General features: G+C 42.0%; 1 protein-coding gene across 4 annotated transcripts; it reads left to right on the top strand.

The window, feature by feature from the left end:
- Positions 1-32,808: 32,808 nt before the first annotated feature.
- Positions 32,809-100,796, top strand: LOC116988581 (protein tyrosine phosphatase type IVA 2). 4 transcript variants are annotated; one of them, XM_033045427.1, is made up of 7 exons: positions 32,819-32,988; positions 51,170-51,230; positions 82,754-83,334; positions 84,410-84,502; positions 90,619-90,749; positions 93,642-93,716; positions 96,234-100,796. In XM_033045427.1, the coding sequence occupies exons 3-7, from the start codon at positions 83,239-83,241 to the stop codon at positions 96,343-96,345; spliced, it is 507 nt and encodes a 168-aa protein (XP_032901318.1). In that variant the 5' UTR covers positions 32,819-32,988; positions 51,170-51,230; positions 82,754-83,238; the 3' UTR covers positions 96,346-100,796. The 4 variants fall into 4 exon arrangements, with proteins under 4 accessions (XP_032901319.1, XP_032901318.1, XP_032901315.1 ...); XM_033045424.1 differs by lacking the exon at positions 51,170-51,230; XM_033045426.1 differs by lacking the exons at positions 32,819-32,988; positions 51,170-51,230 and adding an exon at positions 77,665-77,774.
- Positions 100,797-131,728: the final 30,932 nt, after the last annotated feature.

Here is a 131,728-nt window from a genome sequence, read left to right as displayed (position 1 = left end):
AAAACTTAAATAACTGTCCATATACTGCTGACAGACTTACGCTTGGAAATCATTCACACACGTGATGGGCTGAAGGGCCTGTTTGTGTGCTGTCCTGTTCAATGTATTGTAATTCAAGAGTCAGTATGATCATTGTGTTCAGAAAGAAGGGAAAACGATTGAGGTACATTAGGCTGAAGCTGCCAGTGCGTACAATGACTGGAATTTTCAGGACTGGTCAGCACTGGCAAAGCATAATGGTAGTTGATCAAAACTCATACTTGTGCTGATAAATGACAATTAAACTGAATGATCAAAACTGTTCTTTGTCAGATTTTGCCTGGAGTGATTTTCCAGCTTTTCCAATTTTTTTGGTTTTTCTGATTTGATTTTGTAATTCACATTTTCTTTACTAGTGAAATTCAAAGCAAATGATGTTTTTTTACACAGTGTTAATGTCATAAGCTAGTTATGAACAGCATGGAGTACTCACTGATGTCGCTGGAAGTTTAGAAGGGAAATAAGCAAATGAAGTCAGATGTTTCACTGGTGATGGAATGGCAGGTTTTTTTTGCAAATATCTTCATACATAGTTAACTCTCACTCTTAAAATCATCCATTTATTATGAAAGATCTCATCACTTATACACTTTGTCATATAAACAAAACATTCATATATCCTCTTGTCGGTTCAGTTGTAAATAAATCCCCTGATATGTCAGGGTCTGTGTATAGTCAGTGGCAAACCTAACCTTATGGGATTATTCTGGAGAATGTTTAAATTAATTATGAGCCTTCTGGTAATCGAACAAAAAATCTGCAGTTGCTGAAAATCTGAAATAAAAACAAAAAATGCTAGAAAATCCGCTGTTAAGGCAGCATCTGTAGAGAGAGAAAGAGAGCTAATTGCAAAGGAATTACCACCAGATCCACAAATTTCCCTCTTCTTTTCAGCATTTCAAAGGGTTCACTTTCTATATGCCTCTCTGGCCCACTCTCCGGCTCCACCAAACACACCCTGTTTTTGCCACTTTTTCGCACACCCATTGAACCAAAGCTTCTGTCTTTTCATCCCATCCCACCAGGGACCTAAACCTGGGTGAAGCAGCCCTCTGAGAGAATAAGTTAGAGGGAAATCAGGAGCGGGACTGATCTGTTGGGAATTAGCACAGACATAATGGGCTGAATGGTCCTCTCTGTGTCACAGTGCCTGAGCGTCTAGCCTCTCCTGACATGGTCATCATTTTTATCCAAAAAAACAAGTGCACTCTTCTAAATCCAATCTATTGCATTCAGTGTTAACACGTGGCCTCTGCACTGGACACACCAAATGCATAGTAGGTAATCTCTGTGTGTGACCCAGAGCTTCTGTTGCCTGCCACATGAATTCCTCCTTCCACTAGCTTTCTGCCTGCAAACTCCTGCACAATTACAGTGAAAGCTTGAGTAACCGCACCTCATCTTCCATCTGCCACATTAACTCATTAGCCTCACCCTGTGAGGTTTAGTCCAGCCCTCCCTCCCCCATTTTCTTTGCGAGTGAAAATGAATATGCCTTCCCTCTTTCCCACTCATGTTGAGACCTGAAACTTCAACTCTTTCTCTTTCCGTAGATGCTGCCTGACCCGCTGAGAATTTCCAGCATTTTTTACCTTTATTAACTTTCTGGAACCTGGTGAGAAAAATAACATGCGCATTAAAACTGTTATTTTAATTTCCTTTTAATATTTTATCTAAATATTGGCTGTTGGAATAAAGTTGACTGACATTTGCAAATTGCCCACTTTCTAATTCGAGAGGTAAGGCATGAGGATGGTCATGGATGCTGCAAACAACATCAACAGTGTAGAAACACTGCAGATGGGAATAGAGGTCACAACTGACCAAATCTAAATGTTTGTGGGTTAATCGTCCTCTGTAAATAGCCCATAACGTGTAGGGTGTGGATGGAAAAATGAGATAACCTAGAACTAGTGTGAACAGGTGATTGATGGTCATGTAGATCCAGTGGGCCTGTTTCATTGTTGCATCTTTTAATATGGGCAGTGGGCAGGTGCTATGGACCTGCACGGGAAGGTAGATGCTCCCACCCCCATGAGTCTCGGGCAGATGGGGCTCGTCAGCCTGGGAAGGCAGTCCAGCTAGGAGAGGGAAAATCTGATTTAAAACCTTCACTGCCTTATGGCCATACCCAGTCATGGAAAAGGCTCCTGGAGTAAACCTCAAGAAAATCCGGAGCCCCTAAGGCAGTTCGTCGTTGTCTACACAATCTCGCTCTGGCAGCTCCTGCGACGGCGCTGGTGCCAAACTTAACGGCCCTGCTGTTCCTTTGGATCGGTCAGCGACGTGGAGAGGGGGGACGTGCTGCATGGGCAACAGCCTGTCCTCCATATGACATCGCCCAGGCTTGCATCCGACCACACATCACCTGCAAACTAGGATGCATCACCCATGGTCAGTCATGACCGAGGGGGGCCTACTATCTTTCAACCTATTTAATCTGCTCTGATGTGACTGCCTTACATACTGGTGCTTCCAATATCCCCTCCATTTTCCTGAACTATGGATTTCCCTTTGCTGTGATCAACAGGGCCCATAATTGTGTTCATCGCCTTCCCCGAAGTCTAGCACTCCCTGTGTCTTCACATTCCATCCATTCTATTCAGTATCAATCTCTTGCCAAATCTGCCTCTTCAGAATAATCCCACCAATCCATCTTCCAAAGGCATCTCTCAGCAGCTTCCTGGTGCACTCATAGAGTGATACAGCGTGGAAACAGGCCCTTCGGCCCAACTTGTCCACACCGGTCAACATGTCGCAGCTACACTAGTCCCACCTGCCAGCATTTGATCCATATCTCTCAAAAATTGCCCTATCCATGTACCTGTCTAACTGCTTCTTAAATGTTGGGATAGTACCTGCCTCCACTACCTCCTTTGGCAGCTTGTTCCATATGTCCACCATCCTTTGTGTGAAAAAGTTACCCCTCAGTTTCCTATTAAATCTTTTCCCCTTCACCTTGAACCTATGTCCTCTGGTCCTTGATTCACCTACTCTGGACTAGCACACTGTGCATCTAATCAATCTATTCCTCTCGTGATCTTATACACCTCTATAAGATCACCCCTCATCCTCCTGCACTCCAAGGAATAGACTCCCAGCCTACTTAACCTCTGCGTATAACTCAGACCCTCTAGACCTGGCAACATCCTCATAATTCTTCTCTGTACCCTTTCTATCTTGACAACATCTTTCCTATAACGTGGCGCCCAGAACTGAATACTCTAAATGTGTCCCCACGAACGTCTAATACAACTGCAACATGACCTCCCAACTTCTATACTGTATTTAAAACTGGCTGATAAAGGCCAATGTGCAAAAATCACTCTTCAATCATTCACAATCGTCCTCGTTGAGAGCTTTCCATGCAAGCACAAGAGATATAACACCTGCCCTTTTACTCCCAACTGACTAAACTGGATTGTTAATACTTTCAATTTCAAATAATATATTTGCTGGTCATGTAAATCAGGAAGTCCAAATTAAATTTCTAAGTACCTGATCCTTTTAATTCTCCATCCCACCCTCACAAAAAGCTTTATGTCCTCAGCCTTCTACACTGGGTCCATGCTTATAATAACTCAAGGAATAACTTTTCACATTCCTATTAGAAATTGCACAATATTATACATTCAAAGTTTAAGTTAAACCTCGTTTTCCAGACTGGTATTGATTCTGTAATTCACACTTGTATGTACTTGACGTCACTTTTCCTTGCCTGTTTCTTGCAACATCATTCATTATCTCCTTTAATCTCTCTGCCTTTTAACATGTCACACATTTTCCCGTTTTACCAACCTCCCCCATATCGTCTCTGTGCTTGCATTACTAATCCCATACAATTCTGATGAAATGTCCTCTGCCCCCAGCATTAACTCGGCTTCATCCACCACAAGTGTTGTCTAACCTGATTTGTATCTCCAGTATTTCCTATTTATTTAACAGATTTCCAGCTTCGACAATGCATGGCTTTATTAGAACACTCCTCGCCTGATCACCATTGCAGGAGTGCTGCCGCCAATCTTAGTGTTCCACATCTGGCCATCAGCTGGTCCTTACTGGTGTTCACTGCTTGCTGCTGTTGAACAAACTTACCTTAAAAAGGAAGTAAGTTGAACTATTTAAGAAGGAACTGCAGATGCTGGAAAATCGAAGATAGACAAAAGTGCTGGAAAAACTCAGCGGGTGCAGCAGCATCCATGGAGCGAAGGAAATAGGCAACGTTTCGGGCCGAAACCCTTCTTCAGTAAGTTGAACTTGTCTATTATTTGCACCCCCACCCATTGACCGACCCATGATGTGACAGGCAGCTTTATGAGTGAGTTTGACAGAAAATGAACCTCAGCAAATCTCACTGTCTTTGAGGGAAAAATGAATAGGAAACAGAAATCCATCTGACCCTCTTCATTAATCTGGTGCGTTCCAGGTCACTCCACAACTGGATACGATGCTGTCATTCTCTCTGTTACAATTAATAACACCTCATATTTCAAGATGTTCCAACCAAAAACACAATTTAACAAGTCATTTTCAAGTTATGGATGTCAAGTCTGATAATGGATAATGATAATAATGATGATAATGGATCTTCCAATTATCAACAGTACAAATGTCTAACCGAAGTATGTGAAAGCTGGAGGTGGTGAGCATATCAATCATTACATTGAAATATAGGTAACGTGCTTTCTCTTTGATCACCAAATAAATTACTTTTATGTCAGAGATATCGCATGCGACAAATGGATTCTTGGAATTTCTTCTCGAAACTGCTCCATCATGTCTAAAATGATTTTTTTAATCTGCCACTTTTGCCACGGCCAGCTTTAATACATCTTTATAAGATGCAGCATCAAATATTATTTGATATTGTTCTTGTAGAATTCCTTGGATGTGTTCTTGTACCTTGAAATGCTGCATAAATGCAAGCTGTAACAGAATTAAACATGACTCCTGTCATCAGATAGTTTTCAGGGATTATTAGAAATGCAGGAATTGAATAGTCTTGATCCGATATGTCACCCATTCCTTCTCTCCAGAGATGCTGCCAGTCCTGCTGAGTTACTCCAGCATGTTGTGTCTATCTTCAATGTGGATTTGCTGTCAGAGATCCTCTTCCCAAAATTCAATGCAGTCATCAAAATTATTGCCAACATTTTCCATTTTATTGATAACTTTTGGCAGGGCATTTATGGGTTCTGGTGAGAATTATATTTGTCTCAGGCCTGATTCCATCAAGTAACAGGATGTAATAAGGATTTTGCCCGAACAGTCTGTAACCCATAGCGCTGTGGGCGGTCGTGCTATGTTTAGAATTTATAGCGCTGCGGCCGCCAGCGCTTTGTTTAAAGCCCCACACGCTAAGCCCACAGTAAGTCTATTTAAACCTTTGCACGCCAAGTCTGTAGCGCTGTGTGTATTGCTTTACGTGCCAGTCTGCAGCCTGTAGCGCTTAGTTTCCAAAGGGGGGAGAAGGCCTTGCTCAGATGCAGTCCCCTGCTATTGGGTGCAGTTTGAATTTGGGAGCAGCGCTATTAGCCAGGACTTCCCGATGGTTATTTCAACGGCTGATTTGTGCCTGTATAAAGGCAGGCGTTGGTAAGCCTTAAGGTAGTTCTTGATGAGAGGGGTTCACCGACAGGCTGGGTTGTGATCAACGCCGCGGACGGAGGCAGAGAGGGAGAGAGGGGTGGTGCTGTAAGGCGTGCCCCGCACATACTGAGATAGGTTTGGTTTTTGTTCTCCCTCTTGCCAATAAATCTGATTAACTTAACGGTTGAGTGTGCCATTTTTCTGTTCTACTAGTCAGATTCTTGAACCTGTTCCCTTGTAACACAGGAGCATTGGGATGAACACCACAAAACGATGTAGGACACATCTGGATTCCCAACAAAATGGCAATACATTATTAACTTAAAGCCAATCCACTGGCCTGTAGCATGTTTCCTATGCCCTGCTTCTAACAAAATATTCCAATATATGGTAGGTAGGTTTTCCTCAAGTAGTGCCATCTAATCCATTGATTCCACTTGTAATGGGACACAGGAGTAAGCCATGCACATATATCGCCAGAGATCTGCGCACAAGTTTCTCTTGTTATCTTAACTGACAAAAGTGGCCACCTTTGACCATAGATAAAGTACGGACCCTGGCATTTTAAGGTCTTGTTAACCACAATGCCCCTTTAAATGGCTTGTCGACATGGAACAACACAGCACAGGAATTGGACCTCAAGCCCACAAAGTCCATACCAAACATGAGGCCAAGTTAAACTAATCTCATCTGCCTACCCATGATCCACATTCCTCAATTCCCTGCATATTCATGTGCCTATCTAAAAGTCTCTATTGCCACTATCGTATCTGTTTCCACCACCACTACTGGCACAGTGTTCCAGGCACCCACTTCTCTGTCTAAAAGAAAACCTGCACCACACATCTCCTTTAAACTGTACCCATCTAACCTAAACCCTACGCCCTCCAACCTTTGCCATTTCCTCCATGTGGAAAAGTTTCTGACTGTCTACCTTATCTATGCCTCTCAAAATATTATATACTTTATAGGTCTCCCCTAAACCTCCAGTGTTCTAGAGAAAAGGGTCATGTAATCAGTCAAAATGAAACCAGAAGTTACACAAAAATGCTGGAGAAACTCAGCGGGTGCAGCAGCATCTATGGAGCGAAGGAAATAGGCGACGTTTCGGGCCGAAACCCTTCTTCAGACTGATGCGGGGTGGGGGGGAGAAGGAAGGAAAAAGAGAGGAGGAGGAGCCCGAGGGCCGGGGGATGGGAGGAGACAGCTCGAGGGTTAAGGAAGGGGAGGACACAGCAAGGGCTAGCAAAACTGGGAGAATTCAACGTTCATGCCATCCGGACGCAAGCAACCCAGGCGGAATATGAGGTGCTGTTCCTCCAATTTCCGGTGTTGCTCACTCTGGCAATGGAGGAAACCCAGGACAGAAAGGTCGGATTGGGAATGGGAGGGGGAGTTGAACTGCTGAGCCACCGGGAGTTCAGGTAGGTTATTGCGGACTGAGCGGAGGTGTTCGGCGAAACGATCGCCCAACCTCCGCTTAGTCTCCCCGATGTAAATCAGCTGACATCTAGAGCAGCGGATGCAGTAGATGAGGTTGGAGGAGATACAGGTGAACCTTTGTCGCACCTGGAACGACTGCTTGGGTCCTTGAATGGAGTCGAGGGGGGAGGTGAAGGGACAGGTGTTGCATTTCTTGCGGTTGCAACGGAAAGTGCCCGGTGAGGGGGTGGTATGGGAGGGAAGGGAAGAATTGACAAGGGAGTTGCGGAGGGAGCGGTCTTTGCGGAAGGCAGACATGGGGGGGAGATGGGAAGATGTGGTGAGTGGTGGGGTCACGTTGGAGGTGGCGGAAATGGCGGAGGATTATTTGTTGTATTTGTCGGCTGGTGGGGTGAAAGGTGAGGACTAGGGGGACTCTGCCCTTGTTGTGAGTGCGGGGATGGGGAGAGAGAGCAGTGTTGCGGGGTATGGATGAGACCCTGGTGTGAGCCTCATCAATGGTGGCGGAGGGGAATCCCCGTTCCCTGAAGAACGAGGACATTTCCGATGCCCTGGTGTGGAACGTCTCATCCTGGGAGCAGATGCGGCGTAGGCGGAGGAATTGGGAGTAGGGGATGGAGTCTTTACAGGGGGCAGGGTGGGAAGACGTGTAGTCCAGATAGCCATGTGAGTCAGTTGGTTTGTAGTGTATGTCGGTCAGAAGTCTGTCCCCTGCGATGGAGATGGTGAGGTCAAGGAATGGTAGGGAAGTGTCGGAAATGGTCCAGGTGTATTGGAGTGCCGGATGGAAGTTGGTGGTGAAGTGGATGAAGTCAGTCAGTTGTGTGTGGGTGCAGGAGGTGGCCCCAAAGCAGTCGTCAATGTAACGGAGGTAGAGGTCGGGGATGGGGCCCTGGTACGTATTGAACAAGGATTGTTCAACGTACCCGACAAAGAGGCAGGCGTAGCTGGGGCCCATGCGTGTGCCCATAGCTACGCCTTGTGTTTGGAGGAAATGGGAGGAGTCAAACGTAAAGTTGTTGAGGGTGAGGACCAACTCCGCTAGGCGGAGGAGGGTGTCAGTGGCTGGGTATAGGTTGCTCCTCTGGTCGAGGAAGAACCGGAGGGCTTTGAGGCCATCTTGGTGGGGGATGGAGGTGTAGAGTGACTGGACATCCATGGTGAAGATGAGGGGGTGAGGGCCTAGAGAGTGGAATGCGCGGAGGCGGCGGAGAGTGTCTGAGGTGTCTAGAACAAAGGTGGGAAGGGAAATGAAACCAGATGCTAGCAGGCAAATATTCAATTTTTCTTATTTTTTGGCAGAATGTCTCCCTGCTTTTAATGTTGCAGATAATTCCTGAAGGACAGCCATAGTTTCAAATTTTCCAATAAAATTGATAAATTTTCACATCTTTGGACTTCCTCGGTCAGACCAAACTTCTGGCATAATGTTTGTCGTAATCCTATAAAATCAGCACATTGCTTTCACTATTCCTGCGTGAAGGAGTACATCATCCACAAAACTACTCACGGTGGCGCAGCGGTAGAGTTGCTGCCTTACAGCGAATGTAGTGCTGGAGACCCGGGTTCAATCCTGACCATGGGTGCTGTCTGTACAGAGTTTGTTTCTCCGAGATCTTCAGTTTCCTCCCATACTCCAAAGACAAACAGGTTTGTTGGTTAATTGGCTTGGTAAATGTAAAAATTGTCCCTCGGGTGTGTAGGATTGTGTTAATGTGCGGGGATCGCTGGTCGGCGTGGGCCGAAGGGCCTGTTTCCGCGCCGTATCTCTAAACAAAAAAAAAACTAAACATGAACTCCAGCCTCTGCATGGAAGAGTCCAACATTGGCTTTATCATTCACATCAGAACCAGTGTGAATGATAAAGCCAATGTTGGACTCTTCCAGGACGGGAGGGGCTGCCTAAGATGGTGGAGGATCTTGAACTGACCTGTGCAAAGCTAATTATTTAAGAATTATTATAATTATTATAAGAATTATTTAAGAATACTCTCCTCCGCCTAGCGGAGCTGGTCCTTACCCTCAATAACTTCGCTCCATAGATGCTGCTGCACCCGCTGAGTTTCTCCAGCATTTTTGTGTACCCTGTACAAAGCTAATCCTACCTCAGCAACAGAACACAATGGAGAGAATGAATGGGTGACATTTCGGGTCGAGACACTAAATTCGACTTGAGAAGTGAATCTCACCACCTCTGTGTACTTGTGCATTTAACCACAAGGTGGCAGACAAAGTAATAAACGTTGAAAATGACATGAACAACATAACACACACCAAGTTCAAGTTCAAGTTCAAGTTCGTTTATTGTCATGTGTCCCTGTATAGGACAATGAAATTCTTGCTTTGCTTAAGCACACAGAAAATAGTAGGCATTTACTACAAAACAGATAAATGTGTCCATATACCATGATATAAATATATACACACATGAATAAATAAACTGATAGTGCAAATAACAGAAAGTGGTTGGTAATAATCAGAGTTTTGTCCGAGCCAGGTTTAATAGAACACCAGAACCAGAACAGGGAAGTGCAATGGGAATTGAAATTCATGTGTAGTTAGCATTAAAGTGATGGAAATATAATCATATTTCAAATGATCTGAGATTAGTCTGAAGAAAGGGTCTCGACCCGAAACATCACCTATTCCTTCGCTCCATGGATGCTGCCTCACCCGCTGAGTTTCTCCAGCATTTTTGTCTACCTCAAGAGTCAAGAGAGTTTATTGTCATATGTCCCAGATAGGACAATGAAATTCTTGCTTTGCATCTGCACAACGGAATATAGTAGGCATAAATACAGAACAAATCATATCAGTGTGTTCATACACCATTATATAAATATATACACACATCAATAAATCAGCAGATAAAGTGCAAATAAACAGATTTGTTAATTGTTCAGAGTTTTGTTTGAGTTTAATAGCCTAATGGCTGTGGGGAAGTAGCTATTCCTGAACCTGGTCGTTGCAGTCTTCAGGCTCCTGTACCTTCTACCTGAAGGTAGCGGGGAGATGAGTGTGTGGCCAGGATGGTGTGGGTCCTTGATGATGCTGCCAGCCTTTTTGAGGCAGCGACTGCGATAGATCCCCTCGATGGTAGGGAGGCCAGAGCCGATGATGGACTGGGCAGTGTTTACTACTTTTTGTGCGCTCAAGTTGCCGAACCAAACCACGATGCAACCGGTCAGCATGCTCTCTACTGTGCACCTGTAGAAGTTAGAGAGAGTCATCCTTGACATACCGACTCTCTGTAATCTTCTCAGGAAGTAGAGTCGCTGATGTGCTTTCTTAATAATTGCATCAGTGTTCTCGGACCAGGAGAGATCTTCAGAAATATGCACGCCCAGGAATTTGAAGCTCCTGACTCTCTCCACTATCGACCCGTTGATATAAATGGGACTGTGGGTCCCCATCCTACCCCTTCCAAAGTCCACAATCAGTTCCTTAGTTTTGCTGGTGTTGAGGGCCAGGTTATTGAGCTGGCACCATTTGGTCAGTCGGTCGATTTCACTTCTATATTCTGACTCGTCCCTATCAGTGATACGTCCCACAACAGTGGTGTCATCAGCAAACTTGATGACGGAGTTCTGAGATTATCAGCTGTAGCCAAGTGTAGACTTGAATCAGAACGTTGTGCATTTAAGTCTCAGGACTAAGACTTGGACACAACATTGAGGTTGCAAGCTTGAGGGAGCACTGCACTGCTGTCTATTGCATGAGATGCACCCTCTTAGATGGTTGTAAAAGATCTCATTGCCATTGTTGAAAAAAACTCAAGAGTACGTAAAAACATTTAGCCAACTAATGAAGTAGAATTTGAAAACGTGTCACTCCTGTAAACGTGTCACTCATTCCTCAACACACTAGTAGTTTATTGGGCAGAATCACCCTCAAATCAATACCTCCCTGCCCGTGCTTTCTTCCCATGCCCCCTACCCGTACTCACTACCTGTGCCCCCTACCTGCACTCACTGCCCATGCCCTCTACCCATTCCCACTACATGCACTCACTACCCATTCCCACTACCCATGCCCTCTACCCATGCCCACTACCCACTACTCACAGCTGCACTCCCTACCCATGCTCTGCCCTTGCTCACTACCAGTGTTCACTACCTGCACTCAATGTCTGTGCTCACTCCTTGCACTCACTACCTGTGCTCCCTACCCGTGCACACTGCCCCTGATCACTACCCTCAGCCACTGCCCACGCTCACTACTTCTGCTCCTGACCTTACTGGTTGTTTCCACCAGCTAGGTTTCCTTAATTCTCAGAAGCCCAAAGGTTACAAGAAAATAAAGTGATTGTTAAAACAAGGAAGAAAGTTTCATCATAATATCTAAACTAGCAAACCATGTTCTGCATGCAGATTAGTCACCTGCATCGTGTCCAGCCGGGTTACAATGAGAATTGACAGGCTCAATGTTATTTAGGTTTCGATTCCAGGCTTCTTGGATTTTGGCCTCTGACACAATCCCATCCTTTCTGTTTTTTGGCATTAAGGACTTTACAATAGGGTTTAAACTATAACTGTGTGCCTCACGACCAGAGTTGGGCCCAGTCGCACATTTCAGGCTAATGTATTTATAGATAAGAATTCTTCTTATATAATATTGTGGGGAAAATAGTGATATAGCTTGATTGATATTTCTTCCTTGACACACTTTGTATTATTGCAGAAGCAATATATCTTCAGGCTGTCTGTGTAATTATAAAGTTCTCTGGCAGTGAATAGTGCGTTCTATCTCTGACTGCATCTTACAGCTTGATACTATTGTGGTGAACTGCAAAGCAACATTATTAAACAACATAAAGAGGTATTAAGAACGGTGACCGAAAACTTGGTCAAAGTGGTAGTAGGTTTTAAAGATCAAGTTAAAGAGAGAGAGACAGGAAGGTTAAGGAGTGAATTCTGGAGCTTAGTAGTTGGGCAGCTAAAGGCAGCTGAAGTCACCAAGAGTAGAATAGCAGAAACTGAAGAAGGGTCCCGATCCGAAACGTCCATTCTCCATTTCTTTCCACAGATGCTGCCTGACCCGTTGAGTTACTCCAGCACTTTGTGTCGTATACAAGTAAACAGAGTGATGGCTTCTGAGAGTTAATACATTATCAAAACAGTGTTGGATGTGTTCAGGATAAGAAGCAGTGGCAAATTCGACACCCACCAGGAGATGACTGGGTACACTTTGGCTGTGTGGCTGAGATGGGCAGATATGGTCCTCAGCACTCACAGGCTAGGAGTACATATAGGCAGTGCTTCTCCTGCTACCTCTCAAGTTGTTCTCTACATTGAAACCAGCACCTCAGTGTTGCAAGCCTAGCCTAGTCATTACCGAGCCGAAAGTTCAGAGTTAACAATATTTCTACTGCATCTAATATTCCTAACAAGCTTCTAAGCTTATTTCTTGCTTTCAAAGCTTAATTCTGCAACACCCTCTCTCGCTGCTCCCCCTCTGTGATCCCTCCTGCTCTCCAGCTCTACGACTCCGACTAGTTTCACTGTCCTCTTGATTACATTTTACTGATTGTATGCCTCGTCGTCCCCTTCCCCTCAGCTAACAATGAACCATTCTACATCTTCCTTGAGCATTGTCCCCTTTGAGGTGTTGTTTTCATACCTTACCCTACCATATCTCTATGTCTCCCCCTCCCCTGACTCTCAGACTATAGAAGGGTCTCGATCCGAAACATCACCCATTCCTTCTTCCCAGAGATGCTGCCTGTCCCTCTGAGTGATTGTTAACACAAGGAAGAAAGTCTGTATCTATAAGATCTATAAGATCTGTTCCGTTCAGACCAGGTGCACACTAACTCAAACAGCTGAGATCACAGTGTCGTTTGGACCACACCAGGTTATTGACTCGTTCAAATACATGCACAGACTAAACCTTCAGACAGGGTAATAATGTGGAATTTGATGTAATTACTTGATCTAGGTACCAGCACATTACCGACAATAACATGGTATGGAGACAGTGATGAAAGCAAATGCTCTCAATATTAATTAGAAACTTTATAATTTTTACTGGTTGCTATATAATTTGAATAAAAACTTCTCTGGGTAACAATATATCATTGGGTAACCTTTCTAACAATATTAATACCTGATCCAACTTGAAAAAGTTGCCATTCTCATAATTATTTAGGGCTGAGAGTTATTATAACATGCAAGTAGGTGAAACTCTGGTGCCTTGTTCCACAGCCAACGTGCAACGCCCTAACATTGACAGTAAACGTAACCTTGATAACATTAGTTCAAATCCAATAGTTCATATACCGTTCATGGTCACTGGAATTGTTGATGCTGGAATCTTGAGCAACACACAAAGTGGTGGAAGAGCTCAATGGGTCAGGCAGCCTCTGTGGAGGCAATGGATAGGCGATCCACTGAGATACATCACCACTTTGTGTTTTGCTCATCGTCACTGTCTCTGGGGCTTACCAATGCGGCCAGTTGCTTGAGCAGGATTGCTCACACAAGTATTCTGTGCATAAATAATTTTAAGTGTGAAAAGGTAACATTGCTAAAGTTGCAGGGAATCTGAAATGAAAACAGGAAACGTTGAAATTATTCAGCAGGTCAAGCGGCTTCTGGGGAGAAAGACACATAGTTAATAATTCATCAGAATGGAAGAGTTAGAATTTAAACAAATTTTAACCTCAGGATTGGAAAGAACAAAAGAAATGTAAGTTGGACAGGACAGTACAGGACAGTAACCAGGTGTGTTTGAATCTACAGAGGTAGAGTTGATCCATTTCAAACAGCAGTTATTATGAATGTGTTTTGTGTTCATTTTATTTTTATTTCCCTCGTTACCATGAGCAAGGACTGAGACATTTTCTTAAAGCATCATCATCATCATCATCATCTTCGTTGAAAACATCAATGGGCACGGTGCCTTACAATACTATGTACGACAGCGATCGCAACTTCTACTGAAGTGTGGATGGCCATTGGCTCGCTGGGAGCTCATCCGCCCTTTGACAGGTCTTGTTTTTGGTCCTGCTGGGGGGCCACAGCCCCTTCTTCACCTGGGGGAGACGGTTTAGTCGGCGACTATCCGAACCTAGAGCAGGTAGTTGCTGACCCGATGCTTTAAGCACTGTGATTCATTTTACAGAAAAATTGAGGATTAATTGTGTTGGGTGTATGTTCACGTTGATTATTGTCATGTGCACCAAGGTACAGTGAAAATTCTGTTTTGCATGCTACCCAATCAGATCAGAAAATACTATACATTAATACAATTAAGTCAAACTCAAGTACAATAGAGCAAAGGAGAAGATGGAGAGTGCAAAATATAGATCTGGTATTGGACTGGAGTTACATGTAGACTGGGGAGGTTTACTTTACTGAAGGGGAGAAGTGAATTAGTTTAAGAAACTGACAATTTTATAGAAAGTTTCACTAGATATTTGTCTGCAGAAACGCTCAAGCTGTTGAAGGAGGGTGGTGAATGTATGTTAAAAGCACAATGAACAAATGAAATGGGAAAGATTAGAAGAGGAAATAATGTTATCCATAAATTTCAAGTGACTTTTTGAGATTTTTATTTCAAAATTTTCATATTATTCCGTTTTTTGAGAAATAATGTTTCATATTATACCACGATGACACTAAAGTACAATGTTTGTACTAAGAATCAAAAAAAACTCCTGTATTCGTTTTTTTTAATTTTATTTCTTATTGGGAAGGGAGCAATTATGAAAATCCAAACTCCAATCTTCCATTCTCTAATTAAAAGAAGCACAAAGTGCCTAACACTGATCTATACACTACTGAGCCTTGTAATTACTTTCAAAAATATTAATTTCAGTTCAGCTGCAGAAAACAATTGGCTCCGAGTACAAATTTTTCTCCATTTCACCAGGCAGAGGGTATACAATGGCATCTATGCTACAGTCTGTAAAATACTCCATCACCTGTGTCAAGAAAAGTTCCAAGCATACACTCAGCGATTTTTTTGCCAACACCTTCACTCAGTCTGCCTGGGCCTATGCGATCTCCCGGTTGCGCAACACTTTAACTCCCCCTCCTATTCCCAAACTGACATTTCTGTCCTGGACCTCCTCTACTGTCAGAGTGAGGCCAAACACAAATTGGATGAACAGCATCTCATATTTGCCAACAATTAACCATTCTACATTTCATTGATCATTGTATGCTTTGACCTGTCATTTTCACACCTTTCCCTTTCATATCTCTAGCTTCCCTCTTAACTGACTCTCAGTCCAAAGAAGGGTCTCGACCTAAAATGTCATCCATTCCTTTTCTCTAGACCCACTGATTGTGTCGACAATTGACTACATACTTGTTTTCTGTATATCAATCACGTCTGCAGTCAAATAATCATACATTACAATTATGATGGCATTTCAACACATTGAACATTATAGAAGAAAATGTTCTTTTCAAAGGTGACTGTGGACAAGATAGATTTCTTTATCGAAACTGACATTGATTAGAGCCAAAAAGAACTACTACAATCTTGAGCAAAGTACAAAGTGCGGGAGTAACTCAACGGGTCAGGCGGCATATGTGGAAGGAATGGATAGGTGACGTTTCAGTATGAAGAAGCGTACTGACCTGAAACATACCCGAGATGATCTTACAGAGGTGTACAAAATCATGAGGGGAACAAATATAGTGAATGCACAGTCTTTTACCCAGAGTAGGGGGAATCAAACACCAGAGGATATAGGGTTAAGGTGAGATGGGGAAAGATTTAATAGGAACCCAAGGGGCAGCTTTTACACACTAATGGATGTGGGTATATGAAATGAACTGCCAGAGGAGGTAGTTGAGGCAGATTCTATAACCACATTTATAAGACACTGGGACAGGTACATGGATAGGAAAGTTTTAGAGGGATATGGACTAAACACGAACAAATGGGACTAGCTTAGATGGGGCATCTTGGTCGGCATGGATGAGTTGGGTTGAAGAGCCTGTTCCGTGCTGCAGGACTCTATGATCTAAACACTATTCGGCTTTGTGTGTGTGGTTTTGGTCTCCTTATCTGAGGAAGCGTGTTCTTGCCATGCAGTGAGCATGAAGAAGGTTTACTGGACTGATTCCCGGAACAGCAATACAGACATCAGTCTAAAGAACGGTCTCGACCCAAAACGTCGCCCATTCCTTCTCTCCAGAGATGCTGTCTGTCCCGCTGAGTTACTCCAGCTTTTTGTGTCTGGGTTTATTGGGCCTGAATTTATTGGAGTTAGTTGGAAAGTGAGGGGATCCCATAGTTCCCACTGGAGTAGATAAACCAGATCCATCAGGATGTTCCTGACGGCTAGAGAGTCATTCCCAGAAGCCAGGGTCACAGGGTATTGGGATACCATGAAGGAGATGAGGTTACATTTCTTCACCCACTAGGTGATGAACCTGTGGAATTTTCCACCACAGTGAAGGTCGGCCGTAAATATATTCAAGAAGCAGGTAGACATATTTCTTAATGCTAAAGGGGGTCAAAAGATACAGAGAGAATGGAAGGCGGGTACAGATGGTCGTCCAAGATCACATTGAATGGTAAGTAGATTCAAAGGGCTGAAAGTCACACTTTTCCATGTTTCTACAAAATAATGCTGGAATTGTGCATTACAAGAAGATGCTGAGAACTTGAAATAGAAGAGATTGCTGGAAACACACCAGGTTAAATAGTCTCTGTAAGAGAGAAAAACAAAATGAGTGTATTAGCTGGGTAATCGTACGTTCAGGCCCAACGCAAACTCAAGGAGCAGCACAATATCTCCCATCTGGGCAGGTCTCAGCCTTCAGGTGAAAGAGCTAATAGTCAAATCTAATAGTCAAATCTAAAATGGAGTCATTCTTCTACAAAAGCATGGTCTAGTAGAACAAAAGAATGGCTCGGTGCCAAGTCTGAATGACATTGTAAATTATATGGAACACAATATGGAGGACAGGTTGTCTTTTCAATAAAGACATTAAGATGGCAGCCTGTAGTAATAACATGTGCTTCTTCAAGGCCCTAAAGAAGCCAAGATTGAAAAAAGTAGCTGACGCTCCAGAGATAAGTAATAACTTGTCATTGGAGGAGCTCGATTTGGACCCAGCTTTCCTATATTGTGAAAGGTAACAGAATCTTTCAGTCATGCCATATTCAGACTTGGTAGGAGTGTTTTACTGATAAGAAAAAGTATAATTGTGCTAACTCGCCTTTGTTCTGTGAGTGGGAGCACGAGAAGCACTGAGCAATGTTTGTGCTGAATGTAGATTGCCACTCCCATCTGACGAATCAATTAAAGATTGCCATTGTCTACCTTCAACGTTTGTTGCTATCTGCTTTTTAAGAAACGAACTTTTACACAGGACTTATTGTAATATTGAAAACTGCAGCGAACTCAATTTCTGTTTGTAACAACCATCATTCAGTGATACTGGCTCCACTTCTTTATTGCTTTTCTCCCTTTTTTTGTTCTTTATTTCCCTGCTGGGAGTGGAGAATGTTTGCAGCCTCACCTGGCAGGCATGTTTTCCTGATCACAACTCCTAGTATATTGTGCTCACTTACTGACAAGACCATTTTGTTTACAGCTTGCCTCCATGGTCACCTCAGTCTTACCCTATAGGGGACACCCCCCTCCCTCACTCTCCCTACAGTTTCATGAGCTTCTTTTAGTTTAGAGACACAGCGCAGAAACAGACCCTTCGGCCCACCGAGTAGCGATCCCCGCACATTAACACTATCCTACACACACTAGGGACAATTTACATTTATACCAAGCCAATTAATCTACAAACCTGTACATCTTTGGAGTGGGAGGAAACAGAAGATCTCCTAGAAAACCCACAGGGTCACAGGGAGAATGTACAAACTCCGTACAGACAAGCACCCATAGTCGGGATCGAACCCGGGTCTCTTGCGCTGTAAGGCAGCAACACTACCGCTGCGCCACTGTGCTACCATTTTGTCTCCTTACCTGTCTTGATGAAGGATCATTCACCTGAGTTGACAAGGAAAAAGTCAACTCTTATTTCTTTTTCCACAGATGCTGCCTGAACGGCTGAATGTTTCCGCCATGTGATTTCCAGCATCGGCAATTATTTTAGATTTTGCCCTTGTATCAGGACTGGCCAGATCAGGCGCAAATAGGAAAATCCAGTTCTCTGAAATTATTGTATTCAATGTTTTCCCGAGGCTTGGGCATGTGCCTGGACAGAATATGAGGTACTGGCCTCAGGTTTATGTTTAGCTTTGTTTGGAATAGTGTTGGAGCCCACAGGGAATGCGTTGAAGAATTAAAGTTCCAAACTTCACAATGATTCTCTTACGCTGCATGCAAGTGTTGCAGACTGGTCACCCAATCCGTATTTGATTTCATTCTCAAAGATACTTCAGCCATTCCTCAACATGAAGCTGTGTTAAGAAAAATAGGTCCTTGATAACGACAGGGAAATCTCCCCAAAGCCTCCTAATCCAAAGAAAAATCCCAGCCTGACATCCGTCTTCACTGGATACACAGGGAAATGAGACAGGCCAAGTAGAGTGGAAACAGCAAGGTCAGTCTTTGCACTCACATCGTGGCCAGTCATATATCAGAAGTCACACAGGAGCTTCCCCATTGCAACACAGGTAGTGAATGCCATAGCTTCATTCTCTAGCAAAGATATGTGAGAGGCACAAACTAGTTTGCTTTGCTATCATGAAACATTATGCCTCTGGGCAGCTCCCTGATAATGTAAAAGGAAGCCCTAAATCAGCTTTGTTCCCAAGTCAGCATGTCAATAAGTGACATGGCAAAATGGTAGTACACCACCAGACCTGAGACATGTGGCCCAGGCAAGAGGTAGACTGGGTAGATTTCCAGTAGGAAATAGTAGATTTCTCCTCTGCTTGAGGATGACCCCTGCATGATGCCAGATCAGCCCTGGGTCTACTTGAAAACATTAAATGCATTTGCCCTTGGAGTGAGATATAATTTTTCTGGATGGAAATGGATGAAGATTCTGTACAACAAGGGATGAAGTGTTCAATGTCAAATATGCACCCAGGCCTGCATTATGGGCACCATGGACTCACTTTTAGAGGCAATATGCACACATTATGAAGATCCAGCAGACAAAGTTACAGGCTCAGAGTACAGGCAAAGTTACAGATGTTGGATTATACTGAAGATAGACACAAAGCAGAAAGAAGAGTTCTTAAGAAGGGTTCCAACCCAAAACATCACCCATCCCTTTTCTCCAGAGATGCTGCCTGTCATAAGCAATGATAACACCTTCCTCCATTCCAATTGCAAACCCAGCCCCATAACCCTCTATGGCACATCATTTGTTAACTCCAACCTGACCTTCAAGCTATCAACCTTTCTTTAAGATGGTGCCATACTCCTTTCCTCACCACTACCACCACCCCCTCACAGTAACAATGATCAATGACCTGTCCATTCCCTCTACAGATGCTGGCACAAAGTGATGGAGTAACTCATCGGATTAGGCCACATCTCTGGAGAACATGGATAGGTGATGTTTTGGTCAGGACCCTTCTTCCGACTGATTTGGGGGGGGGGGGGGGGGGGGGGGGGGGAAAAAACTGGAAGAGGGGAGGAACAGGACAAATTCTGGCAAGTAATTGGTTCTGCAGAAATGCTGTCTGACCCGCTGAATTACTCCAGCACTTTGTATCATTTTTTGTAAATCAGCATCTGCAGTTCCCCTATCCACCCTCTACAGATGCTGCCTGACCCATTGGGTTACTCCAGCACATTGTGCTTTGAGCATTCCAGTAAACCTTTTCTGAACTGCTTCCAACACATTTATACTCTCCTGTGTGAAAGTTTGTTTCTTAAAATGTTCCAATACTCTACACGGTACTCCAGATGCTGTCTGCCATTTGCCTATATAATTAAAATCTCCCTTCCCTGTTAAAGGAGTCAGGGAAGAGGTGAGAGAGAGCAAGAAAGAGAGGGGGAGAGAGTAAAGGATCTGGAAAGGGATAGACAACAGAGAGGATGTGAAACAATGTGCAAGAGAGAAAGCAAGCAACAAGAGGAGGGGGGACAGTAAGGATGCAAGTCAAAGTGAAAGAGGGAAAGAGAGAGACTAACAAAGAGAGGAAGAGAGACAGAGAGAGGAGATATCAGAGAGACATGGAGAGAGGTTGAGGGCAAGAGAGAGAAGGAGGGGGAAAGAGAGAGAATTGTCTTCCTCTTGTCTATCTCTGGAACAGTACAGATATCACCAACAGAATTTAAAATGAAAAGAAAGCATGAGGAAGAGCAGGATGACTGTTTACTTTTTTGGGCAATCAGGGCCTCGCTGAATTAAGTGGATGGACCCCTTGGTGAGCAGTTTTGCAGTGAGAGCCATCCATACAAATACCAACTTTCCAGTAAATAGTTGGCTGATTTTGAAAATGTTTTGCAATGCACTGCAAGTGCAGCGACATTAATTTTACTTCGGAGTCACGTGAGTGACTACGTGAAGAACCCGCTCAGCGCGCATGCGCGGCATTAACGCCAGCAGTGCAACAGCGGCTGCAGCGGGAGTTAGGCGCTCCCGCTACAGAATGAAACGGACCGTCAGGTGAGTACCCTGAGGTCGGGTTTCTATTACAGGGGAGCCATTTTCTGCTTGTGTTTTACAGGCAGAGAAAAAGGCTCTGGAACAAAACTGTCCCCCGTTCGAGGAGGAACGTTTTCCGTCGGGGAGGGGGGCAGCAACAGGCGGTAGGAGCGTTTACCCGGTGTTCCGCAATTCCCCGACACCGTGCCGAGCCCAGCCCGCTAGTACCTGAGCAGCGGGCTGGATGCATAGCCACCCAAAGAGGCTTCTCTCCCCCCGCACGGGGGGAGAGAGAGCCGCCTGAGCCACTGGAGCGGCTCTCGGAGCAGGTGCCTGCGAGACGCGCTGCTTGAGGGGCGCTCTCGCTACTACAAGGCACAAAAGCTCTTAAAGAAGGCGGTAGGAACAATTACCGGGCGCTCCGCTATCCCCATCACTGCGCCGAGCCCAGTCCCGCTAGTGCCTGAGCTGCGGGCTGGATGTTTAGCCATCCGAAGAGGCATCCGGCCGGTGGCTTCCGACTTGTCGGAGGGGACGTCTCTCCACCCGTATGGGAGAGAGACAGCCGCCTGAGCCGCTGGAGCGGCTCCTGGAGCAGGAGCTCCTGCGAGACACGCTACGTGAGGGGCAGGCTCGCTGGAGGGTTCAGGCATACCCTCCACAGTGCCTAGGCACTGCCCATCGCTTCCTCCTTAGTGTGGTTAGCTTTGGGGTGACCAGGGCTGGGCTGGTCATGAAGAGGGGGTCGCTGGCTGAAGAATTCGGGAGTATGCCAGGGGTGCAGGAACAGGAAGAGCTGATGGGTGTGTGTGGACCGCTACATGGCTACCCCACGTGCAGGAAGGCCATTAGAGCCTAAAAACTAACGGCCAGCGTTGACCACCTCTCCGACAGGCACCTACAGGAGCAGGTGATTAATAAGGCTTAAAATGTACAGCTCCAATGAATTATAGTCCTTCAAAGTGCCGGCACTCAACAGCCAAATCTGGGGGCACGTTGGGACAAATAAAAAAAGAGATAAATTACCTCTGTATATAAATCATAAGACCTGCCCTAAATCCCGAATTTGGGTTGTGCTAAATCCCAGCCACTGAGTCAGCCTCACTGCTCTTTGGCAAAAAAAACAAAAAAACAAAAAAAAACCTCATGGGAATAAACTTTCGGCCTCATGAGGGCAGGCCCCAGGACGAGCAAACCCCAAAAATACAATACCCAAGCGGCAGCAACCCATCGCGTCCACCAATCGACGTCTACCATATGGGACTGGTGAAAGCTCGGGGACCGCATTTTTTTATGCCCGGGAGTCTTTTAGACCACGGCCCAGAGCAGGACCCCATGGAAAATGCGCCACCCCCCAACATCACCGCCACGTCAGACAACGCGCCAGACTCGCTGGTCTGGGAAGAGACAGAAGAAATGCCCATATCCATGGAGGTAGGTGGGTCTGGTGCCTACAAGAATATGTAAAATAAGGAATCTAATTTCTAAGGATACTTTATGGCAAGCATTGGCCTCAAATATGCTTACTATTCAGTACCCATTCAAAAGGATCTACGCAGATACCTAAAATTTACCTGGATGGGGCAACTATGACAGTTAAAGCATTACCCCATGGGGTAACGTCAGCTCAAGGTTATTCATCAAGATACCAAAACCAGCCCTGGCAAAACTAATAAGAAGACCATGGAATTGGCTATGTCAGCTGTTTTTCAGCTACAAAACAGTTTTCGAAACCCTGGGGTTTGTTTTACATCCAGATAAATCAAAGTTGAAGCCATCCACTATCATGGACTACTTAGACTTCACAATTAATTCAGTCCATATGACTGTAACTTTGCCAAAAGACAAAACGGTTGAATTGGCACAATTATGCCACAATTTAATGGTCAACGAGCAACCAACTATTCGACAAGTAGCAAGAGTAATTGGGAAAATGGTAGCAGCATTCCTGGCTACACAATTCGGACCATTGCATTATAAAATCTACAAAGAGCAAAGGTACAGGCATTAAAATATCATGCAGGTCATTATGATCGGGTCATGAAATTACCCACTGAAACTATATCAAAACAGTTGGCATAGTTTCAGCCCTATCATTATCTAACAGGTGGTAGATGGACTAACCTAAAGTCATCATTACTACTTACACGGGGCATTAATTATTTAGCGATGTTGGGTGCCTTTTATGGATTAAAAGCATATACATCAAATATGCATCACTGCATGTACGGTTACAAATGGATAATACTACGGTGGTGGCCTACATTAACCATATGGGAGGCATAAAATCGTTATCATGCGACAAATTGGTCAACACAATTTGGCAATGGTGTGTCAAAAAGACATATTTGGCTGTCAGCAACTTACCTATCAGGTAAGCTAAATACAGTGGCAGACACCAGGTCACGCAAATTCAATGACAACATCGAATGGATGTAAAACCCAAAGTATTTGCAAAAATTATCAAGCTATATGGCACGCCAGATATCGATTTATTTGCATCAAGGCTAAATCACCAGATACCTATGCATGTCGCTTGGGAACCAGACCCAGAGGCAGCAGCGGTAATAGATGCCTTCACGCTGGATTGGGGAAATTCCTTCTATGTTTTTCCTCCCTTCTGCCTCATCAGTCAGGTACTACGAAAAATACAGATGGACTCTGCATCAGGGTTTGATAGTACCCGACTGGCCTACACAGCCATGGTTCCCAGTACTGCATGGCATGTTTGTTGAAACACCGATGGTATTCCCCAGTGACCCAGAGTTGTTAACTCACCTGATATCAGGCATAAGCCACCCATGCCATGAGAAAATCAAACTCATGGGTTGCAGGGTTTTAAACAGACCTTATCTGGAACTGGGATTGTCAGAACAAACCATCAACACCATGTCAGCATCCCTTTCGAACATCCACTAAGAAGCAGTACTTAACCAGCATCAAGAAATGCGAGAAGTACTGCCAGGAAACAAGGACCACGTACGCAACAGCAACAGTCACCAACGCACTGGAGTTCCTGGCCTACCTACACCACAAAGAGGAATCAGCTACAGTGCCGTCAACACAGCAAGGAGTGCCCTGTCTGCTTATTTGAAACCAGCACCAGGACAACAGCCGATGGGATCCCATCCACTGGTGGTCAAATTAATGAAGGGCATCTATAACATCTAGACCAAGGTATACCCATTTATGGGATGTCAGTGTGGTCCTGACGTACCTCAGGGGATGGCCACCAGCCAGATCCCTCAGCCTCGAACAAACTACCCTGAAAACGCTCATGTTGATGGCACTTGTATCCACTCAGAGGGCCCAGTCACTACATCGATTGCGACTGGACAACATGGTGACTACCCCAGACCAGATCTCGTTCATCATCCAGGGTCTGGTAGAACAGAGCAGGCCAGGTATAGCCAATCCAGTTGTGGTGTTCCGGGCTTACCCGCCAGAGCCGCGGTTGTGTGTCATGACCTATCTACTATATTATATAGACACAACCTATAACATCAGAGGGAGTGAAAAAGCCTTATGGGTCAGCCACAAAAAACCTCATGGCCGGGTAACGAGCCAAACCATTGCAAGATGGCTCAAGCAGGTACTAAAGGCTGCCGGAATAGACTAACTTTGTTCAAATCTCATTCCACCAGGGCAGCGTCTACATCAACGGCCGAAAGAATGGACGTACTGGTTGACCATATTCTGACGACAGCAGAATGGTCGAGGGAAACGACATTCAGAAATTTTTACAATAAGCCGTTGACGAAACCTGACTTGTTTGCAGAAATTTTTTACAAACTGCAAATATTTAATTTAAGCCCAGGGGAGCAATTTAATTTGTTATTGTTACTAAATACCATTTTTGTTTCTCGAAAAACAGATTCATTGGTTGGTTACGATAACATACTTCCTCCCTCAAGAACTTCGGCAGTGAGTGAAATAAAACTGTTACACGGTTTGAAATCACAGAGCTTTGAAGTCTTCACGTAGTCACTCACGTGACTCCGAAGTAAAATAGTAAGATTAAACGAGAACTTACCAGTTTGAAGTTTGATCTGTATTTTATGAGGAGTTACGATGAGGGATTACGTGCCCTCCGCTCCCACCCTCATAATATAGGTCAAACTGATAACTGATGTCTCCTTTTCTTTACTATGTTTACTTCAATAACTGTGTCTATCTGTGATTCCACACCGCTGCTTGGAAGTATGCCGCGCATGCGCGCTGAGCGGGTTCTTCGCGTAATCCCTCATCGTAACTCCTCATAAAATACAGATCAAACTTCAAACTGGTAAGTTCTTTTTTAATCTTACTATTACTTTTCACAAATACCCTAAAGTAAATGGCAAACTAGCAGCAAAAACATGGGAAGAATGGAGTAATGAGCATGGTGGAAATTATGCAAGTAGGTACGTAACTCCTTCTCTGCAGCAACACCTTCATTATATTGTAGACAAATGTAAAATGTGTGCATTGATTCTACAAGCTACATGCTTAAACACTTCCATTCTTTGAAAGAGCTTAAAAAAGGCCCATGGTTTGGCTGAGTTTTTAACAAATACACTTCACACATGCTGTTCAACACTGCTAAAAATAGAAAACATTCCCAACTGAACTAAAATTAAGAACAGAAAAAATAAAGAACAATTATAAGTGTCTTGAGTTTGAAAAGGACCTTGGTGTTCATTTATAGAAATCTTTAATGGCGACAGAATAAGCTTATGGTTTAAAAACCCAAGTGTTCCGTTCATGAATAAGGGACAAGATACTCAGAAATTGAGAGACAAGAGACTGCAGGTGCTGGAATCTGGAGCAAAAGACAAACTATGAGAAGAACTCAGTGGGTCGAGCAGCATCTGTGGGATGGATGGAGGGAGGGGGGGGGGGGGTCGAGACCCTGCATCAGGGATGAGAGTGAAATGGAAGATATACACAAAATGCGAGAGTAACTCAGCGGAACAGGCAGCATCTCTGGACAGGAATGGTTGACGTTTCGGGTCGAGACCCTTCTTCAGACTGATGGATGTCAGATGAAGATAGAAGATGGTTGGTATAGAGGGGGGGTGAACCACAAAGCAGAGATGAAGGGCGGATGGGATCTGGTGGTGAAATGTGTGGGTAATAGGTGGATGGAGATAGCAATTTAATGTTCAGACCATTGGGTTGCAGACTACCATGTAGGAACATTGAAGTTTTGCTGTTACTTCATAATTGTCACAAGGTACAGTGAAAACTTTAGGTAAATAGACAGACAATATTTTGGGTCAGGACCTCTCCATACTGGCCCATTTCCTTCCAGTGATGCTGCCTGACCCACTGAGTTCCTCAGCCAGGGTTGTTTTTATTTCACAAATCAAAACAATTGGCTATTTACAGGAAAATGTAGTATTAATGCAAAATTTTATGCAATGTGATCTTGCAATCGGGTGAGTGTAGGCATGTGAGCAATGTGGTAGATTTAATGTCCTTGTGCAGGAAGCACGACAGAGCACTGAGTATCTAATACATGCGCACACACTTCTAGCTGCAACCCTGAGGCTTCTTGTAAGTTTCCACAATACAAATAGTTTATTTACAACTGCAACCACAGGAATGGAGCGTGTGAAGCTGTTTTACCTAAATGTTTGATTAACCACATTTGGCAGATGTTACCATGGTGAATCCAGCATTTTTGTGTACCTTCGATCTTCCAGCATCTGCAGTTCCTTCTTGAACACAATCATTAAGCTCTATTTGACCCATATTCTAACATTTCCCACATTATTGAGACTGCCGCGTGGTTAAAACTGATAAAGAAAAGCAAATATTATAAACCTGCAATTTTAATCAGGCTATTTAAAATTGCCAATCTTGCTATGAACTTAAACATAAAAAGTGCTAAACGATGCAAGTTTATGCACAAAATCTATTTTTTCAGGGTTATTCACACATCATTTTCAAACTTGTAGTCTTGGTTTGCTGAGTTTGTGTTGTTTATGTGCAGGTTACAAATGAAACAATGTTGGTAATGTGGTAAACACTCTATGAAAGCTAAAACAACCTGATGGAAAATGGCAGATAAAAAAAATACTGCAGCCATGCATGAATTAATAGAGTTTGGAAGTAAAGTCAAGAAAAATAGATATTATGTGAATAGTATCATTTTAAAGGGAATATCACAATAACATTTTAAATTTAGTTTCAGAAGGACTCAGTTCAGTTGGAACCTAGGGTCTTGAACTTAATTAAAAGTAGAATGTGGTTAAAAATGTACACAAAGTGCTGGAGTAATTCAGCGGGTCAGGCAGAATTTCTTAAGAACATGGATAGGTGACGTTTTGGGATGGGACATTCTGAAACGTTACATTTCCACGTTCTCCAGTGATGCTGCCTGACCCTCGGAGTTACTCCAGCACTTTGTGTACTTTTTTGTAAACCAGCATTTGCAGTTCCTTGTTTCTATAGAATGTGGCTAAATTGGCTAAAACAGATTGGCAAAATAAATTAAAAGCTTTACCATAAAATAAACAACAATCCCTTAAAGAAACACAATTATCAGCAAATGTAAATTTCACTGAGAAATAAAACCTCCAGAGGAAAAGTGTGTTATCAATGGCTAACCACACGATATTATAAGAACTAAAATCAACATGCTAGATTGGGGAGGAACAATATATAACCAAAAAACAAGTGATAATAAATTAGAAGATTTAAAGTAACCTGGCAAGAAATAATTTAGAGAGGATTTTCAAACCTCCTGCAAGTATATAAAAATAAATGAAATAGCAAAGATTGGACTGGGTCCCTGGAGGCACGAAATTAATATGGGGAATGGTTGGGGGATCACCAAAGACCCTTCTTCAGACGTCTCGACACGAAACGTCACCCATTCCTTCTCTCCAGAGATGGTGCCTGTCCCGCTGAGTTTATCAGGATAATGCGCTCCACAAACTAATTTACCTTCTGGCTTCAAAGCAAACTTTAATCAACATGGCAACTCAAACAAAGATCAACAGCTGGGCTACGACGCATGGCAATTAAAAAAAATTAATTCAATTGGGAATCAGCCAATCTTAAATGATTTTTTGCTCATTGCACCTTCCGTAGAAAAATATTAAAATAGCTCATCATTCCAGTCTGAAGAAAGGTCTCGACCCGAAACGTCACGCATTCCAATTCTCCAGAGATGTTGCCTGTCCTGCTGAGTTACTCCAGCATTTTAGTTTAGTTTAGAGATACTGCGCGGAAGCAGGCCCTTCGGCCCACCAAGTTCACGCCGACCAGCTATCCCAACATAGTAGCATTATCCTCAACACACTAGGGACAATTTTTACATTTACCAAGCCAATTTACCAACATACCTGTACGTCTTTGGAGTGTGGGAGGAAACCAAAGATTTCTGAGAAAACCCATGCGGTCATGGGGAGAATGTACGAACTCCATACAGACAGCACCTGTAGTCGGGGTTGAACCCTGGTCTGAGGTGCTGCAAGCGCTGTAAGGCAGCGACTCTACTGCTGTGCCATCTTTATTTCCATCTTAATTTCCCCACTCTGTTAATTGTTTTTAAATGTGATTTATTTATTGTTACTTCACTGTTTTGTTAAAAGGGTAATACTCACCCCTTAATATACCACATTTCATTTTTTAGATAAAAAGGTAATTCCTTGCGCTTCACAAATTAACTCACACTGACCTCACACTATATGGAGTGAAATGCAGCAAGTAACATTTGACTCTTCGGTTATTATTCAAAAGTGAATGCTGAAGAAATCTTCAGGGGGGTGATCAAAACATATTGGGCCTTTGATTATGATATTAGATAGATGAGGTTGTTTGCAGACTAGAAACCTCATATCAAAGGACTGGAAAAAAAAAACCAGAGGTGCTATCACAGAAGCCCAAAGGGTGAATAAATAAGTCAGGTCCTTTGCAAATGTCCTTACAAACAGGTGCTGTTCTGTGGGACTTAAAAACAAGAACAAAGAATGTATTTTTTTCTCACCTGGATTTTTAGAACAACCTGAATTAAGACCTGGGCTAACTGCCAGAGCAGGTGGCAAAGAATAACATACTATGACAAGCATCCTTGTTCAGGATGAAACCAAACATTAAAGTTACCGTGGAATGCTTGTTCGCCTCCAATTAGACAATGCTGTTGTCAATATATATATATATATATATCAGAATAGTGGATGGTTTTCAATGGGACACCTAGTTGAAAGTAGAGAAAATTAAATTGTAATTACAGATCAGTTGGCCTAATGTTAGTTGTTGGTATAGTCTCAAGAATTGAGCTTTTGTGATAAAAAGAAAAATCAAAGATAGCCAGTGTGGTCTGAGCACAAAGTGTCAAAGAAAGCTAATTGCAATAATCCAAGTTTACAGTATGAAATAAAATCTAAAAGTGACACAGATAGGAAGTTAAAAAATGAATATAAAAAATTCTGCAGATACTGTAAGTATAACATTTAGCAGAAAGTGCTGAACATAGCAGGTCAGGCAGCATTTCATAGCTCATTTAGCAAAGGCAGAACTTGCCGCCCACCATATCCATGCCAATCTTCAAGTGCTTATCTATACTAAGCTCATTTACCAGCACCCTGTAGAACCCTGCCTCCACGACCTACTCAGATAACGTGTTCCACAGTTCAACCATCCTACATACTGTTGTCCATAGATGTGACAACCAATATTACTGCACAAATCTATGGCGTGAAACTTCAACCCATAACGTCAGCATTTGCACTGACAGAATGGAAACAGGTATTCATGTTGCACCATGGGTACATTCCTAATGATGTGCAGGAGCCTGGTAGCCAGCTAAAAAAACATCTACCTATACCGTTTACACTAAATTGTGGAAGTATATGTTGGGCTCATATTGTGGCAGGGCACAGAAAGATCCACGTGGGAATGGGATGGAGAGTAAAAGTTAGGAGCCAATTTATATTTCAAGCACTGGGAGAAGGGAATGGTGTCCCAATAGCAGGCATGCTTGGAGCAAGCATAATGGAGACACGTGAAAGTGTAGATGCTGCATTCTATCCTGTTGCAGAGCTTCCACCCAAATTGTCAACAGTTGCTTTTTCATCACAGATGCTGCTCGACCCGTTGACTTCCTCCAACAAATTGGAGACACGAGGAACTGCCAAGTTGGAATCAGAGTATCAGAGAATCTGGTGATGAGTCAGAGTGCGGAAGTGAGATAGATCGACTGACCAAATGGTGCCAGGACAACAACCTGGCTCTCAATGTCAGTAAGACCAAGGAACTGATTATGGACTTTGGAAGATGAAGGAAGAGGACCCATAAACCTGTCTATATCGACGGGACGTTGGTGGAGAGAGTCAAAAGCTTCAAATTCCTGGGCGTGCATACTTCTGAAGATTTTTCCTGGAGCCAGCACACTGATGCAATTATAAAGAAAGCACATCAACTTCCTGAGAAGATTATGGAGATTCGGTATGTCAGGGAGGATTCTCTTGAACCTCTTAAGATGTACAGTAGAGAGCATATTGACTGGATGCATCACGGCAAGGTTCGGCAACTTGAATGCGCAGGAGTGAAGAAGACTGCAAGACTGCAAAAAGTTGTGAACACTGCCTAGTCCATCACGGGTTCTGACCTCCCCACCAGAGAAGATATTTACCGTAATCACTGCCTTAAAAAGGCACCCAGCATCATCAGAGACCCATACCACCCTGGCCATACATTAATTACACCCCTGCCATCGGAAGAAGGTACAGGAGTTTGAAAACGATAACGTTCAGGTTCAGGAATAGCATCTTCCCTACAGCCATTAGGCTATTAAACACTACAACCTCAAATTAGCTCTGAACTACATAGACTATTATTATTATTATTGCACTATTATTGTTTGTTTTTAAGAGTACCTATGCATGTGTGTGTGTATGTGCACACACTGAACCTTTTTTCCTCATTTGTTATATTATTTACAATCTACTATGTTGACATATTCTGTTGTGCTGCTGCAAGTAAGAATTTCATTGTTCTATCTGGGACATATGACAATAAAACACTCTCGACTCTCGAATCTTGAGCAAAAAATAGAGTGTGGCAGAAACTCAGCGGCTCAAGTGGGCATCTCTGGAGGGAATGGACAGATGACATTTCAGGTTGGGACTCTTATTCAGATATTGTAGTAGCTGAGATTTTCCAGCTTTCTCCCCTCTACTACAATCAGTCTGCAGAATGTCCCAACCTGAAATATTGCCTACCCATGTACTCCAGAGATGTTGCCTGACCTGTTGAGCCCCCCAGCTTTTTTTTGGTTGTTGTATTGGAAAGAACTGGTTTACACCGAAGATAGGCACAAAATGCTGGGGTAACTAAACGGGACAGGCAGCATCTCTGGATAGAAGGCATGGGTGACGTTTCAGATTGCGAAATATTTTAACTCCCCCTCCCATTTCCACACTGACCTTTCTCTCCTAGGCCTCCTCCACTGTCAAAGTGAGGCCCAGTGCATATGGGAAGATTTTTTTGCTTGGGCAGTTTACACCCCAGTGGTATAAATATTGACTTCTCTAACTTTGAGAAACCCTTGCTTTCCCTTTCCTTTCCTAGTTTGCCGACCAGTTTGACTGTCCCCGATTAAATGTTATCTCTGTATAGTTCGTTGTCACCTTCTCCTAGCTAACAATGATCTATACATTTTCTTTGAGCTCTTATCACCTTTGATCTCTCTTTGGTATTGACATGGATAGAGAACTGGTTGGCAGATAGGAAGCAAAAAGTGGGAATTATCGGATCCTTTTCAGATTGGCTGGAAGTGACTAGTGGGGTGCCGCAAGGCTCGGTGCTGGGACTCATTATTTACAATATATATTAACGATTTAGACGAGAGTATTAAATGTGACATCTCCAAGTTTGCGGATGACATAAAGCTAGATGGCAGTGTGGGCTGTGATGAGGATGCTATGAGGCTACAGGGCAACTTGGATAGGTTGGGTGAGAGGGCAGGTGCATGGCTGATGCAGTATAATGTGGATAGAATCCACTCTGGTGGCAAGAACAGGAAGGCAGATTATTATCTGAATGGTGTCAGATTAGGAAAAGGGGAGGTGCAATGAGACCTGGGTGTGCTTGTACATCAGTCACTGAAAGATGTCAGGCAGGTAAAGCAGGCAGTGAAGAAAGCCATTGGCATGTTGGGTTTTGGAGCAAGAAGGTCCTACTGCAGTTGTACAGGGCCCTGCACCTGGAGTATTGTGTGCAATTTTGGTCTCCTAATTTGAGGGAGGACATTATTACTATTGAGGGAGTGCAACGTAGGTTCAGCAGGTTAATTCCCGGTATGGCGGGTTTGACAAATGATGAAAGAATGGGTCGACTGGGCCTATATTCACTGGAATTTAGAAGAATGAGGGGATCTTATAGAAACATATAAGATTCTTAAAGGATTGGACGGGCTAGATGCAGGTATTGAGGTGAGGACATTTTTTTTTCACCCAGAGTGTTGTGAATCCGTGGAATTCTCTGCCGCAGAAGTCGGTGGAGGCCAATTCACTGGATATTTTCAAGAGAAGAGTTAAATTTAGCTCTTAGGGCTAATTAGGGGAGGTGGGGAGAAAGCAGGAACGGGGTACTTATTTTGGATGGTCAGCCGTGATCATATTGAATGGCGGTGCTGGCTCGAAGGGCCGAATGGCCTACTCTTGCACCTATTTTTCTATGTTGAAACATGGCAGTGGGCCAGAAGTCCACGTTCAATGAACATGAGGGGTGATCGAGCCTGTCTCTCCCTGCGGCTGCTGCACTCGACGACGGCGGAGGCCGGTGCTAGGTCCACGCGGTGCTTGGGATGTGAATTAATATGGCAGGTTCGTTGTTCGTTAGAAACATAGAAAATAGGTGCAGGAGTAGGCCATTCGGCCCTTCGAGCCTGCACCGCCATTCGATATGATCATGGCTGATCATCCAACTCAGTATCCCATCCCTGCCTTCTCTCCATACCCCCTGATCCCTTTAGCCACAAGGGCCACATCTAACTCCCTCTTAAATATAGCCAATGAACCGGCCTCAACTACCTTCTGTGGCAGAGAGTTCCACAGATTCACCACTCTCTGTGTAAAAGAGAGAGTGATGGTTTGGCAGCACTCGAGATGGGAAGCATTGCCCCTGAGAATCCAAGACGCTTGGCAACGCAAGGCTTCGTTCGGCATCGTTCGGAAACGCTCTGTGTTGTTCGGCGTCGTTCGGCAACGCTCGGGATCACACGGAAAGGCCCGGCGTCACTCGGCAATCCTCGGATCAAGTCGTGGACTCTCGGAGATTTGGACCCGCCAGTCGCCCTGAGACCGTGTGACGCTGCGTACGAGGCGGTGTGTGTTGGAATCGCTGCTCGGAACCACACGCCTTTTAGTAGTTTTCAATGAACGGGTTGGTCGCTGTAAGTATGCCGAGCCGACATTGCAGTGATTGAACTGGATTGGAGTGAAGGCGGCACCGCCATTTCTCCTCGGGAGCGGGCAGGCAGGCCTGGCTGTGCCGTGTATGGGCGCCGGCCCGAAGCCTCTGAAGCGAGCGGCGGGGCTGGGGCTGTTGGGCGCCGGCTGATCGCTAGCCGGCCGGCCGGGGAGACGGGTCCTGGGGATCGAGCTGGTCCCGGGCCTGGATCAATGCAGGAGGGAGAGGAAGAAGACGGCGGCTTAGAACAGTGTTGGGCGGTGGTGGGGCAGGGCCGAGCAGAGCAGGCACCGGCCACATCAGAACAGGTTGGAGATGGGAGTGAAATGCCAGGACAGATCGGAGAGTGACTCCTGCATTGTTTCCGGGTTACTAATGGAGTTATCGCAGGCTGCGGCTTGGCCGTGGAGGAGGAAAAGGATGCGGGCTACTGTTTGGTTGAATCTTGTGGGTGTTTGAATTTTGTGTGTGGCGTGGGATGGAGCTGTGATAGAGCAAAGTTCAGCACTTTGACTTGATTAGGAGCATGGAGTAGAAGGCTTGAAATATATAATAGCATGTTGGGCGGAACTAACCACTTCGGGTCTCTTCCCGAAAACTATTTAGTACGGAACTTTTCCAGCCTGTCTAAGCCATTTTTGGACAAACTGATTATTATACAACTACCACAAGGTTAGACAATTCAACAATCCTTAAGCACATGTCTGGATAAAGCTTTGTGGGAGAGAAATGAAGTATGGTGGGTCAGAAGGCAAAACAAGGCGGATGCACACATTGACTCTGGCTTTCCTGTCTATCTGTTTCATTAAAATGGTAAATGTATAGAATGGTGGAATTGTAACTGCCAACTGTTTGAAGGGTAATTCAGTCACGTTTATTTCCCTCTGCATATGTACACATTTTCCTGAATTGCATATCTTATTCCACATTGAAAGCCCCGATAGTCTTTGATACTACCACTCTTATAGTCAGATTTACATTATAACAACCTTTCTTTACACAAGATAAGTTCCCCTTCACCTTTGTCCCCAACTTTCCACTCTGCTTTCTATCATAACATACCCCCTCATACCTGTTACTTAATACTGTGCTTCAGCAGTCTTTGAACCAACCCAATATGGGAAGAGCTTCTCACTGTTTGCCCTAACTAAATCTGACCCTTTACACCTCTATCATATTTTCTGGTCCAAAAACCACTCCTTTACCAGTCCAACTTTGTAGCTGAAATCCACAACCTAGGCGATATTCCATTCAATCTTTTCCTTGCTCCCTTTAGGATCTTCACAAACTTGCTACTGTATTGTGGCTTGAAGGAGATACACTGTTCCAGTTACAACTTAATCATTGTTTTTATAGCATGTGTGGAATTAAAACAATGTGATTAAGAGTGATGGAAATACGTGGTTAGTCATCAGATCACTGTTATTCCCTGATCCTGGGAGGGCGTGTGTGTCGTTGGTGAGTTCCTGTGTCATAAATGCCAAATAAATATATTACTAACAAGAAGAGCATTTCCACAATATTTGAAGTAGGGAGAATATAATGGCCTATCATTTACTGTGTCTAGGTGAACTCTTGTACTGGCAGCATTTAAGAGAAAGGGCAGAATAACAAGAATAGAGGGATAGTTAAGACGTGGAAGTGTAGCTTGAATGATCTTTCTCATTAAAATGAGTTTTTAAGGTACCATGATATTTTTAAATTTTAGAATATTTAGTTAGCTACTTATTTCAAAGTTATACAAAAATGCTGGAGAAACTCAGCGGGTGAGGCAGCATCTATGGAGCGAAGGAAATAGGCAACGTTTCGGGTCGAGACCCTTCTCCAGTCTGAAGAAGGGTCTTGATCCGAAACGTTGCCTATTTCCTTGACTCCATAGATGTTGCATCACACGCTGGGTTTCTCCAGCATTTTTGTCTACCTTCGATTTTCCAGCATCTGCCATTCATTCTTAAATATTTCAAAGATATAGTGCTTGGTGTTATTTCCTGAACTTTGCTCTGAAACTGCTGTTTTGACAGTATGCAGATTAAAGTATTTTTAGCTATGAAAGTGGCTTAAATTGATGCTTCAATATGGTTTGGCTACTGAAATTTAATACGTTTAAAGGTGCTTGTGATTACTGTGTGTAAGAAGGAACTGCAGATGCTGGTTTAAACCGAAGATGTACACAAAAAGCTGGAGAAACTCAGTGGGACAGGCAGCATCTCTGGAGAAACGTTCTTGTGAAACGTAAATGTCTATAAAACCAAGTGTCATTTAAATTCACACTTCATGCTTTCAGTACTTTAAATGTATGTCTTTGGTCATTCTGCAAACTGCAATTCACTGGTTGAATGTATTTCATGGTATAGATCAGGAACTCAAAACTGCAACCAACTGTTTCTGACAAGTGGAATGTAATACCAATTCTTGCCAGATATTAGGGTTATAATCTTTTATCCTGGTAGCAATTATTGTCTGGAATTTGAAATGAGACATGCCCACGAGATATTAGGTAGCTTCTTCGAGAAGTGTTGTGCTAGAAATGAACTTCTTTAGAGACAAAGATGGCAGGGGTGGGAATAAGAATTGCTGAGAATTAAAAACAGACATTACTGATCAACGGAGGTTCCTTCAGGAACTCCAAGGAATGGTGTCTCCTGAGATTAAGAGTAAAAAACATAATGATCAGTTTTGGGTGACTGTAAAATAGTACTTTATGGAGCATGACCATAAAGAATAATTTAAGTAAAAAGTACACATTTATAACTTTCACATCCTTGGAACTCCCCAGTTACTATGCAGACAACAAATAATAAAAACAGAACATTTTGGAAGCATTCAGCAACTCGGGCAGCATCTGTGAATAGAGAAATGGGTAGAAATAGCTTATATATAAAGTTAAAGATTTTTGTCAGTTCCGATGAAGGGTCTTCAACCTTAAATCTTAACTTTTTTTCTATATTCACAGATATTGTCTGACCTTAGTGTTTCCACCATTTTTGCTCTTATTTCTGGTTTCTACCACCTGCAGTAATTTTTTGTTTTCATATGCAGACAACCAAATGCTTTTGGAAGTGTGGTGGAGGCATAATCTGTATTCCAAGATTACATTGCTAACATTAATATTTTTCATTCTATGCCAATTTTGATCAACCCGCAGAATGTTGTTAATATGGAATAGTATAGTTATAAGAAAACTGATGTTTGTTGATATTGTAAGTTTATCAAACAATTTCATTTTGTTGTCTCCCAAGAATAGTAAGTAAATGTGCTCTAGTGACTTGGGACAGATAATCAGCCACTCAAATATTATTGACGTTCAAAGTCTTTCATTCTTTAAAAAATCTTTTCCCAAATCTGGATAGGGAGGAAACTGTTATAATATGGCTACTCAAGATAAATACAGAATAAGCTACAATATTTTATTTACTTTTCTAAAATATAGGATACATTCAGCACAATAAACTGCTTTTATTACATTCAATTCATCAATTTGATCAGTGTTGTACATATTTCACATTTATGTGTAGGAAAGAACTGTAGATGCTGGTTTAAATCGAAGGTAGATACAAAGTAGTAACTCAGTAACTGGAGTAACTCAGCGGGACAGGCAGCAACTGGAGTAACTCAGCGGGACAGGCAGCATCTCTGGAGAGAAGTAATGGGTGACGTTTCGGGTCGTGACCCTTCTTCTGACGTACTTATGTGTTCCTAACACTTGGATCTCAGTGGGACATTACAGATTTATAGATTAATGTCAAGTGTGAAGTATATTTTCAGATCTGTTACAAATTCAAGAGTTATTTGCAAAGTAGTTGTAAGACGTTATGAATTATACAAAATAAATCCATAATAGCAGGCTCACATTTAATTATTAAGATCCATCATGCAGTAGCTTAGTTTTCTCATGGACATGGTGGCTCCTTGAAAAGAAGATTTTTTCTGCTTTCACTCTTCATGTGGTCATTTTATTGTTTAGATTTCAGTAAACTGGTCAGATGAAATTTCAAATCATAATTTGTTTTTCAAATTTTACAGCAATAAAGGATTTTGTGGTTCCAAACTTAAGTACAATTGATCTACACAGCTGGTGTGAACTGAGACAGAATTGAATGGAATATGTGATGAATTTGGAATATCATAACAAAAAAGTAGTCACTTAAGTTTATTTTTTCCTGGGAGAATATTGCCACTGGAACTGTACAGTCCCAGCAAGATAATCCATGTCATTTAGTGACACTTTTCCACCATTTAAAAATGTGTGTCCACAGTGAATGGCAATTTGTAACAGAACAACATGGGTTTTGAAGATGTCACATCGGTGTTGTTGACTACATACTATTGGAACTTTCCATCTGCCTTCTTTTCTCACAGTCTCCTTCTCTAGAGGCTGACCATTTAATCCACCAGAGATGTTCAGGCAAGTGTTCAACTCACAGTACTTTGGAAGTTTCCGAGTCATTGAACAAAAGTCAGAGGGCAAGCTATTCATTTTAAAACGGCTAAAGATAAAAAGTAAGAGAACTGAAGTGCATCTTTGTCCAGAAGGAACTGCACATGCTGCTTTAAACCTAAGATAGATATAAAAAGCTGGAGTAACTCAGAGGATCAGGCAGCATCTCTGGAGAAAAGGAATAGGTGACGTTTCTGGTCGGGGGCCCTTCTCGACCCGAAATGTCACCTATTCCTTTTCTCCAGAGATGCTGCCTGACTCGTTGAGATACTTCAGCTTTTTGTGCCTATCTTCTGAAGTATATCTGCTGGACGAGCATCTTATGTTCACTTGTATAAGAGCAGCACAGTGCCCCTGTCAGAAGCTTTGGATACCCAAGCTAAAGCCAAGTCTTTGGCTAAAATGTTTAAATATCTAACACATGACATATGTTTGGAAATTCCCAAACAGCAAAGCTTAGCTTTGGAAACTTCAAGGTCACTTCACTGCTTTAAAAAACTGCATCACTGTCCCGTATGATGACGATCGACTCGCATTATTCACGTGTGCTGAGATTCAGGGAAAAACTTTGTTTTGCGTGGTGTATAGGCAAATCATACCATACATGTGTACACCGGGTATTGTAAAACGAGAAAGAAAATGGAGTACAGAATATTGTGTTATACTGGAGAGTAAGTTAGTGTTAGTTTTGTTAGTGCATCTAACAAAAAAATGCAAGGGCAGCAATGAGTTAGATTGGGAGCAGGAACACATTGTTCACTTATGAAAGAGTCGATAACAGCAGGGAAGATGCTTTTTGTGAATCTGGTAATATGTGTTCTTCATGCTTTTGTATTTTGTGCCCAACGAGAGAGAGGAAAAGAGAGCATGACCGGAGTGTGATTTTGTGGACTGCTGTTCCGAGCAATTTGAAATGTACATAGATTCAATGTGCGAGAGGCTGGTTTGCATGGTGAACTATGTTCACAACTGTAAATTCTTGTGGTCTTAGGTAGATTAAATCAAGCTATGATATATCCTGATAGCCTGCTTTCTGTGGTGCATTTTTAGAAATTGGTAAGAGTCATATGAGACAAGGCAAAATTCCTTAGTTTTCTGAAGAAGCTGGTGTGTTTTCTTGGCCATAGCGTCAATATGATTGGACCAAGATGTTGGTGATATTTACACCTAGGAATTTGAATGTCTTGACCATTTCCACTTCAGCACCATTGATTATAGAGCATGTACTCCACCCAATTTCTGGAGTCAGTGACTAACTCTGTCATTTTGCCAACATTGGTGGAGAGGTTGTCTCAATGCCATGTTACTAGGCTCTTTATCTCTGTCCTGTAGTTTGTCTCTTCATTGTCCGGGGACTGGCCGACAACTGATTTGTCATCTACAAACTTGCAAATGGAATTTAAACAGAATTTTGCTGCACATATGAGAGTGTATAGGGACTGTAGTAAAGGGCTGAGGACACAGCTAGTGTTGAGAATAATCATGGATTAAGATTCAGTTGGAGAGAGGATTGCTGAGAGTCCCAGATCCAGGGGTTTGGAGATCTGTCTAGTTGGAATTATAATATTGAAGACGGAGCCATAGTCAATTAATAGGATTCAGCCGTAGTTGTCCCTATTGGCCAGATAATGGGGGTGAGTGTAGGTCCAGAGAGATAGCAGTAGACGAGGTTATCTAGGAGGCCGGAGTTGATCTGCTCCATGACTGATGTGTATGGGATCCAGGAATATCTATTTGAATTAAAGTATATTTTAATGCAGGTTGTTAAAAAGAGGTTAGTTTCCATTTTTGAGACCTGGTGATTACATACAAAATCTAAAGTTGTTGTGAAGATATGGAATCCAAGGATAGTTCCCTAGAAATAGAAGCAAAAGTTGGGAATAGATTTGTTATGCCTGCTCACCCTTTAAGGAAGTTGTGACTGACCTTTCCCTGCCGTAACTCCATATCTTTTGATTCCCTTAATATCAAAAGTCTAATAATTCTTGAACATGCTCAATGACCAAGGTCTCTCTGCCCTCATGGATAAAGAATTCAAAGATTTACTATCATGCGGGTTAAGAATGCTTTCTACAAAAATGTTGCTAATTCTCCCGACTTCTCCTTTCTGAAGTCAACGATTATTTCTTTGGTCTTGTTGACGTTGAGCGAGACCACTCATTGTTGCAGCATCACTCAACCAGGCACCGCTCTATCTCTATAATGTCTGAAGAAGGGTCCTGACCCAAAACGTCACCAATCCATGTTTTCCAGGGGTGCTGCCTGATCTGCTGATTTACTCCAGTACCTTGTGCCTTTTTTTGACCACTCTTTCTTACCCGTACATTGATTCAGCACCATCTCAGTGGTGCTGTTTGCTTAAGATCTTGTTAGCAAAACCCACCATCTAGTGATCGAACACTGCACTCCATCAATCACAAGTATGGAGTCCTGCTATAAATCATGTTTCCATACCACAAATTGGATATAAAGTGATCGATGAATTAGGGAATACTATTTGTATTACATGGGTTAAATTGGTTATAAAGGGATTTTGATTAGAAGCTAGATAAAAATGTTGGAGATACTCAGCGGGTGAGGCAGCATCATGGAGCAAAGGAAAAAGGCAACGTTTCAGATCGAGACCCTTCAGACTTTAGAAGTCTTTAGAAGCTAGTGAACTACTTAAAATTTACAGTCCTGTTACCACTTCCTTGAGAATAGGTTTCAGCATCTTACCCGCAAAATTTACTCGTGATCACCATGCCCAAGTAAATCTATACAGGCTGTCCTGTGTTACCAACATTGATGTGATCTCCCTTATATACAAACAATCTCCTATGATATTCAATTCAGAAGTCCATTGTGCCTAAATATGTTTGTTCTTACGAAATTGGTCTCTTCCCACTCTCCATATCTAGAAATGATTCCCTCACATCAGTCTTGTGTATTTTTGGTACCATTCGTTACAATACTGTGGAGGTGCAGTTAAAATATCATATGATTGTGTATTTTCTGATGTAAAAAATCAACTTATAGATGTCTGCAAAAATTGAACCCCTCGGGAGGGATTGTAAGCTGTTGGCATAGTTACGCAGAGTTTTGCATTATGTATGCACCAGACATTTTGATCAACCAGGGCCAAAAATCCCTGTGTATCTATAAATTATGCATAAGTTGTGAAAGGAACAGCACACAAGAATGGCACAGAGAATGGCACAGATACATGGTGGATAACACAGTGTGTGTGGGAAAGAACTGCAATGCTGATTTAAATCGAAGGTAGACACAATGCTGGAGTAATTCAGCGGGACAGGCAGCATCTCTGGAGAGAAGGTTTCGGGTTGCGATCCTTTTTCAGACTGAAGAATCAGTTTGAAGAAGCGTCTCGACCCAAAACATCACCCATTCCTTTGCTCCAGCATTTACTCCAGCATTTTGTGTCTACCGTGGGTAACATAGCTCCAGCAACATGTTCAATCTGACCTTGGGTGCTATCTTGGTGGAATTTGGACATCATCCTCCAAGTGCCCCAGTTTCCACCCACTTGCCATGGATGTTTGGTAGATTTATTGGCTGCTGTAAATTGGTTCAAGTATAGGGAGGAGGGGTTGATAAGGATGCAAGAGGAAAATGAGGATTAGTGTAGATAGGTCAGACTTGGCCAAAGGGCCCGTTTCCATGTTCTGTGACTGACTCATTGACACTAAATTATTTTTCATTGTCATCCAGCCATTTTCCAGTACCTGCCCAAAGGAATAATCTCTTAGTCCTGCACTAAGTGGCTCACTGTTGTCATATTTTGGGTGTAGAAATTTACCTTTCTCGACATGGGCCGGTGTTATTGGTCTCTTCTTTGAGTCCCTTTGAATGATATCCTGAAGGAGGTGGTGGCCCTTGATTGGGAAAGCTGCTAGTATGATGCTTGTTTGTTGTACCAGGTTGTAAGGTTGCGGTCAAAACGTAACCCTGATGAGACTGATGGCGAGTTTGGTCCAGAACTCCTTCATTTGGTTGTTATCCAAGCTGTACACTTCGAATTAGAGCAATAATTTCTAATTTCCTGTGGATTAAATGATTTTTAAAGTTTTGATATAATTATATGTTGAGTAAGATCTGTGGCTAAATATTGGTGGCTAAAAAATTCAATGAAAATCCTTGTTTATCAGCTTAAACAATGATTTATCAAATAAAATGTATTTTTGTTATAACTTTTCATTGAAACCCGTAATTTATTTTTCAGCATGTAAATCTAACAGTTTAAAGCAGAGTTCATGTCTGTAAAATAGTCTACATTATTTTTTTCCCCTCAGCAAAGTACATCTGGGGACTTGTAATTGTCCATTTTCTAATGAGGCTAGAAAGTTGTTTTCATGTTTAATAGGCAGTGGGTATTGAAAATGATTTAATTCTTGACAGAACGTCACAATAAAAGCAGAAAGCAAACTGCTGATGTTAATCAGACCACATGCTGTCTGCTGCTGTGCTGGCAATAATCTCTAATGGTTCACCCTGCTGACATCCAACGTGGCACAGTGATTCTGACATAAAGGCTTTACACTCTGAGCAGATATACAAAAGATTTTCTCAAGAAGATGTTTCCTACCTGTGAAGTTAGCCAGTGTGGGACAGAGAATAAACTACTCGATGAAAAGGATCATCTAATTTGCGAGGGAATACTGACAAGAATGTAATAAGCTTATAGTCGAGGGTGCTGCTCTTCTTTCGCAATGACATTTCTGACCAGGTTTTGTTCATTTAGAACACTAAGTTCTCAAACAGAGCCTTTTGAAACCAAATATATTTTGGCGCCTATCTAATAGGGTGCAGCTTGACGATTGATGCATCATTTCCAGTAACTACTGATAGACTGGTGTGTCACAACAGGTGTGGACTGATTTTAAATTTGTTATCTACAGCTACAGTTAGCACAGTTACAGTTGGGAAAAGCTTAGTAGTTTAATTTGGAAACCTCCGTCTTTTTAACTGTTCCAATATACTCGGGATCCTTACATGCGATAGTAACTATCCAGATTCTGTTTTTTGTGAAATGTGTATACTCTTTTGTAGTTTGATTCAGTATTTTCTTTTGCATATTGAGGAAGCCATTTCAAACTTCACTCTTGACTATTACAAATGGAAGTTTTTAGAGCTTTTGCATATCCAGTTTTGCTAATTACCAATATAACTGAAAGGAAAACATCTATGAGCGAAATAATGTTTTATTTTTGGCTTGTGTACCTCCTGTCCTGTATGGTTTGATTAGTTTGGACGGAGAAGTACCAAAGTATATGCCTTTATGACTTGTAAGTGTTGGAGCTGGGTGGAGGAGTCAAGATTTGATACATTTGATTAGCTTTTTGATGGAATACTAATGCACAACCCACTATTCTAATATTTAATGTGAATACTTCAAATATAGTTTTTCAAGTAATCTAAGAATACTAGGAAAAAGTTAGGATGTGGTCAGGAAATTTGTCATCTCTACTTTTTACATTTTGATTCAAAGAGGTGAATCTCCAGAATTCCCTGCTGGAGGGTGCTGGATCATTTAAAGAACGTAAGTAAATATTTGAAAGATCGCGTCCTGGGCACTGTCGAGATCTGTCACAGGGAGAGGAGGTGAGGCCTGGGGCAGATCAGCCATGATCGGATCAAATGGCAGGGTATGTACAAAGACCCACATCTCCCTGGCCATGCTCTCATTTTAATGCTGACATTGGGAAGAAGGAACATATTTCGACCATAAACCTGTAAATACAGTACACAAAGATAATATACAACACAAATGCAATAAATAACCAGAATGCTGGTGCATAAAACACCACCCCCCTCCCTCCCTCTGAAGTTCTTGCTACAACCAAAGACAGTCTGAAAAGCATGACCACCGGATTCAGGAATAGCCACTTCCCCACAACCATTACACTCTTGAACATCACACAACACTAACCTCAACTATGGACTATCTTTGGTTTCAGTGAGTACTTTGGGGTTATTTGTGTGCTAATATTGGGGTTATTTATTTAATGTGTGTTGTATGTCATTTATGTGCATTGTGTTTACTGGCCTGCTATGCTGCTGCAAGTAAGAATTTCATTGTTCTGTTGTGGGTACATATGATAATTAACACTCTTGATTCTTGGCTTGAAGGGCAAAGTGGCCAACTCTTCCTAATTTAGGTTCGTAAGTAAACTGAATTCATAGGTTTTTCCTTGAGAATAGCTAATTCAAGATTTAAAAAAATTTTCTCAGGAGTATACTAACTTTGCATGCCAATAATGAAAATATTGCATGTAAATAACATAATCGTTTATTGTCCAAATACTCTCATAAATAGGCTGCTCAAATTGACCTGAATCCATTGTAAATATGTGCATACTTGGGAAAACCTGTCAGTCTGTAAAATAAGTATCTCTCCAAGTTTGTAAAATAACTCAATCTGTGTAGATTTGTTGCAGATAGATCTCTTCTGATTGTTTATAGAGCGATATAAATATTGTGGTTGATAGAGAGATGGAACCAAGTGAGGGAAGGGAATGAGTCTGGGTGATTTGGGTGTGGTGGGAGGAAAGATGCGGAAAAGAACAAAGAACCTAGGTGAAAATGGAAAAGGAACATCGAGGGTATGGGTGAAGAATAGAAAAATAGTTGTTCATACTATTGGGTTATTGGCTGCCCAAGCAAAATATGCAGTGTGATTTGTATTTGGCTTCACCATGGCAGTGGAGAAGACCAAGGGCAGACGAGTCAGTGTGGCAATGAGTGGGGGTGTTGCAATGACCTGCAACTGGAAGCTCAATTTAGACAGAAAGACAATCTATAAATGTTGGATTAGAATGTCTGTTTTCATGATAAAATATAATTCCATTTCTCCAGTGACTACAAAATACCAAATTTGAAAATATCAAGTTTGCTTGTTAGTCGTCTTTACTGAAGACCATTGCAAAAATTGCTAAAGCTGCAACGTGATCTGGCATAATAAAATCATTCAGAATCATGTTATAAAATACACATGAATACATATGCCTATTATCCAAGGTATAAATCCCCATTTGTACCAAATATTTGAATGTGTACTCAAGTTTCAGGTTAGAAATAAACATCAATAGTATAACATGCTAGTGAAACTTATCTTTCCAAAATAAATACACAAAATGATCTAATTTAGTTTAATTTAGTTTATTGTCACGTGTACCGAGGTACAGTACCATCCAGTCAGCGGGAAGACTATGCATGATTACAATTGAGCCGTCCACAGTGTACAGATACAGGATAACATTTTGTGCAAGATAAAGTCCAGTAAAGTCCGATTATGGATTGTCTGAGGGTCACCAATGAGGTTGGTTGTAGCTTGGGACCGCTCTCAGTTGCCTGATAACAACTGGGATTGTTAATTTGGATTTTGAGTAATCTTGCGTGCTTTCAATTTTTACTCTATTCAAAACAAACAACAATGGTGTAAGAACTGAGCTAAAATAAAACTACCTAATTAAATCTATTTCAAACACCCTTATTTCATGATTGTGTGTAGACTGTTGAGTCAGTAGCTATGAATATGCAAACGGTATGTAGGGCGGAGTGTCTATTGTTAGTTTTCTATCTTGAGTTTGTTCTGTGTTTAATAATCAATAGTGTGAACACTTAAGTTGACTGTTTGTGCGACATGCGGTAAGGGGGAGATGACACAAATTCCTGGAAGTTGTGGAGAAGCCAAAAATTATGAAGGAGTTTGTCAAGGAAAAAAAATTATAGGGAGTAAAATTAGAGAAAAACCATAGTGAATAGATTTCTGGACATATCCAAGGACCTGATCTATTGATTTTGTGATGAATTTAAATTGAACCCAAGTTGCTCGAGCCGTAAAGCAACATCAGCATCGTCTGCAGTATTTGCTGCTTTTCGCTGGTCTGCCTCATCTGTAACCCCAGGCTGCCAAATGGTTTGACCACTCATTAATGCTTTCGGAAATAACCCGGCAAGCCACTCAGTTAATGGGAAAATTAGCGACTGAAAGTAAATGCTGGCCTCTGTAACGATGTTCACGTCTCACAAAAAACAGATTGAAAAATCCCTGTGAAAATTAATTTATCTGTGTATATGGGGTGATTTCTGAATTATTTTCATTTACCTCGTCTACACTGGATTTCACATAATATTTTGCTGTCAATTTAAATGGGAGGGTGGGGAAATAAGTACTCACGACGTATGATCCATAAGTCTTGTGTGGCTTCTTTTTAAAGCATAATTATCTGTGAGATTCTTTGTTGAAGTGACTTTTTTTTATACAAGATCCAACACTAGGGGTTTAGAGATCCAGTTGTGGGAATTTATTTTGATATATGTGGAGAATGGAGTCCTGGGCATACTGGTATGGCGTCTTGCTATGCTGGACTGGCCCAATAAGATAGCCAAGTTACAAGTTATCCAATAATTTTCGCACACTTGGTGACAGGAATGTGTGTTTTCTGGCAAAGCCAGGTAGTGCTGGCTCAGTTACCTGAAAGAAGAGGCTTGATCCCAAAAGACATGCTGGCTTGTACGTTAATTGACCTCTATGTGTAGGGAGTGGATGGGAAAGTGAGACAAAATGGTCAGCGTGGAAACAATGGGCTAAAGGGCATGCTTCCTTGATGCATCTCTAAAGTAAAGAACATTTTGAAACGCAAGTAAAAAAAAATGATAATGACTAATTGCTAATTCTTCAAGAATGTAGTTGTTTTGTGATTGAAATGCTCTGTGGATGTTGGTTGGTGACTAGAAATTTGGAGAAGATATTTATAATTAATTTTTCACTCTGGATATTTTCAAATCCTCGTGTCTGACAGAACAGCAGCTGAAAACTAATAATTGTTCAACATTTTAGGATCCCACTCAAATAAAAATGTCTGCTTTAGTGAAAATGAATTCTATTTGATTCATATTAAATCGTTTCAGACTCCTGCAGTGGACGGTTGTCATTTCTCAGAAGGATTTTCTTTGTTGTATTGTATTAAAGCCCCTCATTTATTTGGAAGGGAGGTTTTGATAGAAGCAGATAAAGTCTATGCACCTAGTTTTTTCAGAAGAATTCCTATAAAGTATAAACAAACTGAGATGAACCTAGAATTAAAGTGTGCTTTCCATTTTTATTGAAAACCTCTTCTTGGTCAATAATCTACTTTATCCTTTAAATTTGAAGGGAATTCTTGCTTCCTTGGTGCTAAAAATAACGTCCTGAGATCTTTGGGTATTTGAAGTGCACGATGTTTGGGCTGCTCGTTTTCTGCTTGGGGTTAAATATTCAATTATAATGTTAAAACGGTTTTATTCGAACTGGTAATATTCCAGTAACATGTGCAAAAACAGAGACTTGTGACACTTATTGAAGGAAGTTTGACTTCCTTTTACTTGCAGTTTTTGGCATATTTTCCAATTATAATTTGGTTTACTGTAATTGTGACCATGTGTCAAATATTAGAGGCATGTATACACAAAAATAATTCAATGTCCAGATAGTTTATTTAAAAAGTTGGCATTCTTGCTGCTATTTATATAACTTAGAAAATTACTTTGGTATAATTCTTGTAGTTGTTCCAGTTGAACCTTGCACTACTTTGAAAGATTAATAAATTGAATTTTTGGTACATTTTTCTGCCGGCTTATCTGCTGAGAGAAATTAGAATAGATATCTGAGCAGTTCATAAGTAAAATTCTAGATAAAAATAGTAATTAGATCTTTTAGAGTTGAGTTTCAAAATTTAGCCAGGCTTTTATTTTGTTCTCTGAATTAAATTCAGCAATATTCCATATTTACCACGGATTTTGGGGACTTTATCTCACCAGTAATAATACCCACAATTTTGGCTGTATTGTATAGTTGCTCACCACCCATGATGTTTATTACATTGTTATATTCAAAGTGTACAAGGAATAGTCGTCTTCTTGCATATGGCGTGCACAGCCTAAAGTTGTTGGACAACTTGTTCTATTTGATCTTATTTGATTGTGCACGCCGGGTTGATTGCATTAGTTGAAACAGGGCGGACCACGTGAAGGTTGCAGTCTTCCACGGCAACAAAGAATAATGATTAAGGCAATGGATAAACATTAAAACTCTGATTAGCTAGCATGCTCAGAACGCTGGTGCCAGAGTTGTTGGCTGTATGTTATTCCTATTATTATCCCACAATAGTTTTAATTGTTTTACTTTGATATTGTACAGTATTATTACGTTTTTCAGTCAACTGTATAAATTCAACTGGAATGTGGAAATTGGCACCCAACATGTGGAAAGGGAGTGCAGATAAAAAATACATATCTATTCCCTCAGGAATATTGAAAATAGAAGCTCAAGACTATTCAGACATGCCAATGGTTGGGCATCTGGCTTGTCAGAGTCCTTCCCACTCAATGGGACCCTGTTTCCTGTGCTCCCTTTAAACTTGTTTTACTCACACTTAATTTAATTGTTCGGACATAGTTATAGTTGTGTGAGGCGAGGCTGCATGTGATAGTCGCAAGTGGCAACTTCTAGTTTCCACCTTGAACATTGGTAGTTGCAAGTTGGTAGTTTATTTTTTAGCAAATTGCAAAACTATTTTCAGAAGTCTATTTCTGAATTTTCCGAAATAATGTGGTCTTCGGTGCAAAGCAAAAATTGAATGATTGTAAGTATAATCTATAAACAGCAAGTATGAAATAGTGATGTCTGTTTGTTGTGTGTCTGTAAAGAATTCCATATAGTTGTGCTGACAGTGTAGCATATAGAAGCCGTTTGGGTAGACCGTTTACTTGGCAGGGTGAATTAAAGTAGACACATCAAGGAGAACTGGGACATTGTGATCATTCAGCCATTCAGATTATGGACACCAAGCTGGTTCTCAGCAACCATTCTTTGCTCTATATCTCATTAACAAAAATATCAGTATGATTGAAAATTCAAAATAGCATCAATTGCAAACATCCGTCGTTCTTTGTGTTTCTTAATTGCTTCTCCAAAAGTTCAATTCCTTAATTGTTCGTTTTTTTTTCCAGCGTACTTGTTGCTAACTTTGCCAATAAGTGAGATCTAGCAAGGGCGAGGGTATAACTTATAGCAAAGAGAATTTTAATTCGCTCAAGATAAATCTAAAAAGTTTGAACTACTCCCAAATAAAATGGTGCTGTGCGGTTGAAAATCTGGAGTAGAGAATCGCTGCTGCCAAAGTTGTAGCACCTGTACTGTAATTTGACTCCTGACTCTTCAGCAAGAATTTTGTTTCCACCACCTTTATTAGTGTAACATTTCTCAAAATTAAAAGTAACAATATTGCACTGCCCAAAATTCTGTATGAAAAAGAATGTTACCTGCTGCAAATGATCTATTTAGAATTTCCAATGCTAAGTAGTTATGTTTCATTTGAATTAGTCATTGGGCGTGCTGGTGCAGGATTCCCAAAAAGTTAATTTGCACGTTGAATCGGTAGTGAGAAAGGCAAATGCAATGTTGGCACTTATTTTGAGAGGACTAAAATATACAAATAAGGGTGTAATGCTGAAGCTTTATAAGGCACAGGTCAGACTGTATTTGGAGTATTGTGAGCTGTTTTGGGCCCCATATCTGTGGCAGGATATGCTGATGTTCCAGAGGGTCCAGAAGAGGTTTCTGAAAATGATCCGGGGGATGATTGGGTTAACGTATGAAGAGCGTTTGCCAGCACTGGGCCGGCACACGCTGGGGTTTTGAAGGATGAGGGGTGACCTCATTGAAAATAAGTCTACTTCTGAATATATCTGGAGAGAGTCTATGTTTCCACTAGTGGGAGAGTCTAGGACCAGAGGCCATAGCCTCAGAATAAAAGGACATATCGTTAGAAAGGTGATGAAGAGGAATTTCTTTAGTCAGAGGGTGGTGAATGTGTGGAATTAATTGTTACTGATGGCTGTGCAGGTCAGGTCATTGGGAATTTTAAAGGCGGAGATTGACAGTTACTTGATTATTAAGCATCAAAGGTTATGGGGTTGAGAGGGAAAGATCGATAAGCCATGATTGAATGGGGAAGTAGACTCGATGGACCAAGTGACCTAATTCTGCTCCTATGACTTGTAGCACAAAAACATGACACTAGGCCCAGCTCATCCATACAAACCAAGATGCCCCATCGAAGCTACTCCCATTTACCTGCGCCTGGCCCATATCCCTCTCAATCTTTGCTACCCATATACCTGCCTTTTAAATCTTGTTACTATACCTGCCTCAAATACTTCTTCTGGCATATCGTTTATATACCCACCACACACTAGTGAAAAGGCTGACCCTTGGTTTCTTTCCCTCTCACCTTAAACCTATGCCCTACAGTTCCTTATTTCCCTACCCTGGTAAAAAGACACTCTGGATTCACCCGTCCATGTCCTTCATGCTCTTTAAACATCTAACAAACACCTATGCCCTCAGTTCCCTAAACTCAGAGGAATACAACTCTAGTCTGCTCCACCTCTTTCTATAATGTAGGCCCACAAATCCTGACAGTACCTCAAAAATCATATTTTCTCTCTCTCTCTCTCTCTCCATCTTTTCTCTCTCCCCTTAATGACATATTTCCTGTTGCAGGATGATCAAAACTGAACATAATACTCCAAGAATGGCCTCACCAACTATAATATAAATTTCCCAACTTCTGTACCCGGTTCCTTAACTGATGAATGCCAGTGTGCCAAAAGCCTGCTCCATTACTCTCTCTACCTGTAATACCACTTTCAGGATACTGTGTACTTGTACTCCTAAACCCCTCTGCTCTACAAATTCAGAGAGAAGACTTGTGGATTAGTCTGCATGGCATTCTTCAAAGTGTAGGCCTTCTTAGTGTAGAAACAAAGAACTGCAGATGCTGGTTTACTAGAAAGTGCACAAAACGCTGGAATAACTCAACAAGTCAGGCAGCATCTCCGTAGAATGTAGACGGGTAACGTTTTGGGTCAAGACCCTTGATAAGACTGAAGGAGGGCCCAGACCCAAAACGTCACCTTTCTATGTTCTCCAGAGATGCTGCCTGACCCGTTGTTACTCCAGCACTTTGTGTCCTTTTTCTCTTGCAGCCATTCTTCGGTTAGTCCTGTGCAGTATTACTCTTTTAAGGGCCTGTCCCACTTACACGATTTTTACAGCGACTTTCCGGCACCCGTCATAGTTGCAGCAGGTTGCGGAAATTTTTCAACATGTTGAAAATCTAGCGGCGACCAGAAAAAGGTACGACTCTCTGGGAGACTACTCCCCACCAAACAGTCTTCATCCCACGACACGTCACATCTCGTAAGTGGGACAGGCCCTTAGCGGGTCAGTTCTCCCTGGCAACCTGCAAGCAGGAACACACAGTTGTAACTCTGTGGTCCCTTGCACAAGGAACATGCCTTGTGCTGCCAATATTCCTCACCTTGTGCAGATCCCACTGACCCCAGAGAGACTTCTCCCATCTACTTCTCATCATTGCGGTTTCTATTCATTAAGTTGCAACACCACTCTGCAGCTGAATGCCTTTTGAGAACTGGCTCAAGTGTGTAGCTACGAATGTAGCTAGGAGGCTGAACACCAGAAGGTGCAATGAATTGTAATGATTCTGCACAGCAGCACATTAAAACTGGCACAATACTGTTGCACACAGAAACAGACAATGTTGCACTACAAATGTATCACTTCTCATTCTTTATTATTAAGGCCTTCTGTCAATTGTATTTTTTGTGAAAGATTCAAATACTCAAGGTAAAGCCTTGACTACGGTTTTCTCTCCCACAGACTGATTTTTTTAATCTCGCCCAGCTGGTGCCATCTGTCATCCTTAACTCGGAGTCATCAGGTCAGTGAGACTTTTTCTGCGGCTGCATAGGGCCGAGAGTTGCATTTGTGCCTCCTCCAGTCCTGGTGTGAGAATGGGCGAACAGGTCCCAAACCCTCTGTCACCAGTTTGCTTATGGCCAAACTCTGCCAATGGAGGAGCCCCAAAGGCCTTGGTGGACCGTGTCCAGCAAAACAGTCACTGGTCTACGCTTGTTCTTTTCGCTCCCCTACCTCCCACCTGGACTAACACCCTTTTCTCCCCTCTCCTTCCATTCTCTAACTTCACAATTCACAACTCTTCAATCCTTTGTCTCGCACCTTCTGTCTTTTCACCTCTGGCCTTTGACCAACCAGCTGCCTATCAAAATCCTCCCTTGCTCACCAGTCTTTGTCCTGTCCTTTTCTCTCTTCCAGCTTTCATTCCACCACCATAATCCTTCTGCAGAAAGTTCCCTGCCTGAAACGTCATCTATCCATGTTCTCTAGAGATGCTGCCTGACCTGCTAAGTTACTCCAGCATTTTGTTGCTTTTTGTTTGTGAACTAGCAGCTGGAGTTCCCTGTTTCTATAAACAAATTATGTTAAACATAATTTTCACTACATAACTCCATGTTGACACTACCCAATATTATGAATTGTTTTTTGCACCAGTCTTTATGCATTGCATCTTCTACATTGAGACAAAAATATATATTTTTTTATACTTTAATGCCAATTTTTTAAAGAATTTCCTGCCAATATCTTAATGGTGCTCACATTTAGTGTTGCTAAGTTCTGTTTTACAAATTGAGTTTATTTTTGCAAGTTGAACTGTACCCTTTTGTTACTTCTGCATCACATTAAGTTAACCTTTGAAAGTCTCCTAGTGATATAGAATTATTAATGTTGTTCCTTTGTATAAGGAGGGCAATAGGGATCAAATCTGGAAAATTTCTGCCCGTCATCCATGCAAGAATGGCAGGGAAATTATTGGAGAAGATTCTTAGAAATAGGATTTACTTCCATTTGAAAAAGCATGTCTGAAGAAGGGTCTCGACCCGAAACGTCACATATTCCTTCGTTCCATAGATGCTGCCTCACCCGCTGAGTTTCTCCAGCATTTTTATCTACCTTCGAGTTGATAGGGACAGTCAGTATGGCTTTGTGTAGGCAAAGTCATGTCTTATAAACTTGAGTTTTTTTGACATGATAAAGGGTCTCGACCCAATACGTCACCCATTTCTTCTATCCAGAGATGCCAACTGTCCTGCTGAGTTACTCCAGCATTTAGTGCCTATCTTCGAAGATAATTCATGACGGTTGGATAATGGATGTTGTCTAGATGGATTTTGGTACAGCATTAAACAAGATAATTCATGATCTAGAAATTTAAGGCGTGTGATCGATCCACAGAAATTTGATAAATCGGATTCAAATTAATTTGGCCATAGAAGACTGGGTAGTGATGGGCGGTTGTTTTTCTGACTGGAGGTATGTCACCAGTGGTATTCTGCAGGGATCATTACTGGGGCCTAGGTTGTTTGTGATGTAAATAAATGATTTGGATGAAAATGTAAGTGGTCTGCTTAGTAGGGTTACAGACAAATCAAAAATTGCCAGAGTTGTGGAAATTGAGCAAGGTTGTCATAGGATACAGCAGATTATACTGAGGCTCCATAGGCATCATTATGGAGAACTCCAAAGATTCCTCAGCCTCATTGCGGAAAATATATATTTTTGTCCCTTCCCCAAATGAGTGACGCTTTATTTTGAGACATCGGGCGGCACGGTGACATAGCGGTAGAGCTGCTGTCTTCCAGCACCAGAGACCCGGATTCGAACCTGATTACTGGTACTCGTCTGAATGGAGTTTGTACGTTCTCCCCGTGACCTACATGGGTTTTCTCCAAGATCTTTGGTTTCCTCTTGCATTCCCAAGATGTACAGGTTTGTAGGTTAATTGGCTTGATATATATTGTCCCTAGTGTGTGTGTGTGTAGGGTAGTGTTAATGTGCGGAGATCACTGGTCAGTGCAGACTCGGTGGGCCGAAGGGCATGTTTCCACGCTGTATCTCTAAACTAAATTAAACTAAAAATGTCTCCTGGTTCTAAGCACCCCTACCAAATGTATCATAAACTCTACATCTACCGTTAAATCCCATAAAATTCTGTTTCAACGAGGGGATCTCTTGGTCTAAATTAAGAAAGAACAGAATCTGCTCTATGATCCAGTTAGCTTATCCAACAGGACTCATCGTTACATTTGAAATTATTATCTTTAATAGATAACCAATTCAGGTGTAAAGATTGGTCCAGACACATAACATTGGCTGGTATAGGGATATCTATAGATGGCCAACAATTTGATTAGTGCCTGATGCATCTTTAAATTATCATCCCTTCTGCGAAAGGTCACTCTGGCAATAAATTGCAACAACCCTTCGAGCAAGCTTCCAAATCTGTGGTATCAGCTACATGAATAACAAAAAATATAAGACTGGTGATATTCACGACAGAAATGGATATATCAGAAGCTCCCAGAGTGTGTATTCTATTTTCTTTGTCTTTGCCTCTTTGCAGTCACTGTTTCACGACCAAACCTGATCCCAGTCTCAGCTGCCTGTCGCACCGGGTACTCTAGCAGTGGTAAATGTAAGGGATAGCAGTGACAGATGTAGCAGATCTGGGCGTCCCTAATTCAGGGAATCTGACTCTCTGCGGCATGAATTTTGGCGAAGTCAGCTGGAGCAGTAGGTCACAGCATACAGGGATTGAACCTGGTCTCTTTCCAAATACTCGGAATAGCTGAGAGTTGGAAACTACGACTGAGTCATTTGGCAGCTGCTTATTGGTTTCTTGAAAATTCTCTAGTTGAAAGTCAAATTGAAGGACAAAGTACACATTTACAGGGATTAATTTATCCCCAAATTGATGACCTTATGGACTTGTACAGCTGCATCTCTTTGATGAATATTTAATTGTTGAAATTAAATGTACTGTGTGAAGTTTCCTGCTGGAAATGCAATTTTACAAGCTGTGACCTTGGAAAAGAATGGATGTGATACTGTTAGGAAATTATATCATGGATCTACTTCAGTAGCCTGGTTAGCATAATGGGAAATGACTCACAGAAGCATGTGCTGTATCGTGTGTCCAGTCGCTTGGACGACTGCTTTGAGTTAGGAGCCAAAAAACAGTCCTTAAAGTTAAGAGCAAAAACTTTTATCTAAGTTTTCATGATTTGTTTAAAATATGATTTGTTTACTATAATTTTCTTGGAGAACATAAAGTTGCACCATCGAAAGGAAGTCATTTGCTCCGTGTCAAAGCCAGCACCTAATACTACTACTTGACTTTCTGTCCCCTGAGTATTGAAGCCTCTGCTGTGGGAAATAGGCTCACTCTCTTCACCCTGCCAAGGTTGCTCATTATTTTAAATACTGGTTAAATCTCACTTCAATCTTATTTGTTCCACAGTATTACAATCCCAACCTAACCTGTCTCCAGTTATCTAAATGTTTCCAGTTCTGGCAATATCCTTGTTAATCTCCTTTAAACACTCTGTAGTCATATCATATCTTTCCTGGGTGGTGACCTGATCTATGCACAGTACTCTAGCTACAGTGTCATTATTTTATGTAGTTCTAACATGACCGCATGTGAGCAACAACAAGTTTCCAATTTCCAAAAATAATATCTCTTTAACAATTTCAATTGTGTCGGTTAGCAGAAAGGGCACAGACCCTTAGGGGAATTAAATCGGACAATCCAAACTCTCATTCCTCCTTGAATAGCCATAATTCATGAAATTCCACAGAGGAGATTTAGCAAGCTTCCTTCCGCATCTTGCACACCATGGGAGTTCCATAAGAAAAATAAGGAGATGATCCATAGCAACACACCTATAGACATGGCAATATTAAGTACAAGAGTATTTGCATTAACCAGAAGAGTTAGGACTTCATGTTACAGCTGTACAAGACGTTGGTGAGACCACATCTGGAATATTATGTGCAGTTCTGGTTGTTATAGGATAGCAAGGATGTGATTAAACTGGTGATGGTGCAGAAAAGATTCACAAGGATGTTGCTGGGAATGTTGGGCTTGAGTTATGAGGAGAGACTGGATAGGCTGGGAATATTTTTCCTAGAGCTAAAAAGCCCTGGTAGTTGCTAAAGTGATTCATAAAATCAAGAGGGGCATAGACAAAATAGATTGTCACAGTCTTTTTTCCCCCATGGTTGGAAAGTCTAAAACTTGAAGGCATAGGTTTAAAGTGAGAGGAGAAAGATTTAACGGGGAACTGAAGGGCAAGTTTTTCACACAGAAGGTGGTAGGTATATAAAACAAGCCGCCAGAGGAAGTGGTAGGGGTAGGTACAATTAGAACATTTAAAGCTACATGGATAGGAAATGTTTAGAGAGATATTGTGTGTTTTGTTATTTTATTATATGTATGACTGCAAGGCAATGAAATTTCGTTCAGACCGAAAGGTCTGAATGACAATAAAGTTTCCAAGATTCCAAGATTCCAAATGCAGGCAGATGGTCAGGTCAGAACCCTTTTCCTTGTCACGGGTTTAAAATAAGGGAGAAATTTAAATGAGATTAAAGGTACACAGGATGTTGAATATCTAGAATGGGCAACAATAATGGAGGCAGACGATTATGTTTAAAAGACATTTGAACAGGTACTGGATAGGGAAAGGAACAGCAGGATGTGAGTCTAGCACTGGCAAATGGCATTAACATAGCTAGGAATCATGGTTGGCGCGGTCCAGGTGGGCTGTAAGGGCCTGTTTCTATACCGTACATTTCTAGGATTCTGTGAATCCAACTTTAACTTTCATGATCATTAGACCTGGTTGGATTTAGTCAAAAACCTAACTAAAATCCACATTGAAGATAGGCACAAAATGGTGGAGTAACTCAGCAGGACAGGCAGCATCTCAGGAGAGAAGGAATGGATGACGTTTCGGGTTGAGATCCTTCTTCAATCTGAAGAAGGGTCTCGACCAGTTGAAAAGTAACCCATTCCTTCTCTCCAGAGATGCTGCCTATCCCGCTGAGTTACTCCACCATTTTGTATCTATCTTCGATTTAAAATGGCATCTGCAGCTCTTTCCTACACATTTTGACTGCACTGAATGTTCTATACTCACGATCCTTCCCTGAATAGCCTTTCATATAAATTAAACTTGTTGCTCAAGATTGTGTCCAACAACTTTCCACTGTTGTTCGGCTAATGTGCCTGTAATTCCTTAGCACTATCCTTTTAAACAATTGCAGTTTGCCAGCACAACCATCATCTGTAGTGGATGATGATTAGAGTCTTCTCTTGTTCCTCCCTTGTTTCCCTGAAAATCCTGGGATACATTTTATCCAAAGCTGGCAGTTTTTTGCATTTTGCAAGATTACCGTCTAATATTCAATATTTGTGCTTTTGATATTCAGTGTTGCGCCTTTTTCCTCAATTGATGCCCACTATTCTGTGAAGACAGTAGAAAAGTATTAATTTCAATGTAAACATGTCTATTGCCTCAAAATTTACTTTTTGATGTCTAACAAATCTTCCTCTTTCCCTTCATCATTCACATTTACTTATTTATAACACATTGGGCTTTACAATTGATTTTGGTTTAACTGCCAATGCTTTACATTCCTAATTTTCTCTTCAGTATTCATTCTCCACCCTTTTTTATTTTGCAGCTGTGAGCAATTGGAATCTGATGCATATTCTTTCCATGTATGCTATCACTTTATACCCTTTTTTAAGACTTTTCCAAATCATGCCTGCCTTGTTAAATTGACCCTCTTTACCTCTCCTAATTTACTTCAAATTGTCTCATTTGTGACTTTAGATTTGACAGCAGGTGTAGAACATCTGGCTTTTCAAGTTGGCTCCATTGTTATTCAAAATCATTCCTGCATTACTTTGTGACCTAGGAATTAGTTTTCCAGACTTATTCCCATATTCCACAATTTCCTTAATATTTTTTGAACAAACTGCAGTGATATAAACTGCAGTGGTTCAGCTATTAGATAGATTATGTCAAAGATTCGCCACTCTTTGACTGAAGATAGTTCTCTTCATCTCAATCCTAAATTCCCAATCACTTATCCCGGGACAGTAATTCCAGATTTCTCAGCAAGAGGAAGTAGTCACTCTGTTGATTCCTGTAAGAATTTTGTAGATCTCAATGAGGTTGCCCCTCATGTTTCTAAATTCTCCAGAATTCATGCTTGGTCTTAATCTTTCATTGAAGGTCAAACCTGCCTCCACAGAAACCCCAGTCTAAGAAATCCTCACTGGACTCCCCAATAGAATATTCATTCATAGGCCAGAACTTTACACACCCCTCTAGCTGCAATCTTATTAGGACCTTATATCATTGCAGTAATACATCTTTAGTTCAATATTGAAATCCTCTTGTAATTAAGGCCAACATACCATATGCATTCCTAATTGTTGCTCCACCTGCACATTAGCATTCAGTGAAATTGGTGCAAGGACACTTGGATCCCTTTGAACATCAACTTTCTGCTGGCCCCGCATTGCAGGAGGTTGTGTCCCTCATTCTGTTCATCGCATCCTTTCAATGGTAAAGTTATAGCATGTAGTTGAACCGTTATGTATATGTTTGAAAATTATACTTGTGTAGACTTTATTTAGTGAGACCTTCTTCTGCCTTACTGTGGAAAACATCTAATCTCTGATCTTTGTGATGAAGTGATAATAGAAGTAAACTTTATAAAGAATGATGGCCCTAATGTACATTCTGCTACAATACATAATTAGTTCCTCACATTTAGCTGAGGAACTAATTATGATTTTAGGAACTAGCTGATTTTATGACTAGACTTTAATATTTAACAATTTAGGACTGGGGACCATTCTTCAATCTTTATTTTGTTTTTTTTTTACAATCTGTGACTTGTTAGAGTGGATGTCTGCTTGCAAGTAATTCCCAGTGTTTGCTTCAAATGGTACAATCCATAAGAGGTGTACAAATACTTTTATTAAAATTCAAAAAACCCAAAATACTTGATGGGTTTGAAAAGTGTGACAGAAAGCACCTTGTGTTTGGTGAATGGACAAAGTGCATTCTGTTTCGACTGCATTTTTCTGTCATAAACAAAATACTGTGAATGTTAAAAATCTGCCATAAAAATAGAACGCTGAGAATGTTCAGCAAGTCAGGCAGCATCTCAGGATCAGACACATTGCTGGAGTAACTCAGCAAGTCAGACAGCATCTCTGGGTATGCTCTGTTTCAGAACGAGAGGATTGTTGTGCTTCTTGATCCTGTCATTGATTGCCGAATGCTTCCAGCATTTTCTTTTTTAATTTCAGTTTATTAAAACTGGTTAGTCTGTTGGCACTTAGTAATTGACTTTTGGATTGGACGATAAACTTGGATCTAAGTTTGTATTGCAGAAATGGGAGTAAAACACAAACAGCAGTTTGCCAAAAGCACAAGCTTTTTAACAGTTGTGGTTGTGTTTTTTGATGAACCTTTTTTTCATGCCTGCTGCTGCGCCAGCTGCTCCAAGTCTAGCATTCACTCGTCATCAGCAGCACAGCCACCTGCAGAGCTGAGTGAACATGACTCGCACTATTAAAAGGGATGCTGCTGTTAGCAAATGTGGCAGTTGCCTTCATCAAAATGTTTGGATCAAATTTAGACATACAACAATTTTGAATGTAACTAGATACATAGACAATACGTGCAGGAGTAGGCCATTCGGCCCTTCAAGCCAGCACCGCCATTCAATGTGCTGATCATCCACAATCAGTACCCCCCGTCCCTGCCTTCTCCCCATACCCCTTGATCCGGCTAGCCCTAAGAGCTCTATCTAACTCTCTTTTGAATGCATCCAGTGAATCGGCCTCCACTGCCTTCTGAGGCAGAGAATTGCACAAATTCACAACTCTCTGTGTGAAAAAGATTTTCCTCGTCTCAATTCTCAATGGCCTACTCCTTATTCTTAAACTGTGGCCCCTGGTTCTGGACTCCCCCAAATCGGGACTGCGTTTCCTGCCTTAATAATGTTATATGTTTCTATAAGATCCCCTCTCATCCTACTAAATTCCAGTGAATACAAGTCCAGTCGCTCCATTCTTTCATCATATGACAGTCCCGCCATCCTAGAAATTAACCTTGTGAACCTACGCTGCACTCCCTCAATAGCAAGAATATCCTTCCTCAAATTAGGAGTCCAAAACTGCACACAATACTGCAGGTGTGATCTCACCAGGGCCCTGTACAACTGCAGAAGGACCACATTGCTCCTATACTCGACTACTCTTTTTATGAAGGCCAACATGCCATAAGCTTTCTTCACTGCCTGTTGTACCTGCATGCTTACTTTCAGTGACTGATGTACTAGGACACCCAGGTCTTGTTGTACTTCCCCTTTTCCTAATCTGATGCCATTCAGATAATAATCTGCCTTCTCGTTCTTGCCACCAAAGTGGATAACCTCACATTTATCCACATTAAACTATATCTGCCATACATCTGCACACTCACCCAACTTGTCCCAATCACCCTGCATCCTCATAGCATCCTCTTCACAGTTCACACTTCTACCCAGCTTTGTCATCTGCAAATTTGCTAATGTTACTTTTAATTCCTTCATCTAAATCGTTATTGTATATTGTAAATAGCTGCGGTCCCAGCACTGAGCCTTGCGGCACCCCTATAGTCACTGCCTGCCATTCTGAAAGGGGCCCTTTAATCCCTGCTCTTTGTTTCTTGTCTGCCAACTAATTTTCTATCCATGTCAATACCCTACCCCCAATACCTTGTGCTCTAATTTTGCCCACTAAATTTGTGTGGGACCTTATCTAAGGTTTTCTGAAAGTGCAGGTACACGACATCCACTGGCTCTCCCTTGTCCATTTTACTTGTTACATCCTCAAAAAATTCCAGATTTGTCGAGCATGATTTCCCCTTCGTAAATCCATGCTGACTTGGACTGATCCTGTTACTGCTTTTAAAATGCGCTGCTATTACAACTCAGCGGGACAGGCAGCATCTCTATAGAAAAGGAATGAGCAACGTTTCGGCTCGAGACCTTTCTTCAGACTCAACCCGAAACGTCACCCATTCCTTCTCTCCAAAGATGCTGCCTGTCCCGCTGAGTTGCTCCATCATTTTGTGTCTATCATTCGTAATTTAAGTTCTCTTTGGTGGTCAGGTGGCAGTTGGTGCAATTGTTGTCTGCCTTACTTAAACTACATATCCAGCTAGCTAATGTTGCGTTATGCTTCTCATAACTTTGAGTGTCATTGTACTGCATTTTTCCATTGAGTTATATTTGACAAAAAGAGCTTTTCATTCTCTTCTCTCTGCTATTTTTCTTGCGATTGTGGGTGACATTAGTAAGGCAAAATTTGGCCCGGGGCACGAGGTTGCATGGATCAGAGGTGGATGAGTTTCCCCTTTCAAACATGAGTAAAGGAACTTTTACCACATCATTGCAGCTAACATGGTCATTTGTTTATGCCAGTCCACAAGTTATCAGATTTAACATACTTTATAATGTATCCTAGAGGGATTTAAACTCGCAGTTACTGTTTCTAGTCCAGGATCAGACCCTATGCTACAGGTACAACCAATAGTTTTCAATTAATTCTGCCATGAACTGTTTTCTCTACTCCCATCTGTGCTTGTGTCTTTCTACATTAGTTTTTGTAAGTATGCCAGAAAGATAGATAGTAATTCCTACTTCAGGATATGGGTAGAATGGAAACAATTGGGGTGGTTTGTACACTCACATTTGGCATAAGTGGAGTAAAATAATTATGTTAAACTCTGAGTGGACCCATTCTTAAATACATGTTTTACTCTGCCCAGACTGTGACATTGTTTCTACCTATATTCATATTCTATATTTATATTCTACCTATGTTCATCTACCTACCATGCCCTTAATAATTTAGAGTTTGGCACTAGAGTGGGTAATATGTCCTCTGGAACCAGTTTTCAGTTGCTCAATTTGATTTACCTCTCACTGGCACAATTCCCTGATATCCATATTTAATTTTTGCTTATAATGTATTTATGTACATTGTGTTTACAGGTCTGTTGCCCTGCTGCAAGCAAGAATTTCATTGTTCAGTTATCAATGTTTATGACAATTAAACACTCTTGACTCTTGAATGTACAATTCGTGTCTTGAAAATTTCAATTGGCCAATCATCTACAGCCTTCTGAGGAACAAATTCCATTATTGGTACTATAAGGAAGAAGAATAAAAGTAACCTGATTTAATAACTTCAGTACCAACATGGGCGCATCTACTTCCTGAGAGGATTTTGGAGATTCGGTATGTCAAAGAGGATTCTCCTGAACTTCAACAGGTGTACAATGGAGAACATATTGACTTAGTTACATCATGGCCTGGTGCAGCAATTTGAACGTCCAGGAGCGGAAAAGACTGCAAAAAGTTATGACCACTGCCCTGTCCATCACCGGCTCTGACCTCTGTCAAGCCAATGTAATCATTTTTTAAAGTGTTGATAAAAGAATTAATGCAGCTTTCATGTGAAATGTCAAGAGTGTTTTATTGTCATGTGTCCCAGATAGAACAATGAAATTCTTACTTGCTGCAGCACAACAGAATATGTAAACACAGTATGATATGATAAACGAGAGAGAGAGAGAAAAGAAAAGTTCAGTGTTTGTGTGTGTATATATACACACATACTCACAATATATATATCCACACATACTCAAAAAAAAAAAACCAAATAGTGCAATAATAATAATAGTCTATTGTAGGTCAGAGCTTATATGGGGTTGTAGTGTTAAATAGCCGAAATCTCTTCGATGGTGGGGAGGTCAGAGCAGGTGATGGACTGGGCAGTGGTCACAACTTTTTGTAGTCTTTTCCGCTCCTGGACGTTCAAGTTGCTGAACCAGGCCATGATGCAACCAGTCAATATGCTCTCTACTGTACACCTGTAGAGGTTCAGGAGAATCCTCTACGGAGAATCTCCGTAATCTTCTCAGGAAGTAGAGGCGCTGATATGCTTTCGTTATAATTGCATCAGTGTGCTGGGTCCAAGAAAGATCTTTGGAAATATGCACACAGGAATTTGAAGTTTTTGACTCTCCACCATCGTCCGATTGATATAAACAGGATTGTGGGTCCTCGTCCTTCCTCTTAAAGTCCACAATCAGTTCTTTGATTTTACTGATATTGAGAGCCAGGTTGTTGTGCTGGCACCATTTGGTCAATCGGTCGATCTCACTTCTATACTCTGACTCATCACCATCTGTAATTTGTCCCACAACGGTGGTGTCGTCTGCGAACTTGATAATGGAGTTCGCACTATGTCCGGCTACACAATCATGAGTATAGAGTGAGTCGAGCAGGGGGCTGAGCACGCAGCCTTGAGGTGCTCCCGTGCTGATTGTTAATGAGGGTGAAGTATTTCTGCCAATTCGAACAGGCTATGGTCTGTGGATGAGAAAGTTGAGGATCCAATTGCAGAGGGATGCGCAGAGACAAGGCCTTGATGTTCATTGCTCTTTAATACATTAGAAAAGGGGTAAATCCAATTAACATGAGGTGCCAAGTTTACTCCTTTAAATTCAGAAATTATTTCTGAATTTAGAGTAGTTCTGCCTTTTCATACTGTGGCACCCTTTTCAGCATTCTATATTTTCGGGAATCCATTTTATTTTAACTTAATTCTCATTTAGAATTAACATTCAGTGCAGTCACAGCAAATTACTATTATTGTAATAAACTGGCTGAAATATTGCTGCTGGCAGATTCCATCAGTCCGCAGTGAGTGCCCAGACAATTCTTTAGATGCGCTTAATTTTTGTCTACATCAGTCCAGGCTATATTTGTGTTGGCGATGACCTCAATTTAGCCTGTAATTTTGCTATTTTTGTCCCATTGAATTGTTCTGCATGACTGGCGTCTGTGGGTTAGTTAGTCCATTGTACATTCACCAGTAATTAACAAACTAGTCCCAGTAAAACACAGTTTTACAGTAGCAGCAGCAGCAGACTTTTAAGTAGGTTGTCTCGCCACTGTGTAACATGAATGTTTCTGTGGAAGAGCGATAGTCCAGGTGAGCTAGTTGTAAATTACCCACTGTAGATTCGAGAATACATGTTTTATTAATATATAAAGTTTAATATTGGGAAAGAAGCTTTAGAAGTTTGCTGCTAAAGACCATGCATTCAGGCTCTCTATGCCTGCATGCAGTAGGATCTGGACAATACTCAGTCATGGACTAATAATTAACATAATATAGATTTATAATGTCACAGAATTAGGCCATTCAGCCCATTGAGTCTCGTAGAAAAATCCAGCAGTTGAATTCCACTGTTCCTATGCATCAAACTGCAAATTAATTTTCCTGAATTGTTTATTCAGTCTCCTCTTGAAAGCCCTGTGATTGTTTCCACTGTTGTAATAGCAAGTTCCAGTATCCTAATAGTATCATATCTGCTGTACACACTTTAAAAATAAATAAAAAAATTGTCTCACATCTGCATATAAATATGTGCTTTTAGTTTTTAAATCGGCCAATGAAAAGTGTTTCCACTTTTTTTCCTTAGTCATAATCTTGTACTTATATATTGTACTTTCAGCGCTTTCTCCAAGGCAAACAACATCAGATTGTGCCGTCTAACCTTGTACCTGTAATCCCACATCTCTGGAACTAGTCCAGTAAATCTTTCCTACATCCTTTTGGAACATCACATCAATGGGAACATGTAAATTCCGTTCTGGCCAGGCCAGTATTATACAGGTTTTACATAACGTTACTACATTTGTGTTCTGTGTCAACCAGTAACTGATCCTTTTGCTAGTAACATTGTTCCAGTGTGAAAAATATGCATTTATTTTGACACTCTGCTTTCTATGTGTTATGAGCATAAATATGATCATTGTTTATCAATGGACTCACAATTCAACCCAAGATTTTTTTGCATATTAAAAATAATTTGCGGCTTAGATCTCCAAAGATGCTGCCTGACCCACTGAGTTACTTTTGTAAGCCAGCATCTGCAGTTCCTTGTTGCTGGATATGAATAAGTTGTGCAAGGGGGCAAAAACTTGACAAAATGAGTTTAACGTGGGAAAATAAGGTAATCCTCTTCAGTAGGAGGAATCAAAGGGCAGAATTGTTCAAATGGAGAGAGACTCAGATGTTTTGGGCATGCAGAGAACTACATGTTCTTGTGCATGAACACCAAGTTAATGTGCAGGTGCAGAAAGTAATTGAGAAGGGGAATTGGCCTTTATTGCAAGAGTTTAAATTAAGGAAATAATTTTACAACTGTACAGTGTGTTGGTGAGAGCACATGTGGAATTTGGTTCCCTTATCTAATTTGCAAGCTTTGGAGGCAGTCCAGAAGAAGGAAGCAAAGGGTGATTGTGAAAGGTTTTTTTATGGACCATAGACCTGTGACTAGTGATGTGCCTCGGGTCGGTGCTGGACCCAATGCTCTTTGTTTTTTATATCAATGATATGGACGAGAATGTGCAAGGCATGATTAGTAAGTTTGCAGATTACACTAAAGTGGATACTATCATAGACAGCAAAGTTGGTTATCAAAAATTATAGATGGAACTTGATCAGTTCGGCAAGTGGGGAGTGGAAAAGTGTAAGGTGTTCCATTTTGGAAATTACTTTCACTTTCCATGGTGAATGGCAAGGCTCTGGGGATTGTAGTAGAACGGTGGGATCTATGAGAGCAAGTACATAGTTCCATGAAAGTGACATCACAGGTAGATAGCGTGGCCAGGCAGACTTTTAATACATTGGCCTTCATCAGGATATTGGGTATAGAAGTTGGGATGTTATGTTACAGTTGTACAAGACATTGGTGAGGCCACATTTGGAGTATTGTGTTCAGTTTTGGTCACCCTGCTGTAGGAAAGAAGTTATTAAACTGGAAAGAGTGCAGAGAAGATTTTTAAAGATGTTGCTAGCATCTGAGTGCCTGAGCTATAGGCAGAGGTTAGGCAGGCAAGAACATTATTCCTTGGAGTGCAGGAGGATGCAGTTTAATTTTATAGATGTGTTTAAGATCATGAAGGGAATAGATAGGGTAGAAGCACAGTATATTTTACCTAGTAGGGGAATCAAGAACCAGAGGACATAGATTGAAGGTGAGAGGTTAAAGATTTAATAAGAATCTGAGGGGCAACTTGCTTCAAGGCTGGTGGGTCTATGGAACAAGATGCCAGAGGAGGTACTATAACAGCATTTAAAAGCCATTTGGACAAGTACAAATGCGGGCCAGTGGAATTAGTGTAGATATGCTATCTTGATCGGCAAGGACAAATTGGGACGAAGGGCCTGTGACCATGCTGTATGACTCTAGGATGGTAAATCTCTGGAATTCTCTACGGTTGCAAAGGATAGATTGTAAGATCTTTGAATTGGGGTCCATGTTAAAGTGCCACAAAATAGAAGTTCAAAAGAGGGTATATCAGCCATGATTTAATTGGATGGCGAAGCAGTCGTGAGGGGCTCATGTTCTTGTTTGTGTGTCGATTAATTAAAGGCAATGTGTGTGTTTTCAGAAAGATATCTAGCTCCAAACAGTCATCAAATCTATCAAGGCAGAGATTTCAGAAAAATCAGGACAAGAACAACTGTAATGTGTCCAGATCAGTCATAGTTTTGAAACAAGTAATTTTGTAAAGTTTTTCAGGGAGAAGTTAACATGATTATTACAAGTGGCTTATATTTGATGTTCTGTATTTTGGTCTATTGTGGAATAAAGCAAATTTTGAACAGGGCTGAATATTATCTAGCCTTCTGTGGAACATCTTGTCCTACTTTGGAGACATTGAAGGAGTATAGATGCATACGGTGCAACAGTGATCCAAAGCAGCAAAAAGGTCATTTGAAATGCTCTTCAATTTGTTTCCATGTTTGGATATAAAACAGTAGGAATGAATCTCAGGAAGAAGCTGATGACCTGATAATAAGCACCAGTGAAGAAGATTAGTCTTTATTGCCTTCCATCACAGAAGAATGTGGGGAATCCGCTGTGGTGGATGTTTATGGTAACTTTTAAGTAGTTTTGTTTCTTGTTACTTTTTTTTAGCATGGCTGTATGGTAAATCGAGTATCACTGTACCTTGATTGGTACGCATGACAATAAAAATACCTTTTGATCCCAAGTAATTAACTGAGAGTCACTTGAATTTTAACATCCCTAGTTTTTCTTAACCCTTTACTAGACTAAGTGGGACCCGTTGGGTCCCATTTCCACAACGCAATATTCCACCGCTCACCCATAGCCCCCAACTGCGCAGGCGCGGCTGACGGGTTCGCGTCGTCACGCCAGAGATCCCCATTGTGACGCGAGTCACGGCAACCCTCCCCAACTGCGCCTTGCCATCCCTCTTCCTACCTCTATCCTCCTCCATTCCCCCTCATCCCCCAGCACTCCCTCCCACTCCTCTTCACCCTCCCTCTTCTTTCCCCTCTCCTCCTCCCCTCCCCCACTCCCTCCCTCACCTCTCCCTCTTCTTTCCCATACCCTCCGTCACTCCCTCCATAACCCCTCTCCCCCCCCCTCTATCCCCTGCTACCCTACTCCTCACCTTCCCCCCCATCCCACCCCCCACACTCTCCCTCCTCATCTTCCCCATTGCTCTCCTCTCCCTCTATCCCCCCCCTCCTCCCCCATTTTCGCCTCCCTACCCCCCTCTATCCCCCTGCTCCCCCACTCCTCACCTCCCCGATGAAAATAGCATTTTTTTTTTAAACATTGTGTGTTTTTTATGTATATGAAACTCGGGGTCCCATTGTGAGGTGGAACGCTGCTGACGGGCAGGGCAAAAAAGGAAAAGAGGTTTTTTGTAAAGTTTAAAATGTCAATAACTTGTAAAATATGGCATCAATCTGAACGAAACATGTTTAATTTACATCACAGGACAATGGTGAGAAAGGTGGGGTTTACGATTGCTTGCCATTTTTATGTTGGTAATGGTAATAGAAAATGTTCATGGAAAGTCACATAAAATGCTGGTTTAACTCGGTGGGGTGGGGCAGCATCCTTGGAGAACATAGATAGGTGATGTTCAGCTCAGGACCCTTCTTCAGACTCTACTTCATAGCATCTAATGAAATGATGGTAGTAATGACGGAGCAGGGGAAAAGTTGGAAGAGCTGGGCCATCACAGCATTGATAAAATGTCTTGATTCTCTTTGTTGATTAAAATGACAGATTGCCATTTCCACTGCAGTAGTGATTTTGTGCCCAAGGGAGTATATTGTTGTCATGGGTCCTCTTCTAACTCTACCTATGCGGGTTAAAAACAGATTGAATCTCTCAAATACCCAGTGGGATGCTAACAAAATCTTGGGCACATGCACAGTATTTGTTTCCTCGTTGCTGTGGATGGTTGTTGACACACATTGCTTTCATTGAACACGTCATAAGAATAACTGGTTGAAGCAACTCCTGGCTCTGTTTCCTTCACACCCACTCCACCCCACCCCACGTGCAACCCCAGGACCTCTGCCAGAGAGGCTTAAGAAAATCCTCAGCTGCTCACCCAGAGCTATGTTGGGTCAGCCAATCTCGGTGGTCTCCCGGTGCTCTGCAAGCATGTTGGTGGGACCCAGCACACAATTTCCGAGTCTATAGAGATTAGACAATTGAGCAAACATCTTGCTTTCCCCAGTGAGTGAAGCAGTCTGGGAATTACACATAGTTCAGGCCATGAAAGGGTTGGGGTGCAATGGTAATGTACAAAAATGGTGCAGGAGGTTACGGTTGTATTGAGGAAATGTGCAGAAATGTGTATTTTCTAGAGTTTGAAGCAGTTGCCTAACTGATCTTTAAGATAAAAAAATCTGAAAGAGTGATTAAAGAGACTCTATTTGCCTTGATGTACCTGGATCAATTGCTATATTTGTATTGCATAAATCTTTAATGAAATTACTGGGTGGAAGCATTACCACTGAACAGGGTGTAGTAACTAACCTGTTCAAAAACAAAGCACTTGAGCAGCTGCCAATCTGAAATAAAACCAGTCCTGGAAATATTCACGTCAGACATCACCTACTTAGCGATAAATAGGTTTAACCTTTCAGATCAATGCTGGGGCTTTGTCCTGCAGTTTGTGATGCGAAGGCTCGGCTGATTTAGAACATGGTCTAAAAATTATTTCTTCCCCTGAATTTTGAAAACCCTAGTTTCAGAAATCATTTTAGAAAATGCCTTAATTTTTCTTTGAATATTTTATTCACAGAACTGGGATTATTTTTAGACCATAATGCAGTACATGTACCAAAAATAACAACGTAAGCCATGTCACTCCATTTTCTTCCTCAATTTCTATTATATGATCATGTCACTTTCTTTTCCTTTACATAGTTCTGCAAGCAAGCTTTTTGAGAGGTTTCAGACCCATCCTGTGTGATGGGAACCTTCCCTCTTAGAGATACTGCTGCTGCTGCTCCACAAACAGAGTCCCAGGGCAGGGTCCTGACTTTGGACTGTGCCAGCCTGAATAATTTCTCGTACTGGAAGAGCAGGAAATTTCAGAAAGATCTTTGGGTGTCTTTATTAGAGTTGATAATCTTCCAGCAGCAGTTGCCTTGGAATCTTAACTTTCAAATGTCCTTCCTTCGCAGAAGGTTGAGATATCCAGAGGGTGTTGCCTTTGCTGTTTAAAAGGAGAATCTTTTATGTTGCATCTGTTTGCTTAAAAGCTGTTTGTCTGCCTGTACTAATTGGTTGGGGAAAGGTCAAAATCCTCTTTTTACTCCTGACCTTTCTGGTCATGTTTTCTGGTGAAGTTATCATTGATTTATGAGGTATTGGAACACGTTTATGACCTTAGAAACAAATATCGGTGTAACTGATGTGCTAGTTCAAAATGTGCGAGTGTTCCCACGTTGGCTTCAGTTTACATTGACATGTGGCCTGGTCACAAGTTGCTCATGCACGGGATGTCATGATCGGCAGGAAGTGTTGATACAGAAACTTCATGAAAGTCCAGTACCCTTTCAGTGTCTGCAAGCTGTCTCCCACATCATTCTATGTATAAAACATGAATACTTCCTGGAATGGATTGGCGACCATTCGTTAATCAATTCTCCGTTAATAAATTTGTGCTTCCACATTTGTGTACACGTGTATATTGCAGATTTTAAACCCCACTTCAATTACCTGATCACAATTTGAGCCTTCCGATGCTTTATTCTCCATCATTGTGTTGCTTAACTTTTATTATATCTCATAGCGGAGGCCATTTAGCCTATCAAGCCTGTGTTGTGTCTCAGAACAATCCCATCAATCTTGTTATCCCAGAGGGTTCCCTGTAACCTTTTCTCTTCAATATACCCATTCACTCCACCCTGGTTCTCCTACCATCCATCCACCTCGGGGTAATTTACAATGGCCAATAAAGCAACCGACTAACGTGTCTTTGGATAGGAAACCAGAGCCCCCTCAGAATCCCATGCGGAACATCCAAACTCCATGTAGATAGCTTCATATGTTGTAAGTGAACTGGGTGAAGTGTAGCTGAGGCAACAAGATTACTGTGCCACTTGATTAACCAATTAACTACTAAACTTCTAAGAGGATGGAGATTCTTAGAACATCCCCATCCATAACTACGCTGAAATTCTGCAAGTGTGTACAAAAGATAAGGCTGTAACATTGGAATGCTCTTCAGCTAGAAGTGCTCAGTAGATAATGCATCACTGTGTTCCCCACCAATGGAGGTCAATTTTCAGCCAGTTTGATTAATAATTAGCTGGATATGACAAAGACAATCAGAAAGGCAAAAATGGGACAAAAGTGGCTCATGCAGATAATATAAAGGACAATCTAAAGAGATTTTATATACATTAAGGGAAAGGATAACTAAAGAGAGAATAGGGCCCCTTCGATACCAAGACGGTCATCTATGTGCGGTCACAGAAGATGAGCAAGGTCCTCCATGAGTATATCTCTGTTTTTACTGTGGAGAACAACTTAAAACCTAGGGAATTTGGGACTGTTAAATGCCTCAACGACTATTGACCAGTGGCACTAACATCGGTGGTGATGAAGTGCTTTGAGAGGTTGGTTATGGTGCATATCAACTCCTACCTCAGCAAGAACCTCGACCCACTACAGTTCGCCTACCGCCACGACAGGTCAACGGAGGATGCGATCTCACTGGCTCTCCACTCTGCATTGGACCACCTGGACAATAAAAACACTTACGTCAGGCTGCTGTTTATAGACAACAGCTCGACGATCAATATCCCCTCCAAGCTGGTTACCAATCTCACGGAACTGGGTCTCTGTGCATCCCTCTGCATCTGGATCCTCGATTTCCTCATCCACAGACCACCGCCTGTTTGAATTGGCAGAAATACTTCACCCTCATTAACAATCAGTAGGGGAGCACCTGAAGGCTGCGTGCTCAGCCACCTGCTCTACTCACTCTACACTCATGACTGTGCAGCCGGACGTAGTGCGATCTCCACCATCAAGTTTGCTGACGACACCATTGTTGTTGGACGAGTTACAGAGGGAGATGAGTCAGAGTATAGAAGTGAGATCGACCGATTGACCAAATGGTGCCAGCACAATAACCTGGCTCTCAACATCAGTAAAACCAAGGAACTGATTGTAGACTTTAAGAGGAAGGATGAGGACCCACAATCCTGTTTATATCAATCGGACGATGGTGGAGAGTCAAAAACTTCAAATTCCTGGGCGTGCATATTTCTGAAGATCTTTCCTGGACCCAGCACACTGATGCAATTATAAAAAAAGCACATCAGCACCTCTACTTCCTGAGAAGATTACGGAGATTCGGTATGTCAAAGAGGATTCTCTTGAACTTCTACAGGTGTACAGTAGAGAGCATGCTGACTGGTTGCGTCATGGCCTGGTTCGGCAACTTGAATATCCAGGAGTGGAAAAGACTACAAAAAGTTGTGACCACTGCCCAGTCTATCACCGGCTCTTACCTCCCCACCATCGAAGGGATTTATCGAAGTCGCTGCCTCAAAAAGACAGACAACATCATTAGAGAGACCCACACCATCCTGACCACACCCTCATTTCACCATTGCCATCGGGAAGAAGGTACAGGAGTCTGAAATCTGTAACATCCAGGTTCACGAACAGCTTCTTCCCTTCAGCCATCAGGCTATTAAACCCGACAACAAATAAGCTCTGAACTGCAACAGATTATTATTATTTTTGCACTATATTTGTTTGTTTATTGGGTATGTGTATATATATACACACACTGAACTTTTTTTCCTCCTGTTATGTACTATAGGGTGTTTTTCAGACTGGAGCTCTGTGATGAGTGGTGCACCTAAAGGATCAGTGCTAGGCCCCTTGCCGTTCGTGGTTTACATCAACAGTTTGATGAGAATGTACAAGTCTCGATTAGTAAGTTTGCAGATGACACTAAAGTGGGTGCTATCACAGATAGTGAAGATGGTTATCAAAAATCTTGGTCAGCTGGACAAGTGGGCTGAGGAGTGGCGAATGGAATTTAATGCAGATGTGTGAGGTGTTGAATTATGGGAATTCAAACCAGGACAGTACTTTCATAATGAATGGGGAGGCCCTGGGGAATGTTGCAGAGCAAAGGGATCCAAGTGTACAGGTACATTGTTCTGTGAAAGTGGTGTCACATGAGTGTAGGGTGGTCAAGAAGGCTTTGGTACTTTGGCCTCCATCAGTCAGGGTATTGAGTATAGAAGGTACACAAAATTGCTGGAGAAACTCAGCGGGTGCAGCAGCATCTATGGAGCGAAGGAAATAGGCGACGTTTCGGGCCGAAACCCTTCTTCAGACTGATGGGGGGTGGGGGGGAGAAGGAAGGAAAAGGGGAGGAGGAGGAGCCCGAGGGCGGGCGGATGGGAGGGTGGGAGGAGACAGCTAGAGGGTTGAGGAAGGGGAGGAGACAGCAAGGACTAGCAAAATTGGGAGAATTCAATGTTAATGCCATCCGGACGCAAGGTCCCCAGACGGAATATGAGGTGCTGTTCCTCCAATTTCTGCTGTTGCTCACTCTGGCAATGGAGGAGACCCAGGACAGAGAGGTCGGATTGGGAATGGGAGGGGGAGTTGAAGTGCTGAGCCACCGGGAGGTCAGGTTGGTTATTGCGGACTGAGCGGAGGTGTTCGGCGAAACGATCGCCCAACCTCCGCTTAGTCTCCCCGATGTAAATCAGCTGACATCTAGAGCAGCGGATGCAGTAGATGAGGTTGGAGGAGATACAGGTGAACCTTTGTCGCACCTGGAACGACTGCTTGGGTCCTTGAATGGAGTCGAGGGGGGAGGTGAAGGGACAGGTGTTGCATTTCTTGCGGTTGCAACGGAAAGTGCCCGGGGAGGGGGTGGTGCGGGAGGGAAGGGAAGAATTGACGAGGGAGTTACGGAGGGAGCGGTCTTTGCGGAAGGCAGACATGGGGGGAGATGGGAAGATGTGGCGAGTGGTGGGGTCACGTTGGAGGTGGCGGAAATGGCGGAGGATTATGTGTTGTATTTGCCGGCTGGTGGGGTGAAAGGTGAGGACCAGAGGGACTCTGCCCTTGTTGCGAGTGCGGGGATGGGGAGAGAGAGCAGTGTTACGGGGTATGGATGAGACCCTGGTGTGAGCTTCATCTATGGTGGCGGAGGGGAATCCCCATTCCCTGAAGAACGAGGACATTTCCGATGCCCTGGTATGGAATGTCTCATCCTGGGAACAGATGCGGCGTAGGCGGAGGAATTGGGAGTAGGGGGTGGAGTCTTTACAGGGGGCAGGGTGGGAAGACGTGTAGTCCAGATAGCCATGTGAGTCAGTGGGTTTGTAATGTATGTCGGTCAGGAGTCTGTCCCCTGCGATGGAGATGGTGAGGTCAAGGAATGGTTGGGAAGTGTCGGAAATGGTCCAGGTGTATTGGAGTGCCGGATGGAAGTTGGTGGTGAAGTGGATGAAGTCAGTCAGTTGTGTGTAGGTGCAGGAGGTGGCTGCATGGGGTATAGTGATCACTTTTGGTCACCCTGCTATAGGAAGGATGTCATTAAACTGCAAAAGGTGCAGAATAGATCTAGGAGATGTCCCCAGGGCTTGAGGAGCTGGGCTATCGGGCGAGAACTTATTCCCGGAAGTGCACGGTGGGTGATCTTGTCGAGGTGTATAAAATCATGAGAGAAAGAGATAGGGTGAATGTAGAGTCTTTTTACCCAGTGTGGGGCAATCGAAAGGAAGAGCACATATGTTTAAGATGAAGGGCAAGATTTTGGTCAGCGTATCTTAGTCAGCATTGACGAGTTGGGCCGAAGGGCCTGTTTCCGTGCTGTGTGATTCTGACTCTTATGACAACGAGACCAGAAAATATCCCAGATGCAGAACTGAAGACTTGTACTTAAGAACCAGCCACAGAAATACCACCCCCGTGTAAAATCCACCTGTCCACAAAAGCAGGACAAATTCAGCCTTGTTAACTATCACCCAATTGAACCAATCATCAGTTTTTTTAAATCAATAACGCAGTGACTTGACACTACTCAGCACCACGTCACTTGGTCTATGCAAACCTCAGAGCTCAATTCCAGAGGTGAGCTGAAGGTGACTGCTTTTTCAGGCACTGTTTATGTCTTCAGAGAATCCTGGTGAAAGTGGTCAATACAGTAACGGATATCATAAAAATAGCCCTATGGTTGGGGTCATGGCACTCACAGAGTTGATCTGAGTTGTAGACGCAACTGTCAAACGACCATAGATCTGTCATGAAGTGGAACTGTTTGCTGTTTGTTGCTGGTGTATAGTTTGATTTGTAATTCCACAGCCAATGGAGAAGCTCATCCCTGTATTCACCTGGACTTAAAACACATTGAGGTGTGAACTGGCGATTGCCACTTGTGCCGTGCAAGTGCTAGGCAATAACCATCGCCAGCTATAGAACTTTGACACCTATCCAAGAAGTTCAACAGCATTATTGCGTTTCCAACCAGCAACGTCTTAAGGACTAGTGACTTAAACTGAACAGTCGCCTACTACATTATTGACAAGCATAGGTCAAATTATGGGTATTCCACAGCAAATAACGTGCCTTCTGACGACCTTCTATAACAACCACTAGTCAGCAGTGTGATGGTTTGCCTTCCATTTGCTTCTTGAGTGTAGCTCCACCAATATTTAACACATACATGAAAAAGAACCCATCTGAATAGAAGCACGTCCATATCTAAGCGTTTCATTCCTTCTGCCTCCAGAGCAGCATAGCTGCTATATATACCATTCATAAAATATACTGCAGTAATTTGTGTAGGTTACTTTGGTATTTCCAAAACGGCAAACCCAGCTAAAAGGACAATCAGTGGGTGTCACTAGGTCCAAATGTTGAGCAGCTCGCTGTTTTGTAGAAGGGTCCCACCACCACTCCCCAACTACTCCATCAACATGTATAATATGGGAGTTTGTTAGAACACAACCGTTTTAAAGATCGTTGATGATTTACTGTATGCAAGGTTTTATCAGCATAGCAGGATCTTATTACATGTTGCTACCATGAAACACTTTCCCTAATAGTTTAGTTTAGAGATACAGTGCGGAAACAGATCCTTCGGCCCACTGAGTCCTCGACGATCAGCGATCCCCGCACGTTAACTTTACCCTACACACACAAGGGACAATATTACAATTGTACCAAGCCAATTTAACCTACAAACCTGTACGTCTATGCAGTGTGCGAGGAAACCGAAGATCTTGGAGAAAACCCATGCAGGTCTCACAGTCAGAACAGGTACAAACAGCGCCCGTAGGCAGGATCGAACCCAGGTTTCTGGCGCTTTAAGGCAGTAGCTTTACAGCTGTGTCTCCGTGCCACCCTGTATTAATTTCCTGAATAGTATATATTTTGCCAAATAATGTCTGTAATATTCACTGCTGAGGAAAATAGTATTGTCCAGATGCTAAAATGCGAATGTTCAAGTAACTGTTTTGCATTTTACTACATCTGTGACAGTGTAAAGGACATTGTCCCCCTAATTTAATCGTTTTATTTTGAACTGTTGTGGATATGATTCTTAAAATCTGTTGTTTGTCTTTATATTTCTGCATTTTCAATGCATACGGAGTCGGATTCTTTACAGCGTAGGAGGTTAGTGAGTAGGAATCATGAGAAACAGCCCAATGAAGACCTGCAGTGCTGTGTTCGGCACCAACATACAGCAAGTTGTTAGTCTGGCATTTCACAACTGCCTCCAACAAAGCTTGCAAAGTACAACGTGTACATTTTAATAAAAGTTTCCAATATTATATTGCCAGAGCAGTGATTTCATTTTGCTTTCAAGCTCAAGTGTTAGTTTTTTGGTTCATAACATAATGATTCTTTGAGAATTAATGGAGGCTTTATTCGTTTGATTGGAAAAATATCATGTTTGAGAATATCAAATTTGTTTGATGCACCAAGAATTTGTAAAATCACCTGAGAGCAAATTCTAGCTAATTAAAGTTGTTAGGAAGTTTGGAGTTAGAGTTGTATAACGTGAAACATCCCCTTCGGTCCAGTAAATGTCCATTGCATATTTACACTAATCCCATTTACTAGCATTTGGTCTCAAACCTTCTATCTCTTGCCATTCAAATGCTCATCTGTTCCAAATTACAACTATGTGTGAAATGACAAATCCCCAGATCCCTTCCAAATCTTTCCCTCTTTACCCTAAAGCCAAGTCCTCTAGTTTTTCACACTTCTGTTATGGGGAAGAAGTTCTTGCAATTCATCTTCTCTATGTTTTTTTTTCTCACACTTTTGTACAAGAACCCCCCCCCCCCCCCACCTCCTCTGCTCCAAAGAAAATAACCAGCCTTTCCAATCTCTCATTGCTAAAACACTTCACCTTAGTTGTTGCTATTTTGTGGCATTATGAGTAGAACAGCTAATTTTGACAGCTTTTAAAAATCAACAGCACTGCCATTCAAATGTTTATTAGCAATATTTTAATACTCAAATACTGACCTGTGAGAAATGTTAGTGTGCTTTTCTTTGTAGGCTGTTTATTTGACATTTGTTCTTCCGGTTACTTCCTTACCATCTCCTACCCCAGTGAAGCATTAAGATGAGATGAATCAAGTGGAAAATCTTGTCAATTGCCCATCAGCCACTGTATTATAGAAAATTATGGAATTACTTGACTGGTGTGATAAGAGGTCACCAAAGATATTTTTTTTCCCTCAATCCCCACAGATGCTGCTCGACCATCCAAGTACTTCCAGGATTTACTCCATAAATATAAATATAATATACTACATTAATATAATTCCAGGATTTACTCCATAGATGCTGCCTCACCCGCTGAGTTTCTCCAGCATTTTTGTCTACCTTAAATACTTCCAGGATTTTCTATTTTCATTTCAAATTCTTGTCATCATCTCCAATACTTAGCTTTTGGAAAGTTCTCTGGCACCCATAACGTCATCTATTTCTGAGCCCTACTCATGCTATATTCATGTTTAATATAATTTAATTAGTTTAACTTGACCTCTGAGTAGGCTTCTGAACCTCAACTAATAAATGCAAATATCCTAACCACTTATCTAAGAATTTTTAGTTTAGTTTATCACGTTTATTTAGTTTATTGATACCGTAAAAAGCCCCTTTGTTACGTACTATCCAGTCAACGGAAAGGCTATGCATGATTACAGTCAAACCGTCCACAGTGTACATATGCAGGATAAAGGGAATATCATTTAGTGCAAGATAAAGTCCAGAAATAACCGATTAAAGATAGTCCAAGGATCTCCAATGAGGTAGTTCCAGGACCGCTCCTCTAATCGGCCTAGGATGGTTCATTTGCCTGATAACAGCTGGGCAGAAACTTTCCCTGAATCTGGAATCTGACCTCTTATGACAACACTCAAGTAGTTCCAATATTTTCTATAATTTCCAAAATTGTAGCAATGGCAATAGACTATCAAGGCTATTTTCATTACATGAAAGGATAACAAGGGAGCAATATATTTGAGGTGTTTGAAAGTATGAGAGCGTAGGTTCTTTCTGTTTACTGTGTCTATTTCCCGTAACAGAGATTTCGTCTACTGATTGGATTGGAGGGTAGCTGAGAAATAATGTTGCTACTTTAACTTTGTGGGGGGAACAAGACCCATTGGGAGGAATTTCCGGGTGCTGGAGTGGGTGGGGAAGTAGTACTAGTGTGATATTTTTGTTTCAATTATTTTGAAATTTAAAAATGTGTTTCCTGCTATGATTTTTAAGTACCTGCAGACAGGCTTTCTGTGTTCATATTAGAATGATAAGTGAAAATCGACATTGTAGCATGTATAATTTTTATCTTTATTTGAAACCCCACAACTAATTGGGAATATATAGATAAGATTTGAATTTTCTGAACAGTTAACTTTGTGTTGAATTTGGCCGCTGCAAATAAATAATTAAAATAGGGTAGCAGCATTGAGGTCTAGACTGTAAACAAAGTGTGATTACTTTCAGATGATTGAGGAAATAAAAATTTCAGTTAGGGACCATAATTAGAGACTTGAGTACAAACCACAGTAAAACAGCATATTCATTCATACTCAGGATTTCACAATACTTCTGAGGTAAGTTTCTAAGTTGCTACAAAGACTTTTGGTTATGATTTGTTGAAGCCCTTTTTAACTTTCTCATCTGCACTTAATGGATTCCAGACGGCAGCGGAGTTATTCTCTTCATAATGGAGCTGATGTAAAACATAGGTGAGAATCTGCTGACAAAAAAAATCTACATAGATTCATTGAAGCCTTCATTGAAATTTAATTACACTAGTTTTCAGTTTAATGGTATATTAAAAATAGAACAGTATTTCAGTTTAAAAACCTGCTGTGAGTGGTCTTTACAATAGCCTTTTGGAGATTTATTGAACTGGTTTCTTCGACAATTTTAGGAGTTTGTGAAGCAGGTCTTAATGCAGTTAAAGGTTGCGGCTGACATTGTAAACTGTTTTATAGTCCACAGACTGAAAGGAGAAATTGTTAAGGAATACCTAACCAGTAAGTGGGAAGAGCAGCTGATGTCTTTGAACTAGGAGCTTTACAATGCTTATTTTACCATTAGAGCAGCATTCCAGAACCATGCATATATCCAGAGATGAGCTGCATGCTGTAAGAGCAGATAGCATTTCTATTCAAGGTGTAGTTGATGTGCAAGTTGTTTTGTAATTACTTTCTGCAATATGATTTACAAAATTTGTGAGCTATTATTAACCTGAGGATATTTTTAGAGTAGGGAGGGAAAATAAATCTTATCTGGAGAAATCCCTTTTTCAAGTCCCTGTTGTCGACCTCACGGTGAAATAGCCTGACACCAACAGCCCATATGGGATCACATAGGTAGACACCTGGGCAGCACTGAAGAACTGCTACTACTTTCAGAGCCCTTCCATATATTTTTTATTTTTCTACATTCATGAAGATAGAAAGGTGTCAGGGTAAAGATGTATTATGTTGTCGTCCTTGAAAACAGCGTATGGAGTAGATGTTGGAAGGCTTTTAACTCATCAAGTACGACATAACAATGGCGTGATATTGATATCAAATTTGTGTGAATCGTTGGTTAAGATCAAATGGAAAAGTGTTTGATCAATGTTATCCTGAAATTGAAACCCATCTACCATTGCTGCTGAGATCAACTAGCCAGTACAGACTTAAGATTGAAACTTGTTGCCTCTTGATTCACACATCCGTATGCACATCCAGGTGCTGTTCTGTGCTCTCTGGTAAATGCCATGTTTCGATTACTCTTATTATGTGTCCTGATTATTTGCTCTTCTGTCCATGATCCTTGCTATGACACCTAACAAGACATTTAGTAGATCTGGAGGTAGAAGGAACTATAGTGTTGGAATCTTGTGTAAAACACAATGTGTTGAAGTAACTAAGCAGGGAGGGACAGACTGAAGAAGGGTGCCGTTCCAAAACATCGCCTGTCCGTTCCTTCCATAGATGCTTCCTGACCCGCTGAGTTACTCCAGTTCACTGTTTTGCACACTTGGCAGATTTTTTTTTCTCTATTTACATATGGTGCAGCTGTAATGTTTTTCCACTTTAAATGGCAGCGAGTTTTTTGTGAAAGAAAATGAAACGGCAACATGTTCAAGTGAGTTTATTGTCATGTGTCCCTGTATAGGACAATGAAATTCTTGCTTTGCTTAAGCACACAGAAAATAGTAGGCATTTACTACAAAACAGATAAATGTGTCCATATACCATGATATAAATATATACACACATGAATAAATAAACTGGTAAAGTGCAAATAACAGAAAGTGGTTGTTAATAATCAGAGTTTTGTCTGAGCCAGGTTTAATAGCCTGATGGCTGAGGGGAAGTAGCTATTCCTGAACCTGGTTGTTGCGGTCTTCAGGCTCCTGTACCTTCTACCTGAAGGTAGCAGGGAGATGAGTGTGTGGCCAGGATGGTGTGGGTCTTTCATGATACTGCCAGCCTTTTTGAGGCAGCGACTGCGATAAATCCCCTCGATGGAAGGAAGGTCAGAGCCGATGATGGACTGGGCAGTGTTTACTACTTTTTGTAGTCTTTTCCTCTCCAAGGCGCTCAAATTGCCGAACCAAGTCACGATGCAACCGGTCAGCATGTTCTCGACTGTGCACCTGTAGAAGTTAGAGAGAGTCTTCCTTGACAATCCGACTCTCCGTAATCTTCTCAGGAAGTAGAGGCGCTGATGAGCTTTTTGATAATTGCGTTAGTGTTCTCGGACCAGGAAAGATCTTCAGAGATGTGCACGCCCAGGAATTTGAAGTTCTTGACCCTTTCAACCATCGATCCGTTGATATAAATGGGGCTGTGGGTCCCCCTCCTACTCCTTCCAAAGTCCACAATCAGTTCCTTGGTTTTGCTGGTGTTGAGGGCCAGGTTATTGCGCTGGCACCATATGGACAGTTGCTCGATCTCTCTTCTGTACTCTGACTCATCCCCATCAGTGATACGCCCCACAATAGTGGTGTCGTCAGTGAACTTGATGATGGAGTTCGCACTGTGGTTCGCTACGCAGTCATGGGTATAGAGTGAGTATAGCAGGGGGCTGAGCACGCAGCCTTGAGGTGCTCCCGTGCTGATTGTTATCGAGGCTGACACATTTCCACCAATACGAACAGACTGTGGTCTGTGGACGAGGAAGTCGAGGATCCAGTTGCAGAGGGATGCGCAGAAACCCAGTTCTGCGAGTTTGGTAACCAGTTTGGAGGGGATGATTGTGTTAAATGCCGAGCTGTAATCAATGAATAACAGCCTGACATATGAGTTTTTGTTGTCCAAGTGGTCCAGTGCGGAGTGGAGGGCCAGCGAGATCGCATCCACCGTTGATCTGTTGTGGCGGTACGCGAACTGCAGTAGGTCCAGGTCGAGGTAGGAGTGGTAGGTCAAAATGGAAATAGAACCAAAGGAGATGCAATTAGAAAGATGACATTTTACTGACTTGTTAGAAAGTTAAAAAAAACAACACGTTAAGGATGATAGGAAAAAATATTTCTGATGGTGTCATTTGTGAAAATGTCATCAATGGGAACTGTTGCGTGAACTGGCTTTAGGCATGATGTGTTTTTAAACTTTACTAATATTGCTTAATATTTAACCACATTTTGATGTTGATTGCTAAACATTGTACTGTGTACTGAGGGGATTTTGTACAAATAGGGCATAATATACTCTGTCAAAAGAAATTTCTATTATGTAACCAGAACGGAATGATGCCGGAAGTAAATTTGGTGTATAGTAACCAGAGAAAACCAAAATTGCAGGTTACAATAGCAGAGCCAAAATATTCTAGAGGAAAGGGAGGGGACAAAGGGGCTATTTATGTCACAACCAATTTAGGGCTCAGACAGCCCACGGATGACAGTCAAATAATGTGTGCGAACCTGCAGCTGCCCAATTGTTTTTAAGTTGCTTCAGGCTGCTCTGCTGGCTTGGTTAACTTGATCTGTCGCTAAAAGACTACTCTGCAGGCTGCATTGTTTAATCTGTTTAACACTGAAAGTGTGGAGGCTTGTGGTGTAACCTTTTTATAACTGCCACGGTGATGCTTACAGATGCAGAACCTTGGAGATGTTCTGGGCTTTGGAGCCAACATCAGCACATTACGCTTACTTTATGAGCCCATTCTTACAAAGAATATTTTAACCCAAAACTTATTTCTGGTTAGAATTTATTGCTCCTGGTTTCCTCGGGTGCAGCCTAACCTCGAAGCTGTCATTCTTTTGACAAGTTCCATATTTCTGCTGGAGTGTCTGCGATCTACTGACTCAAAGATATGCCCTTTTATATGAGATTTCTAAAATTATATTATTTTATGACCCTTTCTTACTTGGCATTGTTTTTTTTAAATCCAGAATCTGTCAATTTACCAGTTCATCTTTGGCACAAGTATGTGGCAATGTCCAAATAGGTATACATTTAATCTGCCAATTAGGTGTGCAAATATATTTGAAAGCCTTGTAATTTATTTGGAAGCGCTGATGTACCATAACAACAAAATTCTCTCAAACATTAAGCATGTAACTGGGCTTCATACTTTAAGTTCCGGTTAACAGCTAGTGCTGAAAGGCTCTGGGCCGTGTGTGTGTGTGTGTGTGTGTGTGTGTGTGTGTGTGTGTGTGTGTGTGTGTGTGTGTGTGTGTGTGTGTGTGTGTGTGTGTAAGACTAGCCTGCCATGTAATTGCAGATCTTAAGCTGCCTTTCAGATTTACAGGAGCTTGCTAAATTGAGCAGTTTAGGTTGAACCTTGGGCATGGATGGTTAGGGAAGTTTATTTTTGATTTGATTAATTCAAACTGCTGCCAAGATGAGAACTAAATTTTCCTGTCAGCCCTAAGCTTGTGTGCTCTCTTAATTATTTTGCAGCAGAAATAGGCAGTTTTTATTTCTTTCTTCCTGATTTTGGTTAAGGTTCTTTTTTGCCTATTCGAAGTTTGTATACTTCGATTTTTATTCCTGTGGTTGTCGTTTTGCATATGATATATCATTGTTTGTTTTGCTAAATATATTCTCTGATATGGAGAGAAATTGTGACAGAATTATGGATGTGTGTGTTTCCAATGGCACAACTAAGTTTTTGAAGCTATAAAGGGCATTTATATTACATGTTTATTTGGCTAGTTAATGTCAGTGGAAATAAGCCTGTTTTCATTATTGCTGCTGGGAATTATATGCATGTGGGTACATGGCAAGGGCAATATGGCTTTGGATGTAATGCTGGTGTCAAAATCTCACTGGCTTGTATGTAAACAATAATCAATTTAAATAAAACACTGAAGGAAACCTTGTAGATTCACAAAAGTCACAGTGGCTCCAAGAAAAGCTGAAGGAAGGCTTTACAAAATACACGCATATTTTGGGATGTTTGGGATGAAAATCCTGTACGCAACTGACAAACTGATTGCCGTGCCATATGTCTTAATTGTGCATGACTGTTATTGCTTGAGTCTATTGCCGTTCTATTCCGTCAATATTCAAAATATATTAAGAATGGTGAATATATTTTTGGCTGTACCCGTTTCTAACCGATTCTTCCTCTTCCTCCACAGCAATTCAGCGGTATTTCCGGTTGCTCATTTATGGAGTTTCTGAAGGGCAGCAGTGACTATTGCCAAGCACAGCACGGCCTCCTTGCAGACAAGTGAACTTGGTCTCTGCTTTCAACTACTCCATTGGGAAACTACCTTAAACGGAAAAGTGGCCTCAACAAACTGGGATTCCTCTGGATACTGGATTTAAAATTGGATAATTTGTGAGAAGCAGAGAACGGTTGTTCTTTCAGTGACCTTGTCTGGATGGGGTAAATCTACTTGTGTTTTGTGCACTTGGATGCTTTGAGAAGCACCATTGCACGGAGACACCAACTTAAAAAGTGCCAGGTTAAACTGGACTTGACATCCTATGTGCTAAATCCAGCTGTGAGTGGAGGTTTAAAAGCACAAGCACCAACAGTGAAAACAAACTCGGTTCTGAGTAGTCTCTCCCATTTAAAAATTTAAAAAAATTAAATTGAAATTAAAGTATTGCAGCCACAATGAACCGCCCAGCCCCAGTAGAAATATGTTCCGAGAGCATGAGATTTCTCATCACACACAATCCAACTGATGCTACCCTCAACAAGTTCACAGAGGTAAAAGCACATTTATCTTCTATTCCAACGTAGTTAACAAATATAATAGCAAGGATGCTGGTTTACCAAAGAAAGATACATAATGCTGGAATAACTTAGCAGGTCAGGCAGCATCCCTGGAGAACATGGATAGGTGACATTTTGGGTCAGGGCCCTTCTTCAGATTGTTTGCAGAGGGTAGGCGGGAACGAAAGCTGGACGAGTGGAAGGCAGGACCGAGCATAGCTGGTAAAACCTATTTGGTAAGGGATAATTGGTGAAAGGTGAACAGGTTTTTTCGATAAGCATATTGTTGGACAAAGGCCAGAGATGGGGGGGGGGGAAACAGGTGCAAGCTAAAGTGATAGAGTTGCAACTTAGGAAGCTTGAGGATAGTAACGTTACAAATTGTGAAGCTGGAGAAAGGAATACAGGGGGGGGGGGGTGGGAGAGAAGAAGAAGAACCTTTCTGTCCCGTGCATCCTCCATCACGAGGGTGAGGTCACACGCAAACTAGAGGAACCGCACCTCATATTTTGCCTGGGCAGCTTATGAACACTGAATTCTCCAATTTTAGGTAGCTTCTATAAGCTTTCTATGACAGCCTCCCTTTTCTTGCCCAAGCACCGTCCCCTTCCCCTTCTGGCCCCAAAGGAGATGTTAGAAGGAAATAATGAGTCATTCTCAGGCAGCCCCTGAGAATACTGCGTGTTAAAACAGGAAACACTTGAATGTTGCGACTAAATAGGAGCCACTGCTTGTTAGACACTAATAACTCGTTTGACACTTCTGCAATGTACTTGTGATTTTGTTTGCTTCTTGTGTGTAATCATGCTAAAGGATCACAGATTACCATCTACAGAATAGCCTTGGGCCGATGTTCGAAAATTAATTCTCAAATACATTAGCGTCATTAATTTTGTACAAGTAAATAAAAGATTCAAATAGTTTTTCATACGATATATCATTGTTTTGCTAAATATATTCTCTGATATAAAGAGAAATTGTGACAGAATGATGGATATGTGTGTTTCCAATGGCACAACTAATTCTCCAGAATCCTTTTTTTAATGTAAACTATTATTGTACCTTCCAGGAGCTCAAAAAGTACGGTGTTACCACAGTGGTCCGAGTTTGTGAGGCCACCTATGACAAAGCTCCTGTTGAAAAAGAAGGTATCCGGGTTTTGGTGAGTAATTATTAATTTCAATTACATTAAAACATGTCCGAGTGCAGGATCAAGGGGCGTGAGATTCTTTGGAACTTCACGGTCATCTTCTTGAGGGCACTCTCCCGTAATCCAATCTGGAAAGACATTGGACAAAGTTGCAAAAAGTAATGCTTAAAAATAGATCATTAGAACCAGTGAGGCAATCTTTTTATCTCTGTGGCTGGCGATTGGGCACTGAATACTTATTGCAAAATACTAACAGGAAACTGAAGTGTTAATACACTGTAATGTACTGCTTTGTTTCTTTTAAATACAAGGGAGTAAAGAGTCTACAAAAGATGGGCAGTCTCCTGAGGAAGTAGAGGCGTGATGTGCCTCCTTGCTCTCTTATCAATGTGGTTAGTCCACAACAGATTGCTGATAACATTTATGATGAAGAGCTTGCATTCGGTCAACTTTCCACTCCGCCATCTTTGATGCTTATTGGGGCATGTACTCCTCCACGTTTCATGAAGCAAATAACTAGCTCCTTTGCCTTACAGACATTGAGGAAGAGGTTATTGTCCTGAAACCATTTTACAAAGTTCTCTATCTCCTTCCTGTACTCTGTCTCATCATTATTTGTGATCTGGCCCACCACAGTAGTCTTATCTGCAAACCTGCAATTGGAGTTCGAGCTGAGTTTGCCAAACACGTTTGCGAGTGTAGAGTGAGCATAGTGGGGGGACGGAGAACACATCCTTGCGGGGCACCGATGCTGAAAATGATTGTGGAGGAGGTGTTGTCACCTCTCCTCACTGATTGGGTCTGTGGGTCCAAAAGTCAAGGATGAAATGGCAGATAGGTTTCCTTTTATTATCACTTCTTACGTTAGTTTTCTGCTCTTCTGGCAACGGGTAATGTTGTTTCTCACCATCAACAAAGTTTTGCTATAAACTCTGCATTCCTGGAAACAAATCCAGTTTCTTCTGGTTAATCCGATTGGGTTCTTCGGAAACCGCAGATGAAAGATATTTTTGTTTTAATGGTAATCTGTATACGTTGTTCCTGGAAAGTGATTTGCCAGTAAGCTGTGACAAAGTCCCTGGTGTTCAAGAAGGAACTGCAGATGCTGGAAATCGAAGGTACACAAAATTGCTGGAGAGGAAGGGGAGGAGACAGCAAGGGCTAGCAAAATTGGGAGAATTCAATGTTAATGCCATCCGGGGACCTTGCGTCCGGATGGCATTAACATTGAATTCTCCCAATTTTGCTAGCCCTTGCTGTCTCCTCCCCTTCCTTAACCCTCTAGCTGTCTCCTCCCACCCTCCCATCCGCCCGCCCTCGGGCTCCTCCTCCTCCCCTTTTCCTTCCTTCCCCACCCCCTATCAGTCTGAAGAAGGGTTTCGGCCCGAAACGTCACCTATTTCCTTCGCTCCATAGATGCTGCTGCACCCGCTGAGTTTCTCCAGCAATTTTGTGTACCTTACAAAGTCCCTGGTGTTTGTTTTCATTTCCCCTTTGTCTTTTTGCCTTTGTACTCAGTTGACGAGATTAGTAAAACCATGCCGAGTGCTTGAATGGTTAGTTATCAATGGTCCTGCAAATTGCTTATGATGGGACTTGGACACTAAATTAAGTTTTTTTTTGTGGTTTTTTTTTGTAGATGAGAATGTCTTCTGTTAGTCTGCAAGGTTAGAACAAACATGTTCAAACAGATTTAAAGGAGTAGCAGCTGAGTGTTACACCACATTGCATCTTTTGCATGCGTCCATCCTGATTCATCCATACAAAGTATGCCATAATGTTGTAATCTTGGCTACACAGCTACCTGACAGCATATTTTTAATGGCCGTTTTGCAACTATTTTTTCAATGGAATGGCTGAAAGGCAGTAAGTTGATAGAATGGCAGCAATTATTTATTAAAAATCATATTGCGATTCTTAACAAGAGATGTGAAGTGTCATTTCCACTTAATGTTAGAGAGCCTGCAGAAAGAAAAAGTTGACACTTGATGCTACAGTATTGTCTGCTAGTCTAAAACAGTGAGTGTTAATCTAAAACTGAGTGTTGATATAACGTTAAGATGCATATAAAATCATTTAAAAGGCATTTCAACATGATAGATTCTCGATAATTAGCCATTACTGATACTATAGACAATAGGTGCAGGAGTAGGCCATTCGGCCCTTCGAGCCAGCACCGCCATTCATTGTGATCATGGCTGATCATCCCCAATCAGTACCCCGTTCCTGCCTTCTCCCCATATCCCCTAACTCCGCTATTTTTAAGAGCCCTATCTAGCTCTCTCTTGAAAGCATCCAGAGAACCTGCCTCCACCTGAGGTGGAGAATTCCACAGACTCACAACTCTATGTGAGAAAAAGTGTTTCCTCGTCTCCGTTCTAAATGGCTTACTCATTCTTAAGCTGTGGCTCCTGGTTCTGGACTCCCCCAACATCGGGAACACGTTTCCTGCTTCTAGCGTGTCCAAGCCCTTAACAATCTTATATGTTTCAATGAGATATCCTCTCATCCTTCTAAACTCCATAGTGTACAAGCCCAGCTGCTCCATTCTCTCAGCATATGACAGTCCCACCATCCCGGGAATTAACCTTGTAAACCTACGCTGCACTCCCTCAATAGCAAGAATGTCCTTTCTGAAATTAGGGGACCAAAACTGCAAATTTGCCAGTGTTACTTTGAATCCCTTCATCCAAATCATTGATGTATATTGTAATTAACTGCAGTCCCAGCACCGAGCCTTGCGGTACCCCACTAGTCACTGCCTGCCATTCTGAAAGGGACCCGTTAATCCCTACTCTTTGTTTCCCGTCTGCCAACCACTTCTCGATCCATGTAATACATTACATCATGGATAGAAAAACTAGGATATAACACGTCAATGATTGATATTTCCCTTTTTGTTATTTGCCAAGTATATTTACAATTCCACTTTTTTCTATCTTTATAACCTGTGGACTATCCTATTGCAATTACCATATATTTTCTTTTATAAGTGTACACATTGTACTTCTGTCTCACAGAAGGTTACATCATGTTTTTCTACTGTTGTTATTTAAAAACAGCTATTCCACTTTGTTTTTCCAAATGTGCTCCATAACGTTCAACTCCAACTTCAAGGAATATAAAGAAAGCAAGGAATAGCACAAACAAAGAATTAGGAGGACCAGAGCGGCAAATCAGATTAAAGAGAATCTAAAGGCATTTTATACGCAAATGAAAAACAAGAGGGTGACTGCCGAGAGGGTAGGACCAGTAAATTAATGGGGGAATTTGTGCTTGGAGTCAGAGGATATCAGCGAGGTTCTAAATGAGTATTTTACATCAGTATCTCCAAGAAGATGGACAAGGAGGATAGTGAGGTCAACGTGAGGTATACTAATCATCTGGGGCAGTTTGAGATAGAGGTGGAAGTGGTGTTGGGTGTTTTGAAGAGCTTTAAGGAGGATAGGCCCCTGAGACATGATGGGATCTATCCCATGTTATTGCGATAGGCATAAAAGAAGATTGCTGGGGTTTTGACGAAGATCTTTTTTGCCCAGTGGACTGAAGAGTACTCAGTGTTGTTCCATTATTTAAGAAGAGAAATGGGTTTAATCTAGGAAATTATAGGCCGGGGGGTCTTGCATCTTTGGTAGAGAAGCAATTGGAGAAGATTCCTCAAGATAGGATTATTTACATTTGGAAGAGAATGGGCTAATTGGGAACAATCAGTATGAGTTTGTGCAGGGTAGGTCATGCTGTAAAAACTTGATAGATTTTTTTTGAGGAGGTGACAAAGATGATTAAGGCAGTGGATATTGTCTATATGGATTTTATTTTGGCATTTGACAAGGTTCATCAAGGTAAACTGATTCTGAAGATTGATGTATGAGACTCATAGTGATTTGGTAGTTTGGATTCAGAGTTAGCAGCAAACAGAGGATAGTGGTGGAAGGGTGTCATTCTGTGACCGGTGGTGTTCTGCAGCAAGCCGTGCTGGGACATCTGTTAATGATGGACATCATTGACTTGGATGAAAATGTAGATGGTTTGGCATAACATTGGAGGACATAAAAAATGGAAGAGGTTATGGACCATGAAGAAGACTATCAAATGATACAGAATGAAATAGATCAGTTACAGATATGGGTGGGGTAATGGCAGGGGGAGTTTAATCCAACCTAGTGTGAAGTGTTGCACTTATTTAGGTTAGTGTGTGCACTTCTGGTCGCCCCTTTACAGAACAATGTGGAGGTTTTGGAGATGGTGCAGAAGAGGTTTACCGGGATTGGATTAGAGGGTATTAACTAAAAGGAGAAGTTGGACAAACTTGGATTGCTTGAAAAATAGGACTAGCCAACTGGGTCAGCATGGGCAAGATGGGCCAAGGGGCCTATTTCTATGCTTCATAGCTCGATGACTCTTGACAGGGTGAAAATTCCAAATGCAGAGGGAATAGCTTTAAAGTAAGATGGGTAAGGTTTAAAGGAGTTTAGCTATTTTTGTGCAGGTAGATAGCTTGGAAAACGCTGCCAGGAGTGGTGCTGGAAGCAGATAAGATAGTGACATTTAAGAGGCTCCTAGGTAGACACCTGAATATGTAGGGAATGGAGGGATATGAATCGTATGCAGGGAGAAGGGATTCATTCAATTCACTGCAGTGTGTTATTGACTCCGGTTCCTCGCTGAAAGTACAGATTCCACTGCCAGGATACGCCATTGTTATCTTCCCCACCAAGTTTAAATACTGACATTTCATTATGTATCCCTTTCTCCAAGGCATTGGTGGAACTTTCCCCATTAGACCTTTTCTGCCGAGGTACTGATTGACATCTGTACATAAAATAACCCGTTAAGCTTCGTGCTTATTTTCCTGCTGGTATTGTCAGTTTGTATGAAGCTTGACAGTAGTGCGGATAATGTCATCTTGGTCTTGTTTTTAAATTTAGTTAGCTCATGCAATGCCCTTGGGGGACCTCCTTCCTGTTCCTACCCAAGTTGTTTTGTTTCAGCGTGAACCACAACAACTATGTTTTTCTTTCCAAATTCCTTTCCTATTATCTTGAGAGATCTATTACCTTGGCACCAGGTATGCATCTCGCCATTCATTATTTGCATTTATCGCTACCGAGGATATCATCTGTCCTCCAAACCTTAGAATGTCTGGCTTTTGCTCATTCTACTGTTGGTCAATCAAAAAGGTCTGAAACTGAGTGTGCTAATCTATACATAACTAAAACTCTCATCTTGGTATCTTCCGGTTTGTGGTGTTTTTACATTTGCGCAAAAACGGTATGCAATAGTGCTATGATTACTCACCGTTCTGTGCTGCAAATGCACCAAGTTTTGTTCCGATCGGTGGTATATTTTAAAAGTTATTAAGGTTTAAAAACCTCCGCTGTCAGTCACCGGCCACGGCCCGCCTCCCTGCTGGGGCCCACACCCCTGCCGGCACGGCCCGCCTGCCTGAATATGGGTAGGGAGGGGAGAGGAGTTATGGAGGGTGGGAGGGAGGGAGTGACTGAGGGTAGGGGAAAGGAGAGGTGTAATGGTGAAAGGAGAGGTGAGGGAGGGATTGGGGGAGGGGAGGAGGAGAGGGAAAAAAAGGAGGAGGTGAGGAGGGAGAATGGGGGAATGTGGGGTGAGGTAGGGAGTGGGGAATAGAGGGAGGTGAGGTGGGGGATAGAGTGGTAGGAAGGGGAGAGGCGTGAGGGAGGGAGGGAGTGACTGCGGGTAGGGGAAAGGAGAGGTGTAATGGTGTGTAAAATGCATGCTTTCCTTAGTTTTGAAATATCCTGCTAATTTTCTTTTGACGGCTTGCCCTCATTGGACATTTAATAATTTCACACGGATCATTATGTGAAGTGACAAGTGTGCACCCACTGCTCTACATGCCATTGATTGTGTATTGTTCAAAAGGACCATGATTCAAATGGCGTGCACTGTCCATGGTTTACATTATTGCCGCTTCTATAACCATTTTTTTTCTTCCTCACAGTTTAGCAACTTATATTGCTTCATGTGTTGCATCCAACCCATTATTGGTGGTTACGCTTCCGATGAGACTGGAGTGGGCAAGGGATTATCCTCGCGATTACATGCTGCACCAATGGGTTCTGCATGAGTCTCACATTTCTCTTTTGTTTTAGGATTGGCCATTTGATGATGGAGCTCCACCTCCGACCCAAATTGTGGATGATTGGTTGAATCTGTTGAGAGAAAAATTTCTTAATGAGCCTGGATGTTGCATAGCTGTGCACTGTGTGGCAGGACTGGGACGGTAAGAAAGAGTTCACACTATCATTTGTTAATGTAGTGAATTTAATAAAACAAAACACCAATGCCAGCAACGTGATCCCAATCCCAACTGCTATTCCAAAGGACTCAATGTAGTTTAGTATATTTTGCTATTTCAGTTTGTTTGCCCCACCTACCATGTTGCCTGATCAAACCACCCAAATTATGCACATCACCCTGATCTTGTCAATGTGGGTCAAATGTAAGCATATGTTTTGTTAGCAAGTGCTAGCTAGTTCCCAGAGCTTTAACTGGTCCTGTCAACGGGTAACTATGACCACAACATTTTAGAACTGCTCATCTGGAAATGACACCTGTGATACAACAAACATTGTTCCCTGTGTAGGAAGGAACTGCAGATGCTGCTTTGCACTGAAGATAGGCACAAAGTGCTGGAGTAGCTCAGTGGGATAGGCAACATCTCTGGATAGAAGGAATGGGTGAAGCTTTAAGTCGAGGTCCTTCTTCAGACCTGTAGATTAGTGGCTCATGTTATGTCATGCTTTTATAGTTACGCCCACTAGCTTATTAGCGTCGAGGTCTACTGCGCTCCGCAGCATGAAATTAACTCTCAAGTGAGAGCTTGTAGTTGTTTATTCTAAATAAACAGTGTATAACCTGACAAGGTGTGAGGTCTTTATTATTACAAGGACTCTAAACCAACAAGACCTGAAGGAGGGTTTCGACTCAGTCACCCAACATTGTTCCCTGCTCTGAAGAAGACTCCCAACCCGATATGTCATAGTCTGAAGAAGGATCCTGACCCAAAACATCACTTACCCATGTCCTCCACGGATGCTGCCTGACCCATTGAGTTACTCCAGCGAGCACTTGGTGTTTTTCTGAAGATACCAGCGTCAGCAGTTCCATGCGTCTCCAAGCACTGTTCATTGTTGCTTTTCAGAAATGAATTACTTTGGTGAGGGCAAGTCTGCAAGAATGAAATAATATATTGGAATCCTAATGCTTTGCAAACTTTTATAAACAGCACATCGGGGTATCATTACCTCCAAATACTGGTTTGGGAAATGTGGTATTTATGCCATTAATATGTTTGATAAACCATTCTGTGACCAAGAGTGGCTGGAGAGACATGGAAGGAATGTTGTATTTGAGAAAGAAAATTGAATAAGATCTTGAGCAAACTAAAATAAATAAATTGGAGGATGATGTGGAAAAGCAGCACAGAACACGCTTTAAAATTGTGGTGTTGAATTTTGCTTAAGCATTAGGCAGTCATTTTGTTTTGGTAAAGTTGAATCGAGGAAATTTCTACATCTATCTATACTATTACTAAAACTCTCATCTTCACCACTTCCGTTTTAAAAAAGATTTTTTTAAATTTGGGCAAAAGTGGTACCCTATATCGCTAGGATTCTTTCGCCACCTTACTCATCGTTCTCCTCTGCTCCGAATACACCAAGTTTTGTTCCGGTCGGTGGAATATTACAAAAGTATTGACGGTTTAAAAAATCGTGAGAGTAGCAGATTGGTCTTCTCGCCTGTCTGTCACCATGAAGGTAACGCCCCTTCCGGCACCCGCTGGAGAATAAACCCCGGAGGCGGGACTGAGTCCACAAATCGTGCTGATTGAATCCGCAAGAGTGGAGTCGAGAACGCCGCTGTGTGGAGTCGGGAAAGCCGCTGCCTGGAGTTGGGAGGTGCTGCGTGGTGCCGCAGCCGGTGGCGGCTGAGTGGAGTCCCTCCCCCCACCCACACACCCCCCTTCTCCCCTCCCCCTCCTCCCCACACACACACCCCCTCAACCACACCGCCCCACCCGACAACACCCCCCTCCCTCACACCACCACCACCCCCTCCCCCACACCCCCCACACACACCATGGTGGAATATTGCATTGGGGAATGGGTTGCATTGGGGATCCAGGCCTCCCGTGTGACTGGTCCCACTCAGTCTACTAACTTGCTAAAATTAAGAAAATGGATTTGGGGCAAGTGTGTTAACAACAGTGTGCAGCAGTAGAGTTGTTGCCTTACAGCAACAGAGACCCGGGTTCGATCCTGACGATGCTATCTGTACGGAGTTTATACCCGCATTGGTTTTCTCCAGTTGCTCCGGTTTCCTCCCACATTCCAAAGACGTGCAAGTTTGTGGATTAATTAGCTCCTGTAAATTGCCCCTAGTGTGCAGGATAGAACTAGTGTGTGGGTGAACGTTAGTCAGCATGGGCGGTGGGCCTGTTTCCAAGCTGTATCTCTAAACTAGAATTGCTGAAAAAAAACTTTGAAGCACTATTAGAAACGCAAAATGACCCTGAAGTATAGTCGTCCAGTTTATTGCAATATGCACAAATATAGTGAGACACAGATACAGTGAAAATCTTATCTGAACATGATAATACCAAGTTTAATGTTGTAGGACATTCAAACTTCAAAATATATAACTTAAAAAGGATTACAAAAGAAAGACGCAAAGCGCTGGAGGAACTCGGTGGGTTGTGCAGCTTCTCTAGAGAACATGGATTGGTGACAATAGGGGCCCTTCAGACTTTAGAACACTTCAGATTTAATAGCATTAATAATTGAAACACAGTATATTATGAATATAACTTGATGTTTTGATTTTTGTTTGATCACTGCCACTTGCAAAGGAGAGTTTAGAGAGGAGCAAACAAGACTGACCCCAAGTTAAGATATTTTGATGCTTTGTATAAATGGTATAAATTAAATCCATTATACTGCATTATACTGCATTTAAATAAGATGGTGCATAATTGGATAGAAAGAGAAGATATTTGTTACGAAGAACTGGGTTTACTGAGTTTTGCTCCTATTCTCTATTTGTGGCACTGATCGCACAGCCTGGCCGAACAAGCACCAGTATTACTCAGTCTACCCATTTTCTTGTACTGCAGAGCTCCAGTTCTTGTTGCACTAGCATTGATTGAATCAGGAATGAAGTATGAAGATGCTGTTCAATTTATACGGCAGTAAGTATACCATGGTTCTCATTTGCAAGAATGTTTAAAATTGTGCTTAAGCCAATTCTTGTAGGTGGTTTGTGTAACACAATTGCATTTTGTGTAACTGATACATACTATAAAGCCCTGAGTTTTTTTAATTGTTACAGTGCCCTGCATAATGTTTGGGACAAAGACCTATCATTTATTTATTTGCATCTGTACTCCACAAGTTGAAATTTGTAATTGAAAAAATTGCATGTGGTTAAAGTGCACATTGTCAGATTTTAATAAAAGTCATTTTTATACATTTTGGTTTCACCATGTAGAAATTACAGCAGTGTTTATACATAGTCCCCCCCATTTCAGGGCACCATAATGTTTGGGACACAGCAATGTCATGTGAATGAAAGTAGTCATGTGTAGTATTTTGTTGCATATCCTTTGCATGCAATGACTGCTTGAAGTCTGTGATTCATGGACATCACCAGTTGGTGAGTGTATTCTCTGGTGATCCTCTGCCAGGCTTGTATTGCAGCCATCTTTAGCTTATGCGTGTTTTGGGAGCTAGTTTTCTCTTCAGCGTATGAAAGGCATGCTCAATTGGATTCAGATCGGGTGATTGACTTGGCTACTCAAGAATTGGCAATTTTATAGCTTTGAAAAACTCCTTTGGTGCTTTAGCAGTATGTTTGGGATCATTGTCTTGCTGTAGAATGAACCGCCGGCCAATGAGTTTTAAGGCATTTGTTTGAATTTGAACAGATTGAATTTGTCTATACACTTCAGAATTCATTATGCTACTACCATCAACAGTTGTATGATCAATGACAATAAGTGAGCCAGTACCTTCAGCAGCCATACATGCCCAGGCCATAACACCCCAACCACCGTGTTTCACAGATGAGGTGGTATGCTTTGGATCTTGGGCAGTTCCTTCTCTCCTCCATACTTTGCTCTTGCCATCATTCTGATACAAGTTAATCTTCGTCTCATCTGTCCACAATACCTTTTTCCAGAACTGTGGTTGCTCTTTTAAGTACTTCTTGGCAAACTGTAACCTGGCCATCCTATATTTGCAGCTAACCAGTAGTTTGAATCTTGCAGTGTAGCCTCTGTATTTCTGTTCATGAAGTCTTCCATGGACAGTGGTCATTGACAAATCCACACCTGACTCCTGAAGAGTGTTTCTGATCTGTCGGACAGGTGTTTGGGGATTTTTCTGTATAATAGAGAGAATTCTTCTGTCATCAGCTGTGGAGGTCTTCCTTGGCCTGCCAGTCCCTTTGCAATTAGTAAGCTCACCAGTGCTCTCTTTCGCCTTAATGATGTTCCAAACAGTTGATTTTGGTAAGCCTAAGGTTTGGCTGATGTTTCTAACAGTTTATTCTTGTTTCTCAGTCTCATAATGGCTTCATTGACTTTCATTGGCACAACTTTGGTTCTCATGTTGATAAACAGTTATAAAAATTTCCAACGGTGATGGAAAGACCGGAGGAAAGACTAGGTGCTGAGAGCTCTCTTATACCTGCATTAAGGAGACAATTAAACACGCCTGAGCAATTACAAACGCCTGTGTCCCAAACATTATGGTGCCCTGAAATGGAGGGGACTATGTATAAACACAGCTGTAATTTCTACATGGTGAAACCAAGATGTATAAAAGATACCCTTTAATAAAATCTGACAATGTGCACTTTAACCACATGTGATTTTTTCTATTACAGATCTCAAATTGTGGAGTACAGAGGCAAATAAATCAATGATGGGTCTTTGTCCCAAACATTATGGAGGGCACGATCTGATCATAATTCGTGCAATTTTACTGCAACTGTTCCAAAGGTGTTCGCATGATAAGATTATTTCTGATGCGGTGATTGTCATGTAGGAAAACTTAGTAGTTAATTTACCCCAGCAATATCCCACAAGTTGCTAACACAGAGGCAAGACACTACCAACTGAGGCAAACCTGTATAAGTACAGATTGATGCAATGATTTTGGTAGGACTCCTCTGAGACCAAGTTCTTAGCCATTCCAGACAGATGGCAGAAATATTTTGTCTGTTGGCACCAAGATGCGTATGAGATATCCATTATACTAATCGTTGGATATACATTAACAAAGAAAGTCCCCTATTATATAGTTCACTCAACGGGTATAGACTGACTAATGTGGGAAATTAGTATATATTTTGTAATAATGGAAGATGTTCTATAGTTTCTATTTAATTCTATTTTGGCAGATGATTAACTTGCCAACTGCAAGAGATACAATTTAGTATCTTTAGTCAAAAATCAGTGTCAGGAGTGCTGGAGTTGCTCGTATGACATTTCCAAAAGGAACACTGAAATTGACCGGTTATTGCACAAACCAATTGTGAAATTAAATAATTTGTGCATGTTAAAATTTAATGCCACTTTAGAAAATGTGAAATTCAGAATACAGAAGGCTTTGTTAAAAGTTATAATTCTGAAGTGCAGTTCACTTGGTTTTGTTATAGATTGTGAATTTACTCAAATCATATTATTGCACTTCTTGCATTTCAGGAAAAGGCGTGGAGCTTTTAATTCAAAGCAACTACTTTACCTCGAGAAATATCGGTCAAAAATGCGTTTGCGCTTCCGATCCACTAATAGTACCAGCTGCTGCATCCAGTAGCACTCTCAGACCGGACTAGACATCCTGGTGACACGAACACACAACCGAGACGTATCCACACTGTGGTGAATTCAAGACCGTCGATCTTGGAGTGAATTTTACAAAAAGAAATCTGTCATTGTGGTGAAGGAATTGTGTATGTTTCATATTATAATTGATCTTATCAGGGAGGTTCAAACAGTCTGTAAAGAAAGGAATTCACTGCCTCTGTGTGCAGGAGGTTGAGATTATGTCTGTGCAAAGCCCCGGCACTCTGTCACCTCACCTTGTAAACCTCACTTGTATTGCACAAAACTTGCTGAGGATATGGTTTGATGCAATAGTTTCTCCTTCTGGTTGCAACAGGTAGGCAAAATAAAAGGTGGAATCTGGCACTGTAATTGTTTTGTATTTGATTTCTGGAAATAATGCCAACCCTTTGCAGTAATCATTGTTTTGATTTATAATTTTTTTAGAAAACATGAGAATTAAATCTGGACTAATATCTGTATTTTTATTTTTTATTTTTTTTAATCTGCCAACCTTTTCATCCAAAATGTTTTAGAAGCAAGGAGGAATTTGTCCTTTTTCCTTTAAAACAAAACCTGAACAATATTTGGTATGGGGTAGCCTATGCAATGGCATTCTGGTGTACATGAAACATTATCAAAAATCTAAAATGGGTTTATGTTTGTTTTTACAACACTGGCTTTCCGTTCCATTTGTGGAAAACACTCCAACTAATGCTAATGTGATTAAGAATTTTATAACCCAACTGGATGATGTGCCCTGGGTAATGTGGCATGGAGTAGAGGAACAGAAGAAATTATCACACTGTGGGGAAATTAAATGGATATGTGTCACTTGGTCAGTGAGTTGTATGTGTAGGAAATCCTTGCAGAAAGATAGTTGATGGGGAAGTGCACTCCACTGTGCATCTTGCTGTACAATGCAATTTTCTGTGGTCCCCGAGCACAGTACAATGATGCCTCGGCAATGTTGCTTAATCATTTGTTACCAATTCATTCAGTTTTTTTTAAAGTGGCGAGTAAGTGATGTGAATTGGGGCAGGCAGTGAGGTGAGAATGGTGCAGGAAGATCAGTCTGTTTCATATCTGCACAAAATGTCGCTTGAATGGATTTGCCAGCTGGCTCAAAGAAAGCTTGGAAGTGAGTGGATGGCAGAAGTTCATATAGAAAAGGGTGGGAATGCTTAAATAAAAACACATGTCTGACAACGGACATTTTTTTTTGGTGCTCCCATTAAATTCATAGTTTTTTTCTGGGTGGTTTTGTATGTATTTAACACTGATCCCTCTTAAAAATTAAGCTAGCAAATGTTTCTATAAAACCATTTTTCAACAAATCAAAGAAGAAAATTGAGCTGGATTTATTTTAATTTTATTCACTTTCATTCTAGGGGAAGGGCAGGAATTTTGTGGGATGGCTTGAGTAAGGTGACAATTATGTATATAATCCCTGGGGAAGAGAGGTACTTTGTTAGTTGGGTCTTGAGATCAGCCTTGTGCTTGAGGTGAAAATACTTCTGAATTATGGTTGAATTTTAAAAAATATTTTCTCGTTAATATTTTCAGCTTGAATTTATCTGTTGCAAACTGTTATCTCTGCACTGGGATTTTTTGTGTTACAGAAAGCTTCACTACTGGATGAACAGCAGCAGATGTGCCAGCCAAATGGTTTAAAGCAACTGCATTTGTTGCTTCAGTAAACAGTTTTGCATTTAAATCCTACAGGTGTGGCTGGTGCAGAAGCTCTGTCACACATGTGGCCAAATATGCAAAGTTACACTGCTATGCATGTACAATTAAGATTCTGCAGAACTTATGGCCAGCCTTTTTATTATTTATTTAAAAAAAACCTTTATTCAACCCCACCTGAAACAGGAGGGAGTTTCAAAGTTCCTCTCCAAATGTGAGGTTAAGGTGTTTTTTTTGCCTTTGCTAGGTAACGTGGGCTACATTTGTACCTAAGAGGATTTCCTGTTTTGGAAACATTTTATGATCTTGCGCACTGCCTCTTTGCTGCCATCCTTTAGCTGTGACCTGTATGCTCAAAATACATGTGCAAGGCCCAGTACAGAAATGTAGTGTGTAACAAAGTTCATCAAAGGCACCTGGTAAATGCTCATAATCTTGGTCCTATGGGCGGGGGCACCAGTTTTGCAGCAACTCTCGTGTCATGTTGTAATATGCAATATGTAACAAATCATGAAAGGAACTGGGTAGCAATACCATACCAGTTGGATTGTCTGAAGCCTGGCTAATCATTAACAGTGCTTGGCTGTTGAGCGTGAACTTGTACTGTTTTTAAACCTGATTTCAAATGAATATTTTTACGCCATGTTGAAATTGATGCATCCTTCGAACAGTGTTAGTCCTAAAATTATCCTCCACTAATTCATCATGCTACACTTGTGTGATTTGCCTTTTTTTCAATACAAGGTAAAGCTCTTGCTGCATTTTCTAGACCATTTTTTTGTATATCTTCAGGTTTTTTTAAGTGTCCATCACAAGAAATTTGTTATTTGGTGAATTCCCATGCCTCCTCCTTAAAAAAAAATCCAAAGGATTTTGCCTTAATTTGCAGCACAATGAATGTGTCAGAATTCCAATTCTATTTCGTCCTCGATGTCCTCATACACATCGTTAAATGTCATTAGTGGGAATGACATCCGGAGTAGCCACAACATTAAGAAGCACACAGACTTGAATCAACTGTACCACATGTTTCTGAGACAGAAAATTGACCGCTCTATGTTTTGGGGCATTGCACTCTGACTTGGGAATTCTGGGCAGCTTTATCATCAAACTGTTTTCACACTTCCTTGGATTAATTTGCAACATCAGTTACATAGTAGGCTGACTTGGGCTCTTTGGATGCCTTGCATTGCTGACTTAACTGTAGGGAATGATTTATAAGTCAGTGTGGAGGCCTTTATGGGAGCAAGAAAGCACACCTGCTTTGGGCAGGCTGTTTGGGGCAAACCACTTTTCCGTACAAACCTAAATGGATCAGGAAAGAAGGAAGCCAATTAAGGTTGACAGAAAGGGAGGGGAAGGGACGGGAAGCTGTCTCTCCATGTATGGAAGTTGGTGGTGTAATTTGATTTGCCCTTACTTTGGAAGGACAACATCAAGTATTTAAGTGTCACACTTGTAAACGTTGGATCTCCAAAATCCTGCCATATTGGACTCTGCACTAATTCAATTGTGATCCTTAGAAGCTGAACCAAGTTCACATGGTCATATTTGCCTCTTTCTTCAAGGGTTTTGTCAACTCTTTCTTCAGTAAGATTGAACTGGTTCGAGCATTGAGAGGGCTTGATATGGTGCAACACATGTTGTATCTTATGCTTTGGAAATGAGTTGAGGCTCTTGACGAAAACGTGTGCAAAACATTCATCGGCACAAATATTTGGGTGATTTTTTTTTTTTCTGTCCTGGAACTGGTTTCCATTTTTTTTTTTTTTTTTTACAACCATCCGCTGGGTACTATTTTATTTGTGTACATCTCATTGCGACAGTCGCTATTGGCATTAAAAAATATAGACCAGTTGAATAATGGACTGGCGCTCATAAGCAAGGTACTGCAACCACCATCTTTTCAAAGTGGGTTATACCTGGATCTTTCTAGTGATGAGCTTTGATATCCCAACTCCAATACACATGTCCAGATTTTTCTGTGGATTTTCATGTTATCAAACTTGTGCTTTTGGCTGCTAAAATAAATGCACAAGAGTGAAAAGATAACATTTCTTTTCACAATTTCTAACTGTTCACATTTAAAATCAATATGCTGTCATTTCAAAATGAATATACTATTCTAAATGGTGATTTTTATTGAACTTAGTGATGCCTGTCCTGGAAAGACCGCATTCCTTTCAATTGGCTTGTTTGGTTTCTCAATCACAAAAATAGTTAACCAAATCTGAAAATTCAGCAGACCTTGGAAATGTGATATTTCCAGTTTAAAATGGGCACTGTGTGTGTGTGTGTGTGTGTGTGTGTATGTGAGAGGGAGAGAGTGCTGATGTTTGTGGTTTGATTTACGCTGAAAAGTGCATTCTTTAAAATGACGGAATGACATAACTCATTAATATCCTAAATCAGTCTGTTTGAAAGACGCTTATCTGTCTTTGCTGTGGATATTTTATGTATGCCTGGTTTGGGAAAGAGGAGGCGTGTATGTGTGTTTGTATGTATGTATGCGTGTATGCATACTAGCAATCACTCAGCTTTATAAAAATGTATTTTAAACCAATTATGTTCCAAGTGTACTTTATCTCACTTTACAGAACAAAATGGCATTGGAAACGCAGCTCATTATTGCAGGAAAACTGCCCCTGCTGTGAGCTGCTCTTACCTTCTTTGTAGACCAAATCTCTCTTGAATAGTATTCTGGCATAAATCCTGCTTTTGTTGATTTGATATTAAAGAGATCAATTGACTCTGGCTTTAGAGCTCTCTTACTGTGTTTTTGTTTCTTTTTGCAATTTAATCATTCATTGGGCTAATGCTTTTCGATATATTTATAACATTGGCTTTCATTCTGGATTCAGTAATCAAGATGCCAAAAATCAGATCTGTCATCTACTTCTCTTTTTAATAAAAACTAAAGACTGTGCAAGGCCCATCAATTCGGCCTCTAAGGGCGGCCATGCTTGTGTTTAAGCAGGAAGGGCTGGAAATGAAGGACACTTGCTCATGTTTGATGGAGGAAAATTTCATTCACTACCAGTAGTTTTCAGAGATGCAGCAGAGAAACGAGCCCTTCGACCTATCAAGTCCATGGCCACCATCGATCACTCGTTCCCGCTTGTTTATTATCCCATTTTCTCATCCGTTACCTGCACAGTAGGCAATTTTACAGAGGCCTACCAACCTGTATAGGAAATAACTGCAGATGCTGGTTTAAATTGAAGATAGTCACAAAATGCTGAAGTCACTCAGCGGGACAGGGTAACATTTCGGGTCGAGACCTTTCTTCAGACTGATGTCAGGGGAGTGCACGGTACAGAGATAAAATGTAGTTGGAGACAGTAAGACAGGTATGAGAACTGGGAAGGGGAGGGGATGGCAAGAGAGGGAAAGCAAGGTACTTGCAACTCAAATTCATCAGCTTGAGTGCATTGCTGTTGTGAACAATTTGTGACCATTAATTTTGAGTAATAGAATGGATCACTTCAAGTAGCCCTTGTTTTCCCTCTCGCTCCATCCCCTTCCCGTTTCTCCTAGCAGTCTTACTGTCTCCGACTTCATTTTATCTCTGTACCGCCCACTCCCCTGACATCAGTCTGAAGAAGGGTCTCAACACGAAACGTCACCCATTCCTTCTCTCCAGAGATGCTGCCTGTCCTGCTGAGTTATTCAAGCATTTGGGGTCTATCTTCAACCTACCAACCTGCACGTGTTTGGGTTGTAATGTGGAATAGAACATGATCGAAATAAAAATTGTCTTTAGCGCCTGTCGCAAGCATGATGTGAACTCGCATTCTCCTGAGTTGGGCAACTGCATTATCACTGACCCATGTCTGATACCTACCAAATAACTGAGGTGATTGCATTGCTCAATTAGGTCAGATGTTGTACTAAAACTTATCCCAATCACGTGACTACTTTTCAATTTAAATTGCATTTTTGAATTTACTGAAATTAAGTTCTGGTTTCGAAGCAATTTTGTGACCTTTACATAATATCTCTTAAGATTCGACCAATGCTTCAGTTTGTCATTAGGGTCTGCATTTGCACAATTAAACATAATTAGATGGCAACTTTGGTGATTTTATTTCCATCTGTGCAAGGTGCCTTTCAGATCTGCCTCACGAGAGTCTTGGCAGTCAAGTACAAAGATTATGTTACACTACTTAAAGCTCACTCAACATGTGAGTCGAGGTTAGTGAATCTCAGCCAAGCAACCTTCCTGGCTTTGAAAGTTCCGTCCTGTGTCAATGCATTCTCAACATTACTGTTCGGCAATTTTAAAAGTTAAAATAAACTTACTTTTATTCCTCCGCCTCTTTGTATCTCAGTCAAATTTCCTCCTATTCATTTTGCTTTGTGTTATTGATTTTTTTTATTTGAATTAAATTAAATATTCAAATTGATCATTCTCAGGCATTGTACTCATAATTTTTAAGTTTGACTTAAAGAAACACTACTTGAGCATGCCAATAGTGACCTATATAAATCACAAGACTTTAAAAAATAAATCAGCCTGTATTTTTAAAGTTACTACTCAAGCCCACAATATCGCTGGGTATTTGTAACTGGTCAGTGAGCAGTGTTCCTTTGTCAAATCCAGCCCAGTGAATATCACTGAATCAACTTCAATCAATAGCAATGCACCAAAATATCACAACGCAAACTGCATTGTTTTAAATGCCTGTCTAGGTAATTGATTTCACAGGTATGAAAAATTCCACCACGGTACTTGCAACTCTCAAATTTATTAGCTTGAGTCCATTGCTGTTGTGAACAATTTGTGGGCATTCATTTTGAGTAATAGAATATAGATTAGAGTGATGGAGCCCAACTGTGATCGACATGCTGGAATCCTGAGCAAACAACAAAATGCTGGAGGAACTCAGTGAGTCAGGCAGCATCTGTGGAGGGAATGGGCAGAGGATGTTTGGGATTTGAAGGGTTCCGACTATCGTCTGCGGATTCCAATGTAAATTCCTAGGAGTAAGTATCACCAGGAACTTGTCCTGGACCACCCATGACGAAGCAATGGCCACGAAAGCACACCAATGCCTCTACTTCCTTAGAAGGCTTAGGAAGTCCCCAACAACTCACCAACTTCTGCAGATGTGCCATAGGAAGCATTTTATCGGGATGCATCATAGCATGGTTTGGGAACAGCTCCATCCAAGACCGCAAGAAATCGCAGAGAATTGTGGACGCAGCCCAGACCATCACACAAACCAGACCAGCCTCCCTTCCACTGGCTCCATTTACATCTCACACTGTCTTGTCAAGGCCACCAGCAATATCGAGGACACGTCTCACTCCATCTTCTCCCCTCTCCCATCAGGCAAATGGTAGAAGTGTGAACCTCCAGATTCAGGGACACTTTCTTCCCAGCTTGTTATCAAGCCACTGAACCAATCTATCTACAGCGAGAGAGCGGTCCTGAGCTACTATCTACTTCATTGGAGACCCTCAGATTGTATTTAATCGGACTTATTAACTAGACTTTATCTTGTGCTAAATGTTATTTCCTTTATCATAAATATATCTGCATACTGTGGATGGCTTGAATGTAATCATGTATTGCCTTTCCATTGACTGATTAGCACGCAACAAAAACCTTGCACTGTACCTTGGTACACGTGATAATAAACTGAGCTAAACCATTCCCTCCACAGATGCTGCCTGACTGACTGAGTTCCTCTAGCAGTGTTTAAGAAAGATCTGCAGATGCTGGAAAAATCGAAGGTAGACAAAAATGCTGGAGAAACACAGCGGGTGAGGCAGCATCTATGAAGGGAAGGAAAGAACTTCCTCTAGCACTTTGTTTAAGGCTCAACATTTATATTGTCTTGTTTGTACAACTGACATTAAAAAAAAACCACATCAGCTGGCTGACCTTGTTGCAGCCTGCGAGATTTGAGCCTGTTCCCCTCATTCAAGTTAAGTAAGTAAGTTTATTGGCCAAGTATTCACATACAAAGAATTTGCTCCGCCCACAAGTAACTACATGACATAGTGACAGTTACGAATGACTCAGAAAACACTAAACATTCATAATAATAAGACATTAATGATAAAACACCATCTCTGACCTCACTTTGTGCATAAGTTCAAAGGCCATTAATTCATTCTCTACATTCAGAATATTCTGAAGAGGATATAGAGTTCCAACGGACCAGAATGCTTCATGTCTGTTGATAAACCAGATTCCAGTGAACAGTATAGTTCTCCTTCACCTCCCCTTTCTAGGAAATTGTTAAAACGATTCCGGTTTGTTGCTTTTCCGAATGCCAGTGAGACAATCTGTGTAACTTGATGACCATTTGAAACACATCACTGTTCCACAAGTGCTAAGTTAATTGATCTTTGATTTCACGTGCTGTGATAATGGGGAGCCATTTAAAAAAAAATAAAGCACCGTTTTCAGTGCAATCAGGTTGAGGATGTGAATAACCAGTGTTCTTGCCCCAGATCTGTAACCTTTGCCTACTAGCAGAGGTCTGTGTGCAATGAGTTTATGATAAACGCGTAACTGAATATCTACATATGGACCTAAAATGTGTACAATTGATGAATAAAACAGCAGAACCACAGGTGAAGTATCACAGGTTTTCTTGCCTAATGGATGCTTGTAATACACCATGGATAAAATAGGCAGTGGTGACTTCCTATCAAGCTAATCCCTGCATTGATCCATTTTGACACAGAACCAATCCATTTTCTGGAGGGAGGACGGTTGGGTGTAATATTTTTAAAGCATATTTTCCCCTGTTTTATTCTTTGATCAAATACGCAGTTAGTCAAAGCCTAGCATTTAGGATCTTGTGCACCAAACCACACTGATGAGACACATCATCAGGCTTTAGAAGTGCCATTGTTGTGCTAAATTAGCAGTTTCCACACAAACCCCATCCCCCACAATTGCCTTCTGTATGTTATTTCTGCAGTCAATTAAATGTGCAACCAAGGTAGCAATCCGAATAAATGCAGCACAAAAAATGGCAAACATTCTTTAACTGTATTAGCCTTTCACTAAAATGTGTTGAAATTGAAATATGTTGGTATGAAAATGAAAAGCTGCTAGGCATTGTTATGTGTTTACAAAGAGAAAATTAATGTTTTCGGTGAGTGTGTGATCTATGACAAGAGCTTGGGCTTATACACACGTCAGTGCCCGCTTCTTTTCGTCGATGCTACTTGTTGTTTCTATGGCAGCCTTTCATTAATCCTTGTAATCCTTTTGGATTGCGTTTTCAGGAGCTTATTTTGAAAGCTGGGCAGTCACTTTTGCTTTTTGCACAGATATAATGTTCACACAACTCTACGACATCTGCACTCATCTTTTTGATCTTTTGAACACTGGAGGACACAAGCTGCAGGTTTTAATTATTATTGTAACAAATTAATATTCCACAAATTAAACACCAATGCGGCATTGAAAATTCACTGACATCAAATCTACTGCAATTGCTTAGTTCTCTTGCTCTTAAGAAAAGGAATACATTTTCTACAAATTGCATTTTAAGGCTGTAAAATTCAAGGCATGAATCATAGTATAAAAAAATTAAGATATACACTATTCGGTTGAGGGTTAGTCAGTAAACGTCCATCAGGCAAACCTGTGGTGAATGTGTGGTGTGACCAATATTGTTTAAAAGTATAAGGCCATCCATTCTGGTGGGGGGAAAAAATAGAGCCCATTTTGCAAATGAAAAGTTGCTGTTCAGATGGATCAGGGTTCAGGTTTGTCATTGTCACCTATACCAAGGTACAATGAAAAAGCTTTGTTTTGCATGTTATCCAAACAGTTCAGATAATACTATACATAAATCCAATCACAAACTAAAGAACAATAGATAGAGCAAAGGAGAAGATGCAGAGAGCTGAATATAGATCTCTGCATTGTGTGTCAGTTCCACAGACAAAGACCAATGTCCACATTAGGGTAGAAGTGAATAGGACAGCAGCCTAGCTTATTGAAGGACCATTCGGAAGCCTGATGACTGGAGCCAGGATGTTTAGGCACTAAAAAACTCTGAAATAGGCAGGCAAAAAGGCATTATAAAATTACAAATCAGGCATTTATTGACCAAAATGGCATTTATTTCCACCACCAGAATATGGTTAAAAATAATAATATAAAGGTATACTACATTAAATGACCAAAGTTGCCTGGTTGCACATAATTACTAGCATTTTCTTTCAAATGATCTGGTTTAAAACTTGCAGTCTGTCAGACAGAATATGCTTCAGTTGTGAAAAACTTCTTTCTACCCCAGCTGAGGTCACTGGTGCATACCCAAAACAAGCTACAGACTCTATATTCATATCGATATCTTGTGCATTACAACTACCTTTGAGAACTTCAGCTATGTTTTGTATTTCTTCAAGATCTTTGTTAGCTAAAATCTCACTCTCACATTTTACTTGTTTTTCTTTACCTACATCGCCAGGAACTTTACGAATATCGTCAGTTACTTTGTTATTCACTAATGTTTCGCCACGTTCCTCGTGGGAAGTGATAGCTTGTGGGAAGTTTGCAAAATTGGAAGCAATAAACACAAGAACTGTTTTTCTGCATGATTTCACTGACGATGCTGAGTGCAGCAGATTCTTCTTCTTCAAAACAGTTGACAATTTATTTTATCTTTTCAAAATTTGCAGCATAGTAGAGTACAGCAGAGAGCCATGTACCCCACCTAGTCAAAACGGGCTGAGGAGGTAGCGGAATCTCGGGTGCCATTTCCTTGAACAACTGCACATGTGACGGTACTTTGAGAAAGATTTTCTTGACATTGGAAACTAGGTGATCGACATTTGGAAACAAGCTACATCTGTGCTTGGCAATTCTATGGTCCTTGAGCTAAGCATGTCAAATGCAACATTTTGGGGAATAAAACTTTAAGTCACAAACAGAAGTACATTATCGTGTTTTATACCTTCTGGCCAAAGTACAGCAAGTGAGATGTAAACAACTGAGCAATAATTGAGCTGTTTGACTTCCCCAATACTTCCGATGTCAACAAATACTCCTTTGATGGTTGACCTGCCTCCAGTGTACCGATGACCACATTGGTAACATATCTCCCCACAGCATCAGTTGTCTCGCCTATTAAGATCCATATTTTGTTGCATGCAACTTCATCTCTAATTTTCTGCACAACAATGTTGAAGTTGCTGTCAACATAATTTTTCCATAATGATGACTCGCTTGGTATCGGTTTCTCTGTGTCTTTCTCTAAATAACCTCTGAGAGAGTATTTTTCAAATTTCCACAGTGGAATTCCAGCATCAATGAATGCCTTGCACAAATCACTCAAACTCAGATTTGCGACTGGAGCCAGCAGTAAATGTAGTGAGGAGACAAGTTTGTGTATTTCGCTTGGGTAGTCTACATCCCAACGGTATCAACATTGACTTCTCTAATTTTAGATAGCCCTGTCTTCTTCCTCCTCCCCCTCCTCTTCCCAGCTCTCCTAGTCCTACTGTCTCCGCCTCTTCCTTTCTTTTACCTGCCCCCCCCCCCCACATCAGTCTGAAGAAGGGCCTCGACCCAAAACGTCGCCTATTCTTTCTCTCCATAGATGCAGCCTCACCCGCTGAGTTTCTCCAGCATTTTTCGTCTACCTTCGATTTTTCCAGCAACTGCAGTTCTTAAATAGATCTTGGAGAAAACTGAACCAGCGGCACGAACGAATGAACGACTAACGGTGGCGCCCCAATGTTGGAAGTTTTCTTGTAAGTTATACTATGTTAACACATTAATAATAACATTAATATCAACGTGTTAATATAGAAAACGTCATTGTACTCACGGTACAACTAGAGAAAATAGCTCGACATATTAGCAAAACGGCAAAGAAAAGGGCTGATTTAGGCACTCGATCATTAAAAAGGCATTATCCTGGTGAAATCACCCAAAAAGGCATGAAAGGGGAATTATGGCATTTATGGCAAAATCCTGGCTCTACTGATGACAGAGGGGAAGAAGCTGTTTCTGAGTCTGGTGGTGGGCGCGCTATCAAGCTCTGAACCTTCTGCCAGGCAGAAGCAGGGTGGTGTCCTTGTATGCAAGGTCTTGAAAGGTAATCAGCACGGCAAATAAATAAAAGCTAATAGTTTGCTGGCTTTGCAAGATTTAAGTGCATGTTAAGGTGTCTTACTGCCGTTAGGAAAGGTTTGCACAAGTCTGACATTTCTCATAGAATGGGAAGCAAACAACAACAAAACCTAAGGTACAACTGTGATTCTGGTGATTCTAGATCTTGCACCAAAGAAAATGACAATTCTCAAACTTGCAGCAGAAATCATCACTTCAGTTCCAGGCCTCTGAGGACAGCTGAATGCAGCGCCACCGAGCAAAGTTAATTACTGAAGCTCAAATCTTCTGTCGATTATTGTGCACTACCTTTTCATCTAATGGTGGGACTGTCATATGTTGATTGAATGGAGAGGCTGGGCTTGTATACACTGGAATTTAGAAGGATGAGAGGCTATCTGATTGAAACATATAAGATTATTAAGGGTAAGGACATGCTAGAGGCGGGAAACATGTTCCCGATGATGGGGGAGTCCAGAACAAGGGGCCACAGTTTAAGAATAAGGGGTAAGCCATTTAGAACGGAGATGAGGAAAAATGTTTTCACAGAGAGAGTTGTGAGTCTGTGGAATTCTCTGCCTCAGAAGGCGGCGGAGGCCGGTTCTCTGGGTGCTTTCAAGACAGAGTTAGATAGAGCTCTTAAAGATAGCGGAGACAGGGTATATGGGGAGAAGGCAGGAACGGGGTACTGATTGGGGATGATCAGCCATGATCACATTGAATGGTGGTGCTGACTCTAAGGGCTGAATGGTCTACTCCTGCACCTATTGTCTATTGTAATGAAATGCTAATGTTATGCATTATAAAGCAGGTCATTTCAGATTGTCCTGAACAGCTGTCCAATGAATCTTTGATCGTAAGTTTTGTTGACAGAAGAAGCAATTGAAGCAAATCACAAAGTGCTGGAGTAACTCAGCAGTTCAGGTAACATCTGCGGAAAGAATAGACCGACGATGTTTCAGGTCAGGTCTCTTCTTCAGCCTCACAGCATCTGCAACTCCTTCCTTTATTGTCCAAAACACAAAAAAAGATTGGTGTGTAGGTTGCTGTTTATTGCAAGAAAAAAATAGCAACTGTGATATATTAATGTTGTACATTGAAATGTGAATATGAACATTTAATGTGCAGCACAAAATGACAATTGAACGTTCAGTGACCCCATTATTACAGAGAACCAATCCGAATTGCAATTTTCCGTGGTGCAAACCCATATCATCTGCACCCTGCTTCAAGAAACGAGGTGAAATAAACAAAATTGTTTATTCATTCACTTTCTTTCACAAATTCTGTGAGAGATTTTTTATTGCATATCTCAGATTTGTTGGTGATTTATGAATAATAATAATAATAATAATAAATTTTATTTGCGGGCGCCTTTCAAAGTCTCAAGGACACCTTACAGAAAATTAACAAGAGAGAAAAAACATATAGTCGGAGTAAAATAAATAATTAGGACATCACCAATACACGAATTAAAGACAGAGTTCGCTCCAAAGACAAAAAATCAAAAACACAATGTGAAGAGAGAGCAGCGGCAGCTAAAGCGCGCCAGCGTCCACTCTCCCTTCCGACAGCCATCTTGGACACAAACTAACATATTCACATTACACACAGAAAATCATCCCCCCACAATGGTTACCACTGTGGGGGAAGGCACAATGTCCAGTCCCCATCCCCAGTTCTCCCAAAGTCAGGCCTATTGAGGCCTCCGCTATTGCCTCTACGGAGGCCCGATGTTCCTGGCCGTTCTGGCCGGGTGCTGTTGCCCCGGCGTCGGGAGAGTCCTTTCAGCGGCTGGGCCACCTGGATACCATTAGGGTGACTCCATTACCTGAACTGCCGTAACCAAGAGGTCACCTGTATTGGCCATTTTACACTTGATATAACTTACAAATTAGCAAGTGCTGCAACTGTAATATCAGAACCCAAAAGTATACAACATCAGAAATAATACTCCTCGGTCTTCGATCAATATCACAAAATAAAATACCTCAGAATAAAATCTAGATAATAATCAAGTTGGACAGAAGGCCTGTTTCCTTGTTGTATAACTCTACATCTTTTTCATGAGCCGATTTGCATGGTGAAATATCACTTGTATTGGTTAAACCTTTCTGCTGCATTCACTCTTGAAGCACACGAGGAGTCCACTGCACACTCCGAACCGAGATCCCCAGTCCTGCCATCTGTTGACCTAGGCTGTGGGGTAGATAGATTCAAATCTCTCTCGCTCCCTCTCCATCAAACTGCCTGTATTTCTTGACAATGTCAAAGATAAAATGCAAAAATGTTATTGTTGCATCACTTATAAAGCCGTTCATTTTATTTTAAACGGAGCTCTTGTGAAAAAGCACTGGAGCAGCTCGACCAGTTTGGGCACAGGGAGGAACTGAAGCCAACGCTTGTGGTGCCAGCCTTTTCTTAATGCATTCCAAATATAATTTTCTTTTAGTCCTTTCGGCCTATTTCTTCCTGCCTTTGTTCTTCCTGGAGCAGTCCACATAAATGAGACTGCAGAGCTTCTAATTAAATGGCATTCCAGAAATTCCTGCCACAGAAGCTGTGTTACCATGACTGCAGTTAGGGAATCAAAGTGCTGGTAAAATGGCCTCATCTCTTGCAACCAAAGGCAATTGCTTCCATGAAGCTTGCATCCCATTCAATACTTAGGCTGTTTGGAGCTTTGACAAAAACTAACTTTCACATGCGAAAATATGATAAAAATTGTATCTTGCAATATTCCGTGACTGAAGTCTGATCGATGCCCAGCATTGGCCTTAGGGAAAGCTATGAGGAACTGGACAAGAATTTCTCAAGGCACAGGCAACCCCCACCTCCTCATGTTCTCCCTCCCCCATCTCTAAATGCAGACTGTATTTTGTTGCATTAGTTGTGCTGGAAGGACAAACTGCTTCTGACAGTTCCATTATGGCAAATATATGCAGGTATATAAAATTATGAGAGGCATAGAAAGGGTAGACAGTCACAATCTTTATCCCAGTATTCCCCGAGCCAAGAACTATACGCAGAATGCCAATGCTGGTGTCGTTTTCCACACCAATACTCCCAGGTTGGCACAATGATGGCAGAATTGCCTGCACTCCATTCTGAATATACCATGCCCTCCATAATATTTGGGACAAAGACCCATCATTTATTTATTTGCCTCTGTACTCCACAATTTGAGATTTGTAATAGAAAAAAAATCACATGTGGTTAAAGTGCACATTGTCAGATTTTAATAAAGGCCATTTTAAAACATTTTGGTTTCACGCAGGTAATTCTGCCACCATTGTGTCGACCTATGAGTATTGGTGTGGAAAACTGCATCAAATATCCAGCATTGGAATTCTGCGTATAGTTCTTGGCGCGGGGAATACTGAGATAAAGGTTCTGACTGTCTACCCTTTCTATGCCTCTATAATTTTATATACCTGCATATATTTGCCATGCAATTGCCATAAAGGAACGGTCAGAAGCAGTTTGTTCTTCCAGCACAACTAATGCAACAAATTGCAGTCATGGTGGCGCAGCGGTAGAGTTGATGCCGTACAGTGCATGCAGTGCTGAGGACCCAGGTTCGATCCCGACTATGGCCCTGTCTGCATGGAGTTTATACGTTCTTCCCGTGACCTGCGTGGGTTTTCTCCGAGATCTTCGGTTTCCTCCCACATTCCGAAGACGTACAGGTTTGTAGCTTAATTGGCGTGATAAATGTAAAAATTGTCCCTAATGGGTGTAGGATGGTGTTAATGTGCGGGGATCGCTGGTTGGAGCGGAGCGAATGGCCTGTTTTCATGCTGTATCTCTAAACTAAACTAAACCATGTAGAAATTACAGCTGTGTTTATACATAGTCCCCCCATTTCAGGGCACCATAATGTTTGGGACACATGGCTTCACAGGCGTTTTTAATTGCTCAGGTGCGCAATAGTTGCTTCATTAATGCAGGTATAAGAGAGCTCTCAGCACATAGTCTTTCCTCCAGTCTTTCCATCACCTTTGGAAACTTTTATTGCTGTTTATCAACATGAGGACCAAAGTTGTGCCAATGAAAGTCAAAGAAGCAATTATGAGACTGAGAAACAAGAATAAAACTGCTAGAGACATTAGCCAAACCTTAGGCTTACCAAAATCAACTGTTTGGAACAGCATTAAGAAAAAAGAGAGCACTGGTGAGCTTACTAATCGCAAAGGGACTGGCAGGCCAAGGAAGACTCCACAGCTGATGACCGAAAAATTTCTCTATAATAAAGAAAAATCCCCAAACACCCGACCGACAGATCAGAAACACTCTTTAGGAGTCAGGTGTGGATATGTCAATGACCACTGTCTGCAGAAGACTTCATGAACAGAAATACAGAGGCTACACTGCAAGATGCAAACCACTGGTTAGCTGCAAAAATAGGAATGGCAAGGTTACAGTTTGCCAAGAAATACTTAAAAGAACAACCACAGTTCTGGAAAAAGGTCTTGTGGACAGATGAGACGAAGATTAACTTATATCAGTGAAGGCAAGAGCAAAGTATGGAGGAGAGAAGGAACTGCCCAAGATCCAAAGCATACCACATCATCTGTGGAAACACGGTGATGGGGGTGTTAAGGCCTGGGAATGTATGGCTGCTGAAGGTACTGGCTCACTTATCTTCATTGATGATACAACTGCTGATGGTAGTAGCATAATGAATTCTGAAGTGTATAGACACATCCTATCTGTTCAAGTTCAAACAAATGCCTCAAAACTCATTGGCCGGCGGTTCATTCTACAGCAAGACACTGATCCCAAACATACTGCTAAAGCAACAAAGGAGTTTTTCAAAGCTGAAAATTTGTCAATTCTTGAGTTGTCAACTCAACCACCTGATCGGAACCCAATTGAGCATGCCTTTTATAAGCTGAAGAGAAAACTGAAGGGGACTAGCCCCCGAAACAAGCATAAGCCAAAGATGGTTGCAGTACAGGCCTGGTAGAGCATCACCAAAGAAGACACCCAGCAGCTGGTGATGTCCATGAATCACAGACTTCAAACAGTCATTGCATGCAAAGGATATGCATCAAAATACAAAACATGAGTACTTTCATTTACATGACATTGCTGAGTCCCAAACATTATGGTGCCCTAAAATTGGGGGACTATGTATAAACACTGCTGTAATTTCTACATGGTGAAACCAAAATGTAGAAAAATGGCCTTTATTCAAATCTGACAATGTGCATTTTAACCGCATGTGATTTTTTTTTCTATTACAAATCTCAAAATTGTGGAGTACAGAGGCAAATAAATAAATAAAGGGTCTTTGTTGCAAACATTATGGAGAACACTGTAACATTACAAGGACTGGGTGTGCTGGCTGCCAGATCCACAATTCCATGAACTGGGTTCTAGAGGCAGAACCCCCTGGTCTGGGAACGAGATTCCCTGCACTGGGCTTGAGAGACAGGACTCTAGGAACTGGAAAATTGATGCAGTTTTCCTTATTGCCGAATTTGATTGAAGAAATGTCCCAACCTGAAAGGTCATCTATCCATTTTCCAGAATTGCTGCAGTTATTGCAGTACTTTTTTGCTCAAGATTACAACCTCTACAGTTCCTTGTGTCCCCCTGTGCTGGGCACAGAATGCATGGACTGGATAATGGATGCAGCATTCCCTGCACTGAACACAGCTTGCAGTATCCCCATGGACACAACATTGCAGACAAAATCCCACTGGCTGCAGTCTATCTTGGTCTGAAAGCAGAATTTCCTGCACTGGATCTTGGATGGTCTAGCTTGGATATATAATTCTATGTTACATGAAACTGAATGCATTTTCTCCTTCACTAGATACTGGACATGATATTACAGAGTGGTGGATGGAGAATTCTTTGCATTGAATGCAGCATTTCCTAGTCTGCGTGTTGAATGCAGTTTTGCATAGTCTGGGCACTGACTACACTTTTGCTTGGTCTAAATGGAGCATGCCCTGGCTTGAGAACTGAATGCAGGTTTGCTTGTCTGCAGCATGCAGCATGCAGCACTACCTGGTCCGGGTACGTGATGCAATGCTGCAAACACTGCACCATCCGGACAGGGGACATGATGTACAGTTTCTCCCGCTTCGGGCCCGCACGTGGCTGGGTGAGGTCACGTGTGGCCGGCGGCGGGAGGCGCGGCCCTGAGGACAGGAGGCAGAGCGGGAGCGGCGCGCAGGTGAGGAGCGCGGGCGCGCGCACGGGCGGGGGCGCGCACTCTGGGCCCGGGCCAGGAGATGGTCCTGCGACCCCCAACCCTCATCACTCGACCCCTGGCCTTCTCCGGCCTGGCTGTTGAATGACTCACAGTTCAGACCGTGTGGGCCAGGGTTTAATGAAGATATGATTGAGTCCTGGGAGCTGACCGTGCATTGGGTTATTTGCATGGCAATTGTAGCTGGTAGAGGCAAGGGTTAAGCATTATGCATGGAAATAATGAAGGCATCTGCAGGGATAGTTGGAGCTATACAGTTAGATGCAAACACAAGGAACTCCAGGTGCTGGAATCTTGCACAGAACACAAAGTTCTGGAGGAGCTCAGCAGGTCAGGCAGCATCCGCGGAGGACACAGAGCCTGAAGAAGGATCCTCCCCGAAATGTCACCTGCCCATTCCCTCCATAGATGCTGCCAGAATCACTGGCTTATTCCAGCACTTGTGTTCTTCGTTGGAAGTCAGGCGAGTGGGAAGAGTATTACGAACTCTAAAATACCACTGGTTTCAGCAGGAGACAGCTTGCGGGAGAGACTCAAGACAGTTGCATCGGTCGAGTTGGCCACTTGGATGGTTCACTCGGCTCATTCATGAAGCTCAATAACTTAACCAAGGGAGACACAAAAAAATGCAGGTGCTGGAATCTTGTGAAAAACGCTAAGTACTGGAGTAACTCAGCAGGTCAGGGAGATTCTGTGGAGGGAAAGAATAGGCAATATTTTGGGTCGGAACCTTTCTTCAGACTTCTTTTACTGCTCCACTGCGAAACCTCCCCAAAGTAAAGTGTTCATTCTCCCCACATATACTGGCTGACCTGCTGGGTTTCACCTGCATTTTATGTTTTGTTCATGACATCAGCAACTGCACTTCCTTGTATCTCCATTTTACCACTCTCAGTCTGAAGAAGAGCCCCGACCCAAAACCGTTTGTCTTGTCCTGCTATTTACTTCAGTCTATCCCATCTCTCCCACGGCTTAAAATCTCCACTCCAGGACACATCCCAGAATGAAGCAAGATCCCGACCCAAAATGTTGTTTGTCCAGTCCCTGCATGACTTCCTCCAGCACTTCGTGTTTTGCTCACATCCCAATTAATTGGATATTTGAAAGGTTTTTCATAGTTTTGTATTTATTGTCAATTTTAGTTAATGGTATCTTTATCTTTTTTTAATCTTTCAATACAGCACCGAAAGAGCCCATCAGGTCCCCAGAGCAAATCCCATTATTTCCAATTCCTCACGTATTTCCATGTCGCTTTTTTTCTCACAAATACCCATTAGGTTCACCTCACTCATCCATCAGCCAGCTACACCAAGATCAATTTACAGCGGGCAATAGGCCATCCTGCACATCTTTAGGACGTGGAAGTAAACTGGAGCATCCAAACAAACTGCACATGGTCACAGAAAAAACATTCAAACCCCATACGGACAGATGTCCTGATGCAGGGGTCCAAAACTTCATATATTCCATTCCCTCCACAGTTGCTGCCTGACCTGCTGAGTTCCTCCAGTACTTTGCGTGTAACCCCATACAGACAGCACGGGAGAGATCAGAATAAAACCGGGGTCGCTTTAACTGTGAGACAACTGTGCCTCAGTTCCTCAGTGCCTCCATGCCCCCAAATAATTAACAGTTTTATCAACTGTGCATGTTTAAGCCTGATGTTGATCCATTGTTTTGTCAGATCCACTTTCAACTGAGAGAGATTAAGGCACAATAAACTACAGGTGCTGGTTTACAAACAAAGACACAAAATGCTGGAGAGACTTGGTCAGGCTGCATCTCTGGAGAACATATACAGGTGATATTTCAGGTTGGGATCATTCTTCAGACATTGTAGTGATGGAAGAAAGATGGAAGTTGGTACAATGCCTGAAAAATGATAGGTAGATACAGGTGGTGGGGGGAGGGGGGGGGTTGATTGGCAGATGGGTAGACAAAGCCCAGAGATGGGAAGGACAAAAAGGCTGTGATCAAAGAGAGAATAGGTGTGAAATGTGAAGCCAAATGAAGAGATATAGATGGACACGGAAGGGTCAAATGGGGTGAAATTGTGGGAGAAACAGGCGTGCATCCAGGTGGGGCACTGAGAAGAGAGGGAGGGGAGAACGCAGATTGTTGGTAAGTTACCTAAAATTGGAGAATTCAATGTTCATACCATTGGATTGAATGCTACCCAAACAGAATACGAGGTGATGTTCCTCCAGTCTGCATGGTCTCACTCTGACAATGGAGACGGGTTTAAGCTTTGCCAAAGCACCATTTTTTTACGATCTAAATTCCTGTCTCCCTAGGTCTGAGCAAAATTCAATTCAATTCAATTCAATTCAATTCAACTTTAATGTCATTGCACAAATACTGAGTATGGGTACAACGAAATGCAGTTTTGCGTCAGTCCGTAGTAGTGCAATATAGAAATTTAAAAAAAAAAAAAAGAGGATACAGAATAATAAAAAATACAGAATAATTAAACAATGGGGACGGAGGGACCGGAGGAATCTATCGGCGGGACTCCGAGTTCAGCAATGCGACGGTATGATTGTAGAAGCTGTTCCTCATCCTACTGGTACGAGACCTGAGGCTCTTGTACCGCCTCCCTGATGGGAGGAGGGCAAACAGTCCATGGTTGGGGTGGGAGGGGTCTTTAATGATCTTCCCAGCCCGTTTCAGACGTTTGGAAGATTTCCTTCCCAAACCAAGATTAATTATTGAGACACAGAGGACTGCAGATGCTGGAATCTTGAGCAAAACACAGCGTGCCAGAGGAACTTAGCGGGTCAGGCAGCATCTGTGGATAGGCGATGTTCAAGTTCAGCTCCCTTTTCCAGAGTTTGAAGAAGGGCCCCAACCTGATATGCCTGTCCATTTCCTCCAGAGATGCTGCTTGACACGCTGAGTTACTCCAGCATTTTGTGTGCTCAAGATAAAATGTTCCTGACTGTAAATCAACTCTCAGACTCTCCAACCATCCAAGGTGCCAGCACCTGAAGGAAAAACACAAGAGTTACCAGTGGTTTGGAGAATTGTGGCCCTGGACGGCAATGATAAGAGTAGGACTTGCTGATTGTGATCAGCGTTTCATTTGTGTTGCAGGATGACAGACGCCAAAGACAAAGTTGAGACTGAACTCTGTTATATTGCAAGATGGACTAATCATGTGACCCATCATTGACATTCAGAGACAATTTTTGACAAGAAATATTTTTGATTTTGGAAATTAGTAATAAATTAACAAGAGTCAAGTCAAGAGTGTTTAATTGTCATAAGTACTAACAACAGAACAATGAACGCATAATACGCCTGTAAACCCAATACACACAGATAATATGTATTCTAAACAATAAAAATCAGTAAATTAATAACCATAATAAGAGTGCAAAAAACTCTTGTCTGAAGAAGAGTTTCGACCCGAAACGTTGTCTATTTCCTTTGCTCCATAGATGCTGCCTCACCCGCTGAGTTTCTCCAGCATTTTTGTCTACCTGCAAAAAACTCATAGTTCTTGGAAGCCATAGTTCATAGTCTTAGTCAGTCCATAGAAGTTCATAGTTGGGGCTAATGTTATATAACCTCAAGAGCCCGATGGTTGTTGGGAAGCAGCTATTCTTAAACCTGGTGGACATTGTTTCCTGGCTCCTGCACCTTCTCCTGATGGTTGGAGTGAAATGAGAATGTGGCCAGGGTGGTGTGGGTCTTTGATGATATTGGATGCCTTTTAGATCCCTTCAATAGTGGAGAAGTCAATACCCATGATGGACCGGGCAGTGTTCACCACTCTTGGTTATCTCCTTTGTTACGGGGCTTTTGAGTTGCCAAATCAGCCGTGATGCAGCTAGTCAGGATGCTTCCTAAAATAATAAGAGGGGTAATAAGGGTTGGAGGTAAAGTGAAAAGGGTATTCATAAGGGTTTCACCTCACTGACAGGGAGAGCGAACGGGCAAGGTGACTCAAAAAACCTATAACAAAGTTTATTTATTTATTGTTGTCATTTTCCTCTTAACTTGTTATCTTTTTGACTCACAGAAATTATTTAACAAGTCAAGGGCACTATCCTTAATTACTGGAAACTATGGAGAGAGCCGTTGCAAATTCATCACCCAATGAGTACATGAAAGAAAAGGCTCTGGGTTTACAAGTTGAATGTCCAGAGAGCATCTCTACTAACTCATTACCAGAAGCAAATGGGCCAGACAGCACCAGGTTTGGGGCTTGGTCTGTGGATACAGTCGAGGTAGAGGTTTTATACGTTACTGCAGCAACTTCAGAAGAAGACTGCTTTCCCACCGAGGCCCCCCTCAGCACGGAGCAGAGGGAGCAGGAGCTGACATCGGCAATCGTAGGGTGCCGTTCTTCGGAAGAAGTAATTCTAAATGAGAGAGGCTTCGTGTCCAGACTTACAAAAACCGAAGCAGATTCCGAGGCACATCACCAAAAAGAGAAGGTGATGATGAATCTACATACTGGAGGCACTCGAGTAGATAAGGTATTACAAATTAAATAGGTGGATATGGAAGGAAAAAGGTGATTAATTTTCATTTCAAGACTAAGGCAGATTAGAAAATGCAGGAGTTATATTAATGAGAATTGTACATGCCTGTTAAATGGGTGATATCTACAATTGGAATAGTTTAGTTTATTGTCACGTGTGCTGAAGTACAATGAAACGCTTTTGTTGGGTGCTATCCAGACAGCGGAATGACGACATGATTACAATCAAGCCCCTCCACAGTGTAATGATATACAAGTTAATAACCTGGACATTGTCCGTCTTGGGTAGCAGCTGCTTTGAAGCACAGCCCTTGACATCTGGCTCTAAGAGAAGCAAAAATGGCCCCTGGCCTGGTTCACTGATCCTTACATCACACTGCCTGGCACACATATAAATGTTTCCTGAGCCGGTATTGCCACACCCATTCCTGTTTTACCTGGCTTTCCATTTCATCTGAGAAATTTGTCATCGGAAATGCAACTCGTTCCTGCCCATCTCTGGACATGCTTTCCTTTAGCTTTACAGGGATCCCATGGTTATAGAAAACCTGACTTATAGAAATCCAGCTTTATACAATTTCTCCCAGACTCTGCTCCCCGACATTGTACTTGAATCTCTGCACCAGGAAACAATGAAGAAATCACAAATAGTAAAAGCCAACGCCTTCTTCAAACCCTCCCTCCGTTACAATCCCGAGCCCTCTTTCGTTTGTTCACGCACTCCGCAATTCATTGTTGCACCGAACACCACAGCCCCACCTGGCATTTTCGACTGCGCTGTCCTCCGCCCCCCCCCCCAGGTGGAGGGGTAGACCTCACGGCCCTCGACAACAGCACATTGAACTGGCTACAGCGCCTGGAGGGCGTTACATAACTTCTGCTGCCTCAAACGCAAGAAGAATAAGCGCACACACTCTTTGATGAAATGAATAATGATCAGCCGATCAGCTCCCCGTCACACCACGGCTTCATTCAGGCAAACATTCGTGGAAATAAGGAACTGCAGTTGCTGGTTTCCAAAAAAAGACACAAAGTGCTGGAGTAACTCAGCAGATCAGGCAGCATCTCTGGAGGACATCGTTAGGTGATGTTTTGGGTAGGGAACTTCGTAGTTCACTTGCTGATACAACTCCTATAACCTACGCTGACCTACCCCAGTCTACTCTTTGTATATCAGTCCCCAAGGATTGTCAAGGCAAAAGATTTCACTTCTGATATTGTGGAATTTTTTTGTTTTCTGTCTTAAGGAAAATGTAGTTTACGAACAGTTCTAAAGTATGAAACCCTTACAAAACCCACGAACCACTTGCACATTCTCAGCATTTGTCGCTGGTCTTTTTAGATTGATATAAATGTCTTAGGGACAAAATCATTGGTGCTGCCTCAATAACCCGCATGAGACTGCTTTCTACACTACTTATGTTATATTTTGCATTCCCTCTAATCCAGCAAGGTGTTCATCGTTACTCTAACAACGGCATTCTGGCTGTGTACTATGTAAGTCTTTCTATTATTTAATTTCTATTTAATTCAGTCTGCATTTCATATTTCTGAACTCTTGGTGCTCCTTAAAGAATGGTGGACTTATAATCCAGCTGTCCTGTTTGGCAATTGTTTGACAGCAGCCTGGCTGTGGCTTTAGCTTACTCCCATTTCTTCAGAGAGCCCGGACTGAACTCACTTTCAGCTTAAGTAGCCATTCTTTTCCCATCCACTAAAGTATGAAAAGCATATTACATCGAAAGAAGAACCATTAAATCATTGTATCACCCCAAGGAAGGTATGGGAGATGGGAAGTGAGAATGTAAAAGAATGTCAAACCTTATACCATGTAGTCATTACTCCCGAAGAGTCCACCAGGGATTAGACTGCAAGTTGAAGGGGTTGGGAGTGTCATGTGCAACGTTGCAATTAGACAATATCCTACACACACTAGGGACAAATGTTACATTTACCAAGTCAATTAACCTACAAACCGGTACGTCTTTGGAGTGTGGGAGGAAACCGAAGATCTCGGAGAAAACCCACACAGATCACGGGGAGAACGTACAAACTCCATTCAGACAGCACCCGTAATCGGGATCGAACCCGGGTCTCCGGCGCTGCATTCGCTGTAAGGCAGCAACTCTACCGCTGCGCCACCGTGAGCAATTGCATCTCCTATTGCTAAGGAAAGCAAAAGAAGGTGAGGGACAAGGGAACCTGACTGTCCCAGAAGGAACATTCACTTGACAATGTTGAAAAGAGAGAAAGAAGACGATGCATTTGGTGTTAGCAGTTGGGTGACGGAAATGATGGAAGCTGGTCTGTTAAATGTGGAGTCTGGTGGTGTGAAAACTTAGGGCACAGGAAACTACATCATAGTTTAGTTTAGGCAAGGGGTGAGAATAGAAGTGACAGGAGTAAAATGGAGAAATCGGATGGGCATGGTGGAAACTTTGTCAGTCATGTAGATGGAGAAGCAAGGAGTGAGAATGTGGGATGGGGAAAGAGTAATCAAAGTCGTGGGCTTCTAGTGACAATAAATCCAGAAATTAACCCCAGGAATAGCAGAAAAGAAAGGATGGAATTGAAAATGGACTATTTGGAGGGCAATTTTTTTACACATAGGATGGTGGGTGCCTAGTTCGCACTGCTAGTGGTGGTGGTGGAGGCAGATATAACACTGGCATTTAAGAAGCTTTTAGATAGGCACATGGATAGGCAGGGAATAGAGGGACATGAATCACGTGCAGGCAGAGGAGAAAAGTATAACTTGGCATTTTGTTCGGCATGAACATTGTTCTATGTGAGGGCGAGAGGTTGATGAAATGTGGAAGCCACGTTGTTAACATTTTCTACTTCTGGCCAAGAAGATTAAATAGTGTCAAAACAGCCATCTATACCCCAGAGAAAAAGGAGAGGAAAGGTTCCACTATCCCACAAGAAGGCATGCGTGGTTAGGAGTCACAAGGAACTGCAGATGCTGGAATCTTGAGCAAAACGCAAACTGCTGGAGGAACTCAGCGGGTCAGGCAGCATCTGCGGGGGGAAATGGGCAGACGACGTTTTGGTCAAGACCCTCCTTCAGACTCAAAAGCATAGTTAGGAGTCACGTAGATTGTCAGAGTAACAGCAATCGTGGAGTAGGATAAATTGTTCAGTGTGAAAACAGGATCAGCCAGACACAGCTGGGTGGTGTAACACGGGGAGTAGTCAGACCTGTTGAAAACAGAAGCCGGGGGCACTCACGCTATCCTGAGGACTGGGAAGTATAATTGATCAGCTGTGGAGACTTGATTGCCTTGGCCAAAGAAGTGGTGTTGCCGTGACAGAGGTCAGTCAGTGTTTACCACAGCTCACTGCAGTGAATGAAGCTGGGACTGGTGCGCAGGACTGGTCGATCATTCGGAATCAGAGTGCAGATTGTCAGTGGGGATAATGAAATCAAGGCAATGGCTGAGATTGGATGGAGAGATGGAATCAGAGAAAATTGAACCAGAAGAACTGTTCATGTGCATATATATCCAAGAGCTGTTAAAATGATCAATGCCACTGAAAATAAATAAATATTTGTTATAGCAGTTGCTATAATTCCTATGGCCCAGATGGCCCTGGTTGCTTATTTTGATTATCTGCTCCTGTTCGAGATCAAACAGTGATTCGTTGTTGTTATGGCCTTACTGCAGTGGTATTGCCTCCTGAACATGAATAAAGCGTTTCCATTTTCTCCAGCTCTCGATAGTTTATTCTAGGCTAAGTGAAATATTTTAATAATTAATATTTCTTCTTCCTTTTATAAATTGCCTTCCCAATATCACTTAATTATTAACGGACCTGTTGGATTAATGTGATCAATCCTTTTTTGTCATTAAGTTTAACCTTATGGGGATTGTTTCACTTTTAAAAACAGTCACGTAGTTAAAAAAAAAAGTGCTTTCTTATCGGGTTTGTTTCCAGAGAACACTAAATTACTTGGGAACCAAACTTTTACTCTTTCCACCCACCCACCGAGTCCCCGAGCAGCCTGGGTAAAGGTCTCAACATGGATCAAAAGCCCCCAGCAGTGCCTCTTACAAATGATAGGAAACGTAACTCACTGATTTCTGTGTAATCTGGGAATGTTGGCTACTTGCCCTGTCTTCCTGCTGTTTCTCCAGCCTGCACAGAAGAACTTGGCAGAAGATCTATCCCAATATACATGCCTGCAAAATATAGGTATCTTATGTGTCTGTGTCCGTTTTAGTTACATTTTCCAATTGGCACTGATGTAACCAGACATCACTCCCCTGACTGCCACTCCTGCCGCATCATTAACTCTTTCCTTTCTTTGCTTCCTCAATGATTTAAGTAACAACTTTTCTCAGTGGTGGGGCTAAAATGTGTTGCTTCTCTTTGTCGTAACGCTCTATCCATAATTGTGTTGCCTTTCTGAGATTTATCTGCAACCGTCATTCTAAATTTCACTTAATCGAGGACGTTGTTTCTCGGTTTCAGGTGGATAAGCCACCTGTGATCCAACTGCTGGGCGCTTGCGACCAAAATACTCAGCTGGGCCTCTTCCAAAGCGGAGAAGATGCAGCTGAAACAGGGACATGGAGGGACAGTGTGAACAGAAGCAACAGCTCTAAGATGACTGAACAACAGGTTGGCTTGCAAAAATAGCTGGTGTGTTTCTCCTTGCAAAATAAAGGGAGGACTTTAGACTTTAGAAATAAAGCATGAAAACAGGCCCTTCGGCCCACTGGGTCCGCGCCGACCAGCAATCACTCCGTACACTAGCACTATCCTACACACTAGGAATTATTTACAATTTACAGAAGCCAATTAGCCTACAAACCCGCTCTTTTTTGTAGTGTGGGAGCAAACTGAAGCACCTGGAGAAAACCCATGCAGTCACAGGGAGAACATGCAAACTCCGTACAGACAGCACCAGTAGGAAGGATTGAATCCAGGTCTCAGGCGCCGTGAGGCAGCAGCTCTATCACTGCGCCGCTGTGCTGCCCTAGAGGACTTCATAGAAATGTTCAAAATTAGAACTTTTGGGCCAGTTCAATCCTTCTCTATAACTACTTTAAAACTAATATAAACTATTAGTTTTATGATTTCACTGGAGATTCTGTCTGCTCCCGAGGCTTGATTATTTTTGAGTTGGGATGTGGTCCTCTTGTTGGCAGCAAGACTGGTGCGAATAGGTTGCTGTGGGATGGAGTAAAGTGTGCTGACGGCAAGGTCTGAGTTGTAGTGGGGAGGTCCTTGGCAGTCAGCTGGTGTTGACTGTCTCTTTGTTCATGAGTTTATCACCATTCCTGGATCTCAGTGAGGTTTGAACCAGATATAGCCTTCACAGTGCATAGAACCCGCGCACCTCATGGTTGTCTGAGCTGTTGAGCTTCTGTGTTCTCTTTATTCACCAGGTCTCCCGTCACACATGTCCTTTCTTTATTTTTTTTTAAATACAAGAAATACACAGCACAGTGACACAGCTGGCTGAGCTGCTGCCTCACAGCACCCGAGATCCGAGGTCGATCCTTCTCTCGGTGCTGTCTTGGTTGGAAATTGCACATAGAAACATAGAAACATAGAAAATAGGTGCAGGAGTAGGCCATTCGGCCCTTCGAGCCTGCACCGCCATTCAATATGATCATGGCTGATCATCCAACTCAGTATCCTGTACCTGCCTTCTCTCCATACCCACTGATCCCTTTAGCCACAAGGGCCACATCTAACTCCCTCTTAAATAGAGCCAATGAACTGGCCTCAACTACCTTCTGCGGCAGAGAATTCCAGAGATTCACCACTCTCTGTGTGAAAAATGTTTTTCTCATTTCGGTCCTAAAAGATTTCCCCCTTATCCTTAAACTGTGACCCCTTGTTCTGGACTTCCCCAACATCGGGAACAATCTTCCTGCATCTAGCCTGTCCAACCCCTTAAGAACATTCACCCCGTGACTACATGGGTTTCCATCTGCATCCCCAAAACATGCAGATTTGTAGGTTTATTGGTCTCTGTAAACTTGCCTCTCGAGTGCAGGGACAAAGTGGGATAACATAACTAGTGTAATGGGTGATCATTAGTTGGCGTGGACTCAGTGGACTAAAGGGCCTGCTTCCATGCTGTATCATCCAAAACAAAATTGGTACATGTCTCTTTTTACATTAGTTGTGTCATCAAACCACTACATTAGATTTACAATGCATCAATGCAATGAATGTTTCCTCTGTAAAAATATTGCTTGGAGTGTTTGATTACACACAGCAATTGCACTGATTGGTTGGTCTATCGTGAGGGCAACTTGGCTGTTCTGGGAGCAGGTCTTTATTCACATTGGAAAAAATGATCTAGGGATAAATTATAGAGAGCCACAGTTCCATTTTCAGCTTTTCAGTTAGTTTTGCTTATCGCTTTTGCTTTTATTTTTGCAGCAGTCTGATCGCGCCAAAGATATTAATCAACTGCAAGAATACCAAGAACTGGGAGGGATTCCAGAAGTGGTATCAGACTTCTTCTCAAACCAAGGTAGAGATTACGACACTAATGTCCAGTGCTTCTTTTGTGACCTCAAAAAAGTTAAAAACTAGATTACTAAAGCTTAAATAAAAATGTAATTAAAGTAGGTGGCCATAGAGTCAGATAGCATGGAAACAGGCCCTTCAGTCCAACTCGTTCATTTCAACCAAGATGTCCCATCAACAGTATGAAGAAGGGTCTCGACTCAAAACGTCACCCATTCCTTCTCTTCAGAGATGCTGCCTGTCCTGCTGAGTTACTCCATTTTTTTTGGTGTCCCATCCACACTTGTCCCCCCTGCCGGTGTTTGGCCCTTATCACTCTAAACCTTTCCTATCCATTAACTTGTCCAAATGTCTTTTAAATGTAGTAATGATATGTGGCTCAACTACCTCCTCTGGCAGCTTGTTGCATATACCCACCATCTTTGTGTGAAAAAGTTCCCCCTCATGTTCCTATTAAATCTTTACCCTCTCACCTTAAACCAATGCCCTCTGGTTCCTGATTCATTCCCCTGGGTAAAAGACTGTGCACATACCCTATCTATTCCCCTCATGATCTTATACACCTCAATAAGGTCAGGCCCTTAAACAGTTCAAGCTGTTTACAGGACGAGGATCGACCAAACCACCAGCAGCAAGGATCGATGTGTGTCTTTGCACAAAATATGCACGGCCAATTTCTCTCTGTCAATTCACTCCAATACACATGAAATGCTTATCCTGTTACACTGGACCAGTTTGTATAGGAAATTTCAAGAGTCAAGAATGGTTTGTTGTCATACGTCCCGGATAGAACAATGTCATTTGTACTTGCAGCAGCACAAGAGAATATGTAAACACAGTACACTGTAAACAATATAATAAACAAGAAAAAAGTTCATGCTCACACATACATATTCACCAGAAGATGGACACAAAAAGCTGGAGTAACTCAGACTGAAGAAGGGTCTTAACCCGAAACGTTACAAATTCCTCTCCAGAGATGCTGCCTGTCCATCAATGCAATTAATAACTACAGTTTTTTGTGTCTATCTTCAGTTTAAACCAGCATCTGCAGTTCCTTCCTACACATACATATTCACCATACTTGTTTGTGTTGGTGTGAGCTCCATTGATCAGTTGAAACATTTCCTTGGCCATTTCATAGCCATAATTTCCCTACCAGCTGAGTCCACATTTCTACAGATTTTTAGTTGGCAGGTTGGTCCATGATGCCTGCTGTGATCTTGTCAGCAACTGCCCGGGGGTCTGAGGATCCACTGCCCAGAGAAACCTGTAGGTGGCCTGTTACGTCAGACTGCCCAGCTGAACAAGGTTTGAAATTAGTGCCATTCAGAAACATGCAAAAATTAGTAAAAGTTAAATCAGTTCAAAATGTATTAAAATAAAATATAAATAAAGTTAAGACACTTAAAACCCCTGTCCCACGGTACGAGTTCATTCCAAGATCTCTCCCGAGTTTGCCTTGATTCGAACTCGGAGATTTACAGTAATGGCCACTCGTCGGTACTCGGGGCTCTCGTGGACATTTTCAACATGTTGAAAAATCTTCACGAGTCTTCCCGAACTACCTGGGCTCCGACGTACGAGTTCATTCTCCGTGCTTACCACGAGTTTGATGTTTTTTAAACTCGGGAGAGCTCTTGGAATGAACTCGTACAGTGGGACAGGGCTATAACACTTATGATCACATTTATAAAACAAATGAAACCAATTAGTTTGAAATTACTTCTCTGGAACGTCAGGATACCCACTGCTAGTAATTCTCAGGAAAATCCCAGCAGAGTCTACAAGGGTACACAAAAATGCTGGAGATCAATCAGACCTCATTTCTCCAGCATTTTTGTGTACCTTCGATTTTCCAGCATCTGCAGTTCCTTCTTAAACACAGAGTCTACAAGGGTATTGACTGGGCCATTTGTCCTGCTTATTAATGGTGTTTGCAAAAAGAAAAAGTCAGATTGTGAGTTATCTATTTTTTTGGTAGGGTGGTCAAGGTTAGATGAAGTAAATGAAGTTTGACAATTGGAAAATGCAGCATTTTCCAGATCTGTGGACCATTCTCTGCACAAGCACTTGGACTGTCCTAACTTGGTTTAAGGTCTTTCTTGAAAAATGGCATCTCTGGCAGTGTGGCGCTCCCCCAGTACTAGACAGGACTGCACAAAGGGAGTCAAGTTCAAGTTCACATTTATTGTCACATGCGCCAATTGTTACAGTGAAATTTGACCAACCATACATCCATACGAATAAAATAAAAAGAACCCAGTACACAATAGAGTTTAACATAAACATCGACCACAGTGGGATCAATATTTCCCACTGTGATGGAAGGCAATAAAGTTCAGTCAGCTTCCTCTTTGTCCACCCGTGGTTGGGGCCTTTGAACCCTCCGCAGTCGCCGCTATGGACGGCCCGATGTACAGGCCTTCTCGCCGGGATGATCGAAGGGTGAGAACACCACCACTGATCTAAGGTGGCTCTATAATTGTACACAACTGTCAACATTTTATTTGGTCTGGCTAAATGTCAGAGCGTACACTTTGGTTAAGACTATGCAAAAGTCAATTGTTTATTTCCAGAGTGGAACACATTGAATTTTGCTACTCTGGAAATTTAACCAGGCTTTTCCCATTGTGCCTATGATGTTATCTCTAAGTCAGTCACACAGGGGGTGATATTGTTTCCCTATACAGTGCTCCCGTGGAGAGATAGAGTCTTACAGCATGGAAACAGGCCCTTTGGCCCAACTTGTCCATGCCGACCAATATGCCCCATCTAAACTAGTCCCCTTTCACGAATCTGGCCTATATCCCTCCAAACTTTCTTTATCCTGTCCAAGTATCTTTTAAATGTTGCCTCAACTACCTCCTTTGGCAGCTCATTCCATATATCCACTATACTCTGAGTGAAAAAGTTCCCCCTCAGGTTCATGTTAAATTTTAACCTTAAATCTATGTCCTCTTATTTTTGATTCCTCCATCCTGGGTAAAAGACTGTGCATTCACCCTACCTATTCTCATCATGATTTTATACACTGGGGTAATTAGGTCTGATTGATCTATGGAGCACCATTGTAGGGTATTCCTGTAACAGCCATCCTGGTGAAGGCATGCAGCCAGCTCTCTGGATCCGGGCTAGGTAGGCCCCTTTCATGTCTGTATTTCTTAACCGAGGATTGGATAATGGATGTAAAAGAAAGGTTAGGAATGAATGCATGGGTCATTCCTGAAGAAAGAAGCTGTGACGAGTGGACGCGGCAGGGATCAGTATTCCGGCCCTGCAAGATCACAATCTCTTTCATTGATCTGGATTCTTCTTCTTATCCAGCCCACACACAAGATTAGAAGTTGTTCAGCCAGAGCTGAACACACATCTCGGCATCTACACACAATGGTGCCTGTCTTGTCGCTTCTTATGCTTCTTGTGCGTGGTGGTCGAAAGATTGGTGGAAACAGGGCCATGACGTGAACGTGATCTGGATGAGGGGACCAGGTCTAAAAGATCCAATTTAGCTGTGAAGTAATACTAGGTAACAGTGCAGGGTGTTGGGAGATTGCAGAGACTTTGGGCAGTTTATGTGAATGGGCAGGAGGAATATGATGTGGAAACTGTAAGGTTGATCATTTTGATATATAAAAAATAATAAGCCAGAATACTTTTTTAAAATAGTGAAAGATTTAAAGGTGTTGATGTACAGGGCAACCTGGGTAGCCATGAACACAAATTATGTGTACTTCTGCTCACCCCATTACAGGGTGGATGTGGATTAGGAGAAGGTGCAAAAAAGGTTTACCAGAATGCTGCCTGGATTAGCGGGCACTAACTACAAGGGGAGGTTGGACAGACTAAGATTGTTTTCTCTGGAATGTCAGAGGTTGAGGGGAGACCTGTTAGAAGTATATAACATGATGAGAGGTATAAATAACCTTTTTTCCCCAGGGTGGAAATGTCAAAGACTAAAGGACAGCATAAAGGTGAGAGGGGCAAAGTTCAAAGGCGATCTGAGGGACAGGTTTTTAGCGTGGTGGCTGCCAGGGATGATGATGGAAACAGAAATGATTGGGCTTGTAAGAATCTTTTAGATGGGCACATGAATATGCAGGAAATAGAGGGATATTAATCACATGCTGGCAGAGGAGATTCATTTTAACTTGCCATCATGTTCAGCATGAACATTGTGGGCCGAAGGGCCTGTTCCTGTGCTCTACTATTCCATTTTTAAATCACTTAAGATTCACATGTAGGTTCAGCAGCAATTAGGAACTCATGGAGTACCTTGGCCTTTCTTAGGCCCCCTGCAGTCATGGCTGACCATGGGTGTCTGTCTCCAGGGTGCTATTCTCTATATGGAGGACGCCTGTGCGTGACTTTGTTTAACGTGGGGAGACTGGTGCACAGACAGCCACCCCACGGTCCTTGACAGATCTGGGTCAGGATCCAGTGGCATGGAGTCCAAGACGACCGGAGACCCTTTTCTGCTGCAGCCTTCATCCGCCTTCCCAGCCATTGTGACACTCCACTAAGGTCAGCCATCGTCCTCCGCCTGTTCCACCGTTGAGGTCTTGGTTGGATTGCTCTATGTCAGAGACCTCCCCCTCGACCTTACCGCCATGGATGGCCCTACCAGAAAAATAGCTCCAGACGGCATCACTCTCACGATCTCAGGTCCACACAAGCTTCTCCACCACGACAAGGTGACAATCCATGGCCTTTATTGCATGAAGGTTTGAGTAAAAGAGTTGAAACGTCTTGCAACAATTATACAGAGCTCTGGTGGGACCACTCCTGGAACAATGGGCACAGGTCTCCCTCATCCAAAGATGCGCAGAGTTGCAATGGAGGGAGTGCAGTGGAAGTTTACCAGGTGTGTTTCTCGGTGGTGGAAACTCAAAGCTCAGTTCCTTATTTCCTCATGCTTGCTTGGGTTGGAAGAAATGAAATACAAACCCACCCCAAACATGACCTCTTCCTGCTTGTTCCTGAAAATACACAGATAAATAATTGAAACAAATCTCATACTTAGTTTTTTTTTAGAGACATATTGTGCTCATCAAGTTGAAGAATGGATTAATTGGGAAACTGGGCTGGGATCCAGCATCAACATCGTGCTGGTTAAATGCTGCTCTTCACCTTCAGCAGAGAGATCGCTCTGTTCTGCGCTAATAAGGCATTTTCTAGGCTAAGATTTGTCATCTGTCATCTTATCTGTTTCTGAGTCCTCTCTGAGTAAATTTCCCATTTAGCTGCAAACTGTGTGGTATTCATCATCACTGCATTACATCAAGGATTCTAGCAGCCAGCAGACTGAGAGGTTTAATCAGAGTTGTTGTGTTTAGACTTGAGAGCTGGTCCAAGGGTGAAAGTCACGGCACTAGCCCCCTGTTTTGTAGTCTTGATATTGGCTGGATTGTTTGGAGCATTATATAATGGTTGTGACTTTATTTTGATCAGTTCTGATGCAGCAGGTTGGAAGGAGATACAGGAGGAATAGGAGAGATATTGTTTCACCGACTCGCGTGGTGATGCCACAGCTGTCCAGCGAGGAAATCAGGATTAAAGTGTGCAATTCATTGACGGCAATCCTGTTGCACAGGTATTTATTGCAGACATGAATAACATAGTTTAAGATGACACTGGAATATTATTTTACAATTGGCAGTGCTTCTCCAGGCTGTGCCCACCTTCTTGACTTTGATCAAAGTTTGATCCTTAAGTTCAGAGGGCCTTCTGAGAAGCTTGAGGCCAATATACGAATGCAGGCTGCCAATACCGGAGGGGGGTGCAGGTGGTCCCTGTTGGGGGTAGACCAGAGAAGATCCCATTAGAGGGCTTAGTGGCACAGCTGTAGAGGTACTGCCTTACACTGCCAGAGGCCCGGGTTCAATCCTGACTACCGGTGCTGTCTGTACGGAGTTTGTACCTTCTCCCTGTGTGTGGAGGTGTTCACCGCAAGTGTTTTCTCTGGGTGCTCCGGTTTCCTTCCACATTCCAAAGATGTACAGGTTTGTAGGCTAATTGGCTTCGGTAAAAATTGTAAATTGCCTCTTCTGTGTAAGATAGTGCTGTTGCATGGGTGATCATTGGTTGGTGTGGTTCGGTGGGCCGAAGAGCCTGTTTCCGCACTGTAACTCTAAAGTCTAAAGAAATGAGGAGGAAGTAAAAGCATAGAGTGATACAGCACAGAAACAGGACCTTCAGCCCAACTTGTCCAGGCCGACCAAGATGCCTCATTTACAATTGTCCCACCTGTCCACATTTAGCCCATATCCCTCTCTATCTTTCCTATCCAGAGAGCTCTTGATCTGCTGCGTACATGCCTTCATTCTCAAATAATGTTTTTTTTTACATTAGGTTGCGAGAAGCAAATGATTTGAATATAAATG

This window comes from Amblyraja radiata, chromosome 27 (assembly GCF_010909765.2).
Source record: "Amblyraja radiata isolate CabotCenter1 chromosome 27, sAmbRad1.1.pri, whole genome shotgun sequence".
Taxonomy (NCBI): domain Eukaryota; kingdom Metazoa; phylum Chordata; class Chondrichthyes; order Rajiformes; family Rajidae; genus Amblyraja; species Amblyraja radiata.
This window is presented reverse-complemented; position numbering and strand designations above follow the sequence as displayed.

Coding starts and splice junctions, on each gene's coding strand:
- LOC116988581 (XM_033045424.1), top strand. CDS start 83,239: ATGAACCGCCCAGCCCCAGTAGAAATATGTTCCGAGAGCATGAGATTT. Junction 83,335..84,409: donor CCCTCAACAAGTTCACAGAG/GTAAAAGCACAT, acceptor TGTACCTTCCAG/GAGCTCAAAAAGTACGGTGT. Junction 93,717..96,233: donor GCTGTTCAATTTATACGGCA/GTAAGTATACCA, acceptor CTTGCATTTCAG/GAAAAGGCGTGGAGCTTTTA.